The following is a 144179-nucleotide window of genomic DNA, read 5'->3' as shown; positions in this document are numbered from 1 at the left end:
GAATATCCTATAACAGTCAGTTTGAAACAGCCTCCTCCTCCTGACACAGGCCATTTTTCTTGTCCTTTTAGCTCCACCACTCTTTTTCTCACCAGGAATGGGCTTGGGGTCCATATTTGATAACATGACGTTACTTGTCAAACGTCAATTCATCTCTCAAGTTCAGGAACAGGCACTACTCTCACACGTTGCTTCTGTTTATAACTGCAACAGGCTCAATGCACAGCAGCCATGTTGGAAAGAAATTGGGCCTCTTCCTTTGATCCTGCACTAGGTGTTACCAATGATACTAATGAAGGCTCTGTTCCATTCTGGTCAAACAGAGTCAGGGGTGCTGATATTGTGCATGTATGGCTCCCTGCAAACACTCTGCTACACCAGTGGGTCTCAAAGTGTGGTCCAGAGACCCTCATATGGTTCCTTGAGGGGGGGGGTTCCAAATGGGTGTATAACTCTGAGAGTGTACAAATGGAACCGGACCCATAAGGGACCCGTAAGGTTCCAAATGGACATTTGTACACTCTCAGAGTTATGGGAGCCCTTGAAAAAAAAAACACTCACACAAACCACTCACACACACTAAATGGAACAGAGCCTTCATTAGTATCCTTGGTAACACATGTGAAGGAAGTAAGGAAGAGGCCCGATTTCTTGACAATATGGCTGCTGTGCATGTATAGAGCCACACTTCCTGGCAGAGATGTGCGCTCCACTGAGCATGTGAACCTTTCAAGTGGTTTTAGTCATGGCTGCCAGTTCCCACTTGATGTTGTGAGGGAGTTCTGACTGCTCCACACCATACTGAATAACTACTAGCTTGCATAGTGACTTCAGTGTTGGACTTAAATCTAAGATGTACAGGTCACCAGGGAGTTGGTTGATTTCTTTGCATCCTCCAAAGAGGATGATACGATCTCCCACCATGCAACTGCACGTCTTATACCTCTTAGAAGGGCCTTTCCCCTTGGGCGCAACCTTCTTCCAGGTGAAGGTCTCCGGGTTGAATTTCCACAGATCATTGAAGTACTGGTTGCAGTCGTTCCAGTTGTTGTAGCCACCAAATATGTACAGCTCTCCATTGTAGACAAAGGCTGAATGACCAGTGACACAGCGTTGTTCTGGAAGAAGCTGTGCAGAGGGTGTGTTCATCCAGCAGTTGTTCTCCGTGTCAAACACTGTGATGTTGTTGTAGACGGACCCATCGCCCTCCCTGCCCCCAAATACAAACATCTTTGTCCCGATGATGGTGGCAGAGTGACCTGATGAAACAGGTGATGGAGTTCCTCTGGTGTTAATTAAAGCCCAGACCATTGTGGTGGTGTCCAACTTGTAGATAGACTTGAAGACATTATTGTATCCAGACATCTGGGTGTTGTTTCCTCCATAAATATACATGAGCTTTCTAAAGACACAGGCTGAGTGAAACTCCCTCTTCTCTGGAACAGTCCCTGACACCTTGGGCTTCAACCACATGTGGGTGTTCACATCAAATGCATAAAGCACGTTGCAGTAAGGCTTCCCTCCCCAGATGTAAATTATATCTTCTACCAGTACAGCTGTGTGTCCTCGGCGTTTAGAGGGAACCTCAAGGGGACGTTTCCCTCTTCCAGTTGTCACTGGAGGCAACTTCCTCCAGCATAAGGACACTGTATTGAGGATATGGACTTCAATCTGATCACTGTCATTCACCTTACCGTACCTTCCAAAGAAGTAAACCTTGTGTTCCACAGGAAGAGCAGTATTAGACCAATGTGTTGGTCCTTCTTTCTGACATACGGTCCACCTCAACATTTCACAAACAGACTATGGTATATAAAAAGAGCCTCTTCAAGTGTTGTTGAATACAGTCATATTGTGTGTTCTGACACTTATATTGGTCCAATTACCGACGTCATGTTGATGTCATCAGTAACACACATTTCTAGTTAATTAATGCAACATTTTACTTGAGTAAAAGTACACAAGTATTGTCATCAAAACATACCAAACATTACCAAACATAAAATGACATTTTATGCTATCATTTAATGCACTGTTTGTAATAATAATAATCAAAATCTATAAAGTAACTTTTAGGTTTTCAAATAATTGTAGTGGAATTAAAAGCAGAGTACAATACTTTCATATCCGAATCAGCTTTATTGTCACATCACAGGCATACGGTTGTAAAAAAAAAGTGGGTAATAGCTCACGATGTGTTGTGAGCTTGTAGATCTGCTATTTTCACTACTTCTGTGCGACACTTGTATCCTAATTCCGTATACAGCATGCATACATATGCCTATATAGAAAGTGCCCATCTAACTCAATTAGATGGGGCGATCACTCGTTCTAAATATGTACACTGTGTGTGTGTGTGTGTGTGTGTGTGTGTGTGTGTGTGTGTGTGTGTGTGTGTGTGTGTGTGTGTGTGTGTGTGTGTGTTGAAATAAAGGTTATGATGATGATGATGATGTATGTCCACAACTGTTACTTTTCAGGAAATGAAAAAAATAACCTCTGTTTCAAAGGATCCAATGTAGTTATGATGATTTAGTCACAAGCTCTTGTTAATACCTTTCATTGGTTAAATATTTATAAAATCCACAGACACTCTTAACCATTTTGAACCTGGCCTCCATATTTTGCCATGACATTATAAAGTATGCAAAGATTCTATTGTTGCAAAGGTATTTCTAAAATAGCTCATAATGCATCGTGCGATGCATTGTGAGTTGCTATTTCCGTTCCTTTTCCATGACACGTCAAAATATAAAAAAAAAACAGATGAAAATGAAGATACAAGCTTTCTGCCCTTACAGTGACGATATGCTTGCTGCACAACTGATTAGCAAGGTTTTATTGTCCTCAAGACAATTTACATTCAGTAGATGTTGTGGAAATGCACCATATGTTGATCATTTTCAATGGCTCTACTGTCACTCTTTACACATTTATTCTCTGAAATAGAATATGAACAATAGCTGGTTAAACTCAACATGAAATCCTGCCTGATGGGCAGAGCGTTGATGCCACTAATACAGGGAAAGCTAAATCAATAACAGACAAATGATCTATGAATGAATGTGAAAGGGAGTGTGTCCATGTTCCCCGGGTTCTATGTGTTTCTGGTCTCCGGGACCAGAAACACATGCATCCCAATGGAGTATATTATTGGCATAATTGTAAGCACATGAAGAAAAAACAGGGCCGTTCTCTGAGGATGACTAGTATGCAATGTCATAACTAGAGCTGCAACTATTAGTTATTTTCATATTGATTATTCTATATATTTTTTCAATTAATATTATATTAGCACATTTAGAAGCACATTTAAAAAAGATATATGTTGTATTTATTGTATTTTTATTTATCAACTAATCGATTAACCATTTAAGTGTCGATTTAAAGTAGAAAATTACACAAATATTAGCTAAATACAAACAAGGAACCTAATCTAAGTAACAAACCTAAATAAACAACATAATCTAAACACAACACAAATTCACAGAACTTAATGATCAAAACATAACTGAGGATTCTGTCAGGCTGGCATTGCAGCCTAGGGTGCCTGGACCTTCACGCTACGGCCCAGGCCACCATTTGATTAGTTAAATAAGCACTAATTTCACCACTTGTTTATCTCTGCAGATGCCGACATCTCGAAGTAGTGGTGGTGCTTGGCTTGGATTACCATTGCTATCATAGGAAGGGACCGCATTGAACCTGGCAATAATACAAATAATAATGATATAATAATAATAATAATAACTAGAAAAAGTGCTCCTCGGAGCACAGGTGTCCGCCAGGTCAGGTAGGTTAGTGTGGGCCAGCAATGTTCGGCATTCGCCAATCAGGCTGGAATGTGAAAAATCGTACGGACCGTCTCCATCACTTGACTAGAGAGATAATATGTACCGATTTGCGTGATGTTTGTATTAAGAATTTTGTAGGAATATATAGATAAAAAAATCAGCCTCCTGGTGGCACTATAATAGGGCAATGTTGAAAGGGTGGCATTTGTTCCTCAACGTAGTGTGAATATGCGTGCAAAGTTTCTCCGCAATTGGACACTGCGTTCATGATTTGCGGCATTTTGTTAAAAACGGGCCACTCCTGCAAACATAAGATGTCAATCTTAGCCCATCAGGATGGAATACTGAAAAATCAAACAAATCCGTCTCGATCACATGACTATAGAGATCATGTGTACCGATTTGTGTGAAATTTGGATACAATCTGAATGAGTAATATCCAAAAATGTGTTTTACATAAGTCGGCCTCCTGGTGGCGCTATAAAAGGCAGACGTGAAAAATGCAGGGCAAAGGTTTTGCCTTGGCATCTAGAGTGCACAAACAAAGTTTTACACAGATCGGTGCAGTTATAGGTAAACACCCAAATCGGCCTGTTATAGCGCCACCATGAGGCTGATTTAAAGAAAAACAAGTGGCATTTCTTTCTCGGCCTAGTGAGACAGTGTGCAAAAGTCACAATTTCAAAAAGTAAAATTTTTGGCCATGACGTTTCCACCCGTACATGTTATCCAGAATGCTCCTACCTGTGAGCAACCCAGTGTTCATGTGCTCCTCAGTTTAGAGGGACGCTTCGAGTACGAGGAACTGCAGCAGATCCAGACCGAGAAGTTTCCAGTATTCATGACCTTTGACCCCTGAGGTCCTCCTCCTGAACCCCTGTCGTTTTCATTGCGACCCACAACTCCACAATCCATTAGGCCTACAATAGCTACTTCCTCTGTGGTTGTAACAAAAAAGTTAACACACCTGGAGGAACTAAACGTGTGTATGTGTGCGATGTGAAAAACAATTTTGGAATTAATTATAACACTCCACTACATCTCAGAGGCAAATATTCTACTTTTACTCCACTACAATTACTTGAAAACTTACTAGTTACTTTGCAGATTTTGATTATTATCACAAAACATACATTAACCACTTCAGCCCCATACATACATATATACTTATACATATAAATACATTTCTGCCATTTGAAAATATCTATATCTACAAGCTATTGTGAGCTTGTAGATCAGCTATTTTTTTAAACTTGTGAAATGGAACATTCTGCACAATGAGTACTTTTGGTACTTTAAGTACATTTGTATCCAATACTGTTGTACTTTTACTCAAGTACATTTTGAATACCTTACCTTTACTTGTAACAGAGTATTTCTACACTGCAGTATTGATACTTTTACTTAAGTAAAAAATGTGAGTACTATTTCCACCACTGCCATTGGTAGAACCTACCCTATGAGTCCCTGCTGAAATCAAAGCAACATTGTGGAGCATCATAGACACAAGAATGCAAATTGTCAATCACTTTTTATTGTAATGAAGCACAAAGCACACATTTCACTGGAGCAGCACAAATTTCACCACCTGTCCTCGTCTTTTTATGTGGAGGTCACGCAGTGATTGTATGGGTGCTGGGTTTGGTGGGGCATGTTGGACGTTTACGTTGCCAGCATAACCATAAGCAGGGTAGGGGAAGAAACGGGTTGGCTCAAGGTCACCACCGCGTTGTGACAAGTAGACTTTGAACCTGCTCCCATTAGCCCCGTTAATCCAGATGTTCAGCGCATTATTCCAGTTGTTGACATGAGTTAACAGAGGTACATGTATTGGTCGTCGGGCCCCCTGGTATCGGTCTGCCTGGAATATATAAAAATGTCATGTTAGCATAGCTCAATTGTACTTAAAAGGATATTACATACAACATTACATAGCATTACATTATATTACATTATATTAGAGCAGCACGCCTTCAGCTTACAAAGTTGATGTTTGGGTGCACATTGGTTTTAAAGAGAAAGAAGGAGGCAAGTAATGGACTTGTTACCCGACCCGTTCGTATTCACTATTCGTATTCACAAATTATACTGTCATGATTGAGGAATTCTAAACTTTGCCAAATTTGTATTGATAGAGGAGTCAGACATTAGTCTAAGGAGTAATTGTGTGATGCTAAATATAGTTTTAAATGTGTGTTGTTGTTTCATAAATGTTCATCGTTTCATGAGTAAGAGAGTATTGTAGTAAGAAGAAGACGTTTGATTTGTTTAAAGGAAGTGTGAAGCTAAGGCCTATAAGAGTAAGAGGATATATATTATTAATATTCTTATCATTATTTCTAATCATTGTTAATTGTCATAGTAATAATAAGCGAGGACCCGGAATCCTGAGAGTATACAAGGTTCACTAAATTCGGGATTGTATGCCTAAGGCTAAGTGATACATTTTAGTACCAACAAAGTGTTAGCCACAAAAACGTTTAGACTAAAAGTACCCGGTAAAGCAGGACAATCAGTGAAGCCTGCGTTAATAGTAAATATCAGATTAAATGTTTGTGAGGAATAGTTCAGAGCCTACGTTATAATGTACAAGGAATAAATTAGAGCCTATATACCCAAAAGTGTAGTAAGTAGTTTGTTCTACAATACTCCACTGAATTCATACTTTTAGCAACTTTCATGTTGAATTAATATAATGCTGCCTTTAATTGTTGTTAAATGGATGTGCTTAGACTTATAGCAGAGTGACAAATACAGAGACAGTACAGATTAAGGAAGGAGACACATTGACACACACACTATCATACACACCCACGCACATATGCCATGTCATGGTGCACCATGGCATGTCATACAGTGATGTTTGAATGAAAGATCGATGAGAAAGGGAGAAATTGAGCGATCAAGATCTATATGGCAATATTTACATTCATGCCAATGAAGCTATTTGAAATAATTGAGAGTCAAAGAGAGAGAGGTATGGAATTCTTGATCAATCAGCAATCGATAAGGCACATAGGAGTAGAGACAATATTCTAGGTGGAGGTGGTTATGCTTTATGGACATGATATCATGGTCAGAAGTACATTAACACTCATGTCAGTGTAGTTCTGCCTCGAGCACAGGGCAGAGATCATAGTTTTACTGTAGCTGCCTGAAGGACAAACGGAACCATAACAAGATAGGCTGTACCAAAACAATAGCCATTAGGCCTAGTGGAGACATCTAGGCTCTTACAAGCCGTCAAATATCATAATGTATTGTAGAAGTATTATAAGGGATGGTATAATATAAAGGTTACATATAAGCAGCCATATAACTTCTTCCTCAATTCCATTCTTCGACAGTCCTATACTGCTCACCTTCTCCAATGCTAGCCTCATGAATGTGATGATGTCGAGCGCGTCGATGTCAGCGTTGATGTAATTATTCTGTGGCGTCACCAAGTACGCTAGAGCAGGTTCGTTTGTTTCGATCATTATCTTCAGATCTACCAGATGAGGCATCTTGTGGATCTATGAAAAATGATGGAAGTCATTGTCAAAAATCAATTCAATCCCACAAACTCAGTTCACACATTTCTCATCATGAGTAAAAAGAGTAAAAATAGGCCATCATATCCGAAACAAATCTATAATCTCACACTTATCTGAGCATAACTATTGTGTTGCACGTTAACGACAATTTCCACACAGAACAGCTAAAAAGTAAAACAAAGCTCTAAAGGCCATCGAACTAACGTTTGGTTGTTAAACATGGTTTCTGCATCCCGGTGTGTGTGAGATTATATTATATTTATGTTTTTAAATCTCTATTTATTCCTTTATTCCTCCTATGGCAAATTAATCATTAATACATCATGTTTTAACTCTTGGACCATGAATTTCACTGTTACTCAAACTCACACACAAATCATGCACCTCAAAAAGCCTTAAAAACAAGGCTCCAGACATCCCAAAACAAACTGGTCAGGCTACTGCTTGGCCTTACATCTACAATTTAACCCCTGCTCACTTTGCTAGGCTGGAATGGCTCAGGGTAGAGTACAGCAACTTTCAATGGGCCTGCTCTACAAGTTACACTACCTGTACCGACACCCATGTACCTGTCAAACTACTTCTAAAACGTCAGTGATGTCCACAATCACACCTCCAGAGGGAGCTCCACAAATCACGTTCAACCCAGATTTGGCTCAAAGGGATTCAATTCATTCTACTGCTATGCCACAAAAAAAGTGGAATGCCCTACCTACATTTTTAATTCCGGACTTTTACTTGTAACTGTATTTCTACATTGCAGTATTGATACTTTTACTTAAGTAAAACAAAAAAAAAAAGCCCCTATAACACCCTGGCGGTCCCCAGACCCCACTCAAATTTAATATGTTTCAAAAATACCAGATCTACAAGCTCATAGCGTGGCACCGAGTGCCGCGCTATTTGCTTGTATATCTGCTATTTTTCAACACATAATCTTTATTCCAGATAAAAAGAAAATACATCACATAATATAAAAAGAGACAGCAGTATAAAAATACAATGTATATACAACAAAACATCACTCAAGCGCACCCGCCCCCACCCCACACACACACCAATTCATGAGGCGGCTGTCAAGCGCCAAGTCAAAATGTTCAAGTACGCAAATTGATTAAAAAGTGTAGAGGCTTTTACGCCAATGCTCTCTAAACCTGGATGTGTATCTATAACTGCTTCTCATAGGGTTGGCTAGAGCCTCTATCGTACAATCGTACATCAATTGTCTTAAAAGTGCATCACAAGGCACACCAGTGGACACAAACAATTGACTGGCACTATGCCATCTGGGTATGTGGAGTAACAACATCATGGCATCATTATAAGCCACTCTGAGCCTCTGCAAACTCCTCACCCTGTACGAGTACCAGAGATGAGCCGTATACAGAGGTGTGACATAGGCTCGGAACAGTGAACACTCAACACAACACAGAAAATTTCCGTAACAGCATATTGGCCTGTCCATAGATTTTTCTACATTGTCTATAGACATCTGTCGTCCATCCAATCAATCATTGGTAAGGACATGACCAAGGTATTTACTTTCCTTACATACTAAAAGAGGACTCTCACACAATTGAAAAGCAGGGAAGGATTATTTCCTGTCCTCTCTGCTTCTCACAACCATGATGTTACTTTTTTTTAGCATTAAATTTGATGTCAAAGTCTTTACCATACTGTGTGCAGATCCTCAATAATTGTAGAAGCCCAACACTGTATGGACTACATAAAACTAAATAATGAGCATACATGAGATGATTGACAACAGTGTCACCCACAAGACAGACAGTGTTACAGTGTTAGTATTCTTACTAAATATTTTGGAACACCTCTATTAGAGATGTCCCGATACCGATACCTAGATCGGCAATGTGGCCGATATGTCCTTATTTGGTCATATCGGAATCGGCGAGAACGCCAGTCTATGCACCGATCCGATTCCCCCTTTTTTTGTTCACGTGATGCCTATGCTGCGCCAGCAAAGCAATCCCCCTTTTTTTGTTCACGTGATGCCTTTGCTGCGCCACCAAAAGTAAACAAATGCAACGCAGCATGCGGTCTCGCCGGTGCTGCTAGTGGAGACTGGAGAGTGTCGTTAAAAGTTGAAAATGTCGGCCATTTGGCAATATTTTACAGTAGAAAACCCCACCAGCACAACAGCTAAGTGCACCGTCTGCAAGAAAGATGTTCCGAGGGGTGGCAAAAATGTCGCCAAATTTAACACCAGCAACCTGATTAAGCACTTGCAGAAAAATCACGCAAAAGAGCACGATGTTTACCTCGAGAACACGAAGAAAAAAAAGGATCCAGGACCAGAGCAGCAGCAAAGTTTGGAGGCCTCATTTGAACGACGGGAGAAACTTGCCAAAGACAGCCCAAAAGCAACAAAGATAACCGAGAAACTGATAGAATTCATTGTTCTAGATGACCAGCCCCTCCAGGTTGTTGAAAACATTGGATTTCGCCGTTTAATCGAACATTTGGAGCCAAGGTACAATTTACCAAGTCGTCATTATCTAACAGAAACTTCCCTCCCAAAGCTGTTTAATACTGTTAGTGAATACGTTGCAGATCAACTAAATAATGTACAGGCTATAAGCTTTACCACCGACATTTGGAGCTCAGGCGTCAGCCCAATTTCTATGATTAGTTTGACAGCACACTGGGTGGACAGCTCCACATACACACTTAAAAGTGTTGTGCTGCACGCAAGTGAATTCCCCGGGTCACATAGTGGCATCACTATTGCCCAAAAAATGGAAGAGATGCTTGTGAAATGGAACATCATCAAGGCTAAAGTTCACGTTGTTTTGCGAGATAACGCAAGCAATATGAAGAAAGCAATGGAGGAAATGAAAGTGGCGAGTTTGGGATGTTTTGCCCATTCGACCCAACTCGTGGTGAATGAAGGACTGCTGTCACAGAGGAGCGTTAAAGATGCGCTGGCGAATGCTCGAAAAATTATTGGGCATTTCAAACACTCGCCACTGGCTACATCACGTTTCGCGGGGGTCCAGAAAGAGCTCCAAATGGACATTAAGCGTCTGCACCAAGACGTGGCAACGAGGTGGAACAGTACGTTCTATATGATCGAGAGTATGTTGGAGCAGAAGAGATCCATTTCATCTTATGGAGCTGACTACGAACTGCCAGTGACCCTCACAGCCAACCAATGGGCATTGCTGGAGAAAACCGCGATCGTTCTGGCACCATTTGAAGAACTGACCAAACGGATTAGCTTCTCCACCTCAACTGCAGCTGACGTTATCCCCTCCCTTACCGCGCTAAAACGGGTGCTTGCCCGAGACACCCCGGAGGACAGTGGTATAAAGACGATGAAGACCACCCTCCTTGAGGCTGTCGTCAAAAGATTTGGACACGTGGAAAAGGAGCCCTTGTATGCAGTTGCCACTCTCTTGGATGCACGTTACAAAGACCGGTATGTCAATTGTCTAACAATAATGTAATAGTCTAAATATGTATGTAATTATTATTAATATTAATATTTATTTAACACATGAGTAATGGCTAAACAGCATCATATTGCATTAAGTTATTTGTCACCATCAAGAGATACTAGCTATGTATATAAAGTTCTGAATTCTGAAATCAAACTCCATTGCAACAAAGCATTTTAAATCTAATTACACTCATAATAATGCCCCACACCAGTGGTTCTCAAACATTTTCATGTCAAGGACCCCCACATTGATATGTATTTGGCCATTGAATAGATGTTGTGCCAGCAACCCCCATAAGATAAAAATGTGTCAACATTTGTAATCTGTTGAAAATAGCTGATCTACAAGCTCACAATGCTTGTTGTTGTGAGCTTGTAGATCAGCTATTTTCCAAAGCAAATGAGTGCCCCCTCCTGGACAGAATAAAAACAATTACAACAAAATGAATCATTACACTTAGAAGGAGGTTATTGTTTGTTTAGACACTTAGTATCTCTTATTGTCATTTCAGATACTTCACAAGTGAAGACAGCATCAAGCATGCAAAGGATGCACTGACCAAAGAGGTGGAGAAGATGGAGCAGTCTGAGTCTTTGAGGACAACTGGGGTAGCAGAGCCAGCACAGAAGGCCCCACGTATGGAAGCACAGGCTGAGGCAAGCAGCAGTGGCAGAAAGAGCAGCTTGCTGAGTGCATTTGACGAAATCCTCCAGGAGCATGGGGAGGTAGGTGGGGCAAGTAGCAGCACAAGCTCCCAGGTTCAAATACATACATATTTGTCACAGCAAACCATCCCACGATCAGACAGCCCATTCCAATACTGGAAAGAAAACAAACTACAGTTTCCCACCCTGGCTGCCACTGCTGCTAAATTTCTCTGTGCTCCATGTACCAGTGTGGATAGTGAGAGGCTGTTCAGTGCAGCCTCAAACATTATCGACGCTAAGAGAAACAGGCTAGATGGAGAGAGAGCAGAAATGATCATCTTCTTGAAGAAGAACTTGCCATTGCTCTTGGAATTGTGAGCAGTACTGCTTTATACACACAATGTGTAAGCCTACTTGAAGTGAAGTTTTTGTTTTTTACAGTGAACAAGCATAGATGCTGCTATTTCTTTTTACCCTGTAATTTTTGTGATTTTTATTTATTTTGAATGTTAGTGTTTCTAAAAAAAAAGAAACTACTTTTAGTTGCACTTATTCCTGTACAGCTAATTCAATTGTCTGTAGCCTACTTGTTCAAAGTGAACTTACAGTTACCTCTTTATTGTTATTTGTTGACCTAAGTAACTGTATTCTGACCTGTACTAAGTTCTACAGTATGTGCAGCCAACTTGTTTGAAGCAAACAGATACAGATTTCTTTTGTTTACTGAGTAGATGCTCACTTAAAGTTTGAATGTTACAAATGCCATTGCACTACTGTTTGTTGTAACTGTTACAACAAAACAAACAGCTTTAAAACTTAATGTTTACATTTTAAATGCCTTTCAAAAGTTGGATAATAAAAGAAACAGGTTCTGTGGCATTCATTCTCTGTATGTTCTTATTATTTAATGTTTTACAAAGGGTTTAACCTGATGACAGCAATCACATCATGTAAGGTTAGTCGTTAGTACTTAAAATTATAATAATCATATTTTATTATAATTATTTTAAGCACGCTGGTATCGGTATCAGTATCGGTATCGGCCCACACACAAGTTGTGGTATCGGAATCGGATCGGGAAGGAAAAAATGGTATCGGGACATCTCTAACCTCTATCAATTTCATAAATAACTTTGCATGGTTAATTCTATCAAAAGCTCTAGAGGCATCAATAAAGCATAAAAATACAGTAGAATTCTGGTTTCTGTATTTGTCAACTATCTCCTTTAAGGCATATATACATAAATCAGTGCTGTGTTTTCTTTTGAACCCAAACTGGTCATCAGCAGTGAGAAAAACATCTCCAGCATAGTTAGGAGGATTCTTTCCTATAGACCATATTCACACGGCGGCCATATTGCCATTAAGTCAATGAAATGCCACCCCAGTTGCCACGGCAACGCAATGTTAAATTCCAAAATGGCCGCCGTGTGAATATGGACTATGAACACCATGAACCACGAGGCCTGTGAAACACATACAGTAGCAAGCAGAGGACAGAGCCTAAGGCTGGCATACTTTAGGTGTTCTGCAGTAACACTTTACTGTTATCTATCAATGTCCTCTTTAGTTAGTTTGATCAGGCAGAAAAGCTTTACTAGATCAAATTAAACAACTGTCATTACAAAACTATATCAGCTGTTTTGAAAATAGAGAATTACAATCATACAAGTCTGCATTATAGTCCCTAATGACATAGACAAGTAGAACCACTGTCCTCAATAAAATGATTCACAGGGTGTGTACACGTTTAAAATGATGAATTTCTTCTCATTAAAAAAGTATGAATGGTTAAAACTATTGTGATGCTATATTAACACATTTTACTGGCCACCCAAGTACCCTGGGTGGGGGTCCCCAGACCGCTTTGAGAAGCAATAGGGCCCATCTTCAATTAAAAACGTACCTTATTGGTTGGTAGCTGACAATGGTTGGTAGTTGGCAATGCTTCAACATAGGCCTATATATAAACAGAGAGAGAGAGAGAGAGAGAGAGAGAGAGAGAGAGAGAGAGAATGTTCATATATATACACAACAGTAATATAACACACATGAACATAGTAGCTAATGTATTCTACAATAGGATATACATAGGATGTAGTGTTATACTAAACAAACAGCTAACTGTTGTGGACATGCATGTCGGTTAGCATGCATGTCGGTTAGCTAACAGGTCCATGGACGAGTTGTTAGCTAACAGTTAGCATGATGCTAACGTTAGCACAAGTACAGCATTTAAACATTTAAAAACATGTAAAACGTATTTGAATGGTGAAATAGTGTTTGGGAAGTATACCCAACTAAGCTACATATTGTATTGCCCGTTTTCTAAACACATTAGGCCATTTTCTTTATCAATTCATATGTAGGGAAGTTCCTCATGGCCTCACCTCTAGGACGGTAGAGCAAAGAGGACGTAATGCGTTGCATCATCTACTGTGTAGGGTCGCTGGGAGCTGATTAGTAATGACCAGCACCTGGTGTAAAGTAACTAAGTACATTTACTCAAGTACTGTACTTAAGTACAATGTTGAGGTATTTTTTTTACCTTACTGGAGTATTTACAAATTTCTGTACTAATACTTCTACTCCACTACATCTCAAAGGAAAATATTATACTTTTACTCCACTACAATGATTTTAAAAATGTAGTTACTAGTTAGGCCTACTTTGTCGATTTTGATTATATTACAAAACATACATTACCCACTTCAGCCATATATACATTTAGACCATTTGAAAATAGCAGATCTACAAGCTCACAATGCGTCGCTATGCAATGCAATATGAGCTTGTAGATCTGCTATTTTCAAAGTTTTTAAATACATTTGAACACTTGTGAAATGGGACATAATGCATAATGAGTACTTTTACTTTTGTACTTTAGGCATGTTTGATAGCAATACCCTTCTACTTTTACTCAAGTAAAAAGAAAGAATCCAGACTTTTACTTGTAACTGAGTATTTCTACATCGCATTATTGACACTTTTTACTGAGTACTTTTCCCACCACTGCCCAGTGGTTGTCAAAGTGTGGTCCAGGGTCCCCCAGGGGTCCTTAAGGGAAAATTCTTAAAAAGTACATAATGAGTAAAAACACTTAAGGTTTTTAGAATGAGTAAAAAAATAATTAAGTATATCAAATGAGTAAAAATACTGAAAAGTTGTTAAAAATCATTAAAAAAAACATGAGTAAAAATACTAAAAGTGCATACAATCAGTAGAAATACTGAAAAGCAACCACATATTAGACCCTAGCAACTGCTTATTAGACCTTATCAACCACTTGTTTTACCCAATGTTACGTCCCAGTTGGTGGTCCAGGAGGAAGGGACGGTAACATATACCCAAATTACATACTTGAGACAGACAGAGGTTGAGGTGAACTGAAAAGTTGTTTATTAACAAACTAAGGTGAACAAAAATAGATGAAATCCAAGTAACAATACAGGGAGGGTCTGGTGGTGCCAAAGGAAATAATGTAATAAAACCAAAACTAACTAACTAAATAAAATAAAGATCTTACCTACTCAAAGAGAAACAAATCCTTCCTACTCTAACAATAAACAGAAAATACAATGGGTGGCACTCACCTCTAGACTAGTGGGATTAAACACGGAAATTACCTGCGTGCAAGATGTACAGGGTACCCCAGAGCTAAACAACCCTCCCCTGTAATAAACGTTTGGCAAAAATCATTAAGTCTTTATAAGATTGATGGTGAACTGGTTAAGACATTGAGCAAACAAATGAGCTGGTGGAAGCATGGTTGGGAAAGACAAAGATGGCTGCCGTCACATGTGCTTTATATATGACGATGGATGGAGGTGGTTGGTGGACTGATGAGGGGAAGGACCAACCAGTGGTGAGAGGCGGAGTTGAGTTGAGTGAATGGGCTGGACCTGGGAGTGAGTGACAGAGAGCAGCAGGCAGAGAGTAGCAGGGAGAAAAACACCATACACATGCAGTCTCCCCATAACCAAACACCATACACAGTCTCCCCATAACGGAGGTGCCCAGCCAGGCACGGGCGCCCGAGGAGGCCGTCTCCGCTGTACTCAAACGGGCTGTGGCCAGATGCGGCCTGGCACAGCCCATGGAGCCTGCAAAGACGTCGGTGGGGTCCCCATACCGGGGTTCCAGGGTTTGGCACCCCTCCCCCCTCGAGTGATCGAGTCCAAGATGCTGCCAGAGGCCTGCGGCGTCAGGGACGCGGTGCAGTACTCGTGGGCGGTCAGGAGAGAGCCGGTTCCTCTCGGCTTCGTGGCTCGACCTGGCTTCGGAGTCAAAGGCCATCTTGACCAAGGGTCTCAGAGGCCTTCCACTCAAGGCCAAAAACTTGTTTCCGACCGCAGCCGACCTGATCACCAGGACCCAGGAGGCGGAGAAACAACTAGAGGAGACAGCCGCAGGCCTCCTCTCACCACCCACCGTCCCCACTACGACTAGGTCAAGCACAAGAAATATAATGCTGATCGACCTGATCTCTCACTCACACACACACACACACACACACACACACACACACACACACACACACACACACACACACACACACACACACACACACACACACACACACACACACACACACACACACACACTACATTTTGTCTGAGGCGTTTCCTGTCAAAACTAAAAAACATAAGCAACTTTCTACTTATGTAGTAGTGTTTGTGATGACAATGCAACAAACCACAACAAATCTACTAGCACTTAAAGGACGACTTCACCTATTTTCAACCTATCTTCATATAATTGGTCCTCACTAATACTCATGATAAAATGGTACCATTTCTTTCTTCTCTGTCTGTGTCTCAGAGGAGGGCTGTGGATAGTCCAGAAAACCGTCTACCAGTGACATCATCGTTAGACAGGTTTTTTTCCCCAACAAGATTTCACATTGTTATTTAGATTTTTATTAACGTGAGAACAATGGCTTCTATTATTGCATTGCAACTTTCCAGGAATAGAAAGCCTGCAGTTTCTATTAGCTTGGATTCCCCATCGATGATGTCACTGGTAGACAGGTTTCTGAACTGTCCACAACCCTCCTCTGAGACACTGAAGTAGAAAAAAATTGTACCATTTTATCATGAGTATTAGCGAGGACCAATTATATGATAGGTTGAAAATTGGTGAAGTCGTCCTTTAATGGAATAAAGCTTTGACAGTAACACGTAGCCTAATGCAGGTTAAACAGCTATACATGCAGACATAATAGAGTATTAGTATACAGTAGAGTACCAACTTAGTGTTCATGAGGTTTGCAGCTTGTGATAAGCTGGTGAGAATACAATGCTTAGTAGGCTCATGCAATCCCTAGGAACATACAACTCAATAGCCTATACCTGTTATGTCCTACTGTAGATCTAGATGGAATTTCCCCTCTAGTCAGTAAGAATACCTTGAAAATTCTTGCAGGGACCCTCATACAAGGTAATTTTGATTATGCATGCTTCTCATGGTATCACAACACCACCAAGGCTTTAAAAATAAGGCTCCAAACATCCCAAAACAAACTAGTAAGGCTACTTCTTGGCCTCAACTACAAAGCCCATCTAACCCCTGCTCACTTTGCTAGGGTTGGATGGCTCAGGGTTGAGGACTCATTTTAAACAAGCTTAGAGCTTTATGAGCCTTCCAGTTTAGTAGACCTCGTATTGTGAATTTGGGCTCCATATTTGATAACATGACGTTACTTGTCAAACGTCAGTTCATCTCTCATGTTCAGGAACAGGCACTACTCTCACACGTTGCTTACTTGCTTCTGTTTATAAATGCCTTTCCTTTCATCCTACACTAGGTGTTACCAATGATACCAATGAAGGCTCTGTTCCATTCTGGTCAAACAGAGTGAAGGGTGCTGATATTGTGCAATGTGCATGTTGGCTCACTGCAAACACTCTGCTACACCAGTGGTTCTCAAAGTGTGGTCCAGGGACCCTCATATGGTTCCTTGAGGGGGGGTTTGAGAGGGGGTGTGTAACTCTGAGAGGTCCAAATGGACATTTGTACACTCTCAGAGTTATGGGGGCCCTTGAAAAAAAGAACTCACACAAACCACTCACACACACTAAATGGAACAGAGCCTTCATTGGTATCCTTGGTAACACATGTGAAGGAAGTAAGGAAGAGGCCCAATTTCTTGACAATATGGCTGCTGTGCATAGAGCCAGTTCTTTCACTTTCCTTTCTAATTGGCCCACCTGGCACGCCCCGGGGGGCAGCAGACGCCACTTTGAAAGACACCATCACAGACCAGTGACTGACAGAAGTTCTGAGAACTTCACCGGCCAACATTCCTCCAATCAAATCCATTAGGCTATAGTGACCGTGCTTCTTGATTGATATGGGCGGTGAACAGAATGTGTCACTGTCTAATGTTTAACCCAGTGGTTCTCAAACATTTTAGGACCCCCATAATTGAACAAGTGTACAAATGGAACCTTTATGGATCCATTTGGTTCCATTTCTACACTCTCACAGTTAACTATTAAGCGCCATGACACACTATATCGTTCACCATTGTATCATTTTTTTAATAGTTGGTGAACTCTGCCATCCACTTGACTTAGAAAGATTTTTAAAACTATATTTTTATAGTTATAGTGCTGCTCACTGCTCAGTGTGAATGGCGCTTTAATTAGGGTCCATTTGGAAGCCCCTCATGGAACCCTGACGGTCCCTGGACCCCACTTTGAGAACCACTGGTCATCTAACCACTTGAACCCCATAGCATAGCTATTCTGGGGGGATGCCGTGTTTTAATGCTCATGCTTTGAAACACGGTGTGTTGTAAGCTTGTAGATCAGCTATTTGTGCCGAGCAAAAACAGGAAGGGGCCTAAGATAGAGCCCATGGGAATCCGGTCAACTAAGTATTAGGTTTTAAGTGGCTCATTAGATATGATGACATGATGAAAAATCCAGTCAAATTTCATAAATATTTATTACATATCAATGAACATAATTGACTACTTTCACAGCAGTGGTCTACAGCACTTGTTTAAAGTAATTTATATAATAATAATAATAATAATAATAGAGTTCCATTTAATTTGAGGCCACATTTTGAAACACAAACATTTACAAGTAGTACTTGGCATTAAAAACGATGGCGATACAATATTTTAAGACACTTGGTGTTTTGTTTTTGTTTGTTTTTTTTGTAAATTTTCTTTCTTTGATTTTCGATATTACAGAGAGGTTCAGCAACAGTCTAGACTGTAAATATTGATTCAGATACCAAAAAAAAACAAAAACAAAGAAAATGCCAAGGGTTCAAAAACAACGAGGGGTCGACAGAAGTAAAGGAGAGAAACAGTCACCCACGCTCAATAGGGATAATAAATAATAAAGTAGAACATCTTTCTAAAAAATACCCCTCCGCATTCGTCTTCCCTTTTATATGTTCTGCAATGCGTAATAGTGTTGAAAGTGTTTTTTTTTTCACGGGCAAATACAGAAGAAAACAGGATAGGGGGGGGATAGGTGTGTGAGACTGCAAGAGAAGCAAGACAAAGCTCATGCAAAGTGTGACAGCTGCACAGTCAACAGCCGCTGCTGCTGCTCGCAGCTTCCTTTCTGTCATCCTGGACTGTTGCACTGCAATCCCCATCAGGTGTGAGCAGACCGGCCCATGGCCAATGTTCATCAGTTCATCACCATTAAAGGGATAGTTCACCCCCAAAATGTTATTTTCTTCCTATCGATTACTCACCTCATGAAGTCTTGAATTCATGGGGATTGTTGTTTTTGTCACATTTCTAAGCCAATAATTTGATGACCAGCGGAGTCTCAATGGAGACCAAATTCCTAAGTCAAATTATTGGCTTAGGAATGCGACAAAAACTAAAAAAATCTCATGAATTCAAGCCTTTAGGGGTTGTGTAATTGATAGAAAATAAGTAATTTTTGGGGAGAACTGTCCTTTAAGCAGATCATCTCTGTCAGGTGGAAACCTCGTAAATGGTGCATTTATAGTGGTTCTCAAAAGTTTTTTAAATTTTTATTTCAAGGAAGCCCGTAACTCTGGGAGCGTACAAATGGAACCAAAAGTCCATTTGGAGCCCCCTCAAGGAACCCCCAAGCCGGTTCCCTGGACCCCACTTTGAGAACCACTGATATGGCGCCTTTAATCCAAAGCGCTTTACACAATGTGCATTGGCATTCACCCACTCACACACGCATTCACACACCGATGGCGGAGGAAACCATGCAAGGCACCAATCTGCTCATCGGGAGCGGTTAAGGGTTCAGTGTCTTGCTCAAGGACACTTCCGACACACACACACACACACACACACACACACACACACACACACACACATACACACACACACACACACACAGCCAGGAGGAGCCGGCGATTGAACCAGGCGGGGACCCGTACGATTCCCAAGCAAGAGAAGATTTGAAGCTCACAACGCCTCGCAGCGCGAGGCGTTGTGAGCTTGTAGATCTGCTATTTTTGGCTAAAGTTCTCTTCAGAATAGGGATGCTAGGGTTCAAGATGAGGAAAAAAAAAATATATATCACACAAAGATTTTGGCGGACCCCCTGTAGTAACTCTGAGGACCCCCTGGGGGTCCCGGACCCCCTGTTGAAGACCCCTGATATAACTTATACAATTGGAGGTGGTTGTATTTTTTGTCTCGCTGCTCCTCTACTGAGACCTTTAGATCGTGTCAAAGGTCATGTCTCACCTATAGACACAGGATCCGACACACATTTTTACCTGGTGGTCAAGATTCAATTGATCCCCTGAGCAAGCAGGCAGACTCTATTAGCTCAATGGTAACAAAAAAAAAATCAGGTCTTGCACAGGGAACACGGTTCAAATCAGGGGTAGAAGAGGAAAGTTACATACTGTAGTGCAGCATCAAATATTTATAAAACCTAACCACTTCAAATCTCCCATAATGTGTCTCAGACTTTTTCAAAAATAGCAGCTGTACAAGCTCACGACACGTTGAGCCTGTAGATCTGCTATTTTTGTTACGAAGTATAAAATAGGGCATTCATTCATAAAAAAAAAAACAAAAGAAAAAAATTAAGTTATAACAAGAAGATAAAAGGTTTCCGCCCGACAGCGACAATTGTCCTTATACTTTGAGTGGTATATGGTATAATTGTTGTTTCATGTCACGCTTTAGTAAACTGACTCACACAAGTTCACATACTGTTCATTTAAACTGAATTACTTACTTGAAGCTGCACTATGTCACTTTCCTCTTCTACCCCGGATTTGAACCTGGTTTCCTGCTCAAGTGCTGCATTTGATTTTTTTTTTCTACCATTGAGCTAATACAGGGGTCTTCAACAGGGGGTCCGAGACCCCTAGGGGGTCCTCAGAGTTACTACAGGGGGTCTGCCAAATCTTTGTGGGATATGATTTTTTTTTTTTACCTTAATCCCATCCCTCTTCTGAGGTGAACTTTAGCCAAAAATAGCATTTTCGGCAAAAAGGTATAGGTGAAGAGAAGACCAAGTAAACAAAAAAAGTTTCATCTGAAACACAATTTTATACAATATCGAGGGGGTCCCTGCTCCATGTCTCTCTCAACTAGGGGGTCCTTGCGCTGAAAACGTTGAGGACCCCTGATCTATAATAGATCCTGCCTGCTTGCTCAGGGGATACATTGAATCTTGTGTCAGATCCTGTGTCTATAGGTGAGACATGACCTTTGACATGATCTAAATGTCTCAATAGAAGAGCAGGGAGACACAATACAACGATCGTGTCTGAGGTCATGTCTCATCTGACACCATTTTTTACCTGATGGTCAAGATTCAGTTTATCCCCTGAGCAAGCAGGCAGGCTCTATTTAGCTCAATGGTAAAGATTTCAGCACTTGCACAGGAAACCGGGTTCAAATCCGGGGTTGCATAGTGCTGCTTTAATCTCCTCAATGCCAAACAGTGAGAGGAGACTCATTGCTGGACCTTTAATACATTACAGTAATACTCTAGCAGTCTGTGTTCCTTTGACTATTTTTTATTTTTGTTTAGAAAGCAACGCTGACTCTGATACTTTGATCGCTCCTTTTAACCACTTGAAGCCTGCCACCCCCCTATTCCGTGCATGTCATAGTAGGCGAACAGCCAAGCTTGTAGATCGGCTATTTATGGTAAACCTTGGAACATTTTTGCAAATCTTTGAATATACATATTATTTTAAAGCCAACATTTTTAACTCAAATCTTTGCTTCTGGGAACAAACCTGGAACAAACGATTTTGAGATGTGGGTCAGCGGCCAAATAATACATATATTTTTGGCTGGTCCTTGACATGAAAAGGTTTGAGAATCACTGATATAGCAACATATGCTTTTCAGAAAACTGTTGGTTAAAGTTAAAGTGGTTAAAAGTGTGATGGGGCTAAAGGAGGGTTCCACAGACAAAACGGTTCTGCTTTCCTTCAAACAGAACAGCTGACCACTATGCCATGTGGTCTTCCGTACACTACAGTGTAACGATCACATTTTAGCAGTGGTGGAAAGTAACCAAATACATGTACTCTAGTATTGTACTTGAGTACAATTGTGAGGTACTTTTACTTTACTTGAGAATACTTTTAGTCCACTACGATTATTTTGAAAACTTAAGTTACTAGCTGCTTTGTAGATTAAGCCTATTCGAAAAGCTACAAGCTGCGACATTTACTTTGGTACTGAAGTATATATACATTGATGCCAATACTTCCGTAGTTTTACTCAAGTAAAATGTTGAATACAGGACTTTTAGTCGCAACAGAATATTTGTACATGGTGGTGGCGTTACTTTTACATAAGTACTTTTCCCACCACTGCATTAATAGTGTGCATGGACTGTAGGTGGCCCTTGAGAGTGTTGGCATGTTTTTCTAGTCATTGAGCTACAGTGACCTGCTACGGTATATCACACCGTCACTGGTAACATAAGGCTTACCGCGTGTAGGCATCCACACTTTTCTCAGGCTATGGTCTGTAACCTAGGTCAGTGGTTTTCAAACAGTGGTCCGGGGACCACCAGTGGTCCTTGGGGGGGGGGGGGGGCACCAAGGGATCCTCAGCTAAATTAGTTAACATAGCGTCAGAAAAATGTAAACTTTGGCTATTTTTTGAAAAATCTCGAAAATGTGTGCATGTCTTTGAATATATTCAAACTCAAATCTTTGCTTCTGGGGGTCCCTGGCACAAAACATTTTCAGATGGGGGTCCACGGCCAAATGTATATCAATTTAGGGGTCCTTGGCATGAAAAAGGTTGAAAACCACTGGCCTGGGTAATTATGCCATTATGCTTAATAATGACAATGCAAAGCCCATGGTGTCCAAAGGTACTTTTTAAGCACAAAAGTCATAGTACTCGTGGCATAGGCAAGTCATGCGGGGTTAAAATATACTCTTTCTTGCGGACAAGATGTTTTAGTGCACGTGGCCTTTTAACGGGGTGCCTCCATGAAGTGAATTTAAGCTAACTAAATGTAGTTCAGCATTAACTGCGTCAACATGGGACTACAATCATGGCTGCTACTTTCAGGCACCAGCACATGGTGGTTGTTGCGGTTGTAGGTCAGTGGAGGGCGCTGTTGGTCAGTGGAGAGTAAAATGCTGCAAAATGGCACTTTTGTGAGACTTTGCTTCCAGCCCTGTCAACCTGTACTTTGACTAAGAAGTCCAAAAAAATAATAATAATGTGAAGAAGAGCATAACACATCATCCTTTTGACTAAATACGGGAATAAAACATGTTTTTTTTTTTTATATCAATGAAGGCATACATGTCCGTCAATGTGTATGCATCTAAATGTATAAACAGATGTACACATACATAAGCATATATATCATACAACATCTGAAAGTGGATTGTAAATAATCACATAGTATACATCACATGAGCTGTAGCGACTTCAAGAGGGTATTGTGAACACAGAGTTTTTTTAGGTGTTTTTTTTTTTTATCGTGCCTTGGTGCGTAGATTTACATTCAGTTTTGATTCGGGATGAAACCATAAGCATTCAGGGTGTCATCTAAATCAGTGGGTTCCCGGGCCTTTTAATGGATCAGGGCCCACTTTAAAAATCTTGAAAGTGTTCACGAAAAAAACAAACATTTTAGTTTTAAAATATTAATGTTATATTATCATTAATCTCTCAGATCATTAAAATGTTTTCTTGCCAATCGGTTCCCAAAAAAGGGCATAGCAGTTGCGGCGATTTTGTGGTGCCACAAATAGAAAACCCATTCATTTTCAGAAAATATTGATATAAATGATTTTAAGCCTGGAACCAAGCCACCCAGGCTCCTGGCAAATCATGACCAAAAAACATTTGATTTGGTGTCAAAAAATATTTGAAAACCACAAAAAAAAAAGGGTATTCATTAAATATAGTACCGGTATACAATATAATTAAATATTCAAATATTTGGTTCACCAGGAGCCTGGATGGCTTGGTTCCGGGCTAAAAGTAATTAATATAAATATTTTCGGAAATCTCTATGGGAAAGATTCATGTTTTTTTTATATCTGTGGCACCACAAAACGTCCGCCACCGCTATGCCCTGTTGTATTATCACGAACATCTTACGCTGCGTTCACACAGGCAGACACAAACGCTACAGAGTCTATGTTTCATTTGCAATGGCGGCCAGCGGACGTGATAGATTACAAAGCTACACCTGGCGTTTGTAGCCGCTACAATATCTACAAAGCTACAATTGTCCAAAGTTGAGCTAGCTTCAACCGCTGCTGCAAAGCTACAAAAACCACTGAGTGTTGTTTTGACCATTTCCACTCATTATTTCTGTCAGCCAGTTCCGTGTTCTTTATAACCCCAGGCTTTATATCGTCTCTGTCGGGTGGGAACCTCACGTGTCCAAAAACTGTTACTTTTCAGGATTCAAATAAAAAAATAGCAAAAGTAGCAGAGCCGCAAGCTCGAAACGCGTCGCTTGTAGATCTGCTACTTTCTATGCTTTCGCAAAGCAAACGCAAAAAGTTAAAATATGGAGATAAGAGAATTCTGCCGACAGCGACGATTCTGTTGCGTTGCTTTGTATCTTCTGTAGCTGGCAGTGTGAACACAGCGACAGCGTTAATGTTTGTATCTTTTGTAGCTGGCCGTGTGAACACAGCGTTAGTGCCAATGCCAATTATTTGGGGTCCGGTTCCCGGCCAACAGGTCGGGAACCACTGATCTAAATAAACCACGCCCTCCCCCCCCCCCTTATACACGACCTCATTTCCTCTTTGGGTTATTGGTTTGCAGGGCATCACAAACACCCAACACACAGTGGCTGTGGGGCCGCTTACAAAACACACGCACGCACGCACGCATACGCACACGCACACGCACACACACACACACACACACACACACACACACACACACACACACACACACACGCACACACACACACGTTAACACTCTGACTGAACCAACCATGCATGAAGGAATGGGGACCCGGAACATACATACAAACAAACAAAACAAGAAAAAAAGAAAGAGAAAATAAAATGAACCGTTAAAAAATAAATTAAGTGTAAATATATAAAAACAGAAGAGAGGGGGCGGGGCAGAGGAGTGCACATGGGATTGTCTTCACTTTAGATCCAGGATGTCTTCTTCGAAGGATGTGGAGAGGCTGAATGCACTGGCCACTAGGGGGCTCTCCTCTCGCAGTGCCACCTTCTCTGCCTCTGGCTCTGAACCAGACGATAGGGCTGTCAAGATCATGACATTGTAGATTTTTGATTAGTTATACAAAATATTGCGATTATTGATTTAATTGTGTTTTTGGCGTTGGAACACATAAACACATATTACAGTTCTGTTTTGCCTTTTAGGCTTTGTAAACCAAAATTGCACTGGGCAATGACAAAAATAAGGCCATAATGCTTAATAATTGTATACTTAATTTACGGAAATAGCAAAAAATGGCCGATCTACAAGCTCACAAGGCGTCGCATCGTGATGCAATACATTGTGAGCTTGTAGTTCGGCCATTTTGGTTATTTTGGAAAGTTCTTCAAAATGTATGAACATTTTCCAAAATGTTTGATGTTTTGATGTTTTACCATAAAATGCCCCAAATAGGGACACTGGGTTGAAAGCGGTGAAAAGATCATGGACAATGATATATATATATATATATATATATATATATATATATATATATATATATATATATATATATATATATATATATATATATGACTTTTTGTTTTGTTTTGTTTTTTAAACAGATGAAAGGATCATGCAAAGATAATTGTGATTCGCTCAAATAATTGGAATCAGGTGATTATGTATAAATTGTGACAAACTTACCAGACGAACAATGCAGCTGGATGTCTGCGTCTTCAGTCGACTCTTCAGTCAACCTGATTGGAAAGAAAGATGCCCCAATAACAATAACAATGCAATTAATGACAGTAACTCATACGGATATTATGTCAATTAGGATAGGCTGACACTGTTGGTTGATCGTTGGTACTGGTTGATTTTAGGGATCCACGATATTGACATTTTGGTGAAATCGATCGATACGGATACAGATTATTTGCTATACAAGTTTCCAGTAGCGTTTAACTACACCTGTTATATATGTTACAGGTAGATTGGAAAAGAAGCGCTTATTTTCACCGCCCGTCCGCCCCCCAGGCACGGGGGGACGTCATGGTCCAAAAACTATACTTTATCGGCGAAAAAAAGTAGTCCGCGGTTGTTTGAAAAAGTAATGTCCCAAGCGGGAGTCAAACCCAGGCTCCCAGTGATAGTGGATGGGGTCCAATGAATATCGAAGTGCGCCACTGAGGCAGGTACGTATGTATATCCATGTTGTCGTAGTCGTCGTCCTCGCATCGCATCACAGCCCCGCCCCGAGCCTAAAAACAAGCGCTCCACTTCCAATCTACCTCGAATGCCAATCTACCTGTGACATATATATAGGCCCACACCAATATGACGAACGATGAACCTTTTCTACATCCCTAGTTGATTCTAAAGCCCTGTTGCCCCTCACCTGTCGCTGTTGGTGGACGTCAGGGCTCGTGCCTTGGGCTCCTCGTCGGCGTTCTTCTTGCCGGCCTTCCTCTGTTTGGTCGCACCGCTGTCCGACTTCCCGCTGGGCTCCTCGGTCAAGCCTGCACGATAATCAATGGAGTTCCACTTAGCTATTCCAGTGGTTCTTCTCAAACATTTTAATTGCAAGGCCTGCGATAACTTTGACAGTATACGAATGGAACCAAATGGCACAGGTGTAAAGTAACTAAGTGCATTCACTCAAGTACTGTACTTAAGTAAAAGTTTGAGGTACTTTTACTTTACTGGAGTATTTCCAATTTTCAATACTTTTACTTCTACATCCACAGAGGAAAATATTACTGCAATTATTTGAAAACTTTAGTTACTAGTTACTTTGCAGATTTTGATTATTCGTACAAAACATATGTTACCCACTTCAGCCCTATATACTACATTTCAGCCATTTGAAAATAGCCCTCTATAATGTGTCGCATTGTGAGGTTGTAGATTAGCTATTTTCGCAGAATGATCACCACCCCCCCTAGCCCATTAAGACCTGGAACGCATCTGTGTCACTTTATAGTGCCAAGTGCCGCGCTATGAGCTTGTAGATCTGCTATTTTTGAAAAATATTGAAACATTTTTTTTTAGATTTTTTTCAAAATGTTTAAGAATCGCCTCAGGTCTTAAAGGGCTAGAATAGGGAAGCTACTGTAGGTTTCAAGAGTTTAATGTTATTCTGTTTTAGTTTTGGGTTTAGGTTTTAACATTTTACCCAGCAGCTCCTTCCGAGTGCGGCTGGCCATCTCTTTGATCTCCATCCGAGAGAGAGAGAGCGAGTGTGTGGCGGAGATGAGGGACGAGGGAGCCACCATGACGGGGAAGGGAGTGGTCAGCACCTTGTTGACCAGAGGGGACTTCAGGGGTCTCTCGATGCTGCGGCCCACCAGGTTGCTCAGTGGGATCTTGAAGATGTGCTTGCAGGCAGCGTCGCCTGGACATGAGAAAAGTGGAGGAAGAAAACAAGGGTTATTATTAGTTGACAAAAAAAATAAAAAAATAACCCAAACTATAATTAGAAAGAAAACTTTTTTTTTTTGTAAACAAAAAAGAAAATAAAAACCCTAGTAAATCCACTTTAAGAACAAATGGAAACTAAAATAATAATTTAAAAAACTATGAAAAATTCTAAACTAAAACAACCTTGGACAGAAAGACGATAGGAAGGTGAAAAAAAAATGAGGCAACGTAATGAGAAAAGGTAACGGAATGGACAAGGTAGAGATAACGTGACAAACGTCAGAGAGAGAGGTATAGGTGTAGCAGTTAAACATATATTGTCACTCTCAGGGCAGAAACCTTGTATGTCCAAAAGAACCTGTGTTCCAATAGATCCAATGTAGTTATTATTTAGTCACAGTCTCTTGTAAATACTTTTCATTTGTTAAATATTTTTTTTAAATGACAGACTTACCGTAACCACTTTCATTTTTTACTTTCAAAATGTATCAAAAATGGCAAAAACAGCAGATCCACAAGCCTGTAGATCACCTATTTTTGTCATTGCAGGGCATTAATGTACGAAAAAAATAATACATATACATAGAAATATGGAGATACAAGGTTTGTATTGGACAGCAACAATATACAGTCAGGTTTACATGTTAGAAGAGTGCAGTTAGAATTACTCGACCGGCGAGCCATTACGCCAGCACAGAGGACTGGCTGGGACAACATAATTACATCTCCACCATTTGAATGGCAATACCTGAATCTAGACTGATTGATGATCCTACATAATGAAATCATTTGTGATCGCATTATGAATTATGAATCATCTGCTCTATATCAGCCTAGTGTAATGTGACCACTCAGTGATGGCCATTTATTATCAATCATAGACCATAATTATACAATGTATAAATTAAAATGAATATTAAGGGTTAGACATTTAGGGAGTATAGTAATGGCTATTACAGCGGCATGCCAGCATGCAGTGCTCAATTGTGCCAACAGGGGGCAGTGTCATAGTTCTGCACCATTAAAATGGTTCTCAAAGTGGGGGCCAGGGACCCTCAGGCTTCCAAATGGACCCTTTACACGTATGTAAGTCTGATAGTCTACAAATGGAACCAAATGGACCCTTTCAGGTCTGTAACTCTGACAGTCACAGTCTACAAATGGAACCAAATGGACACTTACAGGTCTGTAACTCTGACAGTATGCAAATGGAACCAAATGGACCCGTAAAGGGGTCCTTGGAATTAACCCATTAGGACCAGGAACGCATCTGTGTCATTCTAGATTTGAACTATAACCATCATTTTATACTTGGCTATTCAAAAATAGCAGATCTACAAGCTCATAGCTTGTAGATCTTCTATATTTTGAAAGAAATTGATTTTTTTTTGCAAATCTTTGATTATATACATTCTTTTAAAACATTTGCAACTCAAATCTTTGCTTCTGGGGGGTCCCGGGAACAAAATATTTAGAGATGGGGGTCCGTGGCCAAATATATATAATTTTGGGTGGTCCTTGACATGGAAAAAGTTTTGAGCACCACTGATATTAAAGCAACATACGTTTTTCAGAAAACTGTTATTTTAGAAGACATTTGTAGAATCCACCAGAAGCAAAGATTTGAGTTACAAATGTTTGCTTTCAAGATATATATATATTCAAAGATTCACACACATTTTCCATGATTTTTCCAAAGAATTGCAGATCTACAAGTAGTACAACAGTGCGGCTACGAGCTTGAAGATCTGTTATTTCTGAATAGCTCAAAGCAATCTTACAATGACAGAGATGCGTTCCCGGTCTTAACGCATTAAAACATATCAGGGCCTCAGGAATAGCCCCAGTACATGGACACACATATGACTGTGTTATGTGTGACTGTGTGACTGAATCAATGCTGAGGCACCATACACGTACATCTGAAATGTCAGCGGGTCAGGGGGCAAGGAAAGCAGCACAGAGAAAACAGAGGATTATTGGTATTATTTATGACAGGTACAGTACAGGTCCCTGTACCTGGAATGTCACAAAGAAATGCCAATAAACCCCCAAAAGGTAGGACAGAAAGGCATGCTGTCTGTGTGGAGTATGAATTATCATAATCATATTCCATGTGTGTGTTTCTGGAACCGAGGGGAGAGTCGTCCTCTGTCTCATGGACTAAGTGCTCTACTGCTCAAATGAGATGATATATATATATATATAGTGTGTGTGTGTGTGTCTGTGTGTGTGTGTGTGTGTGTTAGGGATGCAAATTATCTATCAATTCATTAATTGATAATTGATAACCTTATCGACCGATTAACCGGTTAACTGATAAACGGCTTTTTTTTTTTAATCTGAGAATCTTAATTTCAGATTTAAAAAAAAATCCTAAAAAAAAGTGCTTAGGAGCCGAGATACAGCCTTTTTCAGTAAGTTAAACAAGAAGTGAATGGAGCAGAAAATCTTCAAATCATCATATCTTGGGTTCTGAACATTTAAATGTTTTTTTCTTTTTTTTTCAATTAATTGTTAATTATTTGATTTAATCGGATAATTTCTTAACGATAGTTAATCGAAAATCGATTAATTGTTAACATCCCTAGTGTGTGCGTGTGTGTGTGTGTGTGTGGTGTGTGTGTGTGTGTGTGTGTGTGTGTGTGTGTGTGTGTGTGTGTGTGTGTGTGTGTATATATATATATATATATATATATATATATATATATATATTCATGCGGAACAGCTACATCAGAAACAGCATCTTGTCCACATTAACCCCTTCAATCCGGGAACACATCTCTGTTATTTTAGATTTCTTTGGCTATTCAAAAATAGCAGATATACAAGCTCATGGCGTGGCACGCCACTCGCTATTTTTGAAAATGTTTGCAAATCTTTGAATATGTATTTCCTAAAGCGAACATTTCTAAAACATTTTGTTCCAGGAACCCCCCAGAAGCAAAGATTTGAGTTACAAATGTTCGCGTAAAAAAAAAAAAATATATATATATATACATATATATATATATATATATATATATATATATATATATATATATATATATATATATATATATATATATATATATATATGTGTATATATATATATACATATATATATATATATATATATATATATATATATATATATATATATGTGTATATATATTCAACGATTTGCACAATTTTCACGATTTTTCAAAAAAAATGCCAAAAGTATAAAAATAACGGGTTATAGCTCAACACTAAAATGACACAGACGCGTTCTGGGATTGAAAGGGTTAAGTGATGTGATTACATCAAATGAAACATGACCTCCCCAAGGAGCAGAACATGCAGCCGTACGTACAGACGGACGGTATGGAAGAAAAAGGGATTTCTTTTTTGTCAGTCTCTCTACATCCTCCCGTTGCCCACCCCTCCTCCCACATTGTGCTCCTGTTGCCGGTGATGGAAGAAGTAGCCTAACTCACATGTTTTTACTTGAGTAAAAGTATCGATTACCCTGTAGTAGAAATGGTCCACTACAAGCTTATAGTGCTCAAAATGTACTTGAGTAAAAGTATTGGCGTCAAAATACATTATGTAAAATGCCAAAAGTAAAATGACTCATTATGCAGAAAGTCCCATTTCGAGTTTTCAAATGTATGAGAACCATTTGAAAATAGCAGATCTACAAGCTTGTGAGCTTGTAGATCGGCTTATTTTCAAATTGCTAATAAACAAAATCTACAAAGTAACTAGTAACTATAGTTTTCAAATAATTGCAGTGGAGTACAAGTACAATATTTGCCTTTTGAGATGTAGTGGAGTAGAAGTGTAAAATGATTGAAAATTAGAAATCCTCCAGTAAAAACTGAACATTTCAAGTATACAGTACTTGAGAGTAAATGTACTCAGTTACTTTCCACCACTGCCTGTTATAAGCCCACCCTCCACATTGTGCCGCCTGTATTTGGAACGACCACTTTGGATTGGAGAGAGGGGCTGACAAAAGTCTCCATGGCGACGGTACAATCTGTAAATCATGCTGCGGCAAACGTGTCTTCTCCTTCTCTCTCTCTCAATCTCTCTCTCTCTCTCTCTCAATCTCTCTCTTTCTCTCTCTCTCTCTCTTTCTCTCTCTCTCTCTCTCTCTCTCTCTCCTTCACCCTCATCTCTGCACTTCATTGCGAGACGAGTGTCGCTCGCATCATGCATTTCAGTCGAGAATTTGTTTCTGCGAGCAACAGTCTCCTACGACAAAGTAGGACAAATTTGGAACACTGAACACGCGATGAACACTCTATGCCATTCAAAAAATAGCAGATATACAAGCTCATAGCGTAGAGCTGCTATTCTTTTTTTGATCGTGAAAATTTGTGCAAATCTTTCAACATATATATTTTTTTGAAACAACATTTTTAATCTTTGCCTCTGGGGGTCCCTGGAACAAAATATCTTGAGATGGGGAGTCATTTTTGGTATGATGGTTTTACCCATCAAAATATAGTTGTTCCAGGGACCCCCCAGAAGCAAACATTTGAGTTAAAAATGTTGTTTAAAAAAAAATGCCGTGCTACGAGCTTGTATATCTGGTATTTTTGAATAGCCCAACGTTTAAAATAATCTCTCTCTCTTTCTCTCTCACAGACTACATACACAAACTGAACACACGTGTCTTGCACGCGCTCGCTCAGTTTTGCCTCGCATGTCTGACATCCACTCTCCACATCTAGTTCTATCATTTTAACCTCTTAAACCATTAAAACCTGTGAGAGCATCTGTGTCATTTGTTTTTTTACGTTCAAAAACAGCAGATGTTAAGCTCACTTCGTGCCGCGCCGCGAGCTTAACATCTGCTATTTTTTTACGTTTTTGGAAAAAAAAGTATAATCTTGATATAACTACTGGTTTAACCCATTAAGAACCGGGAGCCCGTCTGTGTCATTTTTAGCGGCGCTAGTTAGCGGCGCTAGCCGCTCTATACCTTTAGGTATAGAGCGGATATTAGCCCTCTATGCCTGGCTTTTGCGTCAACGTTCTGATTGGTCAGGTGCGCCAACGTTCTGATTGGTCAGGTGCGTCAACGTTCTGATTGGTCAGGTGCGTCAACGTTCTGATTGGTCAGGTGCGCCAAAGTTGTGATTGGTCACTATTCATGACATCACTATGATGTCATGAATATAGAATTCGATGTCTATATAAACGATGACAATGACTTCATCTTATTATTCATTTGGCTAAAGTCTCCGTCTAGGTAAGTTATTTAAAGTTAATATGACGAATAGAAAGAGAAAGATACAAGAACAGATGAAGGGTGAATGTATAGAAAGTCTGAGTTCGGGACCCAGTCATCCGTTATGACAGAATGGTTTGATAGAGACGATCGAGAATCCAAGAGTCCGTTAAGGTTCTGATTGGTCAGGCCCGTCAAGGTTCTGATTGGTCAGGCCCGTCAAGGTTCTGATTGGTCAGGCCCGTCAAGGTTGTGATTTGTCAGGCAAGGGGACTATTCATGACCTCACTATGATGTCAAGGTTTATTTTTTATTTCCTCATGTTTTGTTTTGTATATATTTTTATTTGGCTAAAGTCTCCTTCTAGGTAAGTTATTTAAAGTTAGATCCTCAATTTAACTTTATCTGTCGTCGACGCTCTGATTGGTCAGACCCGTCAACAAAGTGATTGGTCAAGCTTCACATGACACATGGCTATAAACACATTATAAACACATATCGATGACATAATGTATTCAAAGGCGCCGCTACCTTCACACAGGGTGTGATTTTTAAGATTTATTTGGCTATTTTTGGAAAAAAAAATCGTGAAATTGTGTGCAAATCTTTGAATATATATATATTTTTAAAGCGAACATTTGTAACTCAAATCTTTGCTTCTGGCGGGCCCCTGGAACAACATATTTTGAGATGGGGGGGGGTCCGCGGCCAAATACAGATCATTTTGTTTGCCGCTACGCATCGTGCAGCTCGCAGACAGGCTGTGTTTCCACAGAATGCTCGCCGCTAGGATTCACGGCGTGCACTCCATGGCATTCCTCCTTGAGTTATGCGTCTCCTTGTGCTCTTTTCATTCGGCCCTTCTCTCTCTCTCTCTCTCTCTCTCTGCGTGTTTTTCAATCTCCTCATGCTGCCTTAAGACATGAAGACCAGGAGGAGAAGGAGGAGGAGGAGGAGGAGGAGAAGGAGGAGAAGGCGGAGGGGGGGATGGGGGAAGACAGAATGTTCACTTAACATTCAAACAACGTTCAGTCAACATGCCGCCTCGGAACAGAGAGAGAGAGAGAGAGAGGGTGACAGACTGTGTGAGCAGCGTGCAGCTAGCAGTGAGCGGATGTGCACATTGTGAACCTCCCTCCCTCCCTCCCTCCTTTTCTCCCTCCCTCCCGCAGTACCTTCAGCGTCCTTAGACATGTACAGGGAAAGCTTGGTACCGTAGGGGATCCGTATAGAATCTGAACCAAGAGGGGGAACGAAGAAAGAGGATTACACACAGAAACGACACCACCACAACAACAATAACAGTATGCGCATGCAGCTATAAACTCCCAAACGCACGCACGCGCGCGCACACACACACATACACGCACACACACACACACACTAATGATAGTTCGCCCCAAAAAAATATTTATCGATTAGTCACCCCATGGAGACTCGAATTCATGGATATTGTTTTGTTTTTGTCGCATTCCTAAGCTAATAATTTGAGGGTCAGCGGACCGGTAGACAGCGGTTCCGGCAGGAGACACAAAGGAGACTCTTTGTGTCTCCTACCGGAACCGCTGCCGGTCATCAAATTATTGGCTTAGGAATGCGACACAAAATCAAAATATCCATGAATTCAAGTCTCCATGGGGTGACAGGAAAAAAAGTAATTTTGGGAGTGAACTATCCCTTTAACCGTACATAGAAATGTGTGCAGATAAACAAGGAAATGTGAGCAAAGTAAAGAATGCATTTACCCAAAGCAGTTTATATTACACCAACAACCTACAAACACACAAAGTGCCCCCCCGGCAGCCCTGGCTAAACACAGCTAGTGGCAGCCAAAGCCTCCACCCTGTCAGCCTTAACCCACTCAAACCCCCGGGAACGCTCGTATCTGTGTCATTTTTAGATGTCTTCGGGCTATTCAAAAAATAGCAGATCTACAAGCTCGTAGCGCAGCACTTGCTTGTATATCTGCTATCTTTTGAAAAATCGTGAAAATTTGCGCAAATCTTTGATACATTTTTTTTCAAAGCGAACATTGGTAAAATATTTTTGTTCCAGGGACCCCCCCAGAAGCAAAGATTTGAGTTACAAATGTTCGCTTTAAAAAAATATATATATATTCAAAGATTTGCACACATTTTTAACGTTTTTTCCAAAAATAGCAGCTATGAGCTTGTACTGTATATCTGCTATTTTTTGAATAGCCAAAGTTATCTTAAAAAGGACAGAGACGCGTGTCCCGGATTGAATGGGTTAATGGAACTGGTAAATAAACCATTCCCTCAGGAGGAGCAGAAGGAGGAGGCGGTGTGTTGATGGAAGCGGCGAAGGAGGAGGAGGAAGACACCCCAAGTGTGTAAGACAGGGACACATCCTCGCTGTCCGGGAAGAAACCTCACATGTCGAAGGAAAAAAAAGGTGACTTTTCAGGAAATGGGGGGGGGGGGGGGGGATAACCTGTGTTCAAATGGATCCAGTGTGGTTATTATTTAGTCACAAGCTCTCATTAAAGGGATAGTTCACCCAAAACATTACTCTTTTCTATCGATTAGTCACCCCATGGAGATATTTTTTTAGTTTTTGTCGCAAAAAAAAAGGAGACTCTTTGTGTCTCCTACCGGAACTGCTGCTGGTCATCATATTATTGGCTTAGGAATGCGACAAGAACTAAAAAAATCACACCCAGTGTGAAGTGAGCGGTATGGTCATCACAGTGATGGAAGCTCACTTAAAAAAAAAGTTTTTGTATGTTCACTGTTTTGTATGTAGGTCTGAGTCTGTTGTTGTTCTAGTCTGTTTTTGTTGTAGTCTGTTGTCTAAATGTAAACCCGAAAAATTGCAAAAATGATTTTTTTAAAGTGCATAGTCCTATTTATAGGTTATTAATTTCATCATGTGTCTCGCTAGCCAATCACAGTGCTGAATAGAGTCAGCCAATAGAGTCAGCCAATCACAGTACAGCTAGGGGTGTACTAATGTAGAGGGGTGTGCTATTATGAGCCAATCACAGTACAGCGAAGGGTGTACTAATGAGGCGTCCAAACCCCACTTATAGGGGCGGCGACACCGCTCAAAAATATCCATGAATTCAAGTCTCCATTGGGTGACTAATTCATAAGAAAAAAAGTCATTTTATATCTCCAAATATGGAAGGATTTTCCGGCCCCACAGCGACGCTATTATGAACACCATTTATTGTTTTAAACGTGTCTCTCCTTTCCTTTTACTGTGGTCATTTAGCCCACTCGTGCTGCGAGCTTGTACATCTGCTATTTTTGATTTTTTTTGGGGGGAAAATCTTGAAAGTATGAGGATTTAGAATGCATTTGTAGAATCGGCCTCGGGTCTTAATGGGTTAGAATTGCTGTAGACGCGTCCGGCGATGAGCCGCGTCTCCTCCTAGATAACAATGGTGATGATAAACAGACACAAGGTGCTGCCATCACATTCATTAAACTGGCCATCAATTAGCTCAAACAAACTGTCGTCCTTGTCCCGTCACCTTCGGGTGGAAACCTTGTATGTCCAAAACGGTTACGTTTGAACCTGCGTTCCCAGTGGATCCATTTTTATTTAGTCACAAGCTCTTGTTAAAAAAAAAAAAAAAACATCGGTTAAATATGAATAAAACGCACAGGCAGGCTATTTTGGGCAATGTGGGCGAAGATTTTCAAAATCTTTCAATAGTTGTTCAAACATTGTCGACCAGCCGTTCTACAAGCCCACAAGGCATCAGAAGGGCGATGCCTTGTGAGCTTGTAGATCTGCTGCTTTTGCGCTCCTTTTTGCGTGACACTGTCATACGGCGAGGTATATAATAATTCATTTATTTATTAATTTATGAAAGAAAACGTTAAAAAGGAAATATGGAAATATGGAGATACAAGGTTTCTGCCTGGCAGCGAAGATATATTTGTCCCGTGTCAGACGGCCGTATAAATCTAGAGGAGGGAATGGTATGCCAATTAGTATGAAGGGGAGAGACGGGACGGGAGCAGACTATAGGGGGCTCGGATGAGGGGGCCGGGTGGTATTGATTCCGCTTCATTCTTCGAAAGGACAGACGACCTACGAGACGATGGCGTTCGCCGTGTCCTTTAGCGAGAGGGGACTGATGATGGGTGACTGGTCTGTTTCAGTTGTTGGAAAATAGCCCGATCTATACGAGCTGACGGCGTGGCGCATCGCGACGCGTTGTCACCTTGTAGATCGGCTATTTTTGAAAGAGTTAGATAATGCGTTAAAATCTTTGAATATTTATTTTTTAAAGCAAACATTTTGTAAAATGTTTTGTTCCAGGGAGCCCCAGAAGCAAAGATTTGAGTCAAAAATGCTCCCTTTAAAAAAAAATATATATAATACATTTTCAAGATTTTTCAAAAATCGCAGATCTACAAGCTCATAGTGCGGCACTCGGTGCCGCGCTATGAGCTTGTATATCTGCTATTTTCTAATGGCCAAAGTATAAAATAATGTCTTTTAGCGAGAGGGGACTGATGGGTGACTAGTCTGTTTCAGCTGTTGAAAGTAGCCGATCTACAAGCTGACGTTGTCAGCTTGTAGATCGGCTGTTTATGCGCGGGCGCACCGTCCGCGCAACTTTTGGTATTAATCAGGATTAATCATGGAAGTGTCCTGTGAGGCTTCGGAGGCGAGGTAATGTGGGATCATAGATCACACCTATGGCTTATATACGATGAACCATCATCTGTTGACATTTCTCTCATAAACAGGATGCAACCAGAGACTGTTTAATTTAGTTGGGATAATACTTGGCTACGGCAGGTCAAGGCCAAATTTTGTCTGCAGTCCTCACGCTGAATTCACACCGGCAGAGGCGGCGATTTCCATCCCTCCGTTTCATCGCGAAACGCAATCAAACGGGCGTGTCCGAGGTATGAGTTACACACACACACACACACACACGCAAATGAGTGAGTCGCGGTCCGGCGAGAGAGCTCCACTGCTCCGAGGCGAGCGAGGCTCAAAGCCAGCGAGAGAGCTCGCAGGCAGAAGCACGGACACTCGATACTCGTCGCTGGCAGCTTGTTTGTAAGCGGTCTATACGATCTAGATTAATTTCACATCTACAACTGCTAGTTTAAAACTGTGTCATCAGTATTCTCTATAAGTGACACACCTAGGCCACACCCACTCCAGAACACCGCGTGTGATTCTGGTTGGCTCTGTTCTGAATCTCTGCCATAGACAATGCATTGAAACCTCGCCGCTTTCTCAGAACACGGTGTGAATTCGTGGAGTTAGCCTCTCTATACCCTTTGATAAACACTCTGGATGACAGTATGAGAGGAAGTCGACGTTTATAGACGGTTTATTGATCTTACCTAGCCTGGTAAACCCTCCCTCCAGAAATCTCATTTCCATTTGATTTCTGGAGTGAGTCTGGCATGAACGCCCATTCTGCAATATTGGCTGTGTACGCCAAACTGACGAGCCTATCAGCGTCGTCGCACATCGTTCTGTGATTGACAGCGACAGTTGGCCAATCAGGTGGCGAGTTCGAGTGAGCCCGAATGAAGCCGAGTGCAGCCTGAGTGACGCCGAAAAAAGACAAACGGCAGCCATTGTTGTTGTCCGAGTGCCTCAAACTTCTTTTTTGAGGCACGGAATTTACTATTAAGATATCGTTTGGATAGAATTTAGTTGTTTAACTTCATATATGTGGTCAATTAATCATGACAGAGTCTATTTAAAAATATAAATTTAGAGAACCGGCAGGGGCGGGGAGTGACACGCATGTATCCCAATAAGGCAACCTATTTTGGGCATGGCCGTCTCAAAAGTCCCGTTGCGTCACATAGTCTGGAGGTGGTAAAAATGAACTGCTGATTGGCTGAAGGGGAAAAACGATCATTGGCTGAAGGGGTTGTCAGTCAACGGTATTACTCCCGCCCAACTCCAGCCCACAGCCAATATTGCAGAATGGGCGATCAGGCCAGACTCACTCCTGAAATCAAATGGAAATGAGATTTCCGGAGGGAGGGTTTACCAGGCTAGATCTTACCGTCACCGAGTGGCGAAGGGAACACGGGCATCTCGTAGCCCGTCGGCGTCTGAGGGGAACTCTGGGAGCTGGTGTCTCTGGAGCTGCAGTTGGAGGCCGAACTCACCGGAGCCGACGAGACGAAATAGATGTCCGACTGGAACAGAAATACACACAAAAAATATCAAATATGAATAATTGTCATTGTCAATAATTGTCAACGTTTACAGATGGTTTATAGAATTGGTTCTCAAAGTGGGGTCCGGGGACCCCCCAGGGGTCCTTGGGGGGGTGCCAAAGAGATTTAATTTTTGCTTTATTCCATAAATGCAGATTCAATTTCTTTGGCTATTCAAAAATAGCAGATACACAAGCTCATAGCGCGGCACCGAGTTCGAATTCCGTTCGAACATTTGTAACTCAAATCTTTGCTTCTGGGGGTCCCTGGAACTAAATATTTTACAAATGTTCGCTTTAAAAAATATATGTTCAAAGATTTGCAAACATTTTCACGTTTTAAAAAGAAAATAGCAGATCTACAAGCTCGTAATGCGGCACTCGGCGCGATATGAGCTTGTGGATCTGCTATTTTTGAACGGCCAAAGAAATCAAATCTGCATGGAATCAAGCAAAAATAAAATCTCATGACATGAAAATGTAATGATGATGTTTAGGTAGCTCACAGTGAGCTTGTAGATCTGCTATTTTCAAAAGATATTTATATTTGAACAACTTGTGAAATGGGACCTTCTGTATATTGAGTACTTTCTACTTTTGATTCTTTAAGTACATTTTGATAGCAACACTTTTGTACTTTTACTCAAGTACATTTTTAATTCCGGACTTTTACTTGTAGCAGAGCATTTCTACGTTGCAGTATTGATACTTTTACCTGAGTAAAACATTTTAGTACTTTTTCCACCACTGAGCACAGTGCACACATGCACTGTACTAGGAGGCACGACTTGCCCCTCTCTGCCCATATGGCGGTCTCGTTGACGCATCGCTCCGGAGAACAGCGGCGGCCAACGCGGAATCTACTGTACGCGCACGTGTCTATGGATAGCTGTGCATTACATCATCACACTGTTGGCTGACTTATTACACAGTCCCAGAGCCTTCTATTGGAGAGTTACTAGTGTACATCAATGAGGGGGGGGCAGTAAACAGCGCTCGTCGGTCACGTGGTTCATTGTAAACTCGAAATAGTGACAAACGCTCATAGACTCCAGTGCATTCCCTAAACTTCCCGGTTAAGGGCTTTGTCACTATTCGCCAATTAGTCTCGCGTAGCCAGACCCCACAGAAAATGAAAAACAGCGACCTCTGCTTTTCTGATATTCTGTGGAGTCTGGCAGGAGTATAATGTTAGACTAGAGCGCAGGGAAACACCGGTTTCATGTCTGCCTATAGCGCATCACTTCCGGTTGGTGCGACCATGTTTTCATTCCCACTAACAATATTTCTACACGGAACACTAACACCACTTCTCCCAGAGAACATGGATGGTTTTGGTTATAAGCCCACTTGTTTCTATGATGAAAGAGTAATTTAAAATGTGAATATCTTTCCGTGGTTTTGTCCGCTCCGAGGACGCTATTGTTAAATTAGTTTCGGCTAGTTTCGAGGGGGGGAGGGTGGATCATGGTGGATGGACACGTGAATCCCGCCCACTACATTTGATTGGGTAAAGCGCGGCCCACTTCCTGATCTGAAGGCACGCCCACTTGTAGCCAATGCGCACTGGTTAGGACGAACCGCTCCGACAGATTCCACCGCAGGTCGGAATCTGTTCTTGAGAGATTATTCGCCAATAGACGGGCTCTGAAGAACATTGGTTCTCAAAGTGAGGGGTCCTTGGGGGGGGGGGGGGGGGGTAGATCGGCTATTTTCAACAGATTTTCTATACATTTTATACATAATTATGATAACTTGTGAAACAGGTCATTCTGCATAACGAGAACTTGTACCTTTGGTACTTTAAGTCCATTTTGATACCAACACTTTTGTACTTTTACTCAAGTACATTTTGAATTCCAGACTTTTACTGTAACAAGAGCACATCTACATTGCAGTATTGATACTTGAAAAATTGAAACATTTGAGAACTTTTTCCACCACTGCCAGTATTCCCACGTGGCAATGATCTACTTTGTGGTTATAACAATACGCATGGCAAACAGCTTCAATGATGTCTATTTGTCGCCCCCCCCCCCCCCCCCCCCCCCCCCCGAAAATGAAAAACCTTGCTCCTCCTGAGCCCTACATTGTGCTTTTCAGAGGACAAGATGAATAGATTAAAAAAAAGGTTGTACACACAGTACAGCATGTCCTCTTCTAGTCTATTGTGAATATCCAACACAGTTTAACCCTTTCAGACCGCATGTGTGTCATTTTAAGATTTCTTTTGGCTATTTTTTTAAAAATCTTGAAAATTTGAGCAAATCTTTGAATACATATATATTTTTTAAAGCATTTTTTAAAAACTCAAATCTTTGCCTCTGGGGGGATTCTACAAAATGTCTTCAAAATCCTAGTTAAAAAGAGAAAAAAAATTTTGCTATAATCAGTGGTTCTCAAACCTTTTCATGTCAAGGACCCCCAAAATTATATGAATTTTGGCCGCGGACCCCCATCTCAAAATATTTTTTTCCAGGGACCCCCCAGAAGTTCTAACAGAGTTAAAAATGTGCGCTACGGAAAAAAAGATATTCAAAGATTTGCACACATTTTCACAAAAAAAAAAAAAAAAAGCAGATCTACAAGATCATATCGCGGCACTCGGTTGTAGGTCTGCTATTTTTGAATAGCCCTAAGAAATCTTAAAATGACACACAGATGCTTCTCCCAGTCTGAAAGGGTTAAGTCAAAGTGGGAACATCCATTTATTTACTAATGGAGAAAAATGTACTGAACTAAAAAATAATGGTGTGTATTCACTATTCATAGTGAACTGAATACAATCACGGGTTCATACACTGACCCGGGACGCCGTTAGCTGTAGTTCTGGGACTACTGCTGTGTAGACCAGGTTGCCGTTGACGACCAGCCGAATCTCAATGGAGTCCGTTGTGAAGGCCAAGATATAAGGGAATGCACAAACTGAAAAAAACAACAACAACAAAACAAAGTTAACATTATCAGACTTTTTTTTTATTGCTTTATTCAGACAGGACAGTGAACAGAGAGACAGGAGAGCTGAGGTTCTCAACCTTTTCAGGCCGCGACCCCACCCAAAATAATCATATTTGAACCGGGGACCCCCCCCCCCCCCACCCCGACAAGCACTTGGAATTGTAGGAGTTGAGGCATTACATTTAGTTTGACTCGGTTCCACAGATAAATATTGTGAAAATAGCAGATCTACAAGCTCACAACGCGGGGCGTTGTGAGCTTGTAGATCGGCTATTTTCAAAATGTTTGCCTCTTTCTTATATTATTTGACAATTTGGCCAATGTTTGACCTGTTTTTATAATATTGTTTGTTGATTACTTTTGATGCAGTAATGGTCTTTTTCTTTTTTTTCTTTCTTTTTTTTTTGGCATTAAAATGGTCTTAAAAGTCTATACATTGTCACTTCACTGTCATCTGAGGACCCCCCCCCCCAAAAAAAAAAAGAAAAATCATGTGGGGTCCCGACCCACAGGTTGAGAACCACTGCAATATAGTGTCATAGGTCAGCTGCGAAAAGGACTTGTAGCCTGATTTATGTGCTATTCCTCAGTGAGCCCCTATCAAGACATTTAACCACCTAAACCCTATAGAGCGTCGCAGTTCCCGCCCACTTCCAGTTGCCGGAAGTAAATACTCAATGCATTTTTCCCATTGACTTTTCCGAAAATATTTATATAAATTAATTTAAGCCTAGAATCAAGCTATCCAGGATGCTGGTGAATCATGACCATAACACGTTTGATTCTGTGAAAAAACTTTTTTGAAAACGGCAAAACAAAGGGTATTTATTAAACATAGTATATCATATCATTAAATATAAAATTTAAAAAAATCACAGAAAAAAAGGTTTTATGGTCATGATTCACCAGAATCCTGGATGGCTTGATTCTAGGCTTAAATTCATTGATATAAATATTTTTGGAAAAGTCAATGGGAAAAATGCATTGAGTATTTACTTCCGGCACCCGGATTCTGCGCAACTGCGATGCTCTATATACTTTGTTGACCTGGGTGATAGTCTCCTCCTTTTTCCTCTCTACACAAAATCTAGCAAATAGCCAATCTACTTGTGAGCTTGTAGATCGGTTATTTTGTGCCAAATGCTCAACCTATTTTCGCACAGAGTAGGGACGCTAGGGTTTATGTATGTATGGTTTTGTTATGCATTGATATAACTGCATTTTTATGTAACACACACACACACACACACACACACACGCGCGCGCGTGCGCGTGTAAAAAAAGCTCAATGGCCGCCTGTGGCTACCCGTGTCGTTACCATGGAGACAGATCGGGCTCGGGCCAGGTCGGCCAGCCAGCCTGGGCAGGCAGGGTGTGGTGTGTTGTTTCCGTGGCAACCTACCTACGATGGCATTATTATTATGGTCTGTTGTTGTTGTCGTGGCAACCTTACCGATGGCATTAGGCATCTGGTTCCAGCTGAAGTGGAAGTCAGAGGTGTTGGCCTGGATCATGGGCGTGGAGCCGTTGAACGGACACACTTTCATGTAGTAGCAGATATCTGCATGATGGGACACACAACCAGTGGTGTAAAGTAACTAAGTACATTTACTCAAGTACTGTACTTTAAGTAAAACAAATTTAGGTACTTTTACTTTACTTTACTACAACAATTATCTATGCTTTTACTTCTACTCCACAACATCTCGGAGGCAAATATTGTACTTTTACTCCACTACAATTATTTGAAAACTTTAGTTACTATTTACTTTGCAGATATAAATTATGACATTATAAAATATATGAACCACTTTAGCCCTATTTTATAACTAGGCTATTTGAAAATAGCCGATCTACATGTGTCGCATCGCGACGCGTTGTGAGCTTGTAGATCTGCTATTTTCAAACATTTTAGTACTTTTACTTTTGGTACTTTAAGTACATTTTGATACCAATACCTTTGTGCTTTTACTCAAGTACATTTTGAATACCGGACTTTTACTTGTAACAGAGTATTTCTACATTGCGGTCGGTATTGATACTTTTACTTAAGTAAAATATTTGAGTACTCTTTCCACCACTGTTAGAAACATTTGACCAAAATAAAAATAAAAACTTGTCAAAACAGGGACAGTTGAGGAGAGACTCACAGTTGTAGCACAACAGCAGACCGGCTTCACCGTCTTCATAAACATCGATGGCTGCTACAAAGTTCACCTGCAAGCAAAACAAAACTCAGGTTACAGCTCGGTTTCCCAAACTTCATCAGCTGAGAACCAAAAGATACATACATTACATTTTCACCATTTTTGTTTTTGTTCTCTCAGGGGTAAATGCGACCACTGCGATGTCGTAATGCTTAAATCAAAGCTGAAAACCTTTCTTTCTTAAACCTATATTTATTCAATCATTCAAGAAAAAAAGAAAACCTATTTAGTCTTATTGGACAAAGCAAATGACTTCATTTTGTATTAACCCATTCAATCTGGCAAACGCATCTGTGTCATTTTAGATTTCTTCGGCTATTCAAAAATAGCAGATCTACAAGCTCATCTGTGCCATGCTATGAGCTTGTAGATCATAGCAGACCATAGCAGAATTTGACGAGTTAACTCGTCCATGGCAGGCAATGAGTTAAGGACGTTGAGGTCATAAAAACAAGCACTCCTCTTCCCCAACACTCCGCTGAATGGGTATGGTGCAGCAGCTTAATATGTTGGTGTGGAAACTATATACTTTAGTTCCGCATTTAAAAAACAGAAAATCGGTTAATTCGGTACGGACCGTTTGGTTTTGGTACGGGCCGTTCTGTTCGGTACACCGGTGTGGTTTGGTACTTTACGCCCCTACTAAGAGTTTTTTTCTCCAGTGTGGATACGCTGGTGGTGTGTCTTTAGAGTGTCGGACCGACTGAAGCTTATGTCACACTGTTTACAGTGGAAAGGTTTTTCTCCAGTGTGGATACGCTGGTGTGTCTTCAGGTGACTTAACTCAGTGAAACTCCTGTCACAACGTTTACACTGGAAAGGTTTTTCTCCAGTGTGAATACGCTGGTGTCCCTTAAGGCTACCTAACTGACTGAAACTCTTCGCACACTGTTTACAGTGGAAAGGTTTTTCTCCGGTGTGGATACGCTGGTGTCTCTTCAGGTGACCTAACTGACTGAAACTCTTGTCACACTGTTTACAGTGGAAAGGTTTTTCTCCGGTGTGGATAAGCTGGTGTCTCTTCAAGGTATCTAACCGACTGAAACTCTTGTCACATTGTTGACAGATGTGAGTTTTCTTTCCTGTGTCAGTCAGATGATGTCTCTTTACTCCCGTTTGCGTTAAAGTCTTGGTAGACTGTTGGCTACCGTAAGGTCTTTCTTCCTCTGAGTTTCCTTGCTGCTGGCTCGTCGTCGGGAACAGTGGGTTCATCGTCAAAGTTGCCGCTATGCATGGGCTGTAATGGTCCAAGAATGTATGTAACTAATGATGTTTGACCTTATGATCCAGGAGTGGTTACGGGGCAATTACCAGCAGAATATCAAGTGTATGGAACTCTGCTAATAGTTCCTCTGGTACGTGATAAAGGCTTCCTCGATGTCTCTCTCCATGTGTGTCATTCACACGGTGCAGTCGGGTTTTAAGCTGAGCGGATTCAAAGCTCACGTCATCATTACGTTGTCACTATGATGTCAGCCATGCCCAAATATGGAGTTCCATGTCATTAACTTAGGGTGACCACCTTCAAACAGGCCCATTGAGGGACAGATGAACCAGTTTCGCGGGACACATGCACGCGCGTGCATGAGGAATAGCGCACGCGCACATTGGGACATTGCTCTGCTTGTGCGGGACACGGGACAGAGGGTCCAATTTCGGGACTGTCCCGCAAATTTCGGGACGGGTGGTCACCCTACATTAACTGAGATAAAGTTTCAGCCCGGTCAAACCTCAATTGTCTTCCAGTATGAAATTAAGTTCTGACATGAAAATAATGACAGTCATAATTTATACCAGCTCGTGGCAAGCTAAACGATAAAAACTGCAGAATTAAATAACATAATTATGCAACTCCTTTGAACAGAACAACTCCTTAGGAGAGAGATAATACAATTTCATTGTATTAATGAATTTGTATGTTTCAACCTTTAAAATATGTAGTTCATTTCTTTGGCCACCAGATGGCCTCCGTTTTTTTTTTTGCATTAATATTACCAATTAATTAATAATTAATAATACCACCTGATGATTATGTTTTAGGGGGGGGGGGGTTAACTGAAAATCACGGCACCCCGTCTTTAAAGCAGATCTACAAGCTCACACGCATTGTGAGCTTGTAGATCGGCTATTTTCAAATGGCCAAAATGTATATACGACAGATCGAATGGCCAAAACACAAATAGCCAAAACACAAGACACATCGACCAGCAGAGAGCAGCAGATCGACCTCTCGATCACTCGCTCACTCGCTCGACCCCCCCCCCCCAAACAGGCTCAAACAGTCCAAACGTCATATCCGGATATGGCGTTTTCGCCGCTCGCCGATCGGGCTTCAGATCGTTGGTATACACGACGACGATAACTGTTCGTCATCCAGACTAAAGAAAATAGAACTGGAGCTCTCCGTTCGTTTTTTATACCGTGTGAAAAAAACGTGTTTTTCCCTATTCTGGCCTAAAATGACACTTTCAAGCTTCTAGACAACCGGAAACGGAATCTGCGTCATGAATCCGGATCCGGGTGAGTGTGAAGTGAACAGAAAGAGAATCTGATGGTGAAAAAAAAAAAAAAAATACACAGAACAGCGCGATCACAAATTAAACAATGAAAAAGCTATCAGCCCTTCTAACGCGTCGATGGCGTGGGTGGATTAAGTAGCATTTGACTCTAAAACGCGTCAATGGCGTTAAAAGAGTTGATGTATGTATGTTTTGTAATAATAATCAAAACCTACAAAGTAACTAGGAAACTAAAGTTTTCAAATAATTGTAGTGGAGTAAAAGTACAATATTTGCCTCTGAGATGTAGTGGAGTAGAAGTAAAAGTACTGAAAATTGGAAGTACTCCAGTAAAGTTAAAGTACCTAAAAATGTTACTTAAATACAGTACTTGAGTAAATTAGCCTCGCGTGGCCAGACAATATCACACAACACACTGCGTGGATATTAGTCTAGTCCCTATCAACGATAGATTTTTTTCCAAGGGGCGGTTACAAAAAGATCCAAACGGACTCTATTGGTTAGACTTAAACCAATCAGAGCAGTGCTTCCTTGTACGAACCAATCAGAGCAGTGCTTCCTTGTTGATAAGCCCGCCCACATTCGAATACTGGGCCCTGGTTGGTCCCGCACAACCTCTGCGGGAGAGAAATACATTCTCTATGGAGGGGGGCCAGACCTAATCTGCCGAGGGCTAAAGTGCATGCAATTTTGCAAAGGCAGATTCGTCTGGAACCAGGCTATGAGTAAATGTACTTAGTTACTTTACACCATGGTGTGTGTGTGTGTGTGTGTGTGTGTGCACCTCACCCTGTTGGCGTCTACGTGATGAAGCCGGTAGGCGTCGCCGGTGCTCTCGTTGATCAGGTCAAACTGGTGCTTGTACGCCACACAGATCATGTTGTCGTTCTCGCCCGTCGGCCCGTCCACCAGTGCCATGACCACCGGCGGGTCGCACAGGCAGATCTCCTACCAGGACGCACATGGGACACGGGGAAAGTGACAGCTTACATCATTAGATACTGCACGTTAACGCCAGTGGTTCTCAAACTGTTTCATTTAAGTATTCCTCCAGTTTGGTATTATATGCATTTAAGCCAGCGGTTCCCAAACTTTTTAGCTCCCAGGTGATACAAACTAGTGAAAATAGCAGATCTACAAGCTCACTAGATCGGCTATTTTCACTACTTCTTGAACATTTGTTTTAGAATTTATGGAATTTCTTAGATTTTTGCCATTTATTTATGAAATTATTTTTGAAAAATGTATGAATTTGTTATTAATTCATGAGTGCCGAGCACCGAGTGCCACACTATAAGCTATTTTTGAATAGCCCAAAAGTATAAAATAATGGTTCAAATGGTTCAAATCTAAAATAACAGATGCTTTCCCGGTTACCACATTGAGTGCCAAACACGTAGATCTACATGTTTTCAAATACACCCGTCGAGTGAATTTTTTTGTATAAAAAAAAATCCACAAGGGCCGCTCTAACGCAACTTAGGAATGATCCTAGGTCCCTTTAATATGGAATGGAAGTCACTTCCATCCGCTCCAATGATGGAGAAAAAGGTCCATATCTCCATACTTTTTTACACTGGTGAAAACAAGCCATTTTCGGCGGAAGATCACTCTGCAATGGCGGATCGCGTTAGAAATATTATTGTTCCAGTCGTTAGACGGGACCCTTGACCATCGCGCAGACACCCTTTGTTTACATCCGGCTCCTCGTGGAGGCTTCTACAGCTCTAGTCTAAAACGATCGGCGTAAACGGTAAGAAAGAAGAAATGCTGGCACTGGATGTACCCTGTTTAAAAAAAAAATCTGGCACTTGATGTGTTGTTAACTATTGGCTTAACGCAAATAAACATGCGTGACAATGACGCGTGCCGTACCCGTATGTACTGAAACTCCTCCACTGGCGAGTCCGTCCCCGTTGCGATGGCGCCGAAGCCTTCGGGGCGCGGCTGTTTCCTGGTGATCAGGAGGAGCTTGTTCCTGATGGCCGCCACTATCCTCAGCTCTGAGCCATGGTGGGTGTTGATGGAGTACAAGTGACAGCCTGCATGGGACAGAGTGAGGAGGCAAGAGACACATCTGCAGTCAGACAGCAGTGACACACAAATCACAATTGACCGTGGGTGGGTCAAAAAAGTTTAATCTGAAACACAATTTTATACAATATAAAGGGGGTCCCTGCTTCATCTCTCTCTCAGCTAGGGGGTCCTTGGCCTGAAAAACGTTGAAGACCCCTGCTCTACACTAAATCTCTGTGGCGAAAATAGAGCCATGTACAAGCTCACAACACGAGCGTGAGCTTGTAGACCTGCTGTTTTTGTGTTGCTACAGTATGTTGCTGCGTTGCTGTGTAGCTCAACATGAAGCCCCCCAAAAGTGCCGTAAGCACACCATGTCACCATGAAAAGAAAACACAATGTTTAGTCACACCATGTGGGATTGAGAAAAAACAGAGTTTTACTACTATAAGAACTGGGTGATACTGAAATAAAAATAGCTCCCAGGTTTAGGGGAAAAAATCTTTGCCGCTAAATATGTAGAAAAATGCTACAATCTGCTACACTCGCACACGCACACACACACACACACACACACACACACACACACACACACACACACACACACACACACGCAAAATGCAGGCTCAGAGTCAGCTGCAGACATTTATGAACGACATATTCACAAAGCTGTATTAAGTGCATACAATTCTAAATTATAGCTTCACATAAAAATGCATTACGTGCAATTATAAGGACAGAGACAAACACACGTGCGCACCCGCACACACACACACACACACACACACACACACACACACACACACACACACACCTTGAAAATAAAAGGTTTAAGAATCGCTGGTCTAATGTATTATACCTTTAGTTTTCTCCAGCTTGTTTTCCCGGCTGTCACACTTGCTCCTGACCAGCTGCCGGTCCTCCAGGCCTCTCTTCAGGCTGCTGAGTCTGAACACGTACAGCCGAGCATCCTTCCCTGCAACACAAACACCACAACATGTAGGGGTTTTATATCTGTGGCACCACCAAATGGACGCCACTGCTATGCCCTACTATAGGAATGCTGGTGTTTTTTTAACGCATTACAACTGGCAAACGCATCTGTGTCACCGCTTTAAACATTATTTTATACTTTGAGCTGTTCAAAAATAGCAGATTTTTTTACTCAAATCTTTGCTTCTGGGAGGGGGAAGGGGGGGTCCCTGGAACAACATATTTTGAGATGGGGGTCCGTGGCCAAAATACATAAGCGGCATACGTTTTTTCAAAAAAACTGTTAGGATTTAGAAGACATCCGTAGATTTGAGTTACAAATGTTCACTTACTCACAAAATATACGTTCAAATATTTGCACACGTTTTCATGATTTAAAAAAAAAACAGCACAGATATACAAGCTCATAGCGCTATGAGCTTGTATCATGTGCTATTTTTGGCGAAGAGATTTGTAGCGGTCCAGGTACATTGTTGTAACTCAAGTCCCATTTCACTAGGACTAGTAGAGGGTTTAAGTGGTTAAAAGCGCTGGTGCCAAAGCTGCAATAATACTAACATTCATCTTTACATAGCTGTCACTGTGTCACATGGTGGCGTGCTGGTGGCGGCGCTGAGGCACCGCCATTATCACAGAATCACTGATGTCATCGCCCAGTCAATGCAATGACTTATAGTTTGTCACACACCCACCGGCCTTTCACTGTGAATGAATCATAGGCCCATATATCTGTCTCTGTGTGTGTGTGCGTGTGTGTGTGTGTGTGTGTGTGTGTGTGTGTGTGTGTGCGTGTGCGTGTGCGTGTGCGTGTGTGTGTGTGTGTGTGTGTACACTGACTGTATATACTATATATATATACCGTATATATAGAGCAGGGAGCCGACATTGTCCCACCCTCAGCAAGCAATTGTTGCGTCAGTGGCAACGAAAAACTCCCTCTTCACTGGAAGAAACATCGGGCAGACCCAGGCTCTAGGGCAGTGGTGTAAAGTAACTAAGTACATTTACTCAAGTACTGTACTTAACTACAATTTTGAGGTATTTTTTTACTTTACTGGAGTATTTCCAATTTTCAGTACTTCTACTCCACTACATCTCAGAGGCAAATATTGCACTTTTACTCCATTACAATTATTCAAAAACGTTGGTTACTAGCTAACGTTGTAGATTTTGATTATTATGACAAAACATGCATTAACCACTTCCGCCCTATATACATTTCGGCCATTTGAAAATAGGCGATCCGATCTACAAGCTCACAATGCGTCGCATCTCATCGCAGATCTACGACATCCCTTGTAGATCTGCTATTTTCAAAAGATTTTATACATTTGAAAACTTGTGAAATGGGACCTTCTGCACAATGAGTACTTTTTACTTTTGGTACTTCAAGTACATTTTGACACCGATACTTCTGTACTTTTACTCAAGTACATTTTTTATTCCGGACTTTTACTTGTAACAGAGTATTTCTACATTGCAGTATTGCTAGTTTTACGTACTTTTTTCCACCACTGCTCTAGGGTGGGACGGCCATCTGTCTCGACCATGTTGGGGGGGGTGGGGGGCGTGGCTGTATAGCTTTGTGGATAGAGAGGCCCAGTGCCATCTATTAGAGAGTTACGCCAACTCCGTTCACTTCTTCGGGCCAGGTCTTCTACATACACATACATTGGTGAATAGTGACAAATCCCTAAACCGGAAGTTCATGGAATGCATTGAAGTCGACGGCTCCTTGTCACTATTTCCAGCTACATGAACCACGTGACCGACGCTGTTTCTGACCCCTCATTGGCTGGGGGGGGGGGGGGAATTAATAAAGGTCTCCCGCCCTTTCCTCCTGTACCTTACCCTTGTCGGCCCTGATAATGAGGAGGTCCTGAGGCTCTAGAACGTGCATCTGTTTCACCACCATGGTCTTGTCGAACACGTGGACCGGCGGCAGCGTGGCCTGTGTCTCTGAAACGATAACGACCACATGCACAACCAGTCACCAGGGTGTTGCCAGATCTGCTTATTATAATTTCCCCGCCAGATTGTATTTGAAAATAGCCGATCTACAAGCTCACAACGCGTCGCGATGCGACGCGTTGTGAGCTTGTAGATCTGCTATTTTCAAATAGCTGATGTACATGTTAGAGTGCTCATGTGGCCCATTGTCGCTTCTTCTGGGCTGGTTTTCCTAGACCTGGTTGCTCGTTTCTCTCACAGAATCTGGCGACACTGCCAGTCACTACAAAGACGGTATCACTTGACGACGAAAATCCAGGATTGAGTCGGCATGGTGACGTTGACATGTCCTCTACTTTTTGTTGAGAAAACGACCAGAACAAATTCTGTTGTTACGGTGTGACGTATGCGCCCGTCAGAACAACTTCCGGGTCCAAGTGTGTGTTTTCTCAATATGCGCAGTGCTGTGTCCCCTCCTCGCTGTTTTAACAGATCTGAGGCTAAAATAACGACTTAACCACTTAAACCCCATCATCCGTATTGATTTGTGGGGAAAGCTTTCCCTGAAAAATAGCAGATCAACAAGCTCACAACTGGACACGCTGTGTGGCGTTGTGAGCTTGTCGATCGGCTATTTTCAGCGACAGCTTTCCCCACAATAACAGAAAAGATACTAGTATTGAGCCTTGTGGGACTCCGGTTTACCCATATGAGGTTTAAGTGGTTAAGTGCGATTCTACCATGTCATTCTACCGCTTTCCTGGCAACGACAAAGAGAAGAGGAAATGGTTATTCTTTAACGTTGTGTGACGTCGGACTACAAAATTACATCAGACTTAAAAACCGAATAATGCCAGAGAATAGGACTTCAAGGGATAGTTCACCCCCAAAATGACTTTTTTTCTATCGATTAGTCACCCCATGGAGACTTTGTGTCTCCTACCGGAACCGCTGCCTACCGTCATCACATTATTGGATTAGGAATGTGAATTCAAGTCTCCATGGGGTGAATAATCAATAGATTTTTTTTTTGGGGTGAACTATCCCTTTAATAAAGAGTTGCATATTAAAACCAAACATGCAGCCAAGCATGAAAGTGTGGCACTCACCGGCATTGGACACAGCGGGGTCTGAGCCTGAGCCTGTGGACAAACACATCAACATTATCATGTTAAAACCTTCACCGTGGCTATCTGATGAGTATGGTACAACACAGGTGGTGGAAGAAGTACTCACTTTTTTTTTACTTAAGTAAAAGTATTAATACCACAAGGTTACAAGTAAAAGTCCGGAATTCAACATTTACTTGAGTAAAAAAAAAAGTCTTGGCATCAAACGACACTTAAAGTACCAAAAAGTGAAAGTACTCGTTACCCAGAATGTCCCAATTATTTACAAGTTTCAAAAATGTATAGAAATCTTTTGAAAATAGCCGAAGTAGCCTATATAAAGTGCTGAAGTGGTTAATGTTTTGTAATAATAATCAAAATCTGCAAAGTAACTACATTTTGTAACTACATTTTTCAAATAATTGTAGTGGAGTGAAAGTACAATATTTGCCTAAAGTAAAGTTAAAAATACCCCCCAAAAATGACTTAGTACAGTACTTAAGTACATGTACTTTATTTCTGACAAGAAAAAAAGGCAAATGTTTGTAAAGGGTGTCTGAATGAGACATGATTTGCCTTACAGGCAGGTATACTATTTTGATATTTGAGTACATGTGTATATGTGTCATTTTTCTAACGACTTCTTATGTTGCCTTCTGATGTATTTTATACGTACAGTAGGCTATTTGAGAATAGTACATCTACAAGCTAGAATCTACAAGCTCACAACGCGTCAGATTGCGATGCGTTGTGAGCTTGTAGCTAGGCTATTTTCAAACATTTTAGAACTTTTACTTTTACTTTAAGTACATTTTAATTAGCCTGGTAAACCCTCCCTCCGGAAATCTCATTTCCATTTGATTTCAGGAGTGAGTCTGGCCTGAACGCCCATTCTGCAATATTGGCTGTGTACGCCAAACTGACGAGCCTATCAGCGTCGTCGCACATCGTTCTGTGATTGACAGCGACAGTTGGCCAATCAGGTGGCGAGTACGAGTGAGCCCGAATGGGACCGAGTGCAGCCAACAAAAATGGAACGATCCGCCATTGTTTCTGCGGCCAGTTACAATTTTTACTTTCGTTTTTAAAACGCTCTCAAACTTTGTTTTTGAGGCACGGAATTTACTTTTAAGATATCGTTTGGATAGAATTTAGTTGTTTAACTTCATATATGTGGTCAATTAATCATGACAGAGCGGGCAGTGCCACGCATTTATCCGAATAAGGCAACCTATTTTGGGCATGGTCGTCTCAAAAGTCCTTTTGCGTCACATTAGTCTGGAGGTCTGCTGATTGGCTGGAGGGGAACAACGATCATTGGCAGAAGGGGTTGTCAGTCAACGGTATTACTCCCGCCCAACTCCAGCCCACAGCCAATATTGCATACTGGGCGTTCTTGCCAGACTCACTCCTGAAATCAAATGGATATGAGATTTCCGGAGGGAGGGTTTACCAGGCTACATTTTAATACCAATACTTTTGTACTTTTATTCAAGTACATTTTGAATTCCGGACTTTTATTTGTAACACAGTAGGCTACTTCTACATTGCAGAATTGAAACTTTTACTTAAGTAAAACATTTGAGTACTTTTTCCACCACTGAACGTAGTTCACTTATGGCGTTTCCTGGCACAAAATAATATGTTCAAATGGGGGTCTGTGTGGCCAAATACATCAATTTGGGTTGTGTGAGAACCACTACGATAATAGTACAGTATTAACACAGTTCAACCTGGCATCCCTATGCTGAGCATGTCATTACGGGGCGGAAACAATTGCAGACGTCTATATATTGACGAGGATGACCTCACCGTCCAACAGCATGACCCCTGCGGTGTCCGTGGCAACCAGCAGAGACTGACCCCATGAGTCAGCACACACCATCTCATAAGGGAACGTACTGCAGAATGGCTGGGACTCCCATGGCTGTAACACGCACACACACACACACACAAATAAAATGACCCTTAGAAGGGTGGTTTTAAAAGTCCCCAGGGGTCGTTGAGGGGGTTCCATATATACATCTATATACATTTTCAAAACATCTTTAAAAAAAATGGACCAATTTGGAATATCTTTATATCTATAACATTTTAACAACACAAATCTTATCTTATGGGTGTCCCTGGCACAAATGTATTTTCAAATGGAGGGGGGGGGGGGAGGGGTCTGAAAATATTTACATACATTTTGGGGGTCCTTGACATGAACAGAGTCCGAGAACCTGTGTCTCAGAAGTTTACCCATTAAGACCTGAAGCCGATACTACATGTCTCCTAAATCCCAACAGTATTCTGAATGTATGTTTCTATATCAGTGGTGCTCAATCTTTTTCATGTCAAGGACCCCCAAAATGATATGTATTTGGCCGCGGACCCCCATCTCAAAATATTTTGTTCCAGGGACCCCCAGAAGGAAAGATTTGAGTTAAAAACGTTCACTTTAAAAAAATATATATACAAAGATTTGCAAACATTTTCACGATTTTTCAAAAATAGCCCAGAGTGTAAAATAAATAATGCTTTTTAGCTCAAATCTAAAAATGACACAGATGCGTCCCCGGTCTTAATGGGTTAAAAGCAGTTGTGAATGTGTGGCGTGATGACAACGTGATAAAAGGAAGGTGTTCTGACCTCTTTCCTACAGAGACCTGTGGTGACCAGGCTGGTCGGTGCATCCCCTCTCACGATGGTCTTCAGCTTTAAGGCCTGGAAAACACACAGCGTACGTATCTCTGAACGTGTAACATTGTGAACCTCAACAGCATACACTACAGCCTTGTTATTGTGAATTATTGTCGATGGACTTGTTTTTTGTTTCTTTTTTAATAATTATTCTTTTTTACACTCTACATTTTTATGTACTTACACTAGTATGGATGATCCATCTTTTAAAGAACGGACGGCTATGACTTGTGACTTGACGAATCATGATTTGTATATTTTACTGTTTTATAGCACTATGCTGTTATTTGTATTTGGAGTGGGTTGCTACTGTACAACAATGTGTTGTGTGTTTAATGCAATGACAATAACAACATTTTGTCCTTGTTTTTTTAAGTATTTCTAATGTATTGTTGCTCCCTGCCCCCCCTTCCCCAAAAGGACCACACTGGAAATTGAATTCATTTTCAATAAACTGCTCAATTAATCAATGAATGAATGAATCAATGAATGAATCAATCAATCGATACTTAATCTAAAGCCTAGTTCAGACCAACCATTCGTGGCGAGTGGTGTTTAAGCTCGATTTATGCAATGGCGTTGCATGCCGCAAAAAAGCCGATCTACAATCTCATTCTCACTCTTGTGAGCTTTCAGATCGGATGCTTTTGGCACGCGGCACTGGTGTAGGACGGAGCATAAATGAAGCATTACAGCATCGCAGTGCAGGTCTAAAAACGAAGACTGTAAGAACATCAAAGGGATCCCACCTACCCCTTCACTTCCATGTTAGCCCCATGCTAAATTCATTTGTGCAAATTTCCAGTCTGTGATTTCTCTCCCTTTCTCACTCACATCTACTCTCCCCAGCATCTACTGTATACCCTCCAGGCAGAACTTAAAAGAGTAGTTCACCCCAAAAAATTACTTATTCTCTATCAATTTACACACCCCATGAAGCCTTGAATTCAATGGAGTTTTTTTTTAGTTTTTGTCGACAAAGAGTCTCCTACTGAGTCTCCTATTGACCGATGACCTGGTCATCAAATTATTGGCTCAGGAATGGGGGAAAAAGGAGAAAGAATAATAATTCAAGGCTTCATGGGGCGTGTAATTGATAGAAAATAAATTAGTACTTTTTTGGGTGAACTACTCCTTTAAGGGCAGAATGGCCGCCATGTGTATATGATCAATACTCTTCATTGTTCCATTTCTGTGTGTGTGTGTGTGTGTGTGTGTGTGTGTGTGTGTGTGTGTGTGTGTGTGTGTGTGTGTGTGTGTGTGAGAATCTGTGTGTGTGTGTGTTACCTGCCCTATCCTGACAAATTCGGCCTGTCGGGCTTCCTCCTTCTTGCGTGCAGACTTGGGCGACTCGGGGAGGACGTCGCTGAAGGAACGTCTGTTCAACATGTTCTGAGGGGAGAAAGGAACCTATACGTATGGTATGGAACACCAATACACACACACACACACACACACACACACACACACACACACACACACACACACACACACACACACACACACACACACACACACACACACGGCGGACAAACACATGCACACACAAAGATCACACACACACACACACACACACACACACACACACACACACACACACACACACACACACACACACACACACACACACACACACACACACACACACACACACACACACACACACACACACACACACGGCGGACAAACACATGCACACACAAAGATCACACACACACACACACACACACACACACACACACACACACACACATATGCAAAGGGAAACAGGAAGCAGAAAGACGTCTCAGAGGAGAGGGGGGAGGTTAGCACAGTAAAGCACAATAAAAGCTAAACCGTGTCAGGAGAGAGACGGCGGAACGAAGGACAACAAGGAGCAGAAGGAGGAGCAGCAGAACCAAGTACGGTATATGAGGGAGAAAGACGGCATTGCAGTGGATATGGTCTCTGTCGGGGTGGAAACCTCATACAGTATGTCCAAAACTGTTGCTTTTCAGGATTCAAATTAGAAAACGGGCAAAAGCAGCAGATCTGCAAGCTCGAAACGCGTCGCTTGCGGATCTGCTGCTTTTGATGCTTTTGTGTGACGCTGTGGAATGATCAAGTAATGGCATTCATTTCATTTAATATGGAGATAAGAGGTTTCTGGCCGACAGCGACGATATGTCGTTATGTGGCGTTATGGTGAGGTTATGTGAGGTTGTGGTGAGGTTATGGTGAGGTTATGTAGGGTTATGGTGAGGTTATGTAGGGTTATGGTGAGGTTATGTAGGGTTATGGTGAGGTTATGTAGGGTTATGGTGAGGTTATGTAGGGTTATGGTGAGGTTATGGTGAGGTTATGTGAGGTTATGGTGAGGTTATGGTGAGGTTGTGGTGAGGTTATGGTGAGGTTATGGTGAGGTTATGTGAGGTTATGGTGAGGTTATGGTGAGGTTGTGGTGAGGTTATGGTGAGGTTATGGTGAGGTTATGTGAGGTTATGGTGAGGTTATGGTGAGGTTATGTGAGGTTATGGTGAGGTTATATGGGGTTATGGTGAGGTTATATGAGGTTGTGGTGAGGTTATGCTGAGGTTACATGGGGTTATGGTGAGGTTGTGGTGAGGTTATGGTGAGGTTATGGTGAGGTTATGTAGGGTTATGGTGAGGTTATGGTGAGGTTATGTGAGGTTATGGTGAGGTTATGGTGAGGTTATGTGAGGTTATGGTGAGGTTATGTGAGGTTATGTGAGGTTATGGTGAGGTTATATGAGGTTATGGTGAGGTTATGGTGAGGTTATGGTGAGGTTAGGTGGGGTTATGTGAGGTTATGGTGAGGTTAGGTGGGGTTATGGTGAGGTTAGGTGGGGTTATGGTGAGGTTATGTAGGGTTATGGTGAGGTTATGCTGAGGTTATGTAGGGTTATGGTGAGGTTATGCTGAGGTTATATGAGGTTATGGTGAGGTTATGTTACCTTGTGTAGGTCAGGTGTGAGGTCCTGGTAGAGGGAGCGGATTAACATGTCCAACGTCCGCTGGCGTTTCTGGGCAAAGGTTGGTGTCTCCAAAGTGGCTTTCTCTCCATTTATTACTATGGTAGACGAGGAGAGATAGGGTTCAAATTACAGAAAACTAAATTTAAAAAAATCTAAATAACAAAAACAAGTAACTTACATTTGACTAGTAAAAAGTCCCTGAATTCTTGGTGGTCAGTAAATACTGGTGGAGATGGGAGAGGTGGTCCAAACAGTGGAACGCTCTCCTCTGAAAAAATCTTCAACCTATGACAGAGAGCACAAATATCCGTGTTACACAGTCAAATCCTCTGTGTTATTTTAACACGCTAAAATGTTAGATTTTATGATGCTTTCCCGGTCTTAATGGGTTAACAGAGGATTTAATTTGTTTGTTACAAGTCAGGTCTCCATTTTCACACAGCATTGTAATAACAAGAGCCACTCACCTGTAACTGTCATTCTGGCTATTATACCTAACTAATGCAAAGATATCTGCAAGTGAAGTCAAGGGAATACAAACAAGAACTAAAACTACACAGTTTAAACGTTACACCAAAATATATTATTAAGCAGTAGCCATAATACTATTATACGTATAATAATCCGTCCCCATGTCTATTTATGACGTTTCTGTTTGTGATTGAAAGCAAAATAGCTTCGCCTCCATTTCTATCTATTGGTGGCCTGTACACTAATCATACCTAACCAATCCAAGCGCAGAAGGCCAGGTCGTGTATGTGGAGTCATCCTAATATTGTCTTTATTCAACTTATTCCTGGCCCTTCTCCAGGGCAGCGCCGTTTGCCTTTTCAGCTGCTTCATTCAACATCTGTCCACTTCCTCCCTAATAGGCTGCAGGTGTAATGCAGGTAATTCCCCGATGTTTCCAGATTTCGCAAGAGAAACAAACAGCCACGTCTATGAAAACAAGCCCAAAAGAAGCAACTAGGCTAAGTTTGACAACTTTACATCGGATATTTGAAAAGATCTACAAGCTCACAACGCGTCACATCGATTAACTTTTATTACGGTTCTGTTATGACGACTCGAGTTTCCCGCGAGATTAATAAAGGTCTATCTATCTATCTGTCTATAATAGCATTATTCAAGGTTTAAATTGGCTGTTTGTTCATTGGTCCAGGCTCCTCGTGATGTCAAAGGATACGGGTGAAGTGAGATCGGATCATGGAAGGTTTAAACGATGGCGAGGCGTCGTCTCCTTCCTGGAATACTATGGTGACGATGTCATTCCCGATGTGTCGCTTCCTCTCCACCTGGCATGGAGGACCAATCAGAGAGGAGAGACGAGAGAGGATGAGTTACTTAGCTCTTTTTTTTTTTACCTTTATTTTACCAGGCAGTCACTTGAGCTTCGAGCAAAAACTGACCAGAATGACATATCAAATACAAACATATAAAGGCACAAAAGACAAAAAAAAACATAAAGGCAAATGACTGGGATTGGGAGGGAGATTAGATGGTTGATCACGTTAATGAAAAGATCACGTTAATGAAAATAACAAAATAATTATATATAACACTACTATACAATAAAACATCAACATTCTCCCAATCCGAAAGAATGAGTCTTTTGGATTCCTGTAGTAAGTAAAGTAAGTAAGTAGCATTGGGAATCAACCGTCCCATAGATCCCATAGATCAGGAGCAGTGGCAAACCCCAGGCGCTGGAATTGAAGTTCGTTTCTGGGTTCTCTTACAGCATGCAGTTCATATTAATGGCCCAGCAGATGTTGCTATTTCACAGAGCAGTGCTGGTTGCAGTAAGGATTACTCTCAACAGAAGTGAATGAGGTTTTGGACGGACTTTACACTTGATTGTATTACCTTAGTAAACATTTTCATAAACACTTTATGTTTTCAATCGCTAGTTTAAAGACTTTTTAAAATCATCACGATATGCATTTAGTAAATTATGGTCCCATTCATTTTAAAATGTATGATAAAGTAGGGTATGTTTCTAGGGCTTTTACTGGTTCTACCGAGTGAAGACTCACTGCAGTTGCAGCCAATAGCAGTCGTTTCCGGTTTCATTTCACCGGAAGTTCAAAGATGGCGGATTTAAATTGGCCGAAAAAGTGGCCTCAAAGCAGTCTGTAGAAACCAACGGGTCTGGCTTTGTCCATTCATTTTACAGTCTATGATCAGGAGCCTATCTCCTGTTTCCTTTGTGTGAGGCATGTACAAGCACAGCCCCTGGACATGACGCTAGTTATGTCACAGTCACAGGGACTTACCCTCAATACAACCCTTCATGCTGAGTGCCAAGCTGTGACGCATTGGGTACCATCAGTGGTGGAAAAAGTACTCACATTTCTTACTTAAGTAAAAGTATCACCCTGCATGTAGAAATTCTCTGTTTCAAATAAAAGTCCGGAAAAAAATTACTTAAAGTACCAAAAGTAGAAAGTACTCATTATGCAGAATGTCCCATTTCATAAGTTTTCAAATGTATAAAAAAAACTTTTGAAGCAGATCTACAAGCTCACAATGCGTCACATCATCGCAACGCATTGTGAGCTTGTAGATCGGCTATTTTCAAATAGGCAAAGTTTAGATAGGGCTGAAGTGGTTAATGTATGTTTTGTAATAATAATCGAAATCTACAAAATAACTAGTAAAAGTAAAAGTAGAAGTAGAAGTAAAAGTATTGAAAATTGGAAATACTCCAGTAAAGTAAAAATGCCTCAAAATTGTAGTAGTAAATGTACTTAGTTACTTTCCACCACTCGGTACCATTTCTTATAGGCTTTGGTATGACTCGGCCGGGGATTTAACGCCCAACCTCTCAATCTCAGGGCGGACACTCACACTAACCACAAGCCCTCTGAGCATGCCTACAGTACAACTTGAGCTTTAAATTCAGATAGCAATGTTCCCCATCCAAAACCTAGCCAACAAGATAAATGACACGCAGATGGCTGACTCCGCTTTGTCAATTTATAACTAACAGTGGAACTGTACTAAAATCTCTTTTCAAATGTATGTGGTATTATATGTACTGACTTTAAGTCTTATTTTAACCACATGAACCATAGCGTCCCTATTCAACATTGGGCGAAAATATGCAAATATTCTGTGAAGATAGCTAATCTACATGCCCATATCTCATGTGCGCTTGTAGATCTGCTTATTTTCATCAAAAAGATTTGGTGTAGAAGGAAAAGAGGAGGGGACCAATCTACTAAAAAGTAAATCATTAATATAAGCTGCCTTCCACTTAAACCCAATATACTTTCATTTGGAGTCAAAATAGCGAAAATAACCGATCTACATGCTCCTAACGCATTGCAATGCACCGCGCTGTGTGCGGGCATGTGAGAGGAATGCATTTTTATTCATTAAAAACAGCAGAATGTGTTCCGAGGAGAAATCCAATAAGGGGTAAGATGTGCCAACTATCCACCCTCTCAAATCCCAGTCAGTGATATTGACGGAGCTGGATGAATCATTCCCTCTAGAAAAATGACCACACTCGACTGAGTTACGGTAAAACCCAGCTCACACACACTACAGGATAATCGGGGAGATTTCATGTCGGGAACACTATCAGGAAGGGCGTTCCCAGTTCGAGCCTGATCAGGAGCTATGATCTACCCCTGTGCGGTGTGTGAGGGATTCAAACTAGATCCGATCTCATAAGCCTCCCGATTTGATCACAGACACAATTGGGGCCGGCCCCCGATAATCTTCAAATACGTTTTGCATGTTTATCTGGGTGATTACGTCACTGCTGTCCGAGTGGGACGGTGGGAGCGGTGCGCCATCAAAAAGAAACAACTACTGCACAAGGGGACAGACGTCAAGTGAATGAGAGGATTCTTGACACGACGACCGGTCCAAACAACCTGTTGGACAACGCTTGTTGATATTGTTGCTGTCGGGCAGAATCTCCATATTCTAACTTTTTGTGTTTTTTTGGTTTATCAATGGCATTATACTACAGCGTCACACCAAGGCCAACCTTGGCACATTCTGACTACACACTCTGTTAATGATATGTAGATCTGCTATTTCCAGAAGTCTATTAAGCATTTACTTGTTTGGAGGAACAGCACACAGTGGTGTCATGGGGGCCACACGGAGTACCACAGGTACATTTTTCACACGCACCCATCTCTCTCCCCCATCTCTCTCCCCATTTCCTGCCAGTCTACTGTTCCTATCAATAAAGGCAGAAAAAGACCCCAAAGAATGGGGGACATGCAGACAGAGAGATGGGAGTCAGAGAGAGAGAGAGAGAGAGGTGGGAATCAGATGTAAGGGTGAGATAACAGATGAGATGTGGACTGAGCAGAAAGGATGAAGAGGAGATGGTTTTATATTCTGCGTAGATCCACCGGTCTGATTTATGTAGAGTTACAGGCGTACGCAGCAAAGGTCTTTACTCCGATCCCCCTTATGTCTCTCAAGAGGTAACCATGGAAACCACAGTCAGTGAGGCACCCAGTGCGCATAAAGCATGTCAGTATTCACGTAAACACATGCACACGCACCCACACACGCACGTACACACACACACACACACACACACACACACACACACACACACACCTGCTGTTTGTTCTCCTTAGAGTAGGGTAACATGGTAGACACGTGGAACATGAGTTCGTGGCCCTGATACACAGTGTAGATGGAATTCATTCCTGTAGTGTCATCTGCAGAAGAAAGAGGGCGACAGAACGGAGAAAGAGTATTGAGCGGCAAGCGGAAGAAAAGCTTCACAAAATGAATGTAATTTCAAAACGCAGGGTTAATTTCACTCTGAGAGTGTACAAAATTTAATGGATACATTAAAGGGATAGTTCACCCCCAAAATGACTCCATTGTGTCTCCTGACCCCCAAAAAGAGTCTCCTTTGTATCTCCTACCGGAACCCACTGCTCGTCATCAAATTATTGGCTTAGGAATGCGACAAAAAAAAAAAGAAATCCATGAATTCAAGTCTCCATGGGTTAATCGATAGAAAATAAGTAATTTTTTGGGTGAACTATCCCTTTAACATTGATGATTTTTACTGTGTACAATTTAATTCTCAATTGTTGTTGCTTCAAAGAGGACACACTCTCTTATTAATCTTTTACACAAGAACAAGTAAATGCAAAAAAATAAAAAATTGTTTTCCTTTACGATGGACCCTGTCGGGTCCATGGGGGACCAATGGTTCCATTAGTACACTCTCAGAGTTATGGGGGTCCTTTGAAATTAAAGAGGTTTGAGAACCACTAATACAATGAATGGTGAGTGTATGGGGGGGGTGTTCTCTTACTCTTGGTGTCCAGTCCACCACGGTAGCCCACCCATCCCTGCAGTGTGACTGTGTCTCCCAGCAGATTCAGAAACTTATCGAAGTTCTCACTCCCCGTCTCTGAAACAAACACATTTTTGTTGAATGATGATTATGTTCTACTTCATCCATTCAATCAGGGAACGCATCTGTGTCATTTTAAGATTTCTTTGGCTACAAGCTCATGAGCTTGTAGATCTGCTATTTTTGAAAAATCTTTGAAAATCTTTGAATATATATATTTTTAAAGCGAACATTTGTAACTCAAGTCTTTGCTTCTGAGGGTCACTGGAACAAAATATTTTACAAATGTTCGCTTTAAACATTTTTTTTAAAAAGTTAGCAGATCTACAAGTTTGTCTGCTATTTTTGAATAGCCGAAGAAATCTAAAATGACAAAGATGCATTCCCAGATTGAATGGGTTAAATCGGGTGTAAGGGTTTTCTTTTGTGTTAAATATGATAGAATCATTGCAATAGTGTTTGCTCAGTAAGAGGGGTCTCCCTCTCTCTCCAGAAAATACATTTCAGATCGAGATACCAATTTCATCAGGAGAGAGAACTCATAGAGGATACAGGATAAACAAGTGAAATTGGAAATGAAACCGGGGGAGCACACTTGAAGCTGATAAATGGGTTCTCTCTTCTGATTGGATAAAATTGGTATCCCAACCTGACAATTTATTTTCTGATAACTACAGTGCCGGAGAGACAGGGAGACCCCCTGTAAATTGAACAAACACTCTACAGCAATGATTACTTTGATTTGATGTTTTTTTTTACAAAAACATATCACTTATCACTATAAGTGCTTATTACAAGGCTTGATTCTGATTGGTCAATCACTGAATTCAGCGGTGTGTTATTTCTGAGATAATGAGCTCAGTGACAGACTGCTGTCTAATCAACGACTCAGAGCACCTGCTGCTCTGCTAGAATTTATGCTGTATCCAACATGACAGCCATGTAAACAAACACACAATATCATTCACAACTAAACGTTGCTCTCAAGAATGTTTTTGAAAACATTTGAAGCGAGAAATAGACAATGCAGTAACCGAAAATGTATTCTATTTGATCAACACTTCCTTGTTTTCCGAGGCGACCGTGTCCGCCCGGCGCAACACTTATGGAATAATTGCATTATCGTAAGCAAGGAAATACTTCGTTTTGTTGTTACTTTTAAGTCAATGTATTAATTAATTGAATAAGTAGTGGAATAGCGGAATAATTAACGGGTCGCTGGTCATCGGGATTTATTTCTCAATAATGACCAGCGACCCGTCAATTATCCCTTGCATAGTGTACATTACAGTGTAAAAACGATTTACCGTTGCTAAACATCTCATCGTCTGTCAGCTGTCCGTCTTTGGCATACAAGACACCGAATTTGAAGTTCACAGAACCCTACAAAGACAAGACTCCGTTAAATGAGTGACCAATGTACGTACAAAATTCAATCTCCCAAAAAAACGGTATAATTTGAAGTCCACCCCCCCCCCCCCCGTACCTCTTGTTCTTCCAACACCAGTAGATCCTGAGAGAAAAGAACATAACAGTTAATGCATCATTCTGGGGGCCTTCAGAAGCAAAGATTTGAGTTACAAATGTAAAAAAAAAATAGCAGATCTACAAGCACTCCGAGTGCGTTTTAAATTTTGGAAAAAAAATGAGGTTGTGGTATTACTGTATTACTGCAGCATAAATCCTCACCTTCTGAATCTCTGGGTTCAGTATCTCCCTGGGGCCTTTCTCAAACCTGTCCAGGTTCATTGCACTGCAATATGAAGGAGAGGAGGCGAGAATTAGAGTTATTATAGCAGAGGAGGAGATGGAGGGGTTAACCCATTCAATCCAGGAACACATCCGCGTCATTTTTAGATTTCTTTGGCTATTCAAAAATAGCAGATATACAAGCTCATAGCTCTACGAGCTTGCAGATCTAAATTTTTTTTAAAGACATTTTGAAAATGAATGAAAATCTTTGAATATATACAATCATTGTTAACTCAAATCTTTGCTTCTGGGGGGGTCCCTGGAACATAATAATTTTGGGGGTCCTTGACATGAAAAAAGTTTGAGAACCACTGAAATAATAGCAAAATAACTGTTCGGATTTAGAAGACATTTGTAGAATCCCCAGAATAAAAGAATGGTTATAGCTAAAAATCTAAAATGACACAGTATGCGTTAAATGACACAGGATAGACGGATAAAGACGTTGCCATAACCACTTAAAAAAAACATTATCTGCATTCCGAGCAAAACTTCAGCAGAAAATAGCTGAAGAAAATAGCAATAGTCGATCTGCTATTTTCAGCGAAGATATACAGTATATCTAATGTGGGGCGAAAACAGAAAATCCACGAGGATAGAGCCCTGAGGGACTCCTCCGGTCAACCATATAGGGTTAGTTACATAGAAGGATAATGTGGACATCTGATACCAGGCCACACCCACTAATAAAGCTCAGGAAATCCCTCCCATTAGCCTGGGGGTGGGGCTGTCCTGAATAGAACGGTGCTACTCTAATAGCTCTGGTTCTCAACATCTGGGTAATTTCTTTTCAAGATTTCTTTGAAAATAGCTAGGCACGGTGGCATAGTCGGTAGCGCTGTCGCCTCACAGCTAGAAGGTCCTGGGTTCAATAGTCCATATTCACACGGCGGCCATTTTGGAATTTAACATTGCGTTGCTGTGGCGACTGGGGTGGCATTTCATTGACTTAATGGCAATATGGCCGCCGTGTGACTATGGTCTATTCCCGCCGAGGACAAGCTGTGGGCGTGTCCTCTCCTCCACATCATCAGTGCCCATACCTAGGTGGGGTTGGCGAAAGGGCCTTTCTGTCAGCCGGGGCGCCTGATGGAGGGGAAGGGAACTGGTTGGAATAACGTGTTCCTTCCACGCGCTACGTCCTACCGGAGAAACTCCCCCCTGTCAGGTGATAAGCAGTGGCATTGAAGGAGGCATGAGCTCAGTTCTGCGCTCTCCCTTGGCCGGCAGAGGGAGAGTAGCGCCCAGGATTACATAAGCAATTGGCACTGGGTGAAAAAATGGGTTACAAAGGGTCTGTAATGGTTCCTAACGATCAATAATTTAGCTGGGGAGCCCCTGGGAGGCCGGAACCCCCTGAAGGTCCCTCCGGCCTCGGGGTCCCCATGGGAAGCAGTTTGTAGGTAATAATTCTCACCTTAAGATGGACTTGACCGATAGTGTTTTGGTGGGGCTGTAGGGCAGGCTTATCTTCAACGTACCCTGAAGCAACAAGAAGCACACACAGAGGAAGTTAAACAGACTGCTCTCACTTTTCACACAGAACAGGAATGAATGAACTAAAACAAACAACTAGGGCTGTCACGATTACAAATTTAAGTTGACGATTAATTCTCACTCAAATAATTGCGATTGACGATTTAATTGCCGCGCTATGAGCTTGTATTTTTGAATAGCCAAAGTGTAAAATAATGCTTTTTTAGCTTAAATCAAAAAGTGACACAGATGCGTTCCAGGTCTTAATGGGGGTTAAACCATTTCTACTAAACTGCAAAGGCGGAGGATTAACTTAAACTTAAAGGGATATTTCACTTTCAAAAAAGCTTTGGGTGACTTCTGCTGACTCACCCTGCCCTCCTAATACGTGAGGGGGCTGTGTTTTTTCGATTACTTTTTTCATTTTTTTTAATTATTTTTTTTATTGTATTTAATTTTTTTCATTTTCCAAAAAAATTTTTTTTTTTAAACTGAAAAAAGTTATCGAAAAAACACGCCCCCCTCGCGTATTAGGAGGGCAGGGTGAGTCACTAGAACCAAGGATGGGTGTTTTTGATTAATTTAACATGTTAAAAATGGAGTTTGAAGTTATAATGGGTTTGTATAGGAAGGGGGCGTGTCTGATAAAATGAATATCAAATATCTAAATACTGAATCAAGCAACTTAAAAACTGTCTGGGGGGCTCACAAAAGCCTGAGTAGAAGATGAAATGACCAAGAGTTTTTTTGAAAGTGAAATATCCCTTTAAGCACTATGTAACTTTCCTGTTATATCCCCGATTTGGACCAGGGTCTCCTGCACAAGTGCTGAAATGTTTACCACTGAACTAGCAGAGAGCAACTGCTTGCTCTGGGCAGAATTAAAAAAAAAATGTGTCAAACCAGAAACAGGATAGTGTCAAAGGTCAACACAGGATCTAAATGTCTCAACGGAAGAGCAGGTAGACCAAATACAACCACCCCAATTGTATAAGCTACTGTATATTGTGTTAACATATACTCTACCATACGGATTGGACAAAGTACCATTTTATTCTCACAGAAAAGTTAGATACAGCTTTAAACCAATGTACCATTTGACCCTTTAAGACCTGGGTCACTTTTTGATTTGAGCTAAAAAAATAAGCATTATTTTACACTTTGGCTATTCGAAAATAGCAGATCTACAAGCTCATAGCGCGGCACCGAGTGCCGCGCTATGAGCTTGTAGATCTGCTATTTTTGAATAGTTAAGAAAATGTGTGCAAATCTCTGAATATTTATATTTCTAAAGCAAACATTTGTAACTCAAATCTTTGCTTCTAGGGGTCCCTGGAACAAAATGTTTTGAGATGGGGGGTTCGCGGCCAAATACATATACATGTTGGGGTCCTTTACATGAAAACGTTTGAAAACCACTGACATTGCAACATTTGTTTGTTTTTTTTCAAAAAACTGTTAGGATTTAGAAGACATTTTGTAGAATCGGCCTCAGGCCTTAATGGGTTAAGAAGAAAAAGCCAAATGAAGCCAGAGCTAACCAAACCAAAATAGCCTAAAAACAAAGCCAAGCTGAACTGCCCCAAGCCAACCAAAAGGCCCACCAAATCAAATCAAACCAAAACCAAACAAAAGATGTCCAGTGATCAGGAACTGAATAAATGTGAAGGTAGATACACATGTAAGACTAATCAATGTGATTAGGCGGAGGTGCATCCTGAGCAGGTCCAAAAGAAGGCTCCAGGCTAATAAGACCTGCATGCGTTATTACGTCTTTAAATGAGTCGCCAGACTCCAAACCAGTGGTGGAAAGTAACTAAGTACATTTACTCAAGTACGGTACTTGAGTACAATTATTATTATTCATTTTTAATTCATTATTATTACATAATTATTAGATACTTTTACTTTACTTTTTACTCAACTACAATTATATGAGAACTTAAGTTACTAGTTACTAGATTCTAATTATTATTACAAAACATACATTACCCACTTCAGCCCTATTTAACCTTTATAGTCGATCTGCAAGCTCACAACGCGTCGCATCGCAACGCGTTGTGAGCTTGTAGATCTGCTATTTTCAAAAGATGGTCCTTGACACGAAAAGGTAGAAGCACTGTGAGGAGGCCCAGAGGGTGTGTGTGTGTGTGTGTGTGTGTGTGTGTGTGTGTGTGTGTGTGTGTGTGTGTGTGTGTGTGTGTGTGTGTGTGTGTGTGTGTGTGTGTGTGTGTGTGTGTGTGTGTGTGTGTGTGTGTGTGTGTGTGTGGACTCACGCTCTTTCTCCAGAGGATGGCTCGATACTGTGGGACCCGCTGGTTGTTCTGGTCAGACAGAACCACTGACAGGTAGAAGGGGTTCTTGTCTCTGTCTGCATCTGTGCCCACGTAGTTCTGATGGACTGAAGGAGATAACACAAAACCTCATCAAACTAACGTAGTATTATGAACGAATGCATGCATTCGTTCATGCTTAAAGGTAGGGTAAGTTATATGTTTTGGTTATAACAAAACATTTTTTTGTTAAAAGGTTAACCCATTAACTCACTGAGTGCCATTAACGTGTTTCACGTGTTTTTACCGCTATGGCGCTGGGTGCCATTAACGTGTTTGACGTGTTTTTGAAAAAATAGTTAAAATAGTTTGAAAAACATGTTCAGAACCCAAGATATCATCATCTGAAGATGTGCTGCTCCATCCACTCCTTGTTTAACTTAGAACTGAAAAAGGCTGTATCTCGCTTCCTAAGCACTTTTTGTTTTCTGTGAAAAAAACTCTGGCACTTTTCAAATCAATTCTGAAATAATTCTGGCAATCCTGGCACTCAATGAGTTAAGACCCGAGGCCGATTCTACAAAATGTCAGTTTAAAAAAAAAAAAAACTATGTTGCTGTATTAGTGGTTCTCAAACTTTTTCCATGTCAAGGACCCCCCAAATGATATGTATTTGGCCGCCGATCTCCATCTCAAAATATTTTGTTCCAGGGACCCCCAGGAGCAAAGATTTGAGTTAAAAATGTTTGCTTTAAAAGAAAATAGCAAATATATATATTCAAAGATTTGCACACATTTTCAAGATTTTTCAAAAATAGCAGATCTACAAGCTCGTATATATCGTAGCTTGTATATCTGCTATTTTTGAATAGCCAAAGTGTAAAATAAGCTTTTTAGCTCAAATCAAAAAATGACACAGACGTGTTCTACAAATGCTTTTGTTCAGTATCAGGGGTCTCCGCGTCTCTCCGGATCATTAATTAACAGAAAATATATGTTCAGGTAAATATCACTTACCCTACCTATAATAGTCAATGGATAAACAACACAGCCCCGACACAAACCTTTTCCCAGGAAGTACTTGAAGAACCATCTGGTGTGGTACTCAGGGTTCTCCAGATGGACGTCGGTTCTTCTCCAGGTTCCTGGGGTGTAGTCCATGCTCTGACACACGCACGCACGCACGCACGCACGCACGCACGCACGCACGCACGCACGCACGCACGCACGCACGCACGCACGCACGCACGCACGCACGCACGCACGCACACACACACACACACACACACACACACACACACACACACACACACACACACACACACACACACACACACACACACACACACACACACACACACACACACACAGAGATTCCACCTTGTCAAAATAATTGGTCACAGTTTGAGTCAGTGCTATCTCCTCTGTTGACAACTGTTAGACAATAAAGTCAATTAGAAAGGTGTGCAAACAGATGCGTCATTTCATGGAGAAAAAAACCCTAGAGGGTGGCAAAAAATGCCAACTTAAGCCCCATAGCAAAAATAGCACAATTCTATAAGCTCACGTTCTGGGGTTGCCTTTGCTCTTGTTATGCCATGTCTTTAAACCCTGTAGCACTTTCAGATTGGCAAAAATGTAAAGTGTGTTATAAATAAAATGTATTATTATTATTATATAATCCACAAGCCTATAATGCAGTGATTTCCAACCGTGAGGATAAGAGGGTCCCCAAATAATTGGCTATCGCTGCCCACTATTGTTATCAGAGTTGGTGGGTTTTTTCTCTCGTTTTTTTCAGTCAGTGTTTTTCAAAGGGAGGCGAGATCGCACTTGCCTCTACGGTGAATACGCCACTGCCCTGCAGGACCCCAAATTACGCCCCCTGCTGTGAGTGCAAATCTCCGCCAGTGATGCCGTCATCATCATCAGGACCAAACATGACGTTGCATGAAGTTATAGTGCAAAGTGTCATGTCATAGTCCCAGACGTGGCATACAGGGGCACAGACTAAAATTACACAGTTGCAAATCAAATCAAATTGAATCTGTCGTATGGTTTCAAGCTGCATTATGACCACAGCTATCACAGATATTGTCAAAACAACACAAAAAATGACACACAAAAAATGTCCTGGTTTTCACTACAATAAAGATAATAACTATGTTCTACTTGTTTTCAGCGCCGACATAGACGTTTTAATCATGTTCTGTCCCATTCATTATCATTATCACTAGGTGTGCAAGCACTAACATAATTCAGTGGCCCCCAGGAGGGCTAGAACAATTGTAAAGGAATAATAATAAATATATATATATACTGTATACCTGTATATACAGATCTACAAGCTCATAGCGCGGTATATCTGCTATTTTTGAACAGGCAATAGAAATCTAAAAATGACAGAGATGCGTTCACGGATTGAATGGGTTAACTTCCATTCATTAGGTTGTTATAGCGTCCCATATTTTGGGGCGTGTCATTTTCAAAGATCTCACACTGCGTTACACTGTGACAGGCGGACAGCAGCCAGAGGCTATGGCTAATTTGGGTAAAAGTACTGATTATCTTCCATTCTGATGAAAACGCCTTTGGACGCAAACATGTGCATGTTGTTGTCCATAAAATAAAATTGGTTCGCGTAAAGGTAAGGTTTGGGGTTTGAAATGATGGTCACCCTGTTTGAGGGGTAATATAAGGACCGGTTATATGTCTAGTACGTGTGATGATGCATTTACTGTGTGTGTGTGTGCGTGTGTGTGTGCGTGTGTGTGTGTGTGCGTGTGTGTGTGTGTGTGTGTGTGTGTGTGTGTGTGTGTGTGTGTGTGTGTGTGTGTGTGTGTGTGTGTGTGTGTGTGTGTGTGTGTGTGTGTGTGTGTGTGTGTGTGTGTGTGTGTGCGCGTGTGTGTCATATACCTCATCTGATGAGCCATTCTCCACCCTGAAGCGCCCTGCTCTCTGAATGGCCCCATCTGCATCACTGGAGATGAGCTGAGAGAGAGAGAGAGAGAGAGAGAGAGAGAGAGAGAGAAAGAGAGCGAGAGAGAGAGAGAGAGACAGAGACAGAGACAGAGACAGAGACAGATGATTAAAATACCTGACACAAGCTATGTGCGTGGGGGGGAGATTAACGCATTAATTACAAAGAGGGACAAAGGCAGACACGGCTGCATGAGTCCTACAACTTACACACTATGCTGTATTTGCCATAAACATTTTCCACGAACATGACGTCGTTCCCTTTTATATATCATGTCTTTGTCTGTCCACTTCCTCTTGACAGACAATCCCCCCCCCCATCACTTTTTTTTAATGTGGTTCTGATTTTCTTGTCTCTACTCCACCTCCTCTCACCACATCTATTGACGATAGTTTTATTCGGGATCTGAAGAGATAACATTAGAGGTACTGTAGGGGGGTGTACAGGTTGGTGAGCCAGACGGTAGCGGTCTGAAGGACGACAGACAGGAAGTGACTTGGGGGGGGGGGGGGGAAGAGGGACTGTACATAAAAAAACGATAAAGCGCCGTGAAATTAATGCATTTTATCTTCAAGTGTCCCCATAGAAACAAACCAACGACAATGGCAATGCTGAGAGCAGCGTTGTCCTCCTGGCAGACAACAGTGACTCATACACCATTGTTTAAAAAAAATGGGGGGAAAAAATAATACCTGTAATTCCAATGGTGAAGACCAGAGCTCTGTCATCTTACACCAAACTTAATTTGACATTGTTGCTTTATGAGTATGAAAAAATGTCTCACTGATGATGATCACATGCTTAAAACCTTCATATCTCTGCTGTCGAGCAGAAACCAGATATGTCCAAAATATTAACTTTTCAGGAAATGAAAAAGAAAAAAACATGTTTTTTTAGAACAACACAATATTGCCTCATCAAAGTTGGGATGGTGACTTTATACACTGACAGCCACTTGATGTGTCCTTATATTATCATCACTTTACCCAAACACAGCTCAAGTGGAGGTTTTTGACCATTATTAATGTGGAGATTTCCACTATCCAAAAGTTGGAGTTAGGTGGTTTTGAACGACAGTTTGTGGATCCAATGGAGTTAGGAGGTTTAGTCAGAAGCGCTTTTTAATACTTTTCATCGGTTCAATATTTGTAAAAGCATACTTATTTACAAGCACATCAACGGCGGGCGCTAGGCCAATGAAACTAACATGAAGAGAGGTATAGAGCCCGCACACCATTCTACAGGTGAAGGATTTACAGTACTTTATTTGCGACAACATTTCGATCCTCACAGGATCTTCATCAGGTCAGTATCAGTACCATACTGACCTCTATGGTCCCCTCCTTTTCCCCCCAAATCCCTTCGCCAAAAAAAATAAATAGCCGATCTACATGCTCAGCGAGCTTGTAGAAAAGCTATTTTCCCAGAGCGGAATAACGAGATGTCGGGGGGGGGTTCATGTGGTTAACCCATTAAGACCTGAAGCCGATTCTACAAATGTCTTCTAAATCAGTCAAAACAGTATCAAAACAGTATTCTGAAAAAAACATATGTTTCTATATCAGCTGTGCTCAAACTTTTTCATGTCAAGGACCCCCCAGAAGCAAAGATTTGAGTTAAAAATGTTCGCTTTAATACAATATATATTAAAAGAGTTGCACACATTTTCAAGATTTTTCAAAAATAGCAGATCTACAAGCTCGTACGAGTGCCGCGCTACGAGCTTGTAGATCTGCTATTTTTGAATAGCCAAAGTGTAAAATAATGCTTTTTTAGCTCAAATCAAAAAGTGACACAGATGCGTTCCCGGTCTTAATGGGTTAAGACAGACGCGATGATTAATGGCCGTGGTTATTGGCTCCCCTTTATGCAAATGATATTACTCTGAGATTATAATTTGAGGTAATAAAGAAAATAAAAGCCTGTCATGATGTCACAGGGCTTTGCATGTTTTACTGCGGTTGTAAAGCACCCAGTGACACTCCACCTCATCTACATTATTATAGGCAAATATCCCTGCGTGTTTCCTGGTGCAGTCCTCCTTCTTCTCTGTGTGTGTCAAAGAGAGACGGTATGTATTGGGGCTGGGGCGGTATGACTTGAAAAATCTATATCACGATTATTTTAGACTTGCCGCGCTATGAGCTTGTAGATCTGCTATTTTTGAATAGCCAAAGGAATCTAAAATTGACACGAGATGTGTTGCCGGTCTTAATGGGTTAAAATCTAGACCTCAGTTTGAATGCCTCCGCTTCTCAATTATCCTAAGATGAAGTCGGCTAGAGCTGTGGTTCTCAACCAGTGGTCCGGGGACGCCCAGTGGTCCTTTAGGGGGTTTCCAGGTGGTCCCCTGCTAAATGATTGGTGGAGTTGGTATAACCAAATGGACCCTTATTAGATCTTTAACTCTTGAGTGTAAAATGTTCCGCTCTCAAGAGTTCAATTATTGTTAAACATCTGCATTACTGAATTTAAGTCTACACAATTAGAGGATGTAGAATTGTTATTTTGACAAAATCTTATCCAACGATAACAAAATATTCCAAGTCTTGGGTCTGAACAGAGTCTAAATCTCATCAAATGGTGGTTCCGAGGCTCAAATCCCGAATAAATAATTGACCTCGATATGAAAAGGGTTGAAAACCGCTGGGTTAGAGGTTCTAAATGCCGGTTTTGATTTGGGTCAGTTACCCAGCCTTGGTCTGCAGGCCTACGTATCGTCTGTAACTGCGTAACCATATTATGTGTGAAGGATGCAAAACAAAACTAGTTAAGTTCATTTCATTGGTTCACATTTGGACCCCCGGTATATGCATGGTCCCCAAAACCCAACGTTGTTGAGAAACAGTGGTCTAAGACAGTGGTTCTCAAAGTGGGGTCCTTGACGGGGGTTCCAGGGGGTCCCCAGCAAAATGTGTCTGTTCAAAAATAGCAGATATACAAGCTCACAGCGCGTCACTTCGTCCCGCGGTGCGAGCTTGTACATCTGCTATTTTTGAATATTTAAAAACAAATCTTGAAAGTATTGGAAAATCTTGCATACTTTTTTTTTTTTTTTTTTACACCAATCTTCTCTTCTGGGGGTCCCTGGCACAACACCTTTTCAGATGGGGGTCCACGGCCAAATACATATCAATTTGGGGGTCGTTGGCACGAAAACGTTTGAGAAACAGTGGTCTAAGACAGTGGTTTTCAACCAGTAGTCCGGGGATCACCAGTTGTCCTTGGGGGGGTACCAGGGGGTCCCCAGGGACATTAATTAACATAGCGTCACAATAATTTTAACCACTTAGCTTTGGCTATTCAAAAATAGCAGATATACAAGCCCATAGCGCAGCACCGGGTGCCGCACTATGAGCTTGTATACAGTATCTGCTATTTTTGAAAAATCTTGAAAATGTGTGCACATCTTTGAATATATATATTTTTTAAAGCGAACATCTTTGCTTCTGGGGGTCCGTGCACAACACCTTTTCAGATGGGGGTCCACGGCAAAATACATATACATTTGGGGGTCCCTGGCACAAAGACGTTTGAGAAACAGTGGTCTAAGATACTATGCCTTTAACAGCCCCGGTGGTCTCTGATGTCTTCCTGCAACATTAACTATGAGCACCTCGAGTCTATGTATGTATGTATGTATGTGGAGAGAGAGGGGGAGGGGTGGGGGGCAAGAGATAAGAGGAGGAGAGAGGAGAGAGAGAGGGAATACGAGAGAGAGAGAGAGAGAGAGAGAGAGAGAGAGAGAGAGAGAGAGAGAGAGAGACAGGGGAGAGAGTGAGAGAGCTTTTCAGTGTCGAAGAAAACGTGTGTGTTGCTGCGTGTGCATAAAGCCTCTCTGTGTGAGAATGAAAAATAAAGAGGGGAAAGGAAAGGTTAAGAGCCTTATGGATTCTCTCTGTGTGTGTGTGCACGCGCGTGCGTGTGTGTGTGTGTGGCGTGCTTCTAAATCATGCATCAGCAGAGTGACAAAGAGGAAAAGCTTGCGCTCCAATCATTCCCTATGGGCTTGGTATGTGTTGGACTGGGGAGTACACGCGTGTGTGTGTGTGTGTGTGTGTGTGTGTGTGTGTGTGTGTGTGTGTGTGTGTGTGTGTGTGTGTGTGTGTGTGTGTGTGTGTGTGTGTGTGTGTGTGTGCGCGCGCACGCGCGTGTGTGTGTGTGTTTTGGTATGTGTCTGACGAGGGGAGCACGCATTTACGAGTGTGTGTGCGTGTGCGTGTGCGTGTGTGTGCGCGTGCGCACGCTCACGGTTGTGGGAGGCTTTAACAAACAACCCATAAAATACCTTGCCGCTGCCAAAGAGAGACGGAGAGATGGGAGGGGTGTAAGCGAGGAGGAAGAGAGCGAAGGATGAGATCGCCGGGGAGGAGAGGGAGAGAGAGAGAGAGAGAGAGAGAGAGAGAGAGAGAGAGAGAGAGAGAGAAAGCAACGTGTAATGACAGGAAAAAAGACAAATGATAAATGAATAATAGCCATCTCCACTGACTGTGTGTAACATCCCCCCCCCCCACCCCACCCCCACGCGCACGCACACGCACACACACACACACACACACACACACACACACACACACACACACACACACACACACACACACATACACACACGCCTCAATAGCTCCCATTTTAGGGCATGACTCGAACACTTCACAAACACAATTGTAGCCCTCGGTGCGCTGAGGGAGGCTCTGATTTCCCAGAGGCCCACACAGGAGCGGAGACGAGGAGACCTCCACTCCTCCAAGACACGGTGGGAGAGGAGCCGAGACGAGACGGGGGGGGACGGACGGGGGGCTACACTTCAATTGATTTCCTGTGTATATCCACTGTGTCACGTGGGTTTTTTAGGCAGTGGTGGAGAAAGTACTCAAATGTTTTACTTGAGTAGAAGCGTCGATACCGCTATGTAGAAGTACTCTGTTACAAGTAAAAAAGTCAGGAATTAAATATTTACTTTTGTGAAAGTACAAAGGTATTGATATCAAAATGTACTTAAAGTGCCAAAAGTAAAAGTACTAAAATGTTTGAAAATAGCAGATCTACAAGCTCACAACGTGTCGCGATGCGACGCGTTGTGAGCTTGTAGATCGGCTATTTTCAAATAGCCTGGGATAAAATAATGGTTAATTAACATACATTAACATACATGTTAATGTATGTTTTAATAATGTAATAATTTATATCTGCAAAGTCACCAGTAACTAAAGTTTTCAAATAATTGCAGTGGCGTAAAAGTACAATATTTTCCTATGAGATGTAGTGGAGTAGAAGTAAAAGTATAGACAATTTGGTAATACTCCAGTAAAGCAGAAGTACCTCAAAAACTGTACTTAAGTGCTGTACTTGAGTAAATGTACTTAGGTACTTCACACCACTGGTTTTAGGAGAAACCAGAAGTCAACACACTGTGTGGGCGAGGGTCCAGTGACGACGGCGATCGCTGGGACGTTGGTGAGAGCTGGCGAGTTTCCCCTGGACGGCCACTTAGGAGGCCGTTTGTGAGGCATCTTGTTGTGGTAGTGGTGAGGCGTGGGGATTGTTTATCTTGGTAATGTATCGTCGACGTAGGGCAGAAACCTTGTATCTCCTTATTTCAACTTTTTATGTTTTTCCCCCCGTAAATTAACGCCGTACTTCGTCATACTACTATCACAAACACAGAAAAAATAGCCGATCTACACCGAGCTCAGGGGGGGGAGTGTCTGTGGGTCTTACAAATATTGAACCAATGAAATGCATCAAAACCGGGAAATAAAAGCATCTGTGTCATTTTAGATTTTCACGTTGGCTATTGGGCATGCCACACACACGCACACACACACACACACACACACACACACACACACACACACACACACACACATATTAAAAAATAGCAGATATCCAAGCTCACAGCGCGTCACTTCGTGCCGCGCTGCGAGCTTGTACATCTGCTATTTTTTTAGGTGTGAGGAACTACTGATGTAGAAGGCATTTGTAGAATCGGGCCTCAGGTCTTAATGCATTAACAAGAGGTTGTGGACTAAACAACAACTACATTGGATCCATTGGAACACAGGTTCTCTCTTTTTTCACCCCTCGATTTTCCTGAAAAGTAACAGGTTTTCGGGACATACAGGGTTTCTACCCGACGGCCTTACGACAGTATCATAGATCTCTTTGGCCCAACGCGGGAGGCCGAGGAGGAGGAGGAACAGAGGGAGGGAGAGATTCAATCAATGGCTTTTGTGCGACTGTTGATAGCATCATTGATCTCATCAGAGAGCCCTGTTCATGCTCTCGCTCGCAGTTCTCACAGAATGCTGAACTGCGGGGGATCGAACCAGGGTGCACGGGGTTTTCAAAAGACAGGGGGCATGCAGCGGCCCCCGGGGGGGGGGTCCAAGTGTCTTGCTCAAGGACACTTCAACACCAATCCAGGTCGTTGTGAGGGGAATCGAGCGTGGAAGCCTTCCAATTCCTAAGCAACCATTCTACCTCCTGAGGAGCTCACGCGTTGCGTTAAGTTGCGACGCGTCATAAAGCTTGTATAGATCGGCTATTTCAGCTATTCTACGTAAAATGAAGTATATAGGGCTTAACCACTTAAATGGTAAATTTATATAGCCCTTTAATCCAAAGCGCTTACATAGATTGTGCATTACATTCACCCATTCACACACACACATGGCGGAGGAAACCATGCAAGGCACTAACCTGCTCATCGGGAGCAATTAGGGGTTCAGTGTCTATAGTGTCTTTTTCTGCGTTCTGTTATTGTTGGGAAAGCTGTTGCTGAAAACAGCCAATCGACAAGCCAATGTGAGCTTATCGACAATTTCACAATAAATTCAAATCACAGCGATGCGATAATTGAGTGTTTTTTTATCACGATAAACGATAATAACGTCCCATCCCTAGTAATAAGAAGTAAGCATTGTCGAGACATGAGGCAGGAGACAATCTACCATTTCCTTGAGGGCGTGAGGCAGCTTGAACTCCAAGTACTGTACACCCCCTGGACATGACGCTAGTATGTCTCAGGCACTTACCCCCAATCCAACCCTCGATGCTGAGTGCCAAGCAGGGAGGCATCGGGTGCCATTTTTATAGTCTTTGGTATGACCTGGCCAGGGATCGAACCCCGACGTCCCAATCTCAGGGCGGACACTCTAACCACTAGGCCAGCTGGTTGGTTAGTAACCACAAGGACAAGTTTCCAAATCTTTTTTGAGGGTTGGACATAATTTGAGTATACCACAACATTTCACTGCATGTACAGTCTTATGTGACTGTAGGGTGGCTAATTTAACCCATTAAGACCGGGACGCATCGGTGTCATTTTTTTTAAATATCTTTGGCTATTCAAAAATACAGATCTACAAGCTCATCTATGAGCTTGTAGATCTATATACAGTACAGTATCTATATACAGTACTATATACAGTATATAGGGGCTGAAGTGGTTAATGTATGTTTTGTGATAATAATCAAAATCTACAAAGTAACTAGTAACTAAACTTTTCATATAATTGTAGTGGAGTAAAAGTACAATATTTGCCTCTGAGGTGTAGTGGAGTAGAAGTAAACGTACTGACAATGGGAAATCCTCAAAAGTGTACTTAAGTACAGTACTTTAAGTAAATGTACTTAGTTACTTTACACCACTGATTGTCACTGTACATTTTGCACACTCGGGAAATTTGTCCTCTGCATTTACTCATCCTACCTCTGAAGACAGAGTATCTGAGTAGCAGATGGTACAGTACATGGAGGGTGCCAGCATCAAAGCGTTGTGCTGGTTTCCGTGCTGCCTGTCCCTCTTTAGGGGAAATCAGAATGGAACAGGTGGAGGATGTTTTCACAAGCAGACAGATTGTTGCACACTTTGCATACGAGTGTGTATCTGAGCACCGTGCGGCAGGTTCAGCCTGCCCTGGAGGCTAATTTGTATTTGTGTGCGAGTTAATAGCCTCATGCCCGTGGGCGTGTGCACGTGCGCGCGCGCGCGTGCGTGTGTGTGTGTGTGTGTGTGTGTGTATGCGCGCGTGTGTGTGTGGGTTTGTGTGTGTTTATTGATTTTCCTTGCTCCTGGATATATTTAGTGAATTAAACGTCCTGCTTTTGTCTCCCATTCTTTACTCTGTAATGAGATGTCCCTCCAGCTCTCTGTGAGGTTGGATCCACTGAGAACAGACGTGCAACTACACACACACACACACACACACACACACACACACACACACACACACACACACACACACACACACACACACACACACACACACACACACACACACACACACACACACACACACACACACACACACACACACACACACACACACACACACAATTGTAGCAACTACATTTTGTCTTTAAGCACTTGAGATGAATGACTTGGCCTGGTGGTTGGACTGATAGAGACACTACCTTAATGTGTGAGGTACCAGTGTTGAGTACTTTGTCCACACCTCAGATGAATATACAGTCAAATAGATAACAGGTGTATCATTGCTACTAGTAAGGTCTTGGGGTAGTGGTAGTGACATCAGTGTATTTTGCTGGTGACTTTACCTGTTTATCTACTGTAATATCTTATAGGCCTGCTTCATATCAACTGTCATCATCACTTCTCAGATATGCCGAAAGAACGTTTTATTTAAAGTCATTCAAAAGATGTGGTGAGCATTACTCATTGTGTGTCTACCAGTTATTTGAGTTGAGATCTAACAGACTTAAACCATTAAGACCGGGAACGCATCCGTGTCATTTTTTAATTTCTTTGGCTATTCAAAAATAGCAGATCTACAAGCTCATAGCGCGGCACCGAGTGCTGTGCTATGAGCTTGTATATCTGCTGTTTTTTAAGTTGTGAAAATGTGTGTAAATCTTTCGATTTTTTTTTTTTTTTTCAAGCGAACATTTTTTAACTCAAATCTTTGCTTCTGGGGGATTCTACAAATGTCTTTTTTTAAAACGTATGTTGCTATACAGTATATATCAGTGGTGCTCAAACGTTTTCATGTCAAAATTATATGTATTTGGCCGTGGACCCCCATCTGAAAATATTTTGTTCCAGGGACCCCCAGAAGCAAAGATTTGAGTTAAAAATGTATATTCTTAGATTTACACATATTTTCATGACTGTTTTTTTTCTAAAAAAAATAGCAGATCTACAAGCTCATAGCGCGGCACTCGGTGCCGCGCTATGAGCTTGCGTATCTGCTATTTTCTTATGGCCAAAGAAATCTAAAGTGACACACGTTCCCGGTCTTAATCGGTTAAAGCAGAACATCCACTCTGAACCCTGTCATGGCAGCCGTTTCTCTTCATAAGCGGCTGATTTAAGTCGGCTGCAGTGGACGTGGACCACATCAGGAATGGTCCTTGGTGGAACTGTCTGAATGGCGTCTGTGAGAAGAGGCACTGGGCCGGGCTTGACATGTCCTGCCTCTCTTCAACTGGTCCCAGAAATAAAACAGAGATGACTCTCTGCTTATGTTAGGCTCTGTTATTATAGGGAATCCTGTTTGGAATGGTCAGTCTGTTGTTTATTCCTTTCAGTGCTTGTTCTCATAAAGGCTAGCACACAGAGAAATAGATTATGCAACCTAATGGCAGGAAAAAAAGATACATGACAAGAATGATTCTCAAATGATTTGCGTCACAGTCACAGACTGTTCTGTATACACTTTGGTATGAAGTCACATTCGTATATATATTTTTAACAAGAGGAAAGTGTTGGTGTCTGCTGGCCCCATTAATTGAGAAAATATGCATCCAGTTTTCCACTGCACTGACGGAGAAAGTTTCACAGCATCTCATCAGGAATAACGGCATTATCCTAACCATCGCCTGGAATGAACCTTAATTACTTATTTATTAATACACAATTATACTACAATAATATAAGTCCGTCCGTCCGTCCGTCCGTCCGTCCGTCCTTCCGTCCAAAATACATAATATGACTTCTGAACAGATTAACAAAGCACCACCACAATACTTGAAGAACTGATTAACACCACTGATTAACAACCCCTGGGGGGTTGGCAGCAACGCACCGACTGTCTGCTGCTCCTGCAACATTTCCATTGCGAGACCCAAATACACACAGAAACACAGAATGAGAGAGAGACGGCGATTAGTGTGGGCTGGGCTTTACTGCTCGCCAGTAAGTTATTAATACATATATGCAATATATAACTCAAAAGGTCAGTAACAATGTTTTGTGGTCCTCAAAACCCCACCCACAATTGCTGCGATTGGTTGAGGCTATCAGCTGCACGGCACAAGTAGGGATGCAAATGATCGATTCAGTCACTAATTGATAGTTGATAACCTTATCGGTCGATTAATCGATTCATTGATAAGCAGTGTTTCTTAGGACCAAAAGGAAACATAATTGCCTTGATGTACATAACATTAACGAGCGTCAACGAGCATCAGCTGGACACAGACACACACACCTGCCCTCTGCAGTGCTCTATGGAGTCTGTCTAATTTCTCTCCAAAACCCCTTATGACGGAATAAGATTAAGGATTACTGTGATTATGGTAGGCTGACATTTGATATCACACACACCATACATGTAACTTTCACTAGCCCCCCCAAAAAACAAACAAAAAAACCCCGCAATTAATTGATTATAGATTAATTGTTCTCACTCGCTCGCCTTGCAGCTCGCTCAGTCACACCAAAATGCGTGCTCCTCAAAACGACTGGGTTTGGGAACCGCTTACGCATGCCACCTGCATGCGTGCGCTAGGCCTGTCAATTATTACATATGCGACGCGTTTTGAGCTTATAGACCAATTATTTGTTTACTAACATTGAGCCTGGACGCACAGGTGATTGTTTCACGCAATCAATTCCCAACCTGTTTCGGGGTGCACTGGTTTCAGCACACCCCAACCCCCTCTTGTGTGTGTTGGCTAGTGAGACGCGTCCTAACGAGACCTGATATAATGGGTTTCGTTGCGCGCATACTGGCTGCACGCAGCCAGTATGACGTCGTCTGTTAAGGGGTCTATAGATCGGCTATTTCCACTATTAATGTTTATTTTTAAGTATAAAGTAATTAAACATGTGTTATTTGTCATATCTGCCCTGTGCAACTTTCGTTTACGAAAGCTAAAAGCCAAACAGAAATATAATTCTTATTCATAATATTCCATACATTTTCAACGACAGAAACACAATGAAATCGTCGTGCACGATGAACGCGCACATTGATTTCACCCATATATATCTGCTATTTTTGAACAGCCAAAGAAATCTTAAGTGACAGAGATGCGTTCCCAGTTTGAATGGGTTGTGGGTCCCCGGTTTGAGGGGCTGAATACATGGTCAACCCTGCCTAAAGGCAAAACCCTACATTATTGGGCCAGACAAACAAAAGGAGTCGGCTGAAGAGAGAGAGAGAGATCCTTTTCAGCAACTGAACAAATACGGTGCAGCCTCTAACCCACACACTGACCCCTGGCCAAACGCACACTAATGTGGAAAACAGCACCAGGGTTGTCCTGAACACGCTGCCAGGGTAATTAATAGTCATCTCACACTGGTAGGTGACAGATGCAATTTCAATATTATCTGAAGGTGAGAGATAACCCCGGCAGGCACACATACACGCACACGCACGCGCACACGTACAAACACACACACACACACACACACACACACACACACACACACACACACACACACACACACACACACACACACACACACACCACACTCTTTAGATAGTGTTTTCTCTCTCTGCCTATTGCAACGCATGCGCAGCCGCACACACACACACACACACACACACACGTGCGTGCGCGCACACACACACACACACACACACACAGTGATGTGGTGGAAAAAGCACTGCATTTTTTTTACTTGAGTAAAAGTATCAATACTGCAATGAAGAAATACTCTGTTAAGAGTAAAAGTCCGGTAATCAAAATGTACTTGAGTAAAAGTACAAAAGTATCGGCATCAAAATGTACTTAAAGTACCAAAAGTTAAAGTAATCATTATGCAGAATGTCCCATTTCACAACTTATCATATTAAAATAGCAGATCTACAAGCACTAGATTGAGATCTTGTAGATCGGCTAAAGTTTAAATATGGCTGAAGTGGTTAATGCATGTTTTGTAACAATAATCAAAATCTACAAAGTAACTAGTAACTAAAGTGTTCAAATAGTTTTAGAGGAGTACAAAACAAATACAATATTTACCCCTGAGATGTAGTGGAGTAGAAGTAAGAGTATAGAAAATTGGAAATACTCCAGTATAAGTAAAAGTACAGTACCTCAAAATTGTACTTAAGTACAGCACTTGAGTAAATGTACTTAGTTACTTTCAACCACTACACACACACACACACACACACACACACACACACACACACACATACACACACACACACACACACACACACACACACACACACAGTGTGTTGTGTCATACAGCCAGCAGTGATAGGCAGCATGTGGTTTCTCGGCATTAATCTGTCTCCCACGCGGCGTCCTGTGTTCATGGACAGACCCACAGTGGGCTTTCTGGTAGGAAGTCAGATTGCCGTGATGAACCATAGGAACTTCCTGCTCTCCCATGTGGATATCAGGATGGGCAGGCTCCCGCTCACACACACACACACACACACACACACACACACAGCTCACACACACACACACACACACACACACACACACACACACACACACACACACACACACACACACACACACACACACACACACACACACACACACACACACTATTTCGTTTGCTGTCGAGCAGAAACCTTTTATCTCCATGTTTCAACTTTTGGTGTTTTTTTCCCCCGTAAATTAACGCCCTACTTGATCACACTACAGTCACACAAAAGGGTCAAAAGAAGCAGATCTACAAGCTCGAAACGCAGCGCGAAGCGACGCGTTTTGAGCTCGTAGATCTGCTACTTTTGCAATTTTTTTATTTGAATCCAGAGAAGTCACGGTTTTGGACATATGAGGTTTTCCACCCGACAGGGACGACTTGTAAGGACGTCAACATTTCAGGACAGCAATGACTACCCTTTTTATTTAAAAACACATTTTAACACTAACCCTAAAGCATGAATTCTACAAGCTCACAGTGCGAGATCTGCTATTTTCTGTATAGTATATAGTATAAATAAGGCATATTCTCCATTCAAACTCCAAAATCTAACCTTCGAATACCTAACTTTAACCCCAACCTCAATCTTTGCCTAATAGAGCACTGAAGTCTGACGTAATTTACGCATCCTACCTGGGTCACGTTTTTTTTTCTCTCCCATTCTGAATTCACATAGACGTGTTTAATATTGCGGCTTATTACACGGCTTGGTCGAATGCTTTATTCACTTCCTTGTTTTCCGAGGCGACCGTGTCCGCCCAGCGCAACACTTTCATTACCGTAAGCAAGGAAATACTTCATGTTGTTGTTACTTTTGGGTCAATTTATTTATTTATTTATTCAGTAGCCGTGTAATAAGTGGCATAGTTGACGGGTCGCAATCATTATTGAGAAATAAATCCCTTCGGGGTGATTAAGCCTAATCACCCTGTCGGGATTTATTTCTCAATAATGACCGGCGACCCGTCAATTATCCCTGCATATACGAACTGCGTTCCAAAGATAAACAAATGTGCACGCCGGTTTGACTCATATGGGTATGAAGCATCAACTGACGGTGAGAAAACGCTAATGCTACCGCTGCCGAATGAATTACATTGAGCCAGAAACAGACCGTATCAAAGCCACCTCCCTGACAATAGCGCTGAGACAATTTGTTTATTTTTGGACCACAATTCTTATATGTGATGATTCTAAGATGACCCAATGTTATTGTCCATAGAGAAAAAACGTCCGTGACCCCAGGGGATGAACGAGTGACGTCAGGTAAGCATAACTCCTAAAAAAAAAATGTAACCATAAAACAGCCATTTCTCTCCATTGTTCTAATGGTCCAAGGACCATTGTTCTAATTCTACTATACTTGTTGTTGGCATTTCCCCCTCACAAGTATAGTAATACAAGTAACACACACACACACACACACACACACACACACACACACACACACACACACACACACACACACACACACACACACACACACACACACACACACACACACACACACACACACACACACACACACACACACACACACCAGCGATGACTCATCATCATCGACCACAAGGCAAACATTGACGCAGCGTCTTTGACACACGATGCAGCAGCAGCGTCAGGAGGACAAAATACGTTGACGTCTTGGGACAGAGAGAGAGAGAGAGAGAGAGAGAGAACCTCCAGCCACCACTGGACCAGAAAGAGCAGATCTATAAGCTTACAACACGTCACAAAGTCTCAAATATTAACCCATTTAGACGTGAGGTCGATTCTAAAAACGCCTTCTAAATCATCTTCTAAAGTTTTCTGGAAAACTTCAAATATGTATTAAAAAATTACAAACAATGTACGTTGCTATATTACTGTACATAGCAACAGGAACCTCAAAAGGGGTTCCCGTCTTGAAAGGTATAGTTGCAAATAGGGGTTCCCGCCACAAAATGGGTTAAAAAAGCAGAAATAGCAGATCTACAAGCTTACAACGCATCACAAAGTGGCACGTTGTAAGCTTGTAGATCAGCTATTTCTGCTATTTTTACTATTTTTACATTATAATGCAAAACTTATAATTTTTACATTATAATGTAGAAAATGACTTTTTTAAAAATATTTTTACATATAATTTACACATTTTATTAAATAATGTCAATCATTTCTTTGTATATTTCAGTTATTTGTCATATCTGCCATGTGCAATTTTTGATTAGGAAGCCTAAAAGGCTTCATGTGTTCAATGCCAAACACACAATTATATCGTTAAATTTGCAATGGTGACTGACAGACAGCCCTACCGACCAGTGACCACACCCCGAGTCATCCATGACTCACCACCATGGGGTCAGCCTCTGTTCTCCAAGCCTCATCTTCACTCAACAGATACAGTCTCTGTCCCTCAGGGCTCTATGCCAGTGTCTTTTCAGTTTAGTTTTTGTCTGTTATTGTGGGGGAAAGAGTTCGCTGGAAAATACCGCTTCTTCGAGCTTTGCAGATCTGCTACTTTTGATGTGTTAGTGCGATGCCGTAGTGTGATCAAGTGGGCCCACAAATAGTTAGAATATGGAAATAAGAGGTTTCGGGCCTTATCCTTATGTCCAAAACTGTAACTTTTCAGGATTAAAATGCATAAAAATAGCAGATCGGCCTTTTGCTTGAAGCTGTAGTATGATCAAGTAGGAGAGTGGTTCTCAACCAGTGGTCCGGGGACCACCAGTGGTCCTTGTCTGAGGTGGTTCCAGGTGGTCCCCAGCTAAACGATGGAGAGCTGGTAACCAAATGGACCCTTATTAGATGTTTAACTCTCTCTCATTTGGTTTCATTTTACGCTCTCAAGAGTTAAATTAGTGTTAAACATCTGCATTACTTAATTAAATAATTGTTATTTTGATCTACGTTTGCCTGTTATCTCTCCTATGGTACCAACATCACTACATCATGGAATTGTGGACAAAATCTTATTCAACAACAACAAAATATTCTAGGTCTTGGGCCTGAGAGTCTAAATCTCATCAAATGGTGATGAATCCGTGGCTCAAATGCCGAATAAGTAATGGACCTTGATATGAAAAGGGTTGAAAAAAAAACACTGAAGTACGGTGTTAATTTACACCAACGATATACAATAATACAGTGAGTGAAGCAGGAGGATGCAGCAGTGGAGGCAGGCGGAGAGAGGGAGGGAGGGAGGGAGGGAGGGAGGAGAGAGGGAGTGGGGTATAGGCATCATAAAAGGGACTCACCAGCTCCACTGAGCCGTAGTGTTTCCTGCTGAAGTCTCCACGCCGACAGCCTAGGTCCTCAGAGGCAGAGCTGGAACACACACACACACACACACACACACACACACACACACATAATGTCATCAGACTCTTCCTGCTCCGTCACTCACTCACAGAAACACACACACGCACACACACACGCGCGCGTGCACACACACACACACACACACTCACACAACGTGCGTGCACGTGCACAAAACATATATCCGTTGCACGCATGTATGCACACACACATGGCCAGTATACTATGAATACAGGTGGACAATAGCAGCATAGATTGTTTGTGTCCTCTCACTTTGTCTCTCTGTCCATAGTCAAATACAATGTATCTATCTTTCTCTCTCTCTCTCTCTCTCTCTCTCTCTCTCTCTCTCTCTCTCTCACACTGTCTCTGTCTCTCTCTCACACACACACACTCTGTCTCTCTCTCTCTGTCTCTCTCACACACACACACACTCTGTCTGTCTCTCTCTCACTCTGTCTCTCGCTTACTCTCACTCTCTCTCGCTCTCCCTCCCTCCCTCCCTCCCTCCCTCCCTCCCCCCCTCCCTCCCTCCCTCCCTCCCTCCCTCCCTCCGTCCGTCCGTCCGTCCGTCCGTCCGTCCGTCCGTCCGTCCGTCCGTCCGTCCGTCCGTCCGTCTGTCTGTCTGTCTGTCTGTCCGTCTGTCCGTCTCTCTCTTTCTGTCTCCCTCTCTCCCTCTGTCTGTCTGTCTGTCTGTCTGTCTGTCTCTCTCTCTTTCTGTCTCCCTCTTTCTCTCTCTCTCCTTACAGCTTTATTTCCCTTCCTTTCTCTGTTTCTGTCTCTCAATCCATCTGTCCGTCTGTCCGTGTGGCTGCTGGGAGCATTGATGACCAAACCAGTAGTGATTGAGACCAGGCCTTGATTGAATTAAGTCTCAGTGATAGATAGAGCCTGTCTGGAAGAGAGACTGCTGGCTCACTTTCTCTCTCTCTCTCACTTTCTCTCTCTCTCTCACATATGCGCACGCACACGCTCACTCACATACAGTACAAAATACACACACATAACTCGTGCAGCTGACATGGGTGCACTGCACATCAAACTACATATCATGTAAATAAGCAATCAAGCACACCTAAATAACGAAAACAAACATTCACATGATGAACATCTCGATTCGTCTCACATTTAAAAGCATCGTTTCAGGGCTTCATTTGGTTATAATGCTGTACAGTACATGCACCAGACCTGAAGCTAGTTATAGAAAATAATATTAAGAACATGGAATAATGATGTTCAACGGAAACATTATGAACTATGTCTCTGTTGCTCAAGTGGTAAATGAAACTAATCGATTTGGTCAATTATTTAAAAAAGGGACCTTTCTGTGTGGAGTTTGCATGTTCTCCCCGTGTCCCCTAGGGTAGGTACCCTCACAAAAAACATGCAGTAATCCTGGTCTCTATACCGCCTCCCCCTGGTCAGCCAGGGCGCCTGATGGAGGGGAAAGGAACTGGTTGGAATAGCGTGTTCCTTCCACGCACTACGTCCTACCGGGGAAACTCCCCCCTGTCAGGGGATAAGAAGCGGCTTGCTAGCTCCTCATGCATTGAAGGAAGCATGTGCTCAGTTCGGGGGTCTCCCCAGGCTGGCAGAGGGAGAGTAGCGCCCAGGATTACAGCTTAGGCAATTGGCACTGGGTGAAAAAAATGGGTTACAAATTTGTTGATATATTTACAATACAAAATAAATGATTGAAATAATGTGCTTTAAGATTACTCGATTCGAAAAAGTAATCGATAGAAAAATCGCTAAGAAAATAATCAATCTGTGTGTGTGTATGTGTGTGTGTGTGTGTGTGTGTGTGTGTGTGTGTGTGTGTGTGTGTGTGTGTGTGTGTGTGTGTGTGTGTGTGTGTGTGTGTGTGTGTGTGTGTGTGTGTGTGTGTGTATGTACATGCACTACTGTTTGTCCAGCTCTCTGGGTGAGTAGCCTGTTATTACTGCTCCATTACCATCCAGCGCAATGAGAGCTCTGACTGCAGTGTTGACACCTTGGTGTGTGTGTGTGTATGTGGTGTGTGTATGTGGTCACTGGTGTGTGTATGTGGTGTGTGTATGTGGTCACTGGTGTGTGTATGTGGTGTGTGTATGTGGTCACTGGTGTGTGTATGTGGTGTGTGTATGGTGTGTATGTGACTGGATTCGTTTGCGCAACACGGTCTTCAGGGCTAAATAGGGCTTAATAAGTCTTAACCCATTAAGACCTGAGGCCGATTCTACAAATGCCTTCTAAATCAGTATTTCTCAAACTTTTACGAGCCAAGGACCCCCAGATTTATATGTATTTGGCCGCGGATACCCCCCTCCCCCACATCTGAAAATGTTTCGTGCCAGGGACCCCCAGAAGAGAAGATTTGTGTTATAAACAAAAAAACATAATTATTCAAAACACCTGTTCAAAAATAGCAGATGTACAAGCTTGCAGCGCGGCACGAAGTGACGCGCTGTGAGCTTGTACATCTGCTATTTTTGAGAACCGGGCTACTGTTCCACAGCTCTAAATCCTATGTTGTGTATGTGTATGTAGGCAAGTGCACATGTGAGCGTGTTTGAGAAATAGACAGTGTGAGGGCAATTTTCTTTGTATGGCATTTTTTTTATGGTTAAAATATATATATATTTTTAGTTAGGCTTACAGTTAAGAAAAGATCCAGGTTGAGGTTGGGGGTTAGAGGTTAGGTTTAGGGGTCGTGGGTTGGAGTTATAGGCATATTTATTATGTAAATACTAATCAATATGACCTACCTAATAATCAATATATAAAATACAACCTACCAGCTATGATCCCCTCTCCAATTCAGTGATGCTCTGCAAACTGGTGAACATCTTTTCTTTATATAAAGAATACACGCATCTATTTATTTATTTCTCAAAGATTAACAACGGGGAAAGGGATCCAAAACAAACTACAATTAACTATCCTCCTGCCCGTGTCATAACAGCATAACTGTAGGCTATACTCTGTAATTATTTGCAGCGAGGGAGGACTCGTCCACTTGTAGCACTCGATGCACCGTCTGCACAGACAGGCCTGTAATGTATCAAACACAGCCGTTTAACCCAAGACCTGAGGCTGATTAAAAATAATTCCTCTAAATCCTAACAGTTTTGAGAAAGAAACTCATGTTGGTACAGTGGTGTGTTCAAAACCTTTTCATGTCAAGGACCCTCAAAATGTATTTGGCCACGGACCCCCATCTCAAAATATTTTGTTCCAGGGACCCCGAGAAGCAAAGATTTGAGTTCAAATGTTCACTTAAAAAATAGATATATTCAAAGATTTGCACAAATGTTCACGATTTTTCAAAAACAAATGCCGATCTACTAGCCAAAGAAATCTAAAAATGACAGAGATGCGTTCCCGGTCTTAACTCAATTCCTGCCAATCACGCATAAATGCGATCTATTAAATAGCGCACTTGGCCGCCAATCACGCATAAACGCGTTCTATTGAAAACATTTTTTTTTTTTTTTTTTTTTTTTTTTTCTTTCAATTTGACCCAAAGACCAAGGAGATATGATTTTTCGAAGGAAAAGACTCCCATCCACTTCCTTGGTAACTTAAAACTTAAAAATGATGTATCTCGGCTCCTGAGTACTTTTTAAATTTCAATGAAACATTTCTGGCAGACAACAGCAAAAAATCTGAAATAACTCTGGCAGGTGAAGTGTTGTTAATGGGTTAACACTGAGGATTTGAATGTGTACACAGTAAGTTGTTTTAAGGTCTGGATGCATGTTATAGTCACCTGCCTCACAGCTACTGGGATGGATGTGCGCGTTGCTAATTAGTTCAGAGTAATTAGCCAATGCCGCATGGATGCGCGTGGATTCTGCTGACGCGGGGCGAACGCCAAGTTTTTTTTTGACTGTGTCGCATGTTTTCTTTAATGACTTTTTATCCCTTCAGTAGTTCAAGGTCAGGAAAGGTCAGCGGTACCTGGCAATTTACCTCATAATTTGCTGAGCTCTAAATTGGTGTCTATACTGCCTCTAAGCTACTTTCATACTGTATCTACATTTTTAGACAAATTAAAAACACACAATTGAAATTACAGAGAGGTGAACACTTCGGTCAAACAATGGTTTCCAGTGGGCCTTGACCAGTTTACTGCACACATCATTGTGCTCCTTTGTGTGCGTGCACGAGGATTCAGGTTCTTGTCTCGCACGAGAGGAAGGGTAGTGTTTCCTGAAGAGGTGGGTTTTCAGCCTGCGGCGAAAGATGGGCAGTGACTCTGCTGTCCTGACATCAGTGGGAAGTTCATTCCACCACTGTGGGGCCATGTAGATCGACCGTGTAGATCGACCAGAAGGACCCTTGAGTGAGGAGGCAATCAGTCGCCCGGAGGTGGCAGACCGAAGTGGTCGGGCAGGGGTGTAAGCATCGACCATAGCCCGGAGGTAAGAAGGAGCTGTTCCTTTCGCTGCCCTATAGGCTAGCACCAGGGTTTTAAACTGAATGCGAGCCGCTACGGGGAGCCAGTGTAGAGAACGGAGAAGGATAGTTGTGTGGGAGAACTTGGGGCGGTTGAACACCAGACGAGCCGCAGCTTTCTGAACAAGCTCCAGAGGTCTGATGGCAGATGGAGAGAGCAAGGAGAGAGTTGCAGAGAATAGTTGACATATCTAACTAGTTTTCCTTGTTTCTTTCTCTCCCTATTCTTGCCCCTTTTCTTGAGACTACAAATGTTGGGGGCTTTTACAATAAAATCATTTCACCAACTCTATACCTGTAAACCTGTGACGTGACAATAAAGTTGAATCTGAATCTGAATAATGTTATTCAGTATGTGCATTGGCCAAACGCAAGTAATAACTTCCGCATAAGCTATACTGTAGTTATTTGCAATTTTCAGTTAATGGTTGCCAGTCGTGCTGTTCCATATTGGACAGCATCAGGAAATGGGTTCGCTGATGTTTGCAACGAGCGTACTAGAAAATGAGACGATATCACACAGTACACAGGCCTCATTATATTAAATAGATGGCTTTTTAAAAAAGCCATCTATTTAACCCATTAAGACCGGGGAATGCATCTGTGTCATTTTAGATTTTAACCACTTTAACCATAAACTTTGGCTATTCAAAAATAGCAGATATACAAGCTCATAGTTCAAGCTCTATGAGCTTGTAGATCTGCTATTTTTGAAAGAATCTTGAACATTCGCGCAAATCTTTGAATATATATATATTTTTTAAGCAATTTTTTTTACTCAAATCTTTGCTTCTGGGGGGTCCCTGGAACAAAATATTTTGGGTCTCCTTGACATGAAAGTTTGAGAAACACTGATATTATAGCAACATCAACTGTTAGGATTTAGAAGACATTTGCAGAATCCCCAGAGGCAAAGATTTGAGTTCAAATGTTTGCTTTACAAAAATATCTATATATATATATTCAAAGATTTGCACATATTTTCACGATATTTCAAAAATAGCAGATCTACAAGCTTGTATATCTGCTATTTTTGAATAGCCAAAGAAATCTAAAAATGGACTGAGATTCTTTCCCGGTGTAAATGGGTTAATATATATACTAGTTGTGCTCTCATAATTCTCCCATGGGAAATGAAAAACAAGCTAATTCAATGTTTCCAGCTATGAATACGGGAGTCAAGACAAGATGCTCAGAGTCGAAGCTGAATCAATTGACACGAGAGCTGAAGCACTTTGAACGTAGTGACACCCACGCTTTCTACTTCTAAGAGCTGTGAAAGTTCCTTTCAGAGTAACACTAGCACGCAGGGCTGCTATGATTTTACTCGACGATTTAACTGTGTTTTTGGCATCGACCACTGGAACATATTCATAAAAATGACATACATTTATGACAATTATCTCAAATAATTGCTATTAGGCGTTTATGTCATAGCTGTGACAGGCCTATACCAGTATGACACATCAACAGTGTGCTAACCATTGCAAAGAAAGTCCAAAGACATGCTGATTAACAGGGTACATTAACAACTTTAACCCTACACGCTTCATGGACTGAGGTCCCAGGGGTCTATAGCCTACTTGGGTCCCCTCCTTTTTGTCTCTCGATACCAAATGGTTTTGCCAAAAGTATGCCGTTTTAAACTCACAACATGTCGTCTTGCCTATTATCACAGAATGTTTGCCTATTATGACATGACGCCCAGAATAGGGATGCTGGGTTTATGTGGGAAATGTGTAGGGTGTCAAATTATGAAAGAATTACATAATTACAAAATTACAAGACCACAAAGACAACTAGATTTTTTTTTGCTCAGAATAGTCTAACTCAGTTCATGTCAAGGACCCCCAAAATGCTAAGTATTTGGCCGCGGACCCCCATCTCAAAATATTTTGTTCCAGGGACAGCCAGAAGAAAAGATTTGATCTACAAATGTTCGCTTTAAAAATATATATATTCAAAGGTTTGCACACATTCTCTAAAATAGTAGATCTACAAGCTCATAGCGGGGCACTCGGTGCCACGCTATGAGCTTGTATTATCTGCTATTTTTGAATAGCCAAAGTATAAAAAGTTAAAGGTGGTTAAAATGATTGTGATGCTATCAACACATTTAGCTGGGGAACCTCTTCAACTCCCCCCCCCCCCCCCCCCCCCCCATGGACCCTTGAGGGTCCCCGGGACCCCACTTTGACCACACTTTCAAACTGTGTGTGGACTGGATCTGGGTGTGATGATAACGCACCTGTTTTGCATCGAGCTAATTGATGCACACAGGATGAATCAGCCATTTCCCATTCCCCTCACACATGTTCATAGACCATATTCACACGGCGGCCATGTTTCTATGAAGTCAATGAAAGTAGCCACCCCGGGTGGCGACACTTTCAATGTTAAATTCCAATATGGCCGCCGTGTGAATATGGTCTATTCGGGGCGAGAGAGAGCCTTTGTCAAGAAGAGAGGTTTGTGGTATCTGCAATTTTTTTGCTCTGTATTCCCATGTGGCTATACGGGCTCGGCGCGGCTAGGCATGGCAACCAGTGTGAAACCCCATATTTGCATACTGGGCCCTGATTGGTCCCTCACTACTTCGGAGGGAGTGGAATCCAATCACAACTGAGCAGTGCCAGAGACCAATTCTGCCGAGGGCAATTTTTTATTTGGTAGATTGATTCGTCTGGTTTCCAGGCTACTAGCCCCACAAGTAGCCTATCTACAAGCTCTGGCAGCAGATCCGCTATTGTTCGGTGCACGACACCGGTGTGCAGCCAAGTACAAATCGGGCATTAAGCTGACATGATTGTGCAAGCACAGGTGCACGCCAGCCGTGTTGCCATGTCCGCTTGTTATAAGCGACTTTGGGCTTGTTTTTCTGTGAAGTCGTTTGTAAATATTAGTAGTTGTGGGTTGCGTTTTTTTCTTTTGGGCATGTTTCTAAAGTGTAGTTGCTAATTTGGGATTGCTTCCCTTTTTTTTATTATTATTTAAACCAGTGATTTTCAAATATTTTCATGTCATGGACCCCCAAAATGAATATGTATTTGTCCCTAACCGCCATCGGAAAATGTTTTGTGCCAGGGAGCCCCCGTACCAGATTTATGCTGTTAGAATTTTTCAAAACATCTTCCAAATATTTTTTGGGAAAATAGCAGATCTACAAGCTTGTCGATCGGCTATTTTCAAACAGCCTATGTATACAGTAATATAGGTTGAAAAAGTGCTATAGTCGCTCCTTTTGGGCTTGTTTTCAATAGACCTGGTTGCTTATTTCTCTCACAAGATCTGGCAACAACACTGCACGCCAGCGCAAGCTACCCCCATGAATGTACTGTACTGTCAAATGAGTGATGCTGTTGACACGTGGGAACATGTAGAGAAATGCTACGGCCCAGAACTGAGCCTCACCTGAAGATGATGGATCACCAGTATTATTGCAGAGCACTGGAGGATATATTGGAGGATATATATATTGTAAGGATAGGATGAATGCAAGGTTGCTATAGCAGTGGTGGAAAGTAACTAAGTACATTTACTTAAGTACTGTACTTAAGTACAATTTTGAGGTATTTGTACTTAACTTGAGTATTTCCAATTTCCAATACTTTTACTTCTACTCCACTACATCTCAGAGGCCAATATTACAATATTCTACAAAATTACACTACAATAATTTGAAAACTTTAGTTACTAGTTACTTTGCAGATTTTGCGTATTATTACAAAACATACAAATGGCAATAGCACATCTACAAGCTCAAAATGCATCGCATTGCGATCTACAGCTTGTACATCTGCTATTTTGAAAAAGAATAATTATAGAGGGCAATAGTGGTATTCTTAAGTAGGTTGTGTATAAAGTGCAGCATTACTTTCAAGCAGTACAGGATATACGTTGTCAAATATCCAGTCCTTTATTGTGAATGAAAATAACATCAAGCTCACAGCAACCCCACACTTCCATTTTGACTTAGTTGCGCGAACAAGTCCCATACTGTTAATTGAATTAGCCGAAGCCTACAGTATCTAGCTTGCTGCTTAGCAGAAGTGGAAATTCAAAAATACATTTTAAAAGATATTTAAAAATTTCACGAAAGGAAATGACAGATCAGATGACAGCTTCCTGTTCACATCTCGTGTGAGGCACAGTTACTAGAGCCTGTACCGTTCACATGGCTTGCTCGACAGAGTAATTAACTCTTTAAGACCGGGAACGCATCTGTGTCTTTCTTTGGATTTCTTTGACTATTGAAAAATAGCAGATATACAAGCTCATCGCGCGGCTATTAACTTGTAGATCTGCTATTTTTGAAAAATAGTGAATATTTGTGCAAATCTTTGAATATATATTTTTTTAAAGCTAACATTTTTAACTCTGTTACAACTTCTGGGGGTCTCTGGAACATAATATTTTGAGATGGGGGTCCACCGCCAAATATATTTTCAAAAAAACTGTTAGGATTTAGAAGACATTATTTTGTAGAATCCCCAGAAGCAAAGATTTGAGTTACAAATGTTCGCTTTAAAAATATATATATATTCAAAGATTTACACACATTTTAACGATTTCTTTCAAAAATAGCAGATCTACAAGCTCATAGCGCGGCACTTGGTGATGCGCTAATGAGCTTGTATATATATATTGCTATTTTTGAATAGCCCAAAGACATCTTAAAATGACACAGATGCGTTCCGGGTCTTAATGGGTTAAAATAGCATGGAGTATGGAGTCCAGTGCTTCAGTACCGTAATAAAAAGATTCAACGGAACGCTCTTCTCCTAAAAGGAGGTGATTTGTTACTTTAAGAGGGGCTGTCTCCATGCAACGTAGTGGGCTAAAAACAGATTCGGACTGGTAATGAACATTGCCCCTATAGCCTCTCTATATGTGAGGTATTGAGTTGCCCTAAAAGGCCATTTGAAATTGGTATTAGGAAGATGAACAAGATCATAGTATGGTACTGAATACAAATGATGGCCAGACAAACAGATGTCTTCATAACCTCGAGTGAAGACGCACAATAACACTCAATCAAGAGTATGAGACTTTTAAATGCATAGATTCCAAAACAAATCTAAAGCGTGTGTGCAAGGCAAAAATAAATAGGTCCTATATGACAATAAATATAATAGGTATTGGCATTTTATCCCACAATATGGAGCCAGGCATAAATTACATTATCTATACATGAATATGCATAGCACGCTCTACACTAGAATACGCTTATTATGAATGATAACACACACACGCAAGCACGCGCACACACACACACACACACACACACATACACACACACACAGGGGGGCTTGAACCCTTGCAGAGATCGAGTCAGGGGGGTCAGTGTCTTGGGAACCCACTCACACGGGATGGTAAATAATTGCCATTATTTCTACATCTACTACTGTCTTCTCTCTGATGGCTTTCCACCATCACTGGCACTTAATTATTGATGCTAATTCACGTTATTGGATCATTAAAGAGAATATAACCGATTCTGCGCACACACACACACACACACCACATCACATCACATCCACATGCCTGAGAGGAGGAGCACTACTGGACTGCACACTGCAGTGTTGGGTCTGGTGCTGCAGAGGGTGTTTGCATTCATCTCAGAGGAATCCCTGCTCATCTATAGAGCAGCACGTGGTTCTCAAACTTTTTCATGTCAAGGACCCCCAAATTGACACTTATTAGACCGCGGACGGACCTCCATTTGAAAAGATAAGCCAGGGACCCCCATAAGAGAAGATTTTTACGGCTCTATAGTGATTCTCAATCATTGTAATTTAAGGACCCCCCCAGTTTGACATGCATTAGGGCTACGGACCCCCATTTAATGGCATTTCTATCTCTGGGACCCCAATTAATTTTGTAAAATCAATGTTAATTTAACTCTGAGAGTGTACAAATGGAACCAAATGGACCCTAACGGGTCCATTTGGTTCCATTTGTACACTCTCAGAGTTACAGACCATGGGGTCCATTTGGTTCCTATAAATCATTTAGCTGGGGGGACCCTGGTATCCCCTCAAGTACCCCTGGGGGTCCCCGGACCCCACTTTGAGAACCAATGCTATAGAGAGCTACACCTCAGTCAACTCAGTCTACTGATACATACATATCATACATACATACATACATACAAGCAGAGAGGGCGCAGCAGCCACTGCATACTTCCAAACCTACAGTATCATTTGCATTTAAAAGCCATGCTGGTGTTGTTGCACGCAGTAAATAGCAGATTTACAAGCTCACCACGCATCACATGACGCGTGGTGTGCTTGTATATCTGCTATTTACAGCTATTTAATGATAGATCTGCTATTTACAGATATATCTGCCATTTACTGATATATCTGCTATTTAGATCTGCTATTTACAGCTATTTACTGATATATCTGCTATTTACTGATAGATCTGATATTTACAGAGCACGACACCAGCACGCAACTAAGTATAAATGAGGCTTTAGTTTAGACCAGTGCTTCTCAAAGTGGGGTCCAGCAGGGAGGGACCCTCAGGGTTCCTTAGGGGTTCCACATCTGGACCCTTACAGGTCTCAGAGGTCTGTAACTCTGAGGGCGTACAAATGGAACCAAATGGACCCCCGTGTGCACCTTCAGAGTTATGGGGGGGGTCTCTGAAATGAAAACGTTTGAGAACCACTGCTTTAGACTAGGTATCGACCACGTCGCATGTTATGTTATGGTATGGAATATACTGTATAGGGCTACAGTAGTGATGTCATGCTCCCATCCCATCATCGGTGTGTTTTGACGCATGGAGGACAGACCGGAGTTCAGCTCTATCCTCCTGGTGGACTAAAAGGCACTCCATGAATAATTCACGTTTTTCCGTGTTCAATTCGTATGGGCAGCAACCAATATGTCGTCCGAAAAAAAAATAAAAAAATAACCCAACTCAATCAATAATAACACACGAATATATTTCACTAGCGGTAAAAACTAATACCTTCAGATTTCACAACAATATTGTCAAATAACCCGAAGCAGCGAAGCTGGCGTTGCATTGTAAAGCATGCAGTCAGTCAGGACAGTGTATTTATTTACAGTAAAGTCCACTCTCTAGGATGACGACTTGTGGATTCATATCAGCAACAAAGTGTTGCCTCGTATATACGACGAGGCTACTTTGTTGCTGATATGAATCCACAAATAGTAAACGCAATAAACACAATGTAACCATTTGAAGAACAGGAACATAATATTATTATTCCACTGGCAACTTTACGCGCAACATGCAGGCTGACGCGAAAAAAAGAAACGTAATACAATTGCAAACTAAAGATGCACGTTGCAACGTGCATCTTTAGTTTGCGATTGTGTTACGTTTCTTTCGTTGTAGATTATTCAACGCTACGTAAAGCAACATAAAGCTGTGTTTACCGCTGCAAACACAGCTGCTCTGCACAAACACAACGATGTTAAACTCAACACACATGTGACGCGCTGACATGAGAGAGTATATTATGTTATGTAAATATGAATGAGTATTTATTTACCGTTGGTTGAAAGTTAGCAGTTTGTTATTCGCTGGATCCACACTGTTCATGTCCTCCACATACAGTCAGGTATAGTATAAGGTCTATGTTACCTCTCTGGTCTCTTTATGAACAACACACTAGTAGAATAAAGCATCAGTGCATGATGTGATGCTCAGCTCTAGTCTGTCTGTCTGTCTGTCTGTCTGTCTGTCTGATGGATCTGCTGCAGCTACAGCATGAAGGCTGCTTTTCCTATTGATAACACTATGGTGTTGACTCTCTCTCTCTCTCTCTCTCTCTCTCTCTCTCTCTCTCTCTCTCTCTCTCTCTCTGTCTGTCTGTCTCTGATGTCTCTCTGTATGGCTCTCTCTCTTTCTTTCTCTCTCTCTGTGTGTGTGTGTGTGTGTGTGTGTGTGTGTGTGTGTGTGTGTGTGTGTGTGTGTGTGTGTGTGTGTGTGTGTGTGTGTGTGTGTGTGTGTGTGTGTGTGTGCGCGTGTCTTTCTCTTTATGTCTGTCTCTCTCTCTCTGTGTGTGCATGTGTCAGGTAGCTACGTATTTTGCGTGTGCATGGTGTGTAGTACCATGCACGGAGCCTCTGCCCTACCCCCTTCCCTCTCTCTCTCTCTCTCTCTCTCTCTCTCTCTCTCTCTCTCTCTCTCTCTCTCTCTCTCTCTCCTCAGTTATATTTTCCTGCTCATGTCTTTGCATAGCCAGCCAGGACCATGTCTGTCAAGCTATTAGAGAACATGGTTCTCTTGTCTGAGCTAAGCATGACGACATATAACACAACTCTCTTATTCTTTGGGTGTGTGTGTGTGTGTGTGTGTGTGTGTGTGTGTGTGTGTGTGTGTGTGTGCGTGCGTGCGTGCGTGCGTGCGTGTGTAAACAGGAACTTGAGTGTCATAACTGTAAGCATCATCTTGCACTGGACTAGAACTTGAGAGTGAGGGATGGCCTGACCACACCCACGGATTGTCAAACAGAAAAGCACTCACACACAGCTGTGGGTACTATACAGTGGTGGAAGAAGTACTCAGATACTCAGATACTTAAAGATACTTAAGTAAAAGTAGCAATACCACAATGTAGAAATACTCTGTTACAAGTAAAAAAGAAAAAGGCCTGTGTTCAAAATGTTACTTGAGTAAAAGTACAAAAGTATTGGCATGAAAATATACTTTTAAAGTACCAAAAGTAAAAGTACAAAAATGTTTGAAAATAGCAGATCTACAAGCTTACAACTCGTTGTGAGCTTGTAGATCGGCTATTTTCAAATAGCCTAAGTATAAAACAGGGCTAAAGTGGTTAATGTTTCATAATATAATAATTTATATCTGCAAAGTAACTGCAGATATGGTACTATCTGAGTGCATGGCACACACGCACTCACACATTCGATATATTTTTTTTAAATCTTCAGAAATAGCAGATATACAGCGAGCTTGTAGATCTGCTGTTTGTGAATCGCCAACACATAAATGGATAAAGTGGTTGAAATGATTGTGACGCTGTGTTAACTGTATTTGTCTGGCCAATAATCCCACACAATAGCCATGCTGTGGAGATGTAATCACCCATAACATCATCTTTTGCATGCTCCCTCCCTGTTTCCATTATATCTCTCTATCTCTTCCATATCTGCCTCTTTTGTTTTTTTTACAGCGTAGCTGCTAGGAGGTGAGCAATCTAAAGCGCCATTCACACTAGAACTAGAACTATATAGATATAGTCTTAAAAAGTCAAGTGGATGGCTTGTGATGTTCACACCAACTACTGTATAAACAAAATACAATGGTGAACAATATAGTTAACATAGTTTCTCAAAGTGAGGTCCGGAGACCCCCAGTGGTCCTTGGGGGGGCAAAATGAGGAAGAAAAAATAGCTAAAATCAAAGATCTACAAGCTCACAACATGTCGCGTCACGACTCGCTGTGAGCTTGTAGATCGGCTATTGTCGTGCGACACCAGCTATAAGTATCAGATAGGGCTTAAAGTGGCTAAATACACTCGTTATAACCCTATATTATCCAACATTTATAATGACACCTTTTGCTCTACACGTCCAAACTCTCAGAATAGTAGAAATGGAGGAGGCCACAGAACAATAGGCATGAATAACAGACCTGTCATGGGAGACTAAAAACAAACAAAAGTTTTCTTTTTAAATATATAATTACTGAGAGGAAGAGACATCCAGAAAACAGGAAACTATGTTTTGACATCAATGGAAAAAAGCAGAAACACATCTGACAGCGATTTAAACAATTCTCAGTCATAACAAGGATAGTAAAGATTCTACGTCAGACAGGAGGACTTTTTCATAAACACACACACGGGCACAAACAAAACACATGCATACAAACACCCCCAGACACACACACACACACACACACACACACACACACGCACATGCACGCGCACACGCACACGCACAAGCACGCGCACACGCACACGCACACGCACACCACACCACCCAAAACAACACGAAAAACACACGGGATAGCCGGTGAAATGTGACCCAAGGTAAATCTGATACCTACACAATAGCGACCCATAGCCTCTAGCCTCTGGCTGAGTTAGCGTGCACACACACACACACACACACACACACACACACACACACACACACAGACACACACACAGAGAGACACACACAGACACGACATGACAAAGAGTGCTGGAATGTTCAGCTCAGGCTACACAGCACTCAGTTGCTCATTCATTTTTAATGAATAGAACCCCCCCCCCCCCCCCCTCCAATATACTTGAACATAGTAAAATACATATGGTGCTACCAACCGTGGAAAGAAATGCACATTTGTTTGATATTTAATTTGTGCTGTGAGCTTGTGCAGTGGGAAATACTATCAGACCCGGTATAGGGCCCTGGGGGACCCCGGGCCAACTAACTACATGGGATATGGGTGGTTAAAAAAGAAGTCTCAAACTTGTAATGTAAGGGTAATCTGTGATGACCCGGTGCCCAGGAGGCTAGAAAACATCTTCAAAAAGGACCCAGAAATGGAACGATGACACCTTGGTTGTTGTGACGAGATCGAGTTTCAAACAAAGCTAACTTGAGATGGTGTGAGAGAGCCAACCCCTAATGAGAGGTCTATGGGTGGGCACGCACGCACGCACGCACGCACGCACGCACGCATGCACACACACACTTGCACGCACGCACGCACGCACATAATCAGACTTTCAACATGGCGCTTTTGCTATTTGTCATATGACAAAATATATACGGCTTCCTTTGTCGTCTTTCAAAGAGATGTTAAACAGTTGGAGGGGGAGGAGGGGGGGCTAGGTTATGACTTTTACAGGGGCCAATTCAAAACTGCCCCCCCCCCAAACCAAAGTCATTTAATGTCTCCATGAATTGAGGAGGTGAGGACTCCATTTGAAACAAGCCGTTGCGGCTTTTCTCTGGGTTTTTTCAATCTTATTTAGTTGACCTTGTATTGTGAACTGTACTTCCATGTGCTTTTTTTCTCTGCAAACTTCTAAATAAAGTATTCAATCAATCAATCAATCAATCAATCAAAGTGTTCCTTTGGGTAATAGAACTGCTGTTTTCTCTCCAGGTCGTCTTCCAAAACCAGCCCACCAGCGGCGTAATCCTCCAGTCATCTCGATCCTCCATACATCTGGCTGGCAGTACTTTCCGCCCCCGCATCTTTCTTTGGCACATCCACCTGAGTAGGTGTGGGATGTGATCGATGCCTGTGTGTGTGTGTGTGTGTGTGTGTGTGTGTGTGTGTGTTGGTTCCCACAGCACTAAGTTTGCTGGATGGGAGCTGCCAAGGTCTTAAAAAGGCCAGTGACCGGCCACAGCCTCGTTCCGCTCTCCTTTGGCTGAACGTTACCGACAATGCTTGTTGTTGGTAACGTGCTAGTTGTGGTTGATGTTTACAGTGTTGATGTTGACAGCAAATGGTGTCAAAGTCATAGTCTTTTGAATAAAATTCCATTTAGTTTTACTCATATTTATAGTCATCTGAAATGTTTGAGTTTTTGTCTAGTTTTAGTCCACTAAATATCATAAGATTATTATTTGACTAAATGTAGTTCAAAGATTTAATGGCTGATTTTACACCTGGTTGCATGCTGAAAATAGCCGATCTACTAGCTCACAACGCGTCGCTCCCGTTTTTTGGGAGGGGGTTAAAAAGCGCTTTAAAGCTCTAGGCTATATTCCGATAAGGGTCTCCCCTTTATCTCCAGCTCTTTAGTAAACAGAACATTGGAATATAGAGCTACGTAACACTTCTTTTAACAAAACACATATAATAATCACTTACAGCACATTTAAAAGACCAGGATATTTACGTAGGTGTAGCGCTACAATCAATATGTTCACAATCTATGTGTCCACGTGGGTGGGCTTCATAGCACATTGATATGCATGTGTGTGCGTGCGTGTGTGTGCATGCACGTATACAATGAACAGCACAAGCCTTTGAAGTTACATGCTGAGGATCAATGGAGTGTAATCGATAGATCAATAATGTTCTAATCCCCTGAAGCTATGAAGCCTTCTCTCTCTAGACAGCTGCCACTTAAACCCACTAAGCCATGGCTGACCACACACCCCTTTCCCACACAGACACACAAGCACACACACACACACACACACACACACACACACACACACACACACACGCACACGCACACACACACAATACACAGGTCCTCTGTTACCACTTGCGCGCGTGTATGTGTGTTTGCGTGCAGCGGTGGAGAGTAACCAAGTACATGTACTCAAGTACTGTACTTAAGTACAATTTTGAGGTATTTGTACTTTACTTGACTATTTCCAATTTCCAATACTTTTATTCCTACTCCACTACATCTCAGAGGCAAATATTGTACTTTTACTCCACTACATTTACTTGAAAACTTTAGTTACTAGTTACTTTTCAGATATAAACTATGATATAATGAAACATACATTAACCACTTTAGCCCTATTTTATACACAGGCTATTTGAAAATATTTAGTACTTTTACTTTTGGTACTTTAAGTACATTTTGATGCCAATACCTTTGTACTTTTACTCAAGTACATTTTTTAATTCTGGACATTTACTTGTAACAGAGTATTTTTATATTGCAGTATTGGTGCTTTTACTTAAGTGAAGAATTCAAGTACTTTTTCCAACACTACTAGTTGCCAAAGAAATTAGTGCTGAACTGTCAGATGTCATGAAAGCTGTGAAGAAGCTGTGAAGAACACACTGATTTACTACACCATTCTATGGCTTTCACACAGAACAGTGTTGCCTGGCATGAAGTTACTGTATGTGTCTAGTCGGGAGTTTTTTACTTCTCCAAAACTGCACAGAGCTGACTGACAATTCCAATGACGATGTCTGGGTTGTGAGCTGATCATCATTTTAAAGTTCTATGCAAGGCCACAATGCACGCGCCATTCACGTTTCTCTATGACAATCACAGAATGGTAAGCATTCTAAAATAAATAAGAATATACAGTATGGGGTCCCTCTTCATCTTTCTCATATTTCTCTATCAGCTAAGGCAGCGGTTCTCAAACTTTTTCATGTCAAGGACCCCCAAATTGACACTTATTAGCCCGCGGACCCCCATTTGAAAAGATATGCCTCAGGGACCCCCATAAGAGAAGATTTTTACGTCTCTAGCGGTGATTCTCAACCATTTTAATTTCAAGGACCCCCATTTTGACATGCATTAGGCTACGGACCCCCATTTAATGACATTTCTATCTCTGGGACCCCAATTTATATCCTAAAATCAGTGATAATTTAACTCTGAGAGTGTACAAATGGAACCAAATGGACCCGTTAGGGTTCATTTGGTTCCATTTGTACACTCTCAGAGTTACAGACCCATAAGGTTCCTTACTATCCATCATTTAGCTGGGGACCCCCTGGAACTCCCTCAAGGACCCCTGGGGGTCCCCGGACCCCACTTTGAGAACCAAGGAGCTAAGGGGTCCTTGGCCTAAAAAACGTTGACGACCCCTGATCTACATAAAAGCAGAAATGCGTCATCCAGGCGCGCAAACCTATCCAGGCATATATCCACCACTTTTTTTGAGTTCTTATTTCAACTCAAAACAAAACACGGTAATGGCGGCAACAGGAGAAGAGCGAGCTGAGTCTGATCAGCAGCTGAATCAGCCTGACAAACCTCCAAGAACACCCCATGGCCTTATCTGAAGTCCATGTTATGAAAAACGCACACGCTGACATAAAAAAAACATACATTTTCAAATGCTTACTGTGTTTACCGAAGACAAACTACATCGCTTTCAAGGTTCTATAAATTCATTGTGAAAACATTACAGCAATGCATTGATATATATATATAAAATAAATGTACTTCTACTTTTACTTGTACTTGCACTTAAGTATTTTTAAAAGCATGTACTTTTGAATACTTAAGGATGTTTAAAAGCAATGACTTTTGTACTTGTACTCGAGTAACATTTTGACAGAGCTACTTTTACTGTGGAGTGAATTTGACCATTAATATCTGTACTTTTACTCAAGTACTGGGGTTGAATACTTCATCCACCACTGCTTTTAAGTAAGGAGGCGAGGCACAATCAAATGATGGTAACATTGTACCTCTAACTTAGAGAAACTCTAGGGGGTTTGATCTTCAGTGATTTTAATATTATCCTCTAAAACACATTCTAGAGTGTTGACTGTGCAAAATGCTGACTAATTACTTGACTAACTAATTGCCATAAACCATTCAAAGGGGATCAGGTGACTGGCTACAGTCCTAGTGATTGAGTTCAGGCAAATAACAGCTTCAGTCTTACTTTGACACCATTTTATTTTCATTTCTTATCATGTTGGAGCTGGCTACAACCTCTCTGGTGGGGGCCAAACATCCCTGTGCAGGAAAACCCCTGCATGAACATTTGCATATAAATAATCTATGTTCTTGTAAACGCTTTCTCTTTCTGTCTGTCTGTCTGTCTCTCTCTCTCTTCCATTCTCTCGCTCAACGATAAGTGCTTATGCTATGCGTACTGATCTGCATATTTACATAATAACTGTAGACAGTGCAATCCTCAGTGTACAGTATACAGTAGAACCTTTATTTAATAACCAGTATAAAGTAAACATTCAGTCTCTTTTGCAAGAATGAACTGAGCCAAGAGGAAATAAGTGTGTGTGGCAGACTCAGTGTTGATCTATCCATTTGTAACTTTGAGGGCGTATACAAATGTAACAACGAGTGTTCAAATGTAACCAAATGGACCCTTACGGGGTCCATTTGGTTACATTTGTACACTCTCATTGTTAAATTCTCGTGGGGTCTGCCATTTTGGATCTCACTCGAGGTAAAGACCACTACAAGGCTGCTTCTCCATTTGTGACCTTTTTTGAAGCACAAAAGTATAGCACTACCTATTTACACACGTGCACACACACGCACGCACGCACACACACACACACACACTGGCAGGCCAATACTTTTGTACTTACTCAAGTACATTTTTAATTCCAGGACCTTTACTTGTAACAGAGTACTTCTACAATGCAGTATTGATACTTTTACTTAAGTAAAACATTTGAGTACTTTTTCCACCACTGCTGGCAGGTCACATGTGCATCATTTGGATGCAGACCTCGGCCACAGTGTGCTGCCACGTCCCTGAAATGCCAGCGGGTCAGCAGAGTGACCACAGCTAAATGTCACTGTGTGTCACATGCTGACCACGGATGGCAGGCCTCTCGTTAAACGTGATCAGGTCAATTAACCTTTCGTCTGTAATGATCGGACCAAGAACCCCATACCATAGAGTGTGTGTGTGCTGTGTGTGTGTGTGTGTGTGTGTGTGTGTGTGTGTGGACACACATGCGTTTGTGTGTGTGTGTGTGTGTATGTGTGTGCAAAAGTATAGCACTACCTATTTACACACGCGCGCACACGCGCACACGCACGCACGCGCGTGTGTGTGTGTGTGTGTGTGTGTGTGTGTGCGTGCGTGCGTGCGTGCGTGCGTGTGTGTGTGTGTGTGCGTGTGTGTGTGCGCGTGCGTGCGTGTGCGTCAGGTCATTAACCGAATTAAGCGAATTAATGTAACAAAAACACCCCAAAACACACACACACACACACATTCAGTTATGATACTTTTTTGCTCCATATGAAGGAATGAAACCAGCAGACCACCCATCTTCTTCACTAGTTATTCTCTCCCAATAAAATCAGTGTATTCTGTACACACTACCGACCCCTAGTGGTGAAGCATGAAAACACCAATGTGGCAGTCTGGCACAAGTCAGTCAGTACAGTACAGTACAGTACAGTGCAGTACAGTACAGTACAGTACAGTACAGTGCAGTACAGTACAGTACAGTACAGTACAGTACAGTGCAGTACAGTGCAGTACAGTACAGTGCAGTACAGTACAGTACAGTACAGTACAGTGCAGTACAGTACAGTACAGTACAGTACAGTACAGTACAGTACAGTGCAGTACAGTACAGTACAGTACAGTACAGTACAGTACAGTACAGTACAGTACAGTACAGTACAGTACAGTGCAGTACAGTACACACATGTATTACTTAAAAGTATCACTACCGCAACGTAGAAACACGTCCACTATTCAAAATTGACTTGAGTAAAAGTACAATGGTTATGGCATCAAAATATACTTAAAGTGCCAAAAGTAATCATCGTGCAGGATGTCCCATTTCGCAAGTTTTCAAACGTATAAAATGTAAAAAAGAATATTTTGAAAATAGCACATCTAAGCTCACAATGTGTGAGCTTGTAGGTCTGCTATTAAAAAAAGCTAAAGTTTAAATACTGTAGGTCTGAAATGGTTAATGTATGTTTTGTAATAATAATTCAAATCTACAAAGCAACTAGTAACTAAAGAGTATATAGTAAAAGTATTGAAAATTGGAACTACTCCAGTAGGTAAAAAATACCTCAAAATTGGACTTAAGTACTTGAGTAAATGTACTTTCCCCCACTGAGTATCATGGTTACTGCTACACCTAATCTGTGCTTAGACCTAAACCCCTGCATTAAACTAATCCTGATGTAAAAAAATATCCAGTGATTATATATTAAAACGTTAAAAGTAATAATTCAAGGTTATTCTTTGAATGGAACAGGATTCTAAACAGTCAGTGTAATACTCATAAAAGTGGCCCCAGGATGTTGTGATTTATCACCATTCCTTCAGAAGCATACAAGTACTATGTTTCCAGGAAAAGCCTGACCCCTTGTGGTCACACCTTTTTATCACGGCTGACAGAGAATAATGTGTACTGTTTATGCATGACCAGTGGTGGAAGTACTGTTTGTAATTAAGTAAAAGCAGCAATACCACAATACAAAAATACTCTGTTACAAGTAAAAGGCCTGTGTTAAAAAATGTTACTTGAGTAAAAGTACAAAAGTATTGGCATCAAAATATACTTAAAGTACCAAAAGTAAAAGTTCTAAAATGTTTGAAAATAGCAGATCAGCATCAAAAGCAGAACCATTTATGTGTCCCCTCACCCCACCCTCTCAAGGCAATTCGAACCCTGTCTGCATCTGTTCCTGAAGTAGTGTGACAGTAATGCGAGTCTAACAACACAATGCCGTTCGAGACGGGCAGCCACGGGGGGTCACTTCTTCTCACAAAAGTTGCTATTTTTTTGCTTCGGAAGAACGTTTGTGTCAAACTCAAGGGGGTAAAGTTCAACTAACAAGTTCACCAGAGATCGTCCTCTTCCCAGGGGTGCCTTGGGGACAAGGGACAACGAAATGTCAACGTGGATCATGAAGAATGGATTTTCAAACGGCAACAACAAATCTACAATGAAGCTAATGTTCTCACCAGGGTCTGTTGTGTAATCCAGTGGTTCTCAAAAATGTTCATGTCAAGGACCCCCAAATTGACGTATTTGGCCGCGGACCCCCATCTGAAAATATTTGGTGCCAGGGAACACCATATAATATTTGTGGTGTTAAAATGTTTGTAAAAAATATTCCACTTTTTTCACATTTTGTCAAAAGTTTTTTGAAATATCAGATCTACAAGCTCACAACGCGTCGCATCGCGACGCGTTGTGATCTTGTAGATCTGATATTTTCAAATAGCTGATGTATATAGGGTCAAAGTGGTTAAACAGATTTTTTATGCTATATTAATACCTTTTGCTGGGGACCCCCTGGAACACTCCCAAGGACCCCTGGGGGTCCCCAGACCCCCAGTTTGAGAACCAATGATTTACGCAACACTGATGATAGTGCTGTCAATGTCTATGAAGCTATCTACGAAATCTATGAATCTAAATGAAAAAGTTGAATATTATGCAACACAATTTTATACACTATGTAGGGGGGGGCCCTGAATCATCTCTGTCTCAGCTAAAGGGGTCCTTGGCCTGAAAAAAACGTTGAAGACCCCTGCCCTACGCTAAACATCTGTGTGGATCGGCTGTTTTCCCTGTGATGTTTTAGTCCCAGAAGTTCAAGTGCTTAAGAAGGGCTGCAGTAGTCGGGGGAATTTCCCCTCAAGTAGTTATTTTAAGATGGTCCACAACTCCTCTTTGCAGCGAGGACCGGATCTTTACGACCTTCTGCACAAACTGTCAGGAAAAATATCCTATCCTTTTCAGAAAATGCACTTCTATCTCCCTTTTCTCTCATACTTCTGCCCCCCTTTCTCTCTCTCTGGCTGTTTTCTAACCAACTGGAGGTTTTGGCGCGCCTCCCTCAAAAACCACAGGGTAAAAATGTACAACAGCAACCCTCTGCCCTTGTCTCTGTGGATCGCTGTAGTAGTGTGGGTGTGCGCGCGCGCGCGTGTGTGTGTGTGTGTGTGTGTGTGTGTGTGTGTGTGTGTGTGTGTGTGTGTGTGTGTGTGTGTGTGTGCGTGTGCGCGTGCGCGTGCGTGTGTATTACTATACTTCTGAGGACCAAAATGTCCGCTGAAGTATAGTAGAATATGAAAAATAAGACATTGTGAGGACAGTTTTCCTGAGGACAAATGGTTGTTTTATGGTTAAAAACAAAAACAAACCAAATAGTTTTGGGGAGTTGGGCTTACATTTAGGAAAAGATTCAGGTTAGGGTTAGGGTGGTTTTAGGTTTAGGGGTTAGGGTTGGAGTTATATGCCTGATTTATACTTACTTGCATGCCAGTGTCGTGCCCCGAACATAGCTGATCTGCAAGCCCTTCAACGTGTCATGCGTTGTAAAGTTTTTGAGCTTGTAGATCAGCTATTTTCTGATTTAAGGTTAGGGTTACATTTTAAATCAATAAATAAACTGTAGTGGCCTTTCGCTGTCCGAAAATGTTGATGTCTTCAAAACTGTAGTAATATAAACGTATGTGTGTGGGGAGGAGGTACAACTAGATCCATATGGACAGTGCAGATGCTCTTTGATCTTCCATGTAAACTACTGTAAAGATACTCCGCTCTGTCCTCCACACTGGTAGAAGAAGTACTCAGATGTTTTACTTAGATATTCTGTGATAAGTTAAAGTCCTGTATTTGCAATGTTACTTGAGTAAAAGCGCAAAAGTATTGGCATCAACATATACTTGCAGTACTACATGTAAATTTACTCGTTATGCAGGATTTCTATTTGCAAATGTTTGTCAACATTTTATAACAGCAGATCTGCAACCTTTGGTTGTAGATCTGCTGTTTTTGAAAAGCCGTAGTATAAAATAGGGCTCAAGTGGTTAATTAATGTTTTGTAATAATAATCGAAATCTGCAAAGTCAATTGTAGTGGAGTAAAACGTACAATATTTGCCTCTGAGACACAGTGGAGTATTCTATAACATATCGAAAAATGGAAATACTCAAGTAAAGTAAAAACCTCAAAATTGTACTTAAGTGACAGCACTTGAGTAAATATACTTTGTTACTTCCCACCACCAGTCCTCCAGTCTCAATCTAAAACATACGCACACTTTTTTTTAAAGTTTTTTTTTTTGGTGCTTGTTGTCACTGACAGCGAGTGCGGTCAAAAAAGGGAAGTTTATACAACCTTGAAAAAGAAAAAAACGGCCCTTCGAAGTTATGTGTCTTCTGTGCATGTGGCTTTGTGGCTGGAGAGAGAGCGAATCTGGCCGTGTCTCAAGCGATACCCGACTAAAATACATCTCCTTCTCTCTCTCCACGGCGCAGTGTAACGGGAAACGTTTTTCCAGCCCTCTAAACTTCCCGGAGCAGCAGCGAGCGAGCGAGCGCACAGTGCATGTTAATGTGTAGGTATGTGTCTTTAAGGCCTAAATGGAAGCAGATGTTTTAGTCAAAGAGTAAGAGTTTACATAGGGCTGTAATCAAGCGAGGGAGGGTTTTTTTCTCCCCCCCCCTTCTCTCCGCTATTTGAGTGTATTTTTCTGTGTAAATGAGCCTGGTTGTGCTGCATTGTGTGCAGGGGCTGAACGCAGCTATGCAGCCACCATATGGCAGTGATTACAGTCCAGTGTTTATCAGGCCTCACTGAGAGGGCCTGTACTGTAGTGTAGTGTACTGTATGACCGACCATGCTACATCAGTTTGCAGTTGGAGACCCAAAAAAAGAGAGAAATTGGGGGTGTCTCCCCTCTGGGGGACCCAAACTTGCAAAAATACATTATGAGTTAAGCACTTAAAGGTAGGGTATAAGTGATATGTTCTTTGGTTAAAAGAACATATCTTTATCATAAGAACACTTTTTCTTAAAAGGTTAAAGCACTATATTCTGATAGTAATCATTGCTATGTAGTGTTTGTTAAGTAACAGGGGTCTTCCCAGCTCTTTAGTAAACAGAAAATACACTTTCAGGTGGGTTGCCGGTTTCAGCCAATCAGAAGAGAGTACCCATTTATCAGCTTAAATCGTACAGTGTTCCAGTTCCAATTTCACTTGTTTCTCCTGTGTGAGTTCTCTCTCCTGATTGGATAACATTGGTATCCCCGACCTGAAAATGCATTTTCTGTTTCCTCAAGAAAATGGCGAGACAGGGAGACTCATGTTTACTGAACAAACATCGCAGAGTTTAGATCCCTGAGGGGACAAATGGAGACGATACACCGAGCTGGAAAACTCTGCCGGTTTGAATCCGTGAAAAGTTAACCTTGTGGACAAAGTGGTTGAACCTGAAGAATACGTTTATACTCTGTTTGCACTTTATATCTCATGTACAACGCGCTTGATGTCTAATCTCATGTACACACCTGCTGCAATGTGGACCTACACAGTGGTGGAGAGTAACTAACTTTACTCAAGTACTGTACTTATTTTGAGGTATTTTTTACTTTACTGGAGTATTTCCAATGTTCAATAATTTTACTTCTACTCCACTACATCTCAGAGGCAAATATTGTACTTTTACGCCACTACAATTATTTGACATACATTACATTAACCACTTCAGCGCTATATATACTTTGGCCATTTGAAAATAGCATTTTCAAAGGATTTTTATACATTTTATACATTTGAAAACGAAGAATTAAATGGGACCAATGACCATGCATCTGCATAATGATGTGTACTTTTACCTTTGAAGAATATTTTGATGCCAATACTTTTTACTTAAAGGTTAACATCTTGAATACCGAACTTGAACTTGTAACAGACTATTTCTACAATAGGATATTTGATACTTTTGCTCAAGTACAGAATGTGAGTACTTCTTCCATCACTGCCTATAGCGAAGTGCTACCACCGTCGTGTCTAACCTCATGTACATACTGTACCAGCTTGGATGATGCTATATGCAGATCTCTTTTGATCGTTGCCTACCCTCGACATGTTTCTCCTTGCTCTCCCTGACCCCTCCCCTCCCCTTCCCTCTTCCTTTTCTTTTCTCTTCCTGAAACACAGAAATGATGGAGCTTGCACAAAAATGAATTCCACCCACGTCCGTACGACTATAAATCTTTGATGTGACAATAAAGACGATTCTACTTGATTCTATATCCACCCCCACAAGCCCCCATCACTGTGACTGGCTTAGACCTCTCTGTTTCACTAAGAAATATCACCATAAAGGTCACAAAAAAAGCCCTTTCAGCAAATTCGGCTCCACTTAAAAACAAACAAACTGATATTTACTTGTGACCCATAAAAAATCCCTATGTTTGGGAAACAGTCGTCTACAGTACATCACTACACTCACTGTCCCACACGGTAAAATCCTCAGTGTTCTTAGAGTGTAAATAGACCCGCAAGGGTGGACCCGCGAGTGTAGCTAAAACACTATGGGGATTATAGGCACATACACCACACACACGCACCCCTACACACCCACACCCACACACGCAGACAGAGTGTTAATTGTCTCAGTACCTCCACACGCCCCCCCCCCCCACAGATATGACTTATACTTTTGGAAATATTATTACCTGGGACGTATCTGTGAAGATTTGAGCTATAATTTTACACTTTGGCTATTAAAAAATAGCAGATATACAAGCTCATAGCGCGGCACCGAGTGCCGCGATATGAGCTTGTAGATCTGCTATTTTTGAAAAATTGTGAAAATGTGTGCAAATCTTTGAATATATATTGTTTTAAAGCGAAAATGTTTAACTCGAATCTTTGCTTCTGGCGGGTCCCTGGAACAAAATATTTAGAGGTGGGGGTCGGCGGCCAAATACATATACTGTAATTATGGGGGTCCTTGACATGAAGAAGTTTGAGAACCACTGAGTAGAAATCTTAATTTTATGATGGAAGTCAATGGCGGTTGAATCTGACCTTGCCCAAGTATGGAGTCATACACACGTCATAGATATTTCATAGACTGACTGACGTTAATAGACTTGCCCCGGCCCACAGGTTGAGACTCTCTGACAGGTAAGACAGTGGTACGTATACACTGTAGGCTGTGTGTCACATGCACACATGCAGTGTACTGTGTATACACATTATTACACAAACACAAATACTGCACCAACATGTTCTGAAGATCATATCAACCATAGTCATCAAAATACCATCCTGAACAAAACATATACAGGAAGGAACATGAAGAGACTTAAATCTCTGTGACATTTTGAGAGGGAGGGAGAGAGAGAGAGAGAGAGGGAGAGAGGGGGAGAGAGAGAGAGAGAGAGAGAGAGAGAGAGAGAGAGAGACAGAGACAGAGACAGAGACAGAGACAGAGACAGAGACAGAGACAGTGAGAGAGAGAGAGAGAGAGAGAGAGAGAGAGAGAGAGAGAGAGAGAGAGAGAGAGAGAGAGAGAGAGAGAGAGAGAGAGAGAGAGAGAGAGAGAGAGAGAGATGGAAAGAGAAAGCGGGAAGGGGGAAGGGGGAAGATGGAGAGAGAGAGAGATGGGGGGTACAATGTCCCTACTGCTGTAGGGTACAGAAGCATAGTGGAGTTGTGAACACAGCACACATACAGTGCATGTGAACACAGCGCACATACAGTGCATGTGAACACAGCGCACATACAGTGCATGTGAACACAGCGCACACACAGTGCATGTGAACACAGCACACACACAGTGCATGTGAACACAGCACACACACAGTGCATGTGAACACAGCACACACACAGTGCATGTGAACACAGCACACACACCGTGCATGTGGAATCATACAGTAGAGCAGAGGCTGCATCATGTGCATGTGAACACAGCACACAGAGTGCATCTGGATCACATTGTGGTGTCGGCCTGTCAGACAGAACAGCACCACAAGTCACGGCAGGATCCTCTGGCTGGTACTGTAGGTTACATAACATGCTATAGCTCTGACAGCAGAGGAGCTGAACGCTCACACACACAGTGATGGTCTAATACACAGGTTCTTAAACAGTGCCGGTCCACGGACCACTAGTGGTCCATGGCATAATTACAGGTGGTGAGGCAGATTAACATAATAATATCTGCAGCTGCACACTGACGAAGAGATTCGGGTCGAAACCTTGTGCTATTCTAATAGATTCACAATTTCGGGGAGGTTTTTCAGATCCCATTCCAAGTGACAATGACCAAAGTTTGCTGAACCGTGGGTAGGCCACCCGGCCTGGCGGAGACCTGTGCTCCGAGAAGCACACTACACTTTTCTATTTTTTTGGCGGGGGGGGGGGGGGGGGGGTCGTCCTTGATGATTGTTCGAGAGAACAAAGTGAGCAAAGTTTGAGAACCGCTTCTCAGTAGTTCTCAAAGTGGGTTCCCCAGGGGCTCTTGAGGGGGTTCCAGGCCTGGGTCCCCAGCAAAAGGAGTTAATATAGCACAAAAATCATGTGCCGCTGGCACAAAATCTATTCAGAATGTGCTCCGCATCCTAATGCTTAATGGTTTGGAAGGTCCTTGAACATGAAAACGTTAACAGACATCACACACTCTCATAACCTTCATGTATGTGTGAGTTAGAAAGAGCAGAAGAAGGGCAGAATGGCTGTAATCCCCATGGATGTACCGCTGCGCTACTGATGTGGTCACTGTGGGAAGGAGTGACATTTGCCCGTCTTTACGGGAAGCTTTTATGTCAGTGGATTGCTTAAATCGATGCCGGATTTAAGCAAAATAAAATCTCACAACTGAGGATTTTTCTTATAGGCCAAGTCCCAATCTGCACTTTCTGAAACAGCGTGAAAGGAGGATGTTAGCATCACTGTCTGGCAGAAACCTCTTTTTTTAATAAACTATTAGCCTATTTTATACTTATATGCTTATTTTATATGTACCGAAAATAGCATCGCGTCGCGTTGTGAGCTTGTAGATCGGCTATTTTCAAATAGCCTAGGTATAAAATAGGACGAAAGTGGTTAAATGTGTGTTTTATAATGTAATAATTCATATCCGCAAAGTAACTACTAACTAAAGTTTTCAAATAATTGTGGTGGAGTAAAAGTACAATATTTGCCTCTGAGATGTAGTGGTGTAGAAGTAAAAGTACTGAAAATAGAAAATACTCCAGTAAAGTAAAAAAAAAGACCTCAAAACTGCACTTAAGTACAATACTTGAGTAAATGTACAGTACTTAAGTTACTTTACACCACCGGAGACAAGTACATATAGGCTTTTCTAAACCCTTAGTAAAACGGAGGTGAGTTGGCTCTGTACTTTGTCCGTTCTCATTTCCTTCCGCAACCAAGTCTCTTCACCAGCGTTGCTGCGACGCTTTTGGTGGGTTTGGAGATCGGCTATTCCTGGCACTCCCCCCAGAATAGGGGGGTGCTTGCTGCTAGCTAGGGTTCAAGTGGTTCAAGGTCCGGCTAGCAGCAGACTCAGGCTGCTGGCTGCCAGCGCATACCTTTCCTTAAATGAACTACAACTGTTCTGTGTTATGGATTCCCTGGTTCAGATTCTCCGCCCAATGACTTTCCACAGCCTCTGCTATAGCCCTTTAAGACCTGGAACGCATCTGTGTCATTTTTAGATTTTCTTTGGCTATTCAAAAATAGCAGATCTACAAGCTCATGGCGCGGCACCGAGTGCTGCATTTGTGCAAATCTTTGAATATATATATTTTTTTTTAAGCAAACATTTTTAACTCAAATATTTGCTTCTAGGGGATTCTACAAATGTCTTCTAAATCCTAACAGTTTATTTGTATTTTTCATTATGTTGCTAAAATATCAGTGGTTGTCAAAGTTTTTTCATGTCAAGGACCACCCAAAATGTTGTTTTTTGAAGCAAAACTTTGAGTTGGAAATGTTCGCTTTAAAAAACGATGTATATTCAAAGATTTGCACACATTTTCACGATTTTTCAAACTTTTTTTTTGCTCAAATCAAAAAGTGACACATGATGCGTCCCAGGTCTTAATGGGCTAGAGAGGCTGCCAGGTTCTTAGAAAGTATAAACTCTGTTGCAGTTCCTGTGTGACAGGCTTTTAGATGTAGCTTCATCATGCAATACCTTTCATTTTAGATCAGTGGTGTAAAGTAACTAAGTGCTTTTACTCAAGTACTATACAATTTGGAGGTACTTGTACTTTAATTGCAGTATTTCCATTTCCAATTCTTTTACTTCTACTCCATTACATCTCGGAGGCAAATATTGTACCTTTTATTCCACTACAATCATTTGAAAACTTTAGTTACTAGTTACTTTGTAGATTTTGATTATTATTGCAAAAAAAATGCATTAACCACTTCAGCCCTATATACATTTCGGTCATTTGAAAATAGCAGATCTACAACCTCACAATGCATTGCGATGCGACGCATTGTGAACTTGTAGATGCTGCTATTTTCAAAAGATTTTTATACATTTGAAAACTTTTAACTTTTACTTTTGGTACTTTAAGTACATTTTGATGTCAATACTTTTGTACTTTTACTCAAATACATTTTGAATTCCGGACTTTTACTTGTAAGGGCGCGCTCCCACCGCACTTTTATTTTACCTCTGGGGCGGAATCTGCCAATGCTTTGTCAATGCAAATGCGTGGATTCATGGTCTTGCGCATTTTTTCCAAGAATCCACGCATTGGCATTGACAAAGCATTGGCAGATTCCGCCCCAGGGGTAAAATAAAAGTGAAATGGGAGCGCGCCCTAAGGGCATTTAGGTACTTTTTCCACGACTGCTTGTCACACAAATAAATTAATGATTTAATTGTGTTTTTGGAATTGAACATAGGAACATGGAAATTAATATTGCAATTTTGGCCAGTACCAATTATCACAGTAAATAATGCACTAAGGCCATATCCGTAATACGTAATAATTTTATACATTCCTTTTTTCTTTTCTTTTTTTAAATAACCAATCAACAAGCTCCATATTTTCAAAATAGGGAAGCCAGGTTGAAAGTGGTTAAAAGAGCATGGACAACAATGTGGAAATAATGATGGAAAAATATGACGTTTGTGTTAATTCCGTCCAGCTGCTTTTAAACAGATCCATGGAAACGATGATGCAGAATAATTGCAATTAGCTCAAATATTTAGTGATCAGGCAATTATGTAATAATTGGTTCATGTATGATTTGAAATAATAATCTAAATCAACAAAGTAACTTGTAACTAAAGTCTTCAACTAATTGTAGTGGAGTAGAAAAAGTTAAATATTTGCCTCTGAGATGTAGTGGAGTAAAAGTATAAACTATAAAGTATCAAGAAACGGACATGCTCATGTAAAGTAAAAGTAAAAGTACAGTACTTGAGTAAATATCGTCTCTGTCGGGTGGAAACCTCATACAGATGTGCCACTTCAAAACTTCACATGTCCTGCCATCGCCAAGACAGTACATTTTCAGGGGATTCCCAGGGCAATAAGAGGGACAAAGAAGGGCATTTAAAATGCTGAATTATTTTGATGATCACTGCTTTTATGATGCTAATTAATTTGAGCAACTGGTCAAATCACCTTTCGCCTCATAATGAGTCTGACACCTTCTTAAACACACATTCTGTTGTTCTCATGTATATGGATGTCTGTTGAAGGGAAAAACGGGGGTGTGTAGTGACAACTTCTTTTCAGGGGCAAAACAGTGCATTTTAAGGGCAGAAAAGGGAGGGAAAAAATGCATTTTCAGGGGACTTTCAGGGAAAGAACAGTAACGTGTGAAGTTTTGAAGTGGCACATCTGTATGTCCAAAACCTTTACTTTTCGGGATTCAAATTAAAAAACAGCTAAAGTAGCAGATCTTGTTTTGAGCTTGTAGATCTGCTACTTTTGATGGTTTTTGTGTGACGCCGTAGGATGATCAACTAAGTATGGCTTTAAAGGGATATAGTTCACCCTCAAAATGACTTTTTTTCCTATCGATTACACAACTCATGGAGATGATGGAGATTGTTTTGTTTTTAATCACATTCCTAAGCCAATAATTTGATGACCGGCGGCGACAAAAACAAAAAAAATCTCCATGAATTCAAGGCTTCATGGGGTGTGTAATTGATAGAAAATGAGTCATTTTTTGGGTGAACTATCCCTTTAATTTACAAAAAAACACCAAAAAATTTAATAAGGTGATAAGAGGTTTCTGCCTCTTCGACAGCAACAAAATGTACTTAGTTACTTTCCACCACTGTTAGTTACTTTCCACCATTGTTCCTGGCACGGTGGTGGGCTCTCTAGGGTTGTTTCGGCTGCCAGCGCTTGGACAGCACTAAAAGTCAATGATTTATTATCTCTCTACCCAAGAATCAACATGAAGTCTAATCTCCTTTACACACATTTACTGTATGCTTACGACTCCTTGGTACGGCGGTGACGCACGCCGAAAATAGCAGATCTACACAAGCTCACAGCGAGTCACATCTACGGCGGGTAGATTGTATAGATCTGCGATTTTCAGTGCACGACATCAATTTCCTGGACCAGACGTGTCCAAGGTGCCAATCATGGCACGAGGGCAGATTGTATGGCTATCCTCCAAAAAAGTTGTATTTATGGCCCGCCAGTACAGTCCTGTGAAGTTTGTGTTTTGAAATGAACCGAGGCAGATAGGCTATTTCTCAGTTGAATTAACTGCTTGTTCCTTGTGTTGTTTCATTCTCAAGACGTGAAATAAAGGGTATATTTTAATTTACTTTTTAATTTCATTTAATTTCATTTAATTTCATTTAAAATTATGTTTGTAGAGACCTTTTCACACCTGGTTACACCTGGGAACAAAAGACAGTTTATTGGACTGGATTCATTGTATTGCTATGCATGCATGCATGTAAAAACATTACAGAGTCATTAGATTTAGTTTAAAGGCACGCCCATTTCCCCTAAAGCCAACGCCCCTTTTGCCTGCCATAAATGCCTTAAATAAAATGTAATGCGATGCATTTGTATTAGTGATGGGTCGTTCAAAAGAACTAGTTCATGTATCGTTCATGCCCCCCATCCCCTCCCCCCTGTTCACAGGACAGGAGGGCGGGCTGTACGCGCGACGTAATAATAACGCTCCCGCGATGGTGTTTTTCAATAGAAAATAGCGCTACTGAACGTGAACGTGAACGTGAACGAATCAGTTGAAGGAATCATTGCCGTGAACGAAATCGTTCGTTCACTGAGATGAACGTGTTTTTCCCACCACTAATTTGTATGTGACTTTGTTATGGTCCACTGGTACTGATATTGTCAAATATGGCCCCCTTTGAAAAAGGCATGGACAGTCACCCCTGTGTCCTAGACCAGTGGTTCTCAAACTTTTTCATGTCAAGGACCCCCAAATTGACACTTATTAGCCCGCGGACCCCCATTTGAAAAGATAAGCCAGGGACCCCAATAAGAGAAGGTTTATATGGCTTTCTAGCAGTGATTCTCAACCATTTTAATGTCAAGGACCCCCAGTTTGACATGTATTAGGCTACGGACCCCCATTTAATGGCATTTATACCTCTGGGACCCGAATTTATATTATAAAATCAATGTTAATTTAACTCTGAGAGTGTACAAATGGAACCAAATGGACCCGTTAGGGTCCATTTGGTTCCATTTGTACGCTCTCAGAGTTACAGAGCCATAAGGGTCCATTTGGTTCCTATCCATCATTTAGCTGTGGACCCCCTGGAACCGCCTCAAGTACCCCTGGGGGTCCCCGTACCCCACTTTGAGAACCAATGTCCTAGACATTGTTTGCCAAGGACTTAGCCATGTCTAAGACCTCACTGAGGTCTTAGACATGGCCAATTAGGCCACACTTGACTAATGAAAGTGTTGCCTAATTGAGATCAATGTGACCCCGTATACAGCCAATGAACAGTCTGCACAGCTCACTGATGGGGAACGAATGGAGCGTAGGGGTAAAGTCCTTCCCTGCCAAAGTAGAGGTTGAACTATAGTGGTTCTCAAACTTTTTTTGTGCCAATTGATATGCATTTGGCTGCGAACTCCCATCTGAATATGTTTTCTGCATTTTTCAAAAATGTTCAAAAATAGCAGATGTACAAGCTTTTTGAATAGCAAAGTAAGTAAATTGATAAAGTGGTTAAAACAATTGTTTGATGCTATATTAACAATATTTTGCTGGGGGACCCCCTGGTACTCTCCCAAGGACCCCCTGGGGGTCCCCGGTCCCCACTTTGAGACCCACCGCTTTACTACAGCGCTGGTTCTCGATGTCGCGTTCGGGGACCACCAGGGGTCCAAATTGACCCGTCTGGGGTCTGTAAACTAACAGACGAACAGTTAAATTAACATTGAGGACCGTGTATGCGTCGAATGTTCGCTTTAAAATATATATATATTAAAATATGTGCACAAATATTCACGATTTTTCAAAAATAGCAGATCTACAAGCTCAATTTTTGAATAGCCAAAGAAATCTAAAATGACAAAGATGCGTTCCCACTTCCCGGATTGAATGGGTTAACTGTGTTTTGTAAATGATCGCTGCTTTGTGTGTTTTTATTCTTTTGACCTGATTGTTGGATTTTCTTTTAGCCCTCTTTTCCGTCTCTCCCTCAAGAGGCCTTGCCTTTTGCTTTGCCAGGCCGCAATAGAAAATTTAAGAGTTTGTTCTTAACTTCTTAACCCATTAAAACCGGGAAAGACAGTTTTTCAGAAAACTCTTAGGATTGAGAACAGCAAAGCATTAGCCCAGTTCGGGGCTCTCCCCAGGCTGTCAGAGGGAGAGTAGCGCCCAGGATTACAAGCTTAGGCATTGGCACTGGGTGAAAAATAGGGGTTACAAAATCGTGGTTTAAAAATGTAGAGAGAAAAAAAAAGAAAAAGGATTGAGAACAGCGGTTTAGAGCAGTTCTTAAAAATAGCAGATATACAAGCTCACAGCGCGTCACTTTGTGCCACGCTGCGAGCTTGTACGTCTGCTATTTTTGAACATTTTTGAAAAATCTTGCAAGCGTTTGAAAAATCTTGAACGATTTTGATTTGTTCTTAACACAAATCTTCTCTTCTGGCGATCCCTGGCACAAAACATTTTCAGATGGTGGGGGGTCCGCGGCCAAATACATATCGTTTTGGGGGTCCTTCACACGAAAACGTTTGAGAACCACTGATTTAGAAGGCATTTGTAGAATCTGCTCCAGGTCTTAATGGGTGAAAACTGTCTTTGCCTGGTTAAATAAGGGTTAAATTAAAACCGGGTGTGATAATGTGCTCCCTCCCTCCACAGGCGTTAAATCCTCCTGCATGGTGAACCTCCTCACTGTCAGGTGAGAAGAAGCAGCTGGTGACTTCATGTGTACCAGAGGAGATATGTGTGCTGCTCATCTACACCCTCCCACATGTAGGGTTTAGCACCGACAGGGAATATACACATCGTTAGCCTCATAGCATAATTGCCTAACTCACTTTTTCGTCAAATAGACATTTTTGCCTTGCTCTAACACTGCTGCATCATTGTGCCTTACCTAAGCCAATCAGGATGCTTGTTACATTCCAAAATGACTTGGACAGAAAGTGCTTTTAAGTAAACGTTTTGACTTAGGTAGAGATTATGGATTCTGAATGCAACAAGCATTCTGATAGGCTGAGGACAGAGGCAATAAGGCAGTATGAATCAGCAGTGTTATAGGAGAGTAGAGTTAGGCAGATATCTAAATAAAAGCAGATAAACATGACTTAGGAAAAATGGGTTTTTTACTTTCTGAAAGTGATTTTCTTTCCTGAAAACCTTAAAAATATGAGTTAGGCAATTATGCTATGAGGCTAACGACATGTGTGGGAATTGAAATGGAGAAAAATGGCAGGGGATAGAGGCGGTAAATATTGAGTGAGTTGAACAAATGAGTTTTTGTATTGTTACAATTGTTATTATTTTTTTCTTATCCTTTTTTTCCCCTATCCTTTTTTTCCTCTATCCAAGCAAGCTACATTCTGGCATTAAAAACGGAGAATGTTGTGCAGTCTGTATGGTTGATTTTTACAAAACAATGTCCTAACATAATGGAGCAGTGGTTCTCAACGAGGGGTTTCCAGGTATACCCTCAGGGTTCCTTGAAGGGGTTCCAAATGGACCTGACAGTGTACAAAATGGAACCAAATGGTTCCATTTGGTTCCATATTGTACACTCTCAGAGTTATGGGGGGGGACTTTGAAATAAATCAACATTGAGAAGCACTGGAGGGATATGGCCGTCTCAGCAAACACAGAGGCAGAGCATATCACTGTGATGAGACACGACACCATGTGATGACCTTGAGTTCTCTCCCACTATAGGCTCACCCACGTCTTCATGTGTTCAGCAACCTGACAAAAATGTACAATCCAACTGGAGGAATGTGTCTGGTTTTGAGTTGTGGAGATTAATTCACACCCGGACGTGTGTGTGTGTGTCTGTGCACGTGTGTGTGTGTGTGTGTGTGTGTGTGTCTGTGCGCGTGTGTGTGTGTGTGTGTGTGTGTGTGTGTTTGTGCGTGTGCGTGTGTGTGTGTGTGTGCGTGTGTGCGCACGTGTGTGTGTGTGTGTGTGTGTGCGTGTGTTTGTGCGTGTGCGTGCGTGTGTGCGCGTGCGTGTGTGTGTGTGTGTGTGTGTGTCTGACCGGAGAGAGAGAGGAGGCACATCAATGACCAGATAAAAATACTTTATGACACAATACCACAGGCATACATGTCTGTGTGAGTGTGAGTGAGAAATAAGCTACATTCGGGGTCAAGTCTGTCATCTGCAGCTCGATGCTTTCAGGTTCTCCACACAGTAAAATCCTCAGTGTTAGCGTAAAACCTGAGGGGTCATTTATTTATAGCCAACTATAGATTAAATTAACACTAGTATTTTACTGTGCAGTCCCAGCAGACTGTTCCCTCCATGCAGTAGCACCAAGAGCAGCCATTCCCACCCTGTGGGCAGACCTGAGGCCGATTCTAAGCATATCTTCTAAATCCTAACCGTTTTCTGAAAGATGTACAGTATGTTGCTACAATATATCAGTTCTCAAACTTTTTCAAGTCAAGGACCCCCCAAAATGATATGTATATGGCCACGGAACCCATCTCAAAATGTTTTGTTCCAGGGACCCCCAAAAGCAAGGATTTGAGTTAAAAAGGTTTATACATTCAAAGATTTGCCCACATTTTCATCATTAAAAAAAATTGCAGATCTACAAGCTCATAGCGTGGCACAAAGTGACGCGCTATGAGCTTGTAGATCTGCTATTTTTGAATAGTATTGAAAAGTATAAAATGACACAGATGCGTTCCCGGTTTTAATGGGTTTAAAACCTCGAAAAATGAGTTTTCATTGTGATTCCAAGTATGTTAGTTCCACTGATCCAAGCCGGGACACAATCAATTGATCGTTAAAATAAACATGCTCTGAATATGCACGCGGCCCACCCATCTGACCACTTAACACACGTGGTCAGCAGACACAATGCCTTTGAGGGTTTCAAGTGGGCCCCCGATCCAGAGAACCTTGGGAAGTATAGTGACCTAGAGCAGAGGTTTCTCAACCTTTTTCATGTCAAGGACCCCCAAATTGACACTTATTAGCCCGCGGACCCCCATTTGAAAAGATAAGCCAGGGACCCCCATAAGAGAAGATTTTTACGGCTCTCTAGCAGTGATTCTGAACCATTTTAATTTCAAGGACCCCCAGTTTAACATGCATTAGGGCTACAGACCCCCATTTAATGGCATTTCTATCACTTGGACCGCAATTTATACCATTTGTACACTCTCAGAGTTACAGACCCATAAGGGTCCATTTGGTGCCTAATCTATCATTTAGCTGGGGACCCCCTGGAACTCCCTCAAGTACCCCTGGGGGTCCCCGGACCCCACTTTGAGAACCAATGACCTAGAGCAGAGGTTATCAACCTTTTCAGGCCGCGACCCCCAAAAAATAAAAAAACTGGGGACCCCCCATTTTGTTTGACTCCGTTCCACGGATGAATATTGCGAAAATAGCAGATCTACAAGCTCATGTGAGCTTGTAGATCTGCTATTTTCAAAATGTTTGCCTCTTTCTTATATTATTTGACAATTTGGCCAATGTTTTATAGTATAGTTTGTTGATTACTTTAGTTGCAGTGATGGTCTTTTTCTTTTCTTTCGCTTTGTTCTTAAATTGTCACTTAAATTGTCACTATCACCTGGGACCCCCCCCCCCCCCAAATGATGTGGGGACCCCCCTGGGAGTCCCGACCCACAGGTTGAGAACCACTGACCCAGAGAGCAACGCTCTTGATGATTCCCCCGCCTGGTCATTTTGCCGGCGCCTGAGACCATCCATCCGGTTGAGTGATGTGACACCCCTTTCCAAGCACATCATCACACAGATCACGCAGGGTCTCTCTCTCTGCCCCTTCTGATTAGGCTCCGCTGATTGATTCAGCCACATGACTGTAATGCTGCTGACTAGGGCTGGGAGATCAATGTCAAGGTTTTATTTCCTTATTGTGCAAAAATAGCAGATCTACAAGCTCCACAACGTGTCACATCGCTACATGTTGTGAGCGACTTTTTTTTTTGTTGCACGCCACCATTGTACAACAAAGTATAATACAGGGGTTAAGGGGTTAATCAAACTAATCGAATTAGTTGATTATTAAAATGTTTGATGCCGATACTTTTGTACTTTTACTCAAGTACATGTTGAACACGGAACTTCTACTTGTAACAGAGTATATCTACATTGCAGTATTGATACTTTTACTTAAGTAAAAAACATGTGAGTACGATCTTCCGTCACTGGTTGCTTGTTTTATTAAAGACATTTTTGGGGGGGGATTTTCTGCCTTTACTTTTGAGAGAGAATAGGGGAGTGACATGCTGCAAATCTGCCGCCGGACTGGGGTATATCGAACCCGGGACACACTGTCAGGCATCAGAGCCTATACAGTGTGGTAAGTGCCTTAACCAGTTAGCCATCAGCGCCCCCTTGCTTGTCATTTCCCAAAGAAATGCTTTGCATTATTTTTAGGTTGTCTTGAATGTGGGGGAGGACAGCTAGTTTACGTCATACTTAATATCAGATAATTAGTCCCTGTGAGGGCGAGTGGTGTGTGTGTGTGTGTGTGTGTGTGTGTGTGTGTGTGTGTGTGTGTGTGTGTGTGTGTGTGTGTGTGTGTGTGTGTGTGTGTGTGTGTGTGTGTGTGTGTGTGTGTGTGTGTGTGTGTGTTTTGCTACAGCATGTGCATCTGTCATGGGTGTGAGTTTGCTCTTAGAGATGTGTGTGTGTCTCTCATGGGTGTGTGTTTGTTAAGAGTCGTATGTCTCTCATGGGTGTGTGTGTATGTTAAGAGTCGTGTGTCTGTCTGTCATGGGTGTGTGTTTGTGTAACGCCCGGGACTCGAACCAGGTCTCTCCCTCACGTGGAAAGCCAACAACTTATCCACTAGCCTAAAGGTGAATTCCCCCTTTATTAAGCTTTTTGGTCATCATTGTGTTTCTATGTGTTTGTTAAGACAAGATTAGATAAGACCATTATTGATCCCTTGAGGGAAATTCAGTCGCCAAATAAAGCACAACAGTTAAGATACAGTTACGGATATCACACACACAAAGAACACCATCAATAATGCACAAAACACACAACAATATAACCGCCCTCGACAGGGCTTGCATAATGCAGCAGGACAAAAGGGATGATAACCATGTCAGATACAGTAGTGTCCCTTTACTGTAATAATTAACTGTTTGTTACGCGGGGAGCTAATTAGAGTTAGAGTTACGGTTAGAGTTGTCATGTAAAGCTACAGTAGCAGGTGTCCAGTGTGGGAGGGTGTCGCCTACATAACAGAAACATTATCCATGCATTCAGGCCTGTGGGGGCGGGACGAGGAAAAGCTGCCTTCGTTGGAGTTTGATTTGACTCGTTAAAAAACTGGGAAAGCGTCCGTGTCATTTTAGATATTTAGACTTTGGTTATTCAAAAATAGCAGATATAAAAGCACGAAGTGACGCGTGATGAGCTTTTATATTTTTTAAATCGTGAAATGTTGTGCAAATCTTTGAATATATATTATTTTAAAGCAAACCTTTTTAACTCATGTCATATCTTTGCTTCAAGGAGGTCCCTGGAACTACATATCTTGAGATGGGGGTCGCCGGGCCAAATCCATATATTTTTGGGGGTCCTTGACATGAAAATGTTTGAGAACCACTGATGTAGTAAACTAGCAACACAGGGTTTTTCAGAAAACTGTTTTATATCTATTTGTAGAATCGGCCTCAGGTCTTAATGGGTTAAACCCTCTCTCGCTGCATTAACTTCTCACATATTCAAGTTTTTATGTTGTTTTTTGTTTTTCCGTAAATTATTGCCCAACTACTTCATCATACTACACCGGTATCACAAAAGTAAACGAAAGTAGCCAATCTACAAGCTCACAACGTGTACATTGTGAGCTTGTACAGCTGCTATACTCATTTAGATCGTTACAGTAGATCAGAATATTGTCGCTAGAACCAATGTAGTTATCAATGATAACTAATCATATATATAACCTATAATGTGACTAAATAAAACTTATCATTTAGTCACATGCTCTTGTTTATACTTTTCATTGGTTCCGTGTTTATAAAACCCACAGACACACTCACTTCATATGAAAAGGTTTTCCAAAATGGCACAAATTGCAGATCTACAAGCTAACAAGCTTGTATTTCTGCTACTTTTGTGTGACACTGTGGTATGACGAAGCAGGGCATTCATTTACAAAAAAGAAAAACACATAAAAAGTTGAAATATGGAGATATGAGGTTTACACCATGACAGTGGCGATATTCAGCAGATGCTTTCAACACATACAGTTGCTGATAAATTGACAGTTTCCATAACTCATTTTTTACCATCAGTTTCCTCCCGGCATGAAAAAACTGCTGGTACTGTATGTGTCAAACAGTCAAAATATGCTGTGTGAATCAAATTACACAGCTGAATCAAATCATTAAGTAATGAAAGCACATCAATCAGCTGAGCTGATTGATGTGCTTTCACTACTTAATAATAATAATAAATAAACTGCTGTAATTTACAGTAAATTCCCCGGCAGGGGGATTTTTGCCTCCAGTCCGCCCCTGCTGAAATCATTGAAAGTGAGAGTGTATAATATTTGATAATGTACTTCTCTTTTATAACACCACACAACACACTTCTGGTTAGTCATTAAGGAACAGCCACACACAAAGTTAAGACTACTGTATGAACCCATGCATTGCGGGGTGGGTATAGGCTATTAATAGCAGTGGCTCTCAAACATGTTCTTATGAGGGAACACCCAAATCGATACGTATTTGGCTGCGGACCCCCCATTCGAAAAGATTTCGTGCCAGGGACCCCCATAAGAGAAGATTTGTCAAGATGTTTTGAAAATACCAGATCTGCAAGTTCAAATAGGGCTTTTAATGAATGTTTAAACTGTCTCATTTTGCTGGGGAACTCCTGGAACCCCCATAGGGGGACTCCTGGGGGTCCCCAGACCCCAGTTTGAGAACCACTGGGCTTAGAGTGCTCCGGAGAGAGTCCCTAATCTTCCTCTGTCTCAGAGCACTAAGCATTGGGCCAGCCAGCTGCCTCCATCATGCTGTCAGCATGCCTTCATGAATGAGCCTCTACTCTGCTGCACCTCACAGATCAGATCAATATGGATGTCACTCACTACAGGATGAATGATGATGGATAAGTGATGCATCATTGATCAGCTTCACCAGTCTGCAGTGTCCACAGTGCACAATCACTGCTGCCTAACGCAGCCCCTACAGGCTATACAGTATCTAGGCTATACAGTACACAGTATACAGTATACAGTATTCAGTATTCAGTATTCATTTATATCAATATATATATAGCGTATATATATATATTTTAAAAATATATATATATTAAAAAAGAAAAAATATATGTATATACAGTGTTGTACTGTATGCGTGTATATATATATATATATACATATATATATACACACACACACACACACACACACACACACACACACACACACACACACACACACACACACACACACACACACACACATAGCCTGTGTGTGTGTGTGTGTGTGTGTGTGTGTGTGTGTGTGTGTGTGTGTGTGTGTGTGTGTGTGTGTGTGTGTGTGTGTGTGTGTGTGTGTGGGTGGGTGGGTGGGTGTGTGTGTGTGTGTGTGTGATGCACTAATTGGATTTCATCCAAAGAGCTCGAAATCACGATTCCACAGTGTTATGGAAAAATGCGATTTCTGCTAAGACTATAATAGGAAACATATAACATTATACTGTATATGGACAGATAAGGTTAATTAATTGTCATATAATGTGTTGCATGGACCGGGGTATGAATATGATAGATCAATAATTGTGTCTGCCTGCACACACACACACGCGCGCGCGCGCGCACACACACACACACACAAAACACCATTGATTCTATGATTTTTGGGCACCATCTGCGCGCAGGTGAGCGTGTCCGTGCCAAACACACACACACACACACACACACACACACACACACACACACACACACACACACACACACACACACACACACACACACACACACACACACACCACCCACACAGAGAACCATCTCTATGGGACAGGGACAAAAAACAAGGTAGGTAGATGTCCCATGTCCCCCATATGGGGGACATGGGACATCTACCTACCTTGTTATTTGGTAGGGTCGGTTGTGTCCCTGTCCCATATCCAAGGTCCACCTATAGGTAGGGTCCTGTGACTGTCCCATAGATTAGAGAATCGAACCTACCTTGTAATCTCGAAGCTGCACCCTTTCCTCAGGAGCAGGGCTCTCTTCCGCATGATGCCCGCTTTCTCTCTGCCGAGGTACACATTGATATCCGAATTCATGGGTGCCAGGCAGTCCAAGACGAGCAGATCTCCCTTATAGTAGCAAAAAAAACACACACAGCTTTGATCCTTCCCAACAAAAAAAACAGGGGGTAGCCAGTTAAACAACAGACAAGAAGAGGGGGTCCCGGTAATGGACTGTCTGTCTGTGAGGAACGGAACGGAACGGAACGCAACGAAAGAACCAAAACGAACGGCTTGCTGACCACAAAGAGAAGGAAAATCCCCCCCTTTGCCTTTTTACGCGTCGCGCTCAGTTTGAACAGGACATTAAAGTAGAGAGACCGCAGAGTATCCACTGGGAGACAATAAAGACGATGATGTCCTGATGGTTATTTACTAGTGCATCATGTTTTTTTGGCGGGGTTGTTTTGATGTTTCTTCCATTTGACGGCGTTGTTGTGCCGTGCCGTGCCGTGCCGTGCCGTGCTGAGCGGATGGCTGCTGCTTGCTGCTGCCTCTCTCTCTATCCCAGACTGTGTGTGTAATATGGTACGTTAGGGGTGTACTGGGTCCGCCTGCCTCTCGGAGGAGTCCCGACTGTTGATCCCACACACCACTCCCCTGAGCAGTCTACTATGACTTCATGCCACCGACTGTGTGTGTGTGTGTGTGTGTGTGTGTGTGTGTGTGTGTGTGCGCGCGCGCGCGCCTGTGCGTGCGTGCGCGTGTGTGTGAGAGAGAGAGGTAGAGGTGAGTGTGTGTATGCGCGCGTGTGTGCGTGCGTGCGTGCGTGCGTGCGTGCGTGTGTGTGTGTGTGTGTGTGTGAGTGAGAGAGAGAGAGAGAGAGAGGGAGAGAGAGGCAGAGAGAAAAAGAGAAATGTGTGTGCGCACGTGCTGATGGGTGGAGGATTGGGGTGATTGTATTGCAGGTATAGCTGCTGCTCAGTGATGGGTAATTAAAGTTGGACATGCTCAGGTAGCATCTTGGATGAAGAGGCTGACATGTTTACACGCTGATGAAGAGCTTAATCAGAGAGAACCCCTGCAAGCCTGTAAAGGGCTGGACTACTTTGGTAGAGGTGTAGGCTACCATAGTTATACCTTGCCATGATGTAACTCCAAAGGTGGACAAGAAATCAAAAATATAATTGCTCCATTGTCTAGAAATTGATCATTCAAAATATGCTCCCCATTGACATCCATTGTACAGTGACGAGGCTCAAGGGCACTCTTTTAGCCTGTAAACGAACGCAAACAAAGCTTATTCTGACCATTTAGAATCATCAAACCCCAGTAATATTTGTTAAATAAATAGATAAAAACGTCAATTGCTTGTTGATTTTACTATTTGATACAGATCTAGATCCACGGATCCACTCAGGGTTTCCTAATGAAAATAGCAAAATCAACAGGAAGTTGACATCTTGTATTTAAAAGACAAATACTGGGTTTGTTTGGTGATCACAGCCAAAACCTCTACCAAAGTGGTCTAGCCCTTTAAAGCTATAAGCTACCGGAGGACAGGTTTGCTGTTCAAACACTGTTTAACTCTGACCAAACAGCACCGAGCAGGGATGGATCTATGAAGCAATTAAAAATGGGATTGGTATTTGAAATAGTCAAAGGGGCTCTGCCCTCAATGACCTCAATACCCTCATACCAGACTAACTACTTCTCCAAAGAGAGTGACACCCTGTAAGGGACCAGAGTTGGTCGGTAAGAGAGACACCAGGACACGCGTGTAGTTTCTTTAAAATGTATTGTTTGTCTTTTATTTTCCCACTAAAACATGACAGTTAATAATTCTGGGACAAAATGCAGACACAAAGAGCAGGAAAATCCAGACATAACTGACCTTAACATCAAGACTGAAATAACCTAAATGAGACATGAGGGGAACATATGCAGTGGGTGTTCAAACCACTCCTAACACAAAGGGGAAGACAAAGAATAACATTTAAACAGACTACAAATAACTACAACATAATTCACTACAGCACTAACTCATATTAAATGAAGACATTACATACAACTGAAATATCAAAATACATGTCACAATTGTAGTAAATACATTCAAACTCATAATAAACCCCTGCCCCTCCCCATATGCACAGGGGACATGGTGCAGTCCAATTACTAATCAGCTCCACAGCTGCACCTGTGAAGCAAGCTCAAAACAAAATAAACTTAGATACTACTTAAATAGCTCCTGATAAAACAACTTGGCCTTCACAAAATATTACAAAATATGTACACTCCAGTCCGTAACTTTATCACCAAACTTGCCATAAACAGTGTGTCATTTAGCTGGTATGTTTGTAGAATGTAGTGCTGAAAATAAATATAAACTAAATTAATAAACCAAAAAAGACAAGCGTACACCATGTTTTACCAACTTTGTGTGACTGCTGGTGTGGCCATCACACGTGGCCATCACACACCCACAGCCACAATACGGGAGTGACATTGATCTGGTACCACCCACCTATAGAACGGGTGCATTTCTCCTTTCCGACATGTCGCCTTTCCGACGTTGACGAACCCTATACCTAACCCTAACCCTAACCCTAACCGCACACGGAAGCCACTAGTCGGAGTGGTGAGATGTCGGAATGGAGAGTGAACACCCTATAGAACAACCATGGGATAAATAGGCTCTATGCACAGCAGCCATATTATCACTTCCTTCCCAGGTGTTACCAATGACACTAATGAAGGCTCTGTTCCATTTAGTCTAGCACAGTGGTTTCCACGACCCCCATAACTCTGAGAGTGTACAAATGGAACCAAATGGACCCTTACGGGTCCATTTGGTTCCATTTGTACACTCTTAGAGTTACACACCTGCAAGGGGCCATTTGGAAGCCCATGAGGGTCCCTGGACCCCAACTATAGACCCACTGGTGTAGCAGAGTGTTTCCAGTGAGCCAACATGCAACAACATCAGCACCCTGACTCTGTTTGACCAGAATGGAACAGAGCCTTCATTAGTATCATTGGTAACACCTGTGAATGTCTTCACAGTATGGCTGCTGTGAATAGAGCCTATTCTCATTCTACTACTCTGCCACCAAAGTGTGGAATGCCCTGACATCATCCATTAAAAAATGTGGATCACTGGATTATTTCAAAACAGGCCTGAAAATCCATCTTTCAGGAGGGGAGGCAAACTGATTTGTACACTAGTACCACAATGGAAACCCCATTGTGGACCCCTGGACCTGTTTTTGTGTTGTCCTTTTAGCCTACTGTAAATGTCTGACTGTACCTCGTGCTGTTTACATTTCTGTCTAATAATGTATTCAACCAATCAATCAATCTCCATGAGTCCCAGATGAAGGCTTCCATTTTCTTAAACACTTTTAAGCCAGTAGGTTCTCAAACTTCAATTTCCACGGCCCCCATTTTGGTATGCATTAAAGGTAGGACCCCCGTAACTCCCTGTCTGGTCCATTTGCATCCATTTGGACATTCAGAAGTTACAGACCCGGCCGTAAGGGTCCATTTGGTTCGTAACCATATTTTCCTGATTTATACAGACCTTTGTCGACCGACAAATGTAGATCATAGAGCTGCTGTTTTTATTTATTTGTTTATTTTCTATAAATAACTTTTTTAAAGAAGTGTTGAAAAATGTTCCCAAAATATGGACACCAGGGTTAAAGCTGCGCTATGTAACTTTCTTCTTCTACTCCATATTTGAACCCGGTTGGGCCGCGAACACTTTTGAGAATTTCAAGTTAGCCATATACAAATAAAACTATACAACTGATCTACACCGCATCACATTCAAAAAGCCAATAGGTATAAAATAGGGCTAAAAGGGTAAATGTGTGTTTTATAATGTCAGCATTTATATCTGCAAAGTAACTAGTGACTCAAGTTCTCAAATAATAGTAGTGGAGTAAAAGTATAATATTGGCCTCTTAGATGTAGTGGAGTAGAAGTAAAAGTACTGATAATTGGAAATACTCCTGTAAAGTAAAAGCACCTCAACATTGTACTTAAGTACAGTACTTGAGTAACCACTGCACACACACTCAAGGCACAGCCAGAAAACTGTTTTGCTCTCTCCGGAGCATCGGCCCAATGTTTAGACGAAAGATTCTCTCACCATGACTCAAGACTCCACCATGTTTGTGTCATTGAACAGACTTCGGTTGTGGTTGTGCTACAAATCTATTGAGTCATTGTCTGTGACTCAGCTGCGTTGCATGGTGCTAACTAAACCACACACACTCACACACCCTGTAACCTCTTCAAGATCTCCACAGCACCGTTTAGCACTGATAGACATGGTGGAATATTCTCTGGCGTCTTGGCCTCCTTGCCTATAGCAGTGGTTTTCAACCTGTGGGTCGGGATCTCCAGGGGGATGAAAATAGCTGATCTACAAGCTCACAACGCCTCGCAACTCTTAATTTACGATTCCGATATCAACCAATACCGATATATGCAGGCTTTTTCACCGAAAGTCAACTGTCAGGTAACAACATCACATATCTAATAAAATTAAATAGCTATACTATCAATATAGTATCTGATAAATATCTAATAAATCTAATATAATACAGTGATGTTGTTTTTCAATAGGTTTTCAATAAAGTGAGTCCGGGGACTCACTCACTGGTGGTCATTTGAAAGTGATTGGAGTCTGTCTCATTTATCTGCAAAAGCCCTTGAATATATGATGAATATGATTAAGGATTACTGTGATTATGGTAAGCTCACATTTCATATCACACACACCATACAGTAAGAACTCCTGTAACCTTCACTAGCCCCTCCCCCAATAAAAAAAAACATTAAAAAAAATAAAAATAAGAATAATCTGTGAATTATTTTGTGGACCCCCTAGCCATGTGTCGCGGACCCCTGGACACTTTGAGAACCGTGGTGGTAGAGTGTAAGTTAGTGGTTCTCAAAGTGGGGTCCTCTGTTATGGGGGTCCCTGGCACAAAATCTTGTCAAATGTGAGGGTCCAAATACATATCAATTTGGGCGTCCTTGACATGAACATTTTTTAGAACTGGTGTAAGTAAATTACAATGGTTGCAGTTCGTCTACCTGCTCTTCTATTGAGAAATGTATATCATGTGGTTGGGCAGGACCACTACTGGTTGACATGTGGTATTGCACGAAGCTCACAACGCAGTTAATCCTCTGCCCAAACAGGCTTTCTGTATTAGCTGAGCTCAGCAGTAGAAATTTTCAGCGATTTGACTGGAATCCTGGCTTGGACTCGAATGATACGGTTAGCAGCTTTGAAGAGTAAGCGCACGTTAGTGGGACATCCTTGACCTCCATTAGGTCTAATGAAAACACACGAGTGTGGGTGTGATCCCATCTCATTTGCAATTAAACTGAACTGTGTTACTTTGTACAGACATACAAGTGATTTCAATCTGAGGGAAATCATTTTTAAATGGTTTTGTGTGGGCATTGCTCATAGTTACAAATTAAACCGGCTACTAAGTAAGGCCTGGGTGGGAAGCAACAATTCCTGAGCCATGTGGCCCATAGGGCAGGAAACTTGATGTACAAGTATACCCCCTGGCCCTGGACATGACACTAGTATGTTGCAGGGACCTCCAAACTATTGTAAGTACATAATTGCATTATCCGTCCGTCCGTCCGTCCGTCCGTACGTCCGTCCGTCCGTCCGTCCGTCCATCCATCCCTTCATTTGTTTATAGATAGTGGTGGGAAAAGTACTCCAATTGTTTACTTAAGTAAAAGTATCAATAATGCAATGCAGAAATACTCCGTTACGAATAAAAGTCTGGAATTCTAAATTTACTCTAGTAAAATTGGCTTCAAAATGTACTTAAAGTACCAAAAGTAAAAGTACTAGTTACACGGTAACTAGGCTGCACCAGCCCTCCTGTTTTTGTACCTAGAGGGGCGGGTTTAACATCTCCGGCGAGAGAATGCGTGTGATCCCATTGGTTCACCGATCTGTCTGTCAGCCCCCGCCCCGTCAACACAACATTACAAGCGACGCCCACTGCACTCTGGTTGGTTGGGGAAATGAAACACTTCCTATATCTGGTACACCGACACACTGGTCCAGGCTTTTATTTTTTAGCAAAACTAAAAAATAAAAGCCTGGAGATCGAGGCTACACGGTAACTAATGGTCCACTGGCTAAGAGAAACGATCCGCAGATAGTATAAAACAATTAAAAGAACGCTTTTTGAAACGCTTCCGTCTTCTGGTGAAAACAAATGGAATTCTGGGTAATGCAGGCATCCACTACAGGCCTGCAATGACGGTAGTGACCAGCAGAGGTTGCTAAAAATCGTTATTTGTGGACCTACATTGTATTACTTTAAGTACTGTACTTGAGTACACGCACTTAGTTACTTTCCAACACTGACAGTATATAACAATTTGCATTGGGTATCTCATCACCTATATAATGTATTTAAACACCATATTATTATCTCCCATTGTCGGGTATGAACTCTTAATGGGCCCCATAGCTGCACAGAGCCTCAGTGCTCTGAACACATTCCATGTCCTTGAGGTAATGAGATCAGTGGAGAGAGTGAAGGCCATGCTAGGCAGAAAGAGCAACATGAAACATTTAATGATGACGCTTCTTTTATCAAGGCCTTTTCCCCTGAGGAAAGGCTGGGATGTTCTTCTGAAGTACCAATTATTAACCATTTTCTGGGTAACCGGACGAGTGGGCACCATGAGAAGTCTGGGCACCTCAATGTTAAATTGTCTATTTCTTACAAAATGTTAAAAAAGAAAGAAAAATGATAAATGCTTTGGAAAATTGTCTTAAATAAGATAAGCAGTATTTGACATTTAAGGCCTAGTATTTCATTGCTACAAATTGCTACAAAACCTGTGGATAGCCAGTTATTATGTCATGAATAATAAGTTCATGCAAGGGTTCATTTAGGTCTGATAATGATACCGTGCATATTCAAATCATGCATTATTTCAGACCATTTTCCAAAGCATATGCTTTTATACTTTTTCACATTTTGGTAAAATAGATATCCAATTTCACAATGAGGTGCCCACTCTTCCTGAATCCTTCTTCTTCTAATGCAGTGGTTCTCAACCAGTGGTCCGGGGACCACCAGTGGTCCTTGAGGGGGTTCCAGGTGGTCTCCAGCTAAATGGAGAGTTGGTAACCAAATGGACCCTTACAGATATTTTACTCTTGAGGGAGTAGTTCCATTTGGTTTCATTTTACTCTCTCAAGTGTTCAATTATTGTTAAACATCTGTATCCAGAAGATGTTTCATAAAAGACAAACAAAGTACAATCTAAGGGGTACATACATTTACTCAAAAGAAAAAACAAGAACAAATGCAAAACAAAGATGTACAACATTCACAGGAGTAACTCTGTGGAACAGCCTTGATAGAGATCTGAAATTGTGTAGCTCATTAAAAATATTCAAAAGATGACTTAAAAATAAGATGATAGATAATTATAAAAAAAACATAAATGGCATATGTGCCTTCTGTATGATTTTATTCATCATAGCATATATACATATACTTGTACAGTACAGCAAACACGTACATGTACAGAAAAGTTTCCTTTTGTTCTTTTAGTTGTTTTTTGTTTTTTGTTTTCTTTCTCTCTCCATTTTGACTTTCATTTTTTCTTTGTTTTGTAAAAGGGTAGGCGTAATAAGCAATGCTTCAGCCTATACCTTTTTGGTCAGAAATGTGGGTATCTTTTCTTGAACATGTTTTATTAATTTTTAATTTTATTACCTATTACTGTAATGTTACCACAAATTGACTGACTGAAATAAACTAAACTAAACTAAACTATAGTGAGATTCGCCTGCTATTAAAAGTGAGAACGAGTAAGAAGATTTTAAAGGACAATTGCATAGGTCTGTTGTGTATTTAGCTTGTGAAACAACAGGTGGTATGAACAACACTGGCTCTCTGTCATTAAGTGATAAGCGTGTGTTCCTTCATAATCACAGCATGCTCTGTCTGTGTCCCTTATCTCCATCCACGGTGGTTTGTCACCACTTTAGTCAAGTGCTTTTACAAAATGTGCAAAGAAGGTAGACTGACAGATTGGGAGGTAGATGCAAGATTTCTTAGTCATTACATCTCAAATACTGTACTGGTACACAAGTGTAGATTTCGGCTCATTGACATTGTAGCAACAGTTAAAAGAAATAAGAATAAAGAAAAGAGCAAGACAAAAAATAACGATCCTGATAATTATTTTAACACATTAGTCCAGGGGTCTTCAACAGGGCGTCCGGGACCCCTAGGGGGTCCTCAGAGTTACTACAGGGGGTCCGCCAAATCTTTGTGATATGATTTTCTCTTTTACATATACCACTTGAACCCTTAGCATCCCTTTTCTGAGGAGAACTTTGGCCAAAAAATAGCAGATCTACAAGCTCACAACGCCTCGCGCTGCGAGGCGTTGTGAGCTTGTAGATCGGCTATTTTTGGCAAAGAGTTATAGGTGTAGAGGGAAAAAAAGAGAAGCAAAAATGTATCTGAAACACACTTTTATACAAGATAGAGGGGGTCCCTGCTTCGTCTCTCTCTCAGCTAGGGGGTCCTTGGCCTGAAAAGGTTGAAGACCCCTGCATTATTCCTATACTTTCCCTCACGCTTGCTCTCTCTCTCTCTCTCTCTCTCTCTCTGCGTGAAACTTTGCACGCCCACTCCCATTATAGGTATAGGGAGGGAGAGAGAAAAAGCCTATTTCACCCACACAATAACTCGACCAATAGTGGTATCTGGGTACCAAAACCTGAAGACGATGATCAGCAACGCTGGACAAGCTGATAACAGCAACCTGTCATCCCTTCTTGAGCAGAGCAGATAAGGAGGAGGTTGAAGTGACAAGTGGTGCTGCAGATGAGCAAGCCTATAATAGTGATGAAGATATAGAGGCTATTATTTAGCCCATGAGTCACACTTAAATGGTCTCGAAAGGAGAGGCTGCCCACGAAGCCTTGATTAGAAGAACCAAATGAACTGTTCTGATAGAAATTTTGGTTGCACACCATATCATCCAAGGGTGCAGACAGATCTGGGGTTTGTTTCTTAAATCATTCTCTCTCAAAAGTCACAGCCTCTGAATTCTTGCATCATGCTTGAACATACACGCAGATAAAAAAAAATGTTCACATGCAATAAAAGTCTATCACAAACTATGCAGTCACATCAATGAATCCTACTAACAGATCCAAGTCATGAAGCATTAACAACACAATACAGATAACGCGACAGATGTGTGGTGTGGTGTGGATGAGACGCAAGAGTGCCGCATGTACTGTAGCACAAGGATGCATAAGATAATAATAATAATAGTAATAATAGTAGTAGTAGTTGTTGCACATCATATCTGGGTACAAAGAAGGTCTGGGATTTAGGTTCAAATGCAAAACTATTATCTCTGGGACAGTGCATTTGGGATATACTGACATCCACAAAAAAAGTATTGTACTTTTATCGAAGGAACTTTGGCTTTTATGGAGTTAGGTTTACTCAGCATTGGTGGCATCATGAGCTCACCTCAGTTGGATCAAACTTAACCGAGACCAGGGTGAGTCATAGGTGTTCTTGGTGTCACAGCCTGACCTCTACAGTAGTTCTGTGTGTGTGTGTGTGTGTGTGTGTGTGTGTGTGTGTGTGTGTGTGTGTGTGTGTGTGTGTGTGTGTGTGTGTGTGTGTGTGTGTGTGGGTGTGTGCTGAGCTGCTGCCTGCCAGAGTGACCACCTGCAAACAATCACCTGCACAACCAAGTTCTATTAAGCCTCACTCAAGTCTTTGCCAGATTGTCTTGTGTTTCATGCCGAGCCCTCAAGCCTTTGTCAAGCCCTGTTTTTGTGACTTGATACTGACTTTCACACAGTTTTTTAGACAGTGAAGATTTTGCCAAGCCTTTGCCTGTATACCTTTGCCTTCATGCCTGGCTTTTTGGATTTTTATTTAAGAAATGTTATACCGCAGCCTGGCCCACTATTTTTGCTCTGTCGTGCTCCTTTGCCATTAAAACTCACCAAAGACCCCTTCTCCTCTCCACAGTGTCTGACAGTTTGCAAATAAAGAGCTACTTAAGATCTTTTGGATTCAGAATCAGTTTTATGTGGAATCAGTGTAAATCAGTGGGTGAAATTCATTTTTGAGCAAGCTCCATCTTTTCGTTGTTTTCAGGGAAGAAGAAAAAGGGGGAACACAGAGAGATGGATAGCAAGGAGAAAAACAGAAAAAGAAACATGTCAAAGAAAAATATAAGATATCTATTTACTGTACATATATACACATACTGTACCATAAAACAGCAGCAGGTAGCCTGAGGTACATGAGGTTTAAAAAATAACTCCCTCTTTCTCTTGCAGCTACAGATGCTTTTGAGACAATCTGAATTGTGTTGTATTTGTTATATTTACACATAAGTAAAATAGGAAGAGACTGCAAAAGTAATAAAAGAGAAAATAATAATAATAAAACATGGGCAGGTGAAGTAGAAACCTACTATTCCCTTGCCTGGCTGTTATCACAGTGCTTTCATATTCTGCTCAATTGAGGGGGGGTTCTGTGTGTGTGTGTGTGTGTGTGTGTGTGTGTGTGTGTGTGTGTGTGTGTGTGTGTGTGTGTGTGTGTGTGTGTGTGTGTGTGTGTGTGTGTGTGTGTGTGTGTGTGTGCGTGCGTGCGTGCAAGTGTGCTTGTTTGCGTGTGTGCGCGCGTGCGTGCGTGAGAGAGAGAGAGAAAGAGAGAGAGAGAGAGAGAGAGAGAGAGAGAGAGAGAGTGAGTGATTGTGAAATTTGGAATGGAATGGCACCAATGTAATCTTATTTCCATTGCCCCTCCAGCTGTGTCTCAAGGGTGTGTCTAATGCTTAATACCCCCACAACATGTCATGCTGTGGGGCTTGTAGATTGCTTATTTACCATCATACAACAAAGTATAAACCCCTCTTTGTAGATCACACGTGAACCCCAGCATCCATATTCTGTGGGGGGGGGGTCATTAAAAAAAAAAGCCAATCTACAAGCTCACAAAGCGTTGTGTTGCAATGCGTTGTGAGTAAGGCTGCAACAACTAATCGATTAATCGATTAATAATCGATTACTAAATTAGTTGCCAACTAATTTGATAATCGATTAATCGATAATCGATTAATCGATAATGGAATGTAATTAATTCAATGTAAAATTGGCTATTTTATCCAAAATGTTAAAAAAAAATAAAAAATTGGAAAGTGTTTAAGTAAATTAAAGTATACATGATTAGAACATGCTTAAATATTCGACAATTAAGGTCTAATATTTCTACAAAACTACAAATTGTCTTTATTTTTAGATAAAACATGCCTTAAACTTCAAAATTATAAGGTAATTGCTTAATAAGTGCGATAATCCGATTAATCGATTAATCGTTTAAATAATCGCCCGATTCATCGATTATGGAATTAATCGTTAGTTGCAGCCTTAGTTGTGAGCTACACTGAGCTACAAGTTGGCATTGTTTGTTGGCAAAATAAATTTGGTGTCGATTCTTTCATCTAAATGGTACTACAGTTACAACTACAGTTACACGGTACTACAGTTACAACTACAGTTACACGGTACTACAGTTACAACTCAGGTGCGTTTCCCCTAGAGGTTTTAAGTGGTTAAGAGCTGTAATGAACAGATTCAGGACAGAACGCAGTGTCCTGGGTATAAGGACAGGACAACAGGACACAGTGATCAGACATCCTCAATGGGACATCTTGTCCTCTTATCTACAGTGTCATTGTAATGGCCCCATATCTCATCATCATTTTGGCTTGAGAAGAGAAGATGCAGGTCATACGGTCATGGAAAAAACCTCGGTCGTAGAAGCAGCGAGTTCCGGTGTGTGTGTGTGTGTGTGTGTGTGTGTGTGTGTGTGTGTGTGTGAGAGATTACTATTAAATGTGTTTAGCTTTGCACAGTGAAACAACAACTCAAAGACTTTGTTTTATTGTCAGTGCTTTTATTGTTGAAAGAACTATATCACTGATCTGATACCCTGGATTTGTCAAGAAGGAAAACTTCCTGATGGAGATCTTGATCGAACCGCTGAGAGCGCAATAAAACACAGCGGTGCACAGTGACTTATAACCAGTGTGCAGAATTGGTTTATCTTTCATGTTGAACCGTTGTCTGTCCTGCACCTGGTCACTGAAGCGGGCGGATGTGCGTGCGACTATCTTTTGTCATTTGTCAAGAAGGAAGTCACAACAAAACAAGTCTAAAAGCCAGACATAGAGACTGTGCTGGATATTTTTGGACTGAGGTGGTTCTAGAGCAGTGGTTTTCAACCAGTGGTCCGGGGACCACCAGTGGTCCTTAGGGTGGTTCCAGGTGGGCCCCAGCTAAATGATGGAGAGTTGATAACCAAATGGACCCTTATAGATCTTTAACTCTTGAGAGTGTAAAATAAAACCTTACGGGTCCATTTGGTTTCATTTTACACTCTCAAGAGTTAAATTATTGTTAAACATCTGCATTACTTAATTTACAAGAAGTCTACACAATTAGATACAATTAAATGTAGAATAATTGTTATTTTGCTCAATGTTTGCCTGTTATCTCTCCTAATGGTACCACATCATCAATACAGCATGGAACTGTGGACAAAATCTTATCAAACCACAACAAAATATTCCACGTTTTTGGTCTGAGAGTCTAAATCTCATCAAACTGTGGCCCCTAGCTCAAATGCCGAATAAATAATGGACCTTGATAAGAACAGGGTTGAAAATCACTGTGCCAGAGGAAAGGTTAGGGTTCATCATTCATGGAGCATGAAGGTGCACAGCAACATCATAGGGCAACACTGCCTGCAGTTGTCATGGTATTTTGTTTGGACACCACTTGAAAAGTGGAAATGACAAATGGCCATTCTTGAAATGAAAGAGTTTGAGAACCACTGCTTTAATTGAGTCATTGAATTTAGATGTCAGTAGGTGGAGATGTTTCGTCATCTATCTAAATCTATTTAAGCCTTTTTAGAGAGAAATGGCTTTAACTCTGTCAGATACTGTATGATCAGCAAACCTGTAACCCTTTACCAATTCCTCTTTTACTCAGTGATGACTGGCCAGTGTCTCACTGGCTAACGGTAACTGCAGCCAAAAAAACGAACAAAAAACATCAACAACACAGTATACAGTACAGCAATGGTAGAAAAATTAAAATGTATTTATTCTAAGCATGTTCACGCATCACATTTTGGGCCAGGAAGCCTTTCATTAGTTTGTAATAATTCCTGCTCCATGGTGCGCTGTGGCATTAGGCAGATGGGCACAGTGGTGTTTGCAGGCAATGCTTAATGACATAGATTTAGCAAAACAAGAAGCGACGACACACCCAATGACCTTGATTTCTCCTAACCAAGAATACATAAACATATACATGTATCTGTATATCGTTGCTATCGGGTGGACACCTATATACAGTACACCGCCAAAACCAAGACTTACAACTATGAAATCAGTGTAAGTGGCATTAACCCTATTCAACAAACAACCGGGTACATACAGTACAGTATAGTACAAAGAAAACAATTTCAAAGCTTTGCAGGCTGAGCAGCATCTATGCATTTTCAATAGACATTTTTAAGAAACTTCAAAATTGCTGTC

At 41.6% G+C, this 144179-nt stretch overlaps 1 protein-coding gene across 4 annotated transcripts; it reads right to left on the bottom strand.

Annotated features, from left to right (window-relative positions):
• Nucleotides 1–22684: 22684 nt before the first annotated feature.
• Nucleotides 22685–131064, bottom strand: garnl3 (GTPase activating Rap/RanGAP domain like 3). Of its 4 annotated transcripts, XR_014600049.1 has the most exons (33): nt 130507–131064; nt 87966–88035; nt 72026–72100; nt 70174–70273; nt 69113–69237; nt 66778–66842; nt 65298–65361; nt 65095–65121; nt 64916–64991; nt 63567–63665; nt 62852–62955; nt 59445–59553; nt 58726–58771; nt 58437–58543; nt 58238–58353; nt 56571–56675; nt 55233–55307; nt 54411–54525; nt 52599–52631; nt 51391–51498; nt 49406–49522; nt 48406–48572; nt 47320–47478; nt 43955–44021; nt 43258–43365; nt 41653–41771; nt 38691–38826; nt 33844–33903; nt 27221–27439; nt 26444–26564; nt 25750–25802; nt 23529–25145; nt 22685–23451 (listed from the first exon to the last, which is right to left on the bottom strand). XR_014600049.1 is itself a non-coding variant. In XM_084047912.1 (32 exons), exons 1-32 carry the CDS (start codon nt 130605–130607, stop codon nt 25024–25026), a joined length of 3168 nt encoding a protein of 1055 aa, XP_083904038.1. In that variant the 5' UTR covers nt 130608–131064; the 3' UTR covers nt 22685–25023. The 4 variants fall into 4 exon arrangements, 3 of the variants coding, with proteins under 3 accessions (XP_083904038.1, XP_083904039.1, XP_083904040.1); XM_084047912.1 differs by having other exon boundaries at nt 22685–25145; XM_084047913.1 differs by lacking the exon at nt 130507–131064 and adding an exon at nt 99998–100154 and having other exon boundaries at nt 22685–25145.
• Between the last annotated feature and the right edge of the window lie 13115 nt (nt 131065–144179).

This window comes from Gymnoscopelus microlampas (assembly GCF_963454915.1).
Source record: "Gymnoscopelus microlampas genome assembly, chromosome: 21".
Classification (NCBI taxonomy): domain Eukaryota; kingdom Metazoa; phylum Chordata; class Actinopteri; order Myctophiformes; family Myctophidae; genus Gymnoscopelus; species Gymnoscopelus microlampas.
The sequence above is the reverse complement of the archived record's forward strand: the minus strand, read 5'-3'. Positions and strand labels throughout refer to the sequence as shown.

Coding starts and splice junctions, on each gene's coding strand:
- garnl3 (XM_084047912.1), bottom strand. CDS start 130,607: ATGAATTCGGATATCAATGTGTACCTCGGCAGAGAGAAAGCGGGCATC. Junction 58,772..59,444: donor GATCCGATCTCACTTCACCC/GTATCCTTTGAC, acceptor CTTCACTTGCAG/ATATCTTTGCATTAGTTAGG. Junction 56,676..58,237: donor TCACACCTGACCTACACAAG/GTAACATAACCT, acceptor TTCTCCCCTCAG/AACATGTTGAACAGACGTTC.